At 39.1% G+C, this 144,179-nt stretch overlaps 2 protein-coding genes and 1 long non-coding RNA gene across 7 annotated transcripts; 2 read left to right on the top strand and 1 right to left on the bottom strand.

Moving 5' to 3' along the window:
• Positions 1-8,881: 8,881 nt before the first annotated feature.
• LOC111583588 (uncharacterized) lies at positions 8,882-17,114 on the top strand. The gene is made up of 4 exons (XR_002747433.3): positions 8,882-9,123; positions 11,474-11,517; positions 14,604-14,652; positions 15,195-17,114. It is a non-coding gene; the product is annotated as an uncharacterized LOC111583588 (long non-coding RNA).
• A 5,340-nt stretch (positions 17,115-22,454) lies between these two features.
• Positions 22,455-62,465, bottom strand: csnk1a1 (casein kinase 1, alpha 1). Of its 4 annotated transcripts, none has more exons than XM_023292758.3 (11): positions 61,779-62,464; positions 61,402-61,508; positions 50,288-50,414; positions 49,732-49,830; positions 43,957-44,040; positions 37,952-38,091; positions 37,556-37,634; positions 33,123-33,197; positions 32,925-33,031; positions 31,982-32,130; positions 22,455-23,211 (listed from the first exon to the last, which is right to left on the bottom strand). In XM_023292758.3, the coding sequence occupies exons 1-11, from the start codon at positions 61,899-61,901 to the stop codon at positions 23,204-23,206; spliced, it is 1,098 nt and encodes a 365-aa protein (XP_023148526.1). In that variant the 5' UTR covers positions 61,902-62,464; the 3' UTR covers positions 22,455-23,203. The 4 variants fall into 4 exon arrangements, with proteins under 4 accessions (XP_023148526.1, XP_023148528.1, XP_023148529.1 ...); XM_023292760.3 differs by having other exon boundaries at positions 32,018-32,130; XM_023292761.3 differs by lacking the exon at positions 43,957-44,040 and having other exon boundaries at positions 61,779-62,460.
• A 5,593-nt stretch (positions 62,466-68,058) lies between these two features.
• LOC111583589 (storkhead-box protein 2-like) lies at positions 68,059-141,288 on the top strand. Of its 2 annotated transcripts, none has more exons than XM_055016610.1 (4): positions 68,059-69,025; positions 107,811-107,963; positions 127,792-130,186; positions 135,637-141,288. In XM_055016610.1, the coding sequence occupies exons 1-4, from the start codon at positions 68,686-68,688 to the stop codon at positions 135,839-135,841; spliced, it is 3,093 nt and encodes a 1,030-aa protein (XP_054872585.1). In that variant the 5' UTR covers positions 68,059-68,685; the 3' UTR covers positions 135,842-141,288. The 2 variants fall into 2 exon arrangements, with proteins under 2 accessions (XP_054872585.1, XP_054872586.1); XM_055016611.1 differs by lacking the exon at positions 68,059-69,025 and adding an exon at positions 94,704-95,017.
• Positions 141,289-144,179: the final 2,891 nt, after the last annotated feature.

Genomic DNA, 144,179 nt, shown 5'->3' with positions numbered 1-144,179 from the left:
TATTTGAAAGAATAAGTTTACAAAAACACAACATGTGAGCAGAAAAATCACAGTCTGTCTTTAGTTCAGCTGAAAATACTAGTTTTTGTCTTTTTTATTGACCAAATTTTTCAGGAAGTAGATGAAGAATAATTAAAGCTCTCATGTAGAAGTCCAACTTGTTTTGGATCCTTGTGGAGAGTTTAATCTTAGAGTTTGTACAGCTGTTGAGTTTTTAGAGTCACATGGATTGTTTTGACATTTAATAACCGAGTCCTGAAATAAAATTACAGTTGTGGATTTCTGTCATTTAGTCTGGACTAAACAAATAACAGCAGCATAAATCTCAGACGTCATTACGAGGAGTCTGGATTGAGGTGTCTCACTTGTTAATGATCAAAACATGAAATTTAGGTTGGTTTAAAGGAATATTCCACCTTAAATCTTTGAATGTTGACCTAAAAGGTTGGTTTCAGGAAGTATTCCACCTACAAGGTCCTCAAACATCCACCTTAAAGGAACATTCCACCAAAAATCCTTGGACATGCACCTAAAATGTTGGTTTAACCGAGTATTCCATCCAAAATCCTCAAAGAGACCTGAGGGGCTGGTTAAAAGGAATATTCCACCTAAAACCTCAAATATAGACCCGAAAGGGTGGTTTAGAAAAAATCCTTCAATGTAGACCAAAAAAGTTAGTATGGAGGAATATTCCACCTGAAATGTAGACCTGAGAAGTTGGTTTGGAAGAATATACCATCCTAAACACCCTTAAATGTAGACTAAAAGATGGTTTGGAAGAAAATTCCACCTAAAATCCTCCAATGTAGACCTAAAAGGTGAGTTTAATGGTATATTCCACCTAAAATTCACTACTGTAGACCTTGGAGGTTGGTCTGATGGTATATTCCACCCAACATCCTTTAACATAAACATAAACTTAAAAAGTTCGTTCAAAGGAATATTCCACCTAAAATCCTTCGATGTAGACCAAAAAATCTTGGTGTAAAGGAGTATTCCACCTTAATTGTAGACCGAAAGGATGGTTTGGAGTAACATTCTACTCTAAAATCTTCCAAAGTAGACCTAAAAGTTGATCTGATGGTACATTCTACTCAACATCCTGGAACATTTACCTAAAAGGTTGGTTTAATGCTATATTCCCAGAAGAACCCTTGAACATCAGGCTTAATGGTATATTCCACCCAAAATACTTGTACATATACCAAGAAGTCAGTGTAAAGGAAATGTAGACCTAAAAGGATTGTTTAAAGGAATATTTAAACGATTATTTTCATTATTTAATAATCTGTTATCAGTCAGAACCCTGGCAAACTTATTTTCATCAGTTTTTTAGTGGAAGTCACAAATAAAGGAGCTCTTGGTTTTTCCCAGTGTTACTGAGTCAAAAGCTGCTGTTTCAACACAGAACGTTCACATCCATCCACAAACCTCTCATGCACTCAAACACCCACAGACAGGAGGCCGACTGGACCGAGGCTCGGCAGCGTCCTCAGACCCACGAGTCGGGGAGTCGCTGAACTTGTTGGTCCGGTTTGAAGGCCTCCGTGTGGTCCAGTAGAAGTCCACAGTCGGTGTTGGCTTTGAACCGCAGCGACTGGCCGCCATCAGGTGGACCGGCTCGTCCTCGTAGGACTCCTCCTGTAACCTTGAGGGGACCACAGGAACATTCAGTAGCTGTTGGAGTTCTTCCTGTCAGGCTCGTGGTAGAACGGCTCTGAAGAATCTTGTACTTGTCTTATCTGGAACAATCTAACAGCCTAAACTGTTAACAGCGGTGTAAAGAAGCAAACACACAGGCATAGATTAGGACTCAAACTAGATTTATTTTAGAAAACAAATCAACTTAGAGGCATTTGTTCACACGTGGCTGAATAGGAGGCCGTCCAATCAGATTGGAGGTCTTCACTCTGTAGGTTGTTTGTTTGGTGAGACTCTTGGACCTCCATCAGCTGACGTGGATGTTTGATGGTCTTCTTCATCTAGTGCCAGATGATTCATCCATGAATTCAGCAGCTACAGACTGAAATGAAGCTCATGCTGCCGTTATTGAATTCCTGTTCCAGATCAAATGTTCAGAGCTCACCTTGAATGCAGCCGTCTGCTGTCTGATAGTTTTTCTCATTGCAGTCTTCAATAAAGTCTTTTTCCTCATGTCAGGATGTGGTGAGACTCTTTCTCAGTCTATGCAGACGTCCTTCATTGTGCTTCTCCAGAGAAGAAACAGAAAAACTGATCACTGCTTCAGCATCACAAACGCTCTCCAGCATTGAGAGTGTTTTAGGAATTCATTCATTGTGTTGTGAACTTTGAAGGAGCAGAAACTTTACAGCTGCCAAAGATATGAGCTCCAATTCTGGATGTTTAAGGAAATGAAGTTCATCAAATGAACACTTGATTTTTGCTGATAACTCTCATTAAATTACTGAAGAAATCCAACATAAAAACCTGTAAACTCTCAGGCAGCTTTTGTTAAAGTTTGTCTATAATTCTATCATCATGTTCTGGAACCAGGACTCTGCAGAAGTTCCTTCAATCAGATACTTGTGTGTTTCTATTTAAGGCCTCAGGTTTGAACGTACAGCAGAGGATTAGAAAGGAGTGATTTTAATATTTAAATCAGTCCAGTAAATGTTTGGCGTGAAAATTATTAAAATTTTGATTTAGATACATTTGTGTCAAATAATATTGTAGAGTCTCACTTAAAGCAGCTCCATTAAATCAGGAGATGTGAGACTTCCACAGCATGGATCACCATCTGCTGTGTTGATTCATAGCTGAATGTCAGAATGAACTGAGCTAGAAAAGCTGCTTTGAGCTGCAACATTACGGTCTGACAATCCAACACCATCACAGTTTTCATCTGGTTGTTTTGCTCCAACATGCTGTGAAGTTCAGTTTTTACCTGAATCAATACGGAGATTCTATTTCCAGCCAAGACTGAAATAAAAATTAGAATGTTATGAGGTTATTAATGCAACTAGATCCTTTCAGATGGAAGGATTTACTTCTAAGTTCTAATTCAAGTTTCAGTTGGAGCACATTGCGTTCACAAAGAAAAACAGCGAAACCTTCATAGCAACATTTAATAAACCTAAAGCTTCCCTGTTGGCACATTGGTGGAGTTTGTTACTGAGCATCTGAACCTTAAATCCAGTGAGACGACCATCTTCAGTCCAGGCCAGTCAGAGAACTTCTGTTGTTATACTGTTATATTGTCATGCTGATTATATGATCAGTAAATGTTACCATCAATTATAACGTCCACATTGATCAGGTAAAAAAAAACAACTATCAGTTCATTCAGAAACTGTGGGGTTAAACCTAAAAACACAGACCTCAACAGCAGTTTGTTTCAAAGCAGAACACCAGCTGGTTTTCACTAAAGAAGCTTTCAGAGCAACAATTAAATGACAGTTTTGTTCTCATTAAGTTCAGAGTTAGACAAAATAATGTATACACATCAGGAAAAGAAAAACTTTTATAAATATTTCATTTGTATAAGTACTTCTACACATATAGATTCCTCTTTCTAAGTTTGATCAAATCACGATAACTTTGTGTCCTGTTGTACGATGTTTTCCCAACAGATGGCGCTACCCTCATGAATGGAGCATCAACAAGTGACGTCTACAACACAACAGAAATGTCTGGAAGCCAGTGGCCACCACTTTGAGCACCTCTTGTAATTGTAGAGCCCAAAGATAACTTTTATTAATCTCGTGATGTCTGAATAAATTTGGTATTGACATATTTATGCAAGTTTTTCTTTTCCTGATGTGTGTAAACATTATTTTGGCTGACTCTGTATAATGGGTTTCTGACAGGTCACCAGGCAACATCTTTTTATAATAATGACAAACATACCTGCATTCTACAGGAGTGATTTTCCTCATGTGCAGGTAAAGATGTGTGAGGAGCTTAGAGATGACAGGAGCAGGAGTCATCCTCACTAATTCAGCTTCCACCTAGAAACAGAAAGACCACAAACAAACACACTGATATACTCTCAAACGTTCAACCTCACAGCCTCAAAATATCTGTTTACGAAGTGTTGTGTTTCTAAATCCTGCTGAAAGCATTGAGAGACATTCTCTTACAAGGTTGTGTAAAAAGCAGTCTCTCCTCTGAGCTACTGAGAAATCTTCCTGAACAAAGTTTCTACGTGTAAATCAGCTCAACAAAAACTAAAGCCTCAGTCAGAGATAACAGGTATCGCAAATTATAAAGAACTTTCTTTGTTAACTCAGACTTTCTGCTTCAACCTCACATAAAAAGGGGAGTTTAACTCGTCAGGTGACTGAAAATGAACGACTTGTGCAGTTCTAGATCCAAAAGTAGGATGTTTTATCACGTTTTACTACAAATACATACAGTAATAAATAAATACAATGGCTGGTTGTTAGTTTATTCACTATTAATGTCATATATATATATATATATATATAGATAGATAGATAGATAGATAGATAGATAGATAGATAGATAGATAGATAGATAGATAGATACTGGATTGAACTTGAACAGTGGAAGAGAAAAGGAATTTAATGAAATTATGGAAATTCAGAGAGGTAACGTTGCTCAATGTTAAGCGTGGTTTAATTCAAACCAGCTGAATGTTAAACTTCAGTGCAGCTGAACGGGTTTCAGTTAACCTTAAAGTAAAATAACCTTTTTAAAAGCTAAAATACACAGCAGAGAAATACAGGTTGGGAAAGTTATTCTAATAATGACGGACAGCTGCTGCAGCAACTAACACAGGTGTTCAGCGGTAAGTTAGCCACCTGTGCTAATTAGCCCGCTAGCTAACTTAGCCGCTTAGCTAGCTAACGCGTCCGGACCAACTGCTCAAACACGACAAAACACAACTCTTCACAAGTCGCTGACTTAACGTACAACAAAACAATGCTACTGGTTAGAAGTATTTATCTTCTTACCTGTTTTACTCCAAAAACAAGGTCAACAGCAGCCAGAGATGCTACCAAACGTTCCGACCATAGATATACATAGACTAGATACGCTAGCGCGTTGTCTTCTATATTATCTATGGTCTGACCAATCACTGCTCTCTGGCTCCGCCCTCTGAGAATCTTGTAGTCGTTTGGCTCCCCACTTGCTGATGACCACTTCCGGTCTCAGAAAATGAAAAAACGTACCTTTTTTTCGTTTCTCTCTTACTGATTTTACTTTCTTGGTATTCTAAATATAAAACGAAAATCAAAGCATTTAAAAAAAAAAAAAATCGTATATCCCTTTTTGATCATGAAAAGGAAAAACGCCTTGTATTTCAATTTTAATTTTTGTATTTTAAAACGAAAATCAAATAACCACTCGTTTTTTGTTTTTCAATACCCGTTTCAGAACGGAAAATCCAATTACCAGATCCGTACACAGACCCACCACACACACCTTTGACACACTTCCACACATTAGTTGAGGAGCCGCGAAAACCTGGTCGCGCCAAACGTGCAGCATTTACAATGTTGGAAAGGAGGAGGAGGAGGAAGAGGAGAGAATGGAGGTCTCCTGCTGTCCTGGTACCCCAGCGAGAGGTAGAGGGACAGACCGTCCTCCAGCCAGGAGACGCTGCAGCAGCCGCTCCACCAGCGAGCGCTCCGGGCCAGATAGAGGCCTCCCTACAGCTGGCTGGAAAACTGAGAAGGAACCTGACAGCTTACCTTCTCTGCCACATTTCCTGCCTGCCGAAAAGGAGGCCAGGTGTCCAGCCACCTCTGTCAGAATATGTGGACAGCCCTTCTCCATCAGACCTGTCCAAGTACTTGGACCAGGAGACCATCAAAATACTGTTTCTGATTCAAGTCAGTAAAAACGATTTTCTTTTATTTTCAAACACACTTTTTATGGTCTGACCATGGTTTTGTACATAAAATATGTGTGTTCATAAGTATCTGGCACACTTAGAAATTTGATTGCACTATTGTAAATAATTTGTTTTGATGTTGATGTTGTCTCTGCAAATTTTGCAGTTTTGTTTATTTTCATTTTTTTACAGGTCACAAAACTGACCATATCTCAAAAAGCAAATTATGTACAGACTCCAAATAAATTTCCTGTGGTTCCAAAGGATAGTGTGCAACTTTTTTACATTTACAAATTTGAGGGATACAGCTATGCAATTTCTGTATTTTGAAATATATGTGAAAAAAACAAAAACGATTTTCATTTTTTTTAAGGTTTATTGCACTTTTAAGCAATTTTTTGTAGGAATTAAGACATAAGTCAATACATATTATTAAAATTTGGGATATCAGGGTTATTTTGATGTAAAGCAAATAAAAATACTCCAAAAAATGGCACTACAGCATGTAAAAATGTAAAAATATGTCCTGGCGGACTTGCACAATGGTGGGTCTTAAAGGGTTAATATTTAGTTGCAAATCCTTTGCTTGCAAAACTGCATCAAGCCTGTGACCCATAGACGTCACCAAACTTTTTCCATTCTTCTTTTGTGAGGCTTTTCCAGGCTTTCACCTCAGCCTCTTTCAGTTGTTGCTTGTTTTGGGGTGTTACTCCCTTCAGTCTCCTCCTCAGCAGGTAAAATGCAGCTCTATGACTGTTCATGATCCCAAACATCTTTTCTTTCTCCAAACTTTAGCATTTCCATCACTTTGATAAAGGTTCATCTTTGTCTCATCAGTCCATAAAACTTTGTCCCAGAATTTCTGAGGCTCATCTCTGTACTTTTTGGAAAATTCCAGTCTGGCCTTCCTGTTCTTCTTGCTCGTGATTGGTTTGATCTTCTGGTGTAGCCTCTGTACTTTTGTTCTTGAACTCTTCTCCAACAGTACATTGTGATGTCTTCACTCCTGCCCTCTGGAGGTTGTTGTTGATCAATAACAGTTGTTTTAGAGTCTTTCTTTACAGCTCTCACAATGTTTCTGTCATCAACTGCTGCTGTTTTCCTTGTTCTACCTGTTCAACATCTGTTACTGAGTACACCAGTGGTTTATTTCTTCTTCAGGTCATTCCAAATGGTTGTACTGATTATGGCCAATGTTTGTTCAATGACTGATTGATTTTCCATCTTCTCTCAGCTTCACAATTGCTTGTTTTTCACCCATAGACAGCTCTCTGGTTTCCATGTTGGTTATACCTCTAGCTATAGATGCAGTCTGCACAGCAAAACCCAAATCTGAAACTAAACGTAGACACTGAGCGCCATTTATTGTTTGAATAATCAATATTTCTGTAGACTTCTGAGGGCAACAAACACATCTGTCAGTCACATGTTCCAACACTTTTGCTCACATGAAAAATGGGTTCAAACAAAAGGTGCTATCTTCTAAGTTTTGTATCAACGCTCATGTGACCTCTGTTGCTTGGTCATGTTGATTTGCCCTCTACAACATCAGGAAGATCAGACCCTTCCTGTCTGAACATGCAGCACAACTCCTTGTCCATGCTCTCGTAATATCACACATTGACCACTGCAACTCCTTAGTGGAAAGCCTCCCCACATGCACAGTGCAACCTTTTGAGATGATCCAGAACGCAGCAGCACGTCTGATTTTCAGCCAGCCAAAAACGGCATGTCAGCCCGACATTCAGATCGCTTCACTGGCTTCCAGTTGCTGCCTGGATAAAATTCCAAACTCTGACATTGCATTCAAAACTACATTGAAAACAGCTCCCTCCTACCAGAACTGTCTCATTCAGGTCTACACTCCCTCCCGCTCACTACGCTCGGCCAACAAAAAGCACCTGATGCAACCACCACAACAGGGCTGGTCGATAGTTAGAATCTCTGTTTCTGCAGTCGCTCTCAGTCTTTAAGAAAATACTCAAAACCCAGCTCTTCACTGAACACCTTTGCACTTGACAGACTGCACAAGTAAAAAAAATCTAAAAATCCTATTAGGTCTGCATTTCCTGTAGACACCACAATCCTATTTTCACACTTGAATTTATTTTATGGCTCTAATCCAGCTTGTTTTCCCCTGACTAGATCCTTGCTTGTGTTCTGTCTACTCTCAGATGTACGTCGCTGTGGATAAAAGTGTCTGCTAAATGAAATTACACAACTGTATCACATCCAGATGTAAATACCTGGAGAGAAAAGCTGAAATGTTGATTTCGTCTCATATTCATCGTTTGAAGTCAAACCCATGCCTGAAAATGTCTATTGAGACTGAATATGTATGTTTGCATGTATCTGTGACAAAAAGCAAACATTGTTACTCAAAATAGCCACTTTTTTCCTGCTCAGGCTGTCTCTCTCTCCCTCCCTCCCTCCCTCACTTTGTTTCTGTCTGTCTCACTATTCTCTGCTATCCCTTCTCCAGCTTCTGTCTATCCCTCTGTCAGCAGTGTAATAGGTTCCACATGGTGTTTTAGTTTGCTGTCCAGTCAGCTGCCTGTTGCAGAAACAGCCCAAATTTAGAAGAAATATGAAAATTGTCAAATGCCCTTTTTTCATTCACTGAGAAAATGCAGCCCCTTAACACACATTCCTCATTTTTTCTTTCTCTCTTCTCCGTTTTCCCTACTTCTCCTTTCCACCTTTCATCACTTCTCCTTTCTCCTCTCCTCTCTTCCTTTGAACCCCTTTCTCTCTTCACATTCCCTTTGTTTCTTAGCTGCTGTCTCCTTTCATTCTACCTTCTTCACTCTTCACTCTGTCCCTTTCTTCCCATCTCACTCCCTCTTGTTTCTCATTTCATTCTCTTCTCTGTTCATCCAGCTCCTGTCTACTGTCTCTCCATCTTACCCAGACAGACTCTACAGTTCTATTAATTTAGGCCTCTTGGTTCCACTAACATCAGTCAACCAGTCTACAGGGGGCATTCCCTGCTGGAAGACCCACCCTCCAGTGACCATACAAGGTAATAGTGGAATGCATGGCTTGGCAGTCCATCCATAAGAGAGACCCGGCAGACAGTCGAGAGTGTCCCACACTGATGAGCAATTCCATTTTATTCTGACTTGAGCTTCTGTTTTCTGTACGCATGCTGACGCTTTGAAGAAGCGTTCTAGGGAACTTTAGCAGGATGCCAAAATTGCTCTTCATCTCCGCCACCAGCAGCACTACTGTATAGCCCAGTAGTTACCACGTTACAAGCCAGCGGAGATGACCGACTCAGCTGACCTGCAGCAGAGAATAAGGTATGATCACAGAAATTATTCTTAAAGGAGCAGAGCAGTGTTTTTACACATATTAGCGCTACTACTATAAATCATGTTATTATTTCTGGTCATTTTTCAAAACACATTTGCTTTGAACCTTCCTGTTTTTCCCTTATCCAGGCAGGAGCATGATGTTTTTGTGGATTCATTTGAAAACTCAGTATAATGTAATCCGATGTTACAATGAAAGGCACTTTGATTTCCACTGATGATTTCCACACTGTGAGAGTCTGGGCATTCCTACACAAAATGTAATAATCACAGGCTCTAACAAATGTAAACCAGCCATTTTCATCAGAGCACGAGGTGATGATGACGACATGTGACTGTACAGAGCTTTGTACATCTTTGATGAGTATGGAAATATTTTATACTTTACAACAGAGTAAAAAAAATCTAAACATATTTTCTAATATGTCAAGAGTCCAAAGAACTGGACAGCATGAACACCATGACAATATGTAGTATAACGATAATAGATTGAGTTAAAAAAAAAATAAATGAATGCTGCTATATATTTACACAGAGATAACTGCATGACTTCTTGTGAGTCTTCTGGACTTAATGGCCTTAAACCAGCAGAGACCCACTGATGTTCCATGCTATAAATAGACAGACTATCTGGAGATAGAACTGTTTAATCTCTAGCACAAAACAAATTACATCATTAACAGCTCCAAACTGTGGACTGATAGGCCATAAACAATTCCACAAAATTCCACCAATGACCTACTTTTTAGCATTTTCATCTGCAGATTTACTGATCTTTACAACAGATCATTTAAAGACATTTGGATGAACTTTTACTAAAGACTTTTTGGAACTCAAAAAGAAAAACAAAAATCTCCTTATTAATGCCATACTAGCAGTTTGAACCACAAACTGGTTTACTAATTTAATAAAAAGGTCCATCTCTCTTATATTAAATCAAAACCTTTTATTTCAGCATGGCTGATCCAAGAGTCTTCATTCAAACAACAGAGAGGCGAACTAGCTTCATGAAACACTAGCAGCTCTCTGGGATGGACATGAGAAAGTGTACAGAGAGGGGAGAAGAGGAAATGCCATATTTATTTACTGAGCAGTCAAAATTCTTAAGGGCACTATATTAAGAGGACATTCACATAACCCCCTACACACACACTCTCACACACATCCTCACACCAGCTCCCCAGTGGGACCAGGAAACTGTGATTCCCAGGGTCATGTTCACATGGGAGGGGAGGGGAGGGGAGGGGAGGGGAGGGGAGGGGGATGGTGGGGCTCTGTGGATCAGGGCTGTAGAAGCCATGTGAGAGGTAGACATGTCATCGACTTTTCCTCAATCCACACAAGGTTTCTGAAGCAGTTTTCATTTGTGTACCTCACGGCGCTCAGTTCTGTCAAACGAATCCACACCAACTCTGAACAGTAACACAGGAACCTTGCGTTTTCTGTGCTTTTGGGTTGTGTGTCTTCTTTGCATCACAGACATTTCTAAAACCTCCTGGTTTCAGTGGAGGCACTGTAGGGAGAGCTGCCTGGATTTACTGTGTGCACACACTTCAAGTCCAACGCTCCAGCTTTATCACAAGTTTGATCTGCTTAAATCTGCTAATAGTACTTACTGTGTGGGTTCTCATGATGTCTAACTCCTATTGTCTTTAAAGCAGGCTTGTCTTTTAATTTCCTGTAGTTCTGGTTCTATGAAATACATTTAATCTAAATTTGTTTTCTTATTGATTGGAAATTTGAAGAATAAAGTTGTCATTTGAGTTTGGTAATCCATCTCAGTGAACGCTGGATCTACTGAGTTTATGTTTTTAATGAGATAATGTGAACGTAAACTACTGTCTTATGTTTGCTCAGCTAAGACCTCATGATAAAAAAAAAAGTTCCAGCGCTGATGATGTTGAAAGCCTAAGCTATTCTTTGATTTTCTCTGCAGTAGGTTTCTATACTGTACATATTTTAAGATCAGTGTGGAAGCAGCTGCCATGGCAGGTCTTCTGTTATCCACATTTCAGTTTAGATAACCTAAAGTGATTGTCTAGCAAATGTATACAGTGTGTATTCTTGCAGTTCAGTATAGGTCTGGTGTTTGCTGTTATCAGCAAAAGAAATAATGCCTGCAGACTTAAAACCGCCTAATAAAACACCCTAAGCAGCAGTTCAATCTTTCAGACTTTTGGTCCTTTAAAATGAAATAGTATCGACTGTTAGAAATTACAACAAAGCAGCAAGTCTTTTTTCCTTTCCCTCATACACTTTTACTTTGAATAACAAAAGTATTTGATTGTCTTTCTCATACTTCTTCTGAGCGTTTGACACAGATTTTTCTTACTTTTAGGTTCCTCAGAGATTCCAAGCGTGGGCCATTTTGGCTACCAGCTGGTAGGGAACCATCGCCTTTAGCTGATTACAACAGTCACAGGTCACTTTTTGCACCGTCTATCCTCACACCTGGGTTCTCACAGAAAGCCTTCGATTGTTTTCAGCACCACCTGACAACAGACTTTAAGTCTTCACTGCACCACCAACAATTTCTGACACTCACCTGACCAGGCTCCAGTGTTTCTCTCAATGTGCAGTTCAGTTTTGCCATTTTGTTCATTTTATGATGACATTTATGTGCCACTTGATCTATCTCAGTTTTTTCTTTTTTTTTCCTTGTGCTGATTCTACTGCCACAGTGTTTACCTGTTAAATCACTTGAGTAGTAAATTTGACTATGTTTAGCTTTTTGATGACTACATAAATGTGAGACTGTCCCAGAGTGTGTGTGTGTGTTTAAGAGAGAGAGTACAAGAGAACTTTAGTGTGACAGATATATGGAGTAAATGGAGAAACAGCTTCCTGTATTTGACTTCCAAAGCCAAGGGAAAGAGAAAGACGACCATATTAGGCAAGGTTTGGGAGAGATGGCTCTGACTGTTATCACAATCTGTCTAAACACACACTCACACACACACACACACACACACACACACACACACACACACACACACACACACACACACACACACACACACACACACACACACACACACAAAGATACACGTTCTCTCTTGTGATTGAGAAAAATTCCAATTAAAGTTCTAATTCACATCAGTTTTATTGATATTATAATGAAATTTTGTGATAACTCATGTAGGCATTTATATAGAGTGACTTCTGTGTTTTGTATTATATTGAGTGGGCTTTATTTTTCTAAACTAAAGCAATTTGAACTATGTCATGAAAAAATATTAGAAAGCATCGTAAAGATTATGATGCGTTTGTTGTTTCTGTTATAGCATTGTGTAGTTCTATTATCTCGCTGAGCAAAATTTCATGCCGCACTTATATACATAAACATATACATATACATAAACATAAACATATACATATACATATGCTGTTACATACAAATCTGTTACATTTTACATATGTTGCACCTTTTACAGCAGCTCACCACTGCTCTAACATGATAAGTTCCTGATTTGTTCCAGGTCTCCTTTCAACTCTAAAACTCTTTGAGAAACCAGGCGCTTGACTCTGGTGACCAGCAGAAAGGAATTTTATTTTAAAAAAAACCCGTCCATTAGGATATCTACTTACAAATGACAGAAACTACTCAAACTTGTTCTGTGACAAAGTAAGAGAGCAGTCAGCTACACTGGTTCATTTTGTATGAACTGATTTCTCTAGATAATTCTTATATTCAAGGCGTGTCATTGGACAGGTGGCTATAGCTCCAGTGGTTGTTCAGCAGGGTTGGTGGTTTGATCCACAGCCTCGCCACATGTTGAAGTTGAACCAAAAGTTGCTCACAATGGTAGGCGAGCACTATTGCTACATTATTGCAGGTAATTTACCGTCTTTGGTTTTGTTTTTGGCCCAGATCATTGTTGGATCAGGGGATAATCATCATCATACATAGTGGGACCCCTTTTTGCTTGGAAATATAAATAAACATGTGACAGGAGCTTAAGTCTGTGACAGGTTCCCCAGTGAAGACAGAAAATTATTTCTGCTTGTGACTTGCTATAATGGCCAAGCTCAAAATGTACCTGAATTTAAAGAAAAATCATTAGAATTTCCTCATTACCTGAAAATAACACACATGTAGTGAATGGTCCTGAGTGAAAAGGAACACATAATTAATAATGATTAAAAGGGAATCATTAGAAGGCTCTATCTTATACTATAGCTGGAGATGCTGGGCAAGTGAATAAACAGTTGATCATCAGTAGTTCCTGTATGTAACTACATTGTCTTAATTAGTGGGCCTGAGAGAGCAGACAGACCTGGGAGTGATATCACTGTTCACATCTCAGTCCCTGAAAGAAAGGCAGTAGTAAAGAAGTACTTCCTCCAAAATTCTAACTTTTTCTGTAAGAATATAGGCTGGATACTGGTTAGATGTTCAGCCTCCCTTGGTCTCAACCCACTTTCAATGCGTTTCTGAGGTGCTTTGTGCTTGACTTGTCTTGAACTGTATGGTTTTGAGTGCAGCTTGATAAAAGTACTGATAATGATGATGTGGCTTGAACTTTACCTTATTATTGAATTCAAACAAAAAGCCACACAAACCAAATATCTTTGCAGTTGCATGTTCTCAACACATTAGGAATACATTTAATTAACGTCTGCTAAAATGCAAAGCAAAAGGTTAGACACATCAGAACTTATGCAAATCGAGTGTGTTGATGATTTTGATAAGTGCAATGAAGAAGAAATGAGAGATGTTCACTGTAGTGAGAAAGTTAGGGGGAGAGAAGGCAGATTTGTTTGTTGGAATTTTTTATGCGAGTGCAACAATTCCTGAGATCTCAAGACATGACCTATTCTGAGACACAAATCATTACACTCACTATTTACTTCTCTACTTCACCAGTGTGAGAGCATGGCTGGGCATGAGAGAGAGAGAGAGAGAGAGATCTTTCTTCTTAATATGGACTTGTTGAGTCCAGAGCAGAAGGAGCAGGACAGAGTGAGATAAAGGTCTTCTCTCCCTCTACTGCCTTTTAAGTGAGTCTCTTACCACTGTGACTAGAAAAGGGAATGTATGTTGCTAACTGGAAGGAGAAGGTGGGGGTGAAGGGTGGGGTTGGGTGGGTGAGGGGGTGGGGGGTTGGGGGGGCTATCAGTAGGAGCAATCGCAGACTGGAAGAGGGAATGTTTATCCAACACAGCGATCCCATTTTCCATGATCCTCAAAATGAAAGAGCGGCTCTGGCCTTATATGGGCAGACTGGGATTTTCCAGCCAAGCAGAGTCAGAGCATTCCTGGGAAACACCATGACTCTCTTTCTACCTCTGTCTTTATATGTCCGTCTTTTCTTCATGTATCAGGAACATTCTGTGATACAGAATTTGTCAGTGCAAGTGTCAGCGCTGTTGTTCAACAAACATTAAACCCCAGTAAAACACTGCAATTCCAGTTTATGTGTGAAATGTATGAAATATAAGCTGCATTCACTGTGCTCTTTTATAAGGTATTACAGATGAGATGGGATTATGGACATCCAACAATCTTCACTAAGGGTAAGAGAAAACAACTTGTATGTTTTGCACCTAAACATATGTTGAGAAAAAAATAATGTTCATGATTAATCTGGAAAAATAATATGTGCACATTTGAATTCAAGTAAATTCCCATAAAGACTTCTTAGATTCCACAATATATCCTCTTCTGAGATCACAACTACAACAACAAAAAGTTCTAAAGTCACAAGTTCATAACAATTCTGGATGATGTATTTAATGAATAAGCATGTGGTGCTTTGGTGACATTAATGTCTAAAACATTAGTTCCATAGTAATAAACCTATTCTATAAGCCGTTTTAAAACTGTGCCAAAGCATCTAGTTCTTCCCTAATTTGGTCATGCTTCTCCTTTAACTATATTTTGTCTTTGTGTCTGTGTTTAATATTTGCTAATATTTGATATATCTGTAGCCTGGTAGTTGAACGTAACTCAACAGCAGGCTGTAAAGCAATGTTTTGCTGCCCTCTCCAGCTGAACTGATTTCACTTCTGTTGTCACAGGGTTTGTGATCAAAAGTGTGCTCTGTTGACACCACCAGGTTCTGCAAGGTCCAGTACCTGTATACGACTAGAACAAGATGAGAAACTGTGATTTTCAGAGGAGGAGTTGTGTATCTTTGGGGAACCAGTAAAACAAGCATCTTCTCCAGAGTTGAAGGCCTTTGACCCAGAAACACCACAGCAAAGTCATCCATTTGAATCAGCCTCAACCCCAACAAACAACACCAGCAGTAAGACTACACACCTATTCCACTTCTGCCTGCCTTCTTTTGGAAATTCTTTGCATCAGTGTGATTTTGAAATAGTCGTGAAATATGGCGTTTTCAAAAATCCAGCAGCAACTTGTCTTAATAATCTATCATACTCACTGTGGATGTTTTCCAGTGGAAATTTTCTTCTTTAGAAATATTAATTCATGTTTGAAGCAATCCAGCATTAACGTTTGATACAAGGTGGGATGTTAGCATTAGCTTCCTGTATCAGCATTATATGTTTTGTACATCTATCTACCAGCTTCACCACATTTTGACCTTTTTCTAAACTCTAAGAACATCATGCTTCTTGCTTCAGGCTTGAACATCACATGAACAACCTGTCGATCTGTCGAGCCAAACTAACCCTGTCATTATTCTGGAACCAGTGTGTTTTTGATTGCACTCCAGTAAAGCAACAAAAATGTGCTAAAGTATAGTGACTGAATAAAACTGCTATTGGTTTTCTCCTCACTTCATAAGAAGAACTTGAAAGCACGTGGTTATAAATGGCAAGCATGGTCTGTTTATCAGCCTCTGTGTGTGTGTGTGTGTGTGTGTGTGTGTGTGTGTGTGTGTGTGTGTGTGCAGGGTGTCAAAGATTTGTGTTGTCTTTCATTCAGTAAATTGTCTTTTAGATGGCTTTATTTTTCAAGCATTTACATGTAGAAGGTAGAAGGGAGCAGCTGCGGCCAGACAGGAAGTTAGTATTATGTAGATCCACTGGGGGTTCAAGTCATCTCCTGTTTACCCTTCCCTAGCAAAAATGTTTGTGCTGTGCACTCCATATCTTTCACTCTCTTGTGTTTTAACACATATGCACCTCTTAACATGAAGACACTGTCACATTACATTATGGAAGCCTGTACATGTTTTATCCATCTGTTTTGAAGTCAAAGGGACTTAAAGTGATTAAATCTGCTGTCTACTATGTTTCTGTGCTCTTCTACAGTTAATGTCCTGGTCCATCCTCGCGGCCCATGGTGCAGTGCTGCATCTCTGGTCAGTTGGTAGTCTGAGATGAAGCACTGTAGCTCGGGACGGAGGACATACCAATCTGACACAGTATTTCCAGGAATCCAGACTCCTTTAGTAGGTCAACAGGGCTCTGATTTGCCTCAGACTAGGAGAATAAATAAGGAAGAATGGATCCTGTGAGAGGAGTACACTGCAGATACTAAGAGGCATCCTGCAGATTTAAGAAGAGACTCAACCTTTCCGCAAAAATTCATAATTTTTTCCATTCATGGTAATGTCTTTTTTGGGAAATATACAGAATGTATTTAGAGGACAGAAAAAAAAAAACTGAAAATTGTAGAATTCATCACAAAATGAGAACAAATCTGAAAAAGAAAGACTTTTACTTGCATCTTCTCCTCTCTCCCGGGGTCCAGTTTTCCCAGGAATCCCTTGATCCTTCAGAAACGGGGATTCCTGGAAATACTGTTCTTGGGGGCGGGGCTTATCAGCTATTCAATGTGCATGAAATCATAATTATGTTTGATGTGTGTAATAAAGTTGACAGTTTATACGGCTTTTGTGTTAAGACAAAAGAAAAACTAAAATCCTTGTTCCAGTTCTCTTCTAGATTTCATGTCGTCTTCCTGTACATGAGGTTTGAATTGTTGCCTGCATTGGAAAGATTTTGCGAATATGAAATTTACAGCTCATTGGTAAATAAACTTTGAAAACAAAGAAACGTTTGAACATATTGTCATTTACTGAGCACTGCAAAAGATGTATTTTCTCGGTGTATCTAAACATCACAAGACGCTATAGCTATAAACTGCACGTTATAATTTGATCACAGTCTTAATGTAAAATGTGTAAATTCTGTAAACTAGTAACAACAACTGTCAGATAGCAAAGTAAAAAATACAATATTTTGTTCTTCTTTCTAGAGGAAGAGTAGCAGAAGATTGAGTTCAACAACAACTGAAATGCAGTACTTAAAAGAGAACATCGATGAACTGTTCTGGTCAGATGCAAGCAAAAACAAAGTAATGAATGAATACAGTGAGAATACTATATTACTGTAGAATTGAACATTATTAAACGGTGCACTCTAAATGTGAAGCTAACAGGATGCAATGAATCATGAGATCAGCTTTAGTTAAAACATACAACACTATAATGGCATGGAAAACATGAGATATATATATAAGAATGTATAAATGTATCATTACAGAATAAATGAAAATCATAATAAAATATGCACATCATAGGTTGTTCACTCTCATTTCATTTTAAGGATGCCATGCACATCATATTGTATAAGAAAAGATTGCAGTGTGAGAAAATAACCAAGAGGTAAGAATGCAATAGACCAAAAAGACAGATAGCTGGTAATAATCTGTCAAAACAGGAGCTATCAGTAGCCTCATATCTGTGGATGAACTGATTAGAAATAGTTGCTGTAAGAGTTTAATGCTTGTATGGTTCAAAAACACAGATGGATGACAAATGAAAGGAAAACTAACAAAGCAAGATGTTGGACCATCGTGTGTGGCAGAAACAGCTTCAGTGGGTCTTCTACAACTTTCTAGAACTCTGCGATGGAACACCATTCTTTAAAGAGTTGTTTTCATAATCAATCAGTCAATTAAAGTTTATTTGTATTGCCCTTTACAACATTCCAAAGGGTGACCAAAGTGCTTCACAGTAAACAACAAGAAAATCACTTAAAAACAATACAGTAACTTAAAACAGAACAATCAATCAAACTTGTACTCACACCTACGGGCAAATTTAGAATAATCAATGAACCTCAGCATGTTTTTGGACTGTGGGAGGAGGCTGGAGTACCAACACACATGTACAGCGAGAACATGCAAACTCCATGCAGAAAGATCCAGGAAGGCTGGGACGCAAACCAGGGATCTTCTAGCTGCAAGGTGAGAAGCGCTAACCACCACTCCACTGTGCAGCCCGTAAAAATAAAACAATAAAATACACTGCAATGAAACAGCGCTAAAATATAACATCTAAAAGAAATAAAAGTAATAAAATGTCACCATGCCACTAGGTATTAAAGCCATTTTAAACAGGAAGGTTTTGAGTTGTGATTTAAAAAGACCCAGGTCAGTGATGGTGGGGGGGGAGCTTGTTCCAGAGCCTGGGTGCAGCTACAGAGAATGTTGTTCAAAATCTCCCATACTAGGTTGATTATTAAAAAGTACCGAGACTGTGACAGTGCAAGTGAACTGAGTGTGTGCATAAAATGGAACTGTCATGAGTCATGGGACACCTCGCTATCAACAGTGGCCCCAGGTTACACGTTTCTGTGATCATTACGTGCCTTTGCGATTACTCCATGGACATCAGACAAAGAAAAAAAAACCCATCACATTCTGTGTCAGTCAGCAAACAGGACAAACCTACCTGCATATCAAGGACCAGCACTGCTGCCGACAGGTGGGTCTGCAGCTAACACTAGGAAAACAAATGGTAGTTTTATTATGGAAGAGCCTCCAGTTATAAAACTAACAAATTTCTTCCTTTTTCCCCAAATGAAATTCAAGTTCAAGAGTTTCCATCACAGATACACATATTTTTTTTAAACTTAATCTTTATTCACATTTCTTAAGATTCGTACAGTTTACAAAGCACAAGTTTCCTTTCTTCTTCTTTTTTTTTTTATCAGTTGCCAGACAGAACAGCAACATGAAATTAAGCAAGACAAAACAGTACAGAGGAGAAAACAGAACAAAGTAAACAAACAAACCAAAAAAAATTCAATAATTAGATAAAGTAAAATATTAATAAATAAATAAACACATTCCACTCCAGATTGTCCATTCTCAGGTATAAACAGCAAACCAACATCGTCTTTATAACTGTATATGGTAGGCATGAAAATAGAAAGGGAGTATCCTTAAGAGATAAGTGTCACGAAATCAGTAGAAACAAAGCAGAACTGCATCCATCCTCAATCCAGGTGTTATATGTAGAGGGATCAGGTTTCCTCCATCTAAGAGTTACACACTTCAGAGCTGCTGTGAGTAAAGCGTTTAAAAGGTGTTTCTTGTGCCTTCCCATCCAGGCCTGGATGGGAGGCTACAACCGGGCCGTTGCAGAACCTCAACTGCCAGGTCTTGTGGAATATCTTGTTGAAAAATCTGTCTGAGAGCATCAAAAGGATCTTTCCAACAGATGGACAATTTGGGACACGACCAGAACAGGTGGGTGTGCTTTGGGATGAGTGTCACACAGTCTCTCCAGCATGAGCTCGGCATCATTTTAGCTGTTATTACTGGTGTTCTAAAGAATCTACTGATTACTTTCCATTTGAATTCCCCCCATGTGTTTGAATTAGTGGTTAAATGTACCTTGGTGCAAACCTCCATACAAGTATCCCGTGAAATGTCCTTGTCTGCCTCCGCGCCCCACCTCTGTTTGATCTGAAGGGTGTTGTGTGGGTTCATTAATAAAAATATGTCATATAGTTTGCCATTTACTTTTTAAAAGTTGCCTAACTGGTGCAAATAAACATGTTCATGGTTTGACCCTTTTCTAAAGCCAGAATCTAAGTTGTTGGGTATGAAGGTCTTCACACATTCAGTGCTTGCTAACGGTGAGAATTTTGGTATGCCCAAAGCCGACTTCATTTTCCTTCACACATTAAGAGTAGTCATAGTCCTTTGTGCTAGTCCCTTAGCAGAGCCATCTGAAACTGAAATATGAAGCCAGCGTGTGTGTGTCATTCTGGATCTGTCATGGCCTCAGCCTAGCCACGCCCCCTTCCAGCCATCCTCTCCTCTGCCGCTTTGTCTCTGGGATGCAGGGCAGCTGCTACGTCTACACGCCTGCAGATCATTACAATCACCTCTGCAATAAAGACATCATTCTTGTTGTTGGTCTCCACTGGACACACGGTGCGACACTGGAGCAGCCTGCCTTTCCCCTCCAGATGATCCTCTGGATAGAGGACCTGGACTCCCCCCTAGAGAGGCTTTGGAAGCCATCCCCCAGATAGGGGACGTGGACCCCCGACTGCTCCTGTAATCTGGCGTGTCCCCTGGATGTGGTGAGCACCAGTGTGAGCCTCGCCAGACTGCCGCTCCCCTGGAGCCTGCATTCTCCTCTCCCTCACCTCTAGTGAGTGGTTGCCTTTGGGGTTTTTTGTAGCGTTTTGTAAATAAATCAGTTTAACTGCGAGCTGCCTGCCGACTGCTCTGTGTTGCTCTCACTTTGGGTTCAAATTCCCCACGTATCGTGACAGGATCCATGCTATTTGAGGCTTCATTTATGAGGCCCAGAAATAATATTTCAGGTGTGGAAGCTTAAGGCCTCCATTTGACTTTGAGAGCTGCAAAGTTTTAAGTTTGACTTTTGGTTGCTTATTTTGCCATATCAATTTTGAGATCATTCTGTCCAGGTTGTCAGAAGTTGATCTTGGGATTTCGATAGGTAACATTTGAAATTAATACAGTAGTCTGGCCAGTACATGCATACGAATACATTCAATACGACTGAGGAGAGAGGAAGAAAGGTCCATCATTCTGTCACTGTTCTTAAAAAAAAAAAAATCTAATTGCATTGACCATGATTTAATGTTGGAAAGCAACAAAAGGGGAAAACTTCCAAGGGGGGTAAATACCTTCCATAGAATGTAGGTAAGAGAATCTGAAGTGTATTGATGCTCTACTAATTGCACTGAAAAATCAAAGTGTGGTTTATTGAGTGGAAAGGCCTGGTTTTACTGACAGCGTCTACTCTAATTCTACGCCATGTGGTGGGAGTCCTCCAACATGGAACCACAGTGCCATCTAGTGACGCCAGATGGTCTGGTGAGCTTTAGATTTAATTGTCACCATCACATCCATTACTCTCATTCATGATTAAATGTTATAAAAGTAAAAATATCTTTTCATTGTTACTTTCCTGTTTAATACTCAGGAAGGTATAGATGTGACCAGATCCTGCATGATGTATTCTTGGTACCACCATATTTCTATCATATTTTCATTTGTGTAACCTAAATGTTCTATAGTAATGCATGTACATGATTGATCTTGTACATGCATTACTACTTTTACACTACACACACATATATATATATATATATACACACACATATATGTACACATATATACATATATGCACAATATAAAATATATATATATATATGTGTGTGTGTGTGTGTATATTTAACAGTGCACGCACAACATATACATGCATATATACACACACACATGCATACAGCGTATTAGACCACCTGTCAGAAAAAACAAACATTTTACAAGTTTGTCAAAAACTTGTTTCAGACAAAAAAAAATGCATTTTTATTTACTAGGCAAATAAACTGGAACAACTAAATAGTCCTTATTCACATATATTAACCAAAAATTTTAATATTTTGTGAGACTTGCTTTGGATGAAACATTTGTGTGAATTGTTTCTGAATTAAATAAATCTCAGATCTGTTTAATAGGATTCAAGTAAAATTAAAATTACCAATAAAATTTCATGGCAAACACCTTGCACTGGCGGGTCTTCAATTCTTCAAATGTCAGGTAATGATGACTCGTGAGCTTGCAGCCAACAACAAAGCATTTGGTCTTCTTTGTAAACAGACTAAAGCTGAAGGGCTGCTTGGGAGCACACTTTTTAAAAATGGAGGAAATTAAATGATTCTTTCTTGTATTTTGTGGAACTCTACACACACTGGGGACATTAAATTAAGCTAAAAAGCAAGTTCAAAAAGCAGTTCAGTTTTGCAATCTCGCACACACAGAGTCTTAAGATACAATTTAAAAGAACAGACTTAAAAGAATAATTTGTGTATAAAGTTCAGTACTGCATGTGTAACACTGTGTGGTGGCAGATTAAAAAGAACAAAACAACAATGGAAGAGGTAGCATCACTGTAAAAACAAACTACTTTTGAATAGTGCACGCATATTGAAAAAAAAATGTTCAAGAAGTACAACTGGGGCCTCAGAATTGTTCGTCCCCATCAGTTATATATGTTCAGGACACAACCAGTGCTTCACATTTAAGTACGCTTTTATTGTGCAGGTGGTTGACAATAACTAGTGCTTGAAAGTCTGAGTTATGTAATGTTTTTATTGGCATTTTTGGAGAAGACCATAGGTTTTACAACAGATTTAATAATTCAGAGCTCTAGAGAGAGGGAAAGAGCCAGAGTATCATTCTACCATTGACTGTTGCTGTCAGCCGCTTATATTGTCAACAGGCAAACTCCTAATCACCATAGGAAAACAAAAAGAAAACAAGAAAAAAAAATCCAACAGTTTTGATTTTTTTAGTAAATAACATCCAGGGTTCATCATTCAGTTATGAAACAAAATGACAGAACAGGTTTTAGGTTTACATGTTTTAACATTTTCTTGGTAAAAGGAGGGAGTGAAATAATTAAGGAGTGAGAAGGGAAAGATAAGCTTTGAGACAGTTTCACTGGGAGAGAAACAAAAGGTCAGCTGACTATCTTAACTTCAGTTTCCAAAGAAACTTTACGTAAAGTCAACACTGAAAGAAGGGCAAACAGGGATGGAAGGGTGTGGGGTGTGTCTTGGGTCGGGGGCAGGGGGCTACAGCCTCCACATCCTAAAAAAATTTATTTTTCTTTCAGAGTGGAGTTTCATTATATATACACATATGATTATATAGATAACACAACTGACAAAGGCGTGTGTAAATCTATATATTTCCATTACATAGATAGTTGTGATGGAAGGAAAGACACAGACTTTCTGTTTGTCGCTTGTCCAGGAAGAGAGACTTGTTGGTCCTGGTTACCAACGCATCAGCAGCTCTGCTCAGGGCAGAGACCCATCAGAATCCTAAAGACACAGACAAAAACACAGGAAGCACTATTACCACAGTGATCTGAAGTCTACAGGTGATGGTGCCAGAGATAGACAGGTTGAACAGCCACATCAGCTGGTTATTGTCTGAAAGCAGGTGGTCAGCCGCAAAGAAAGGAAACAACAAGGAGGCAAGATTGGTACGATAAAGAATAGGAACTGTGACACAGGACATATCTTAAGTACAGTTCAATATTTCAGTTGGTCTGAACAGCCATCACTCACTTTGCATTGCTTTATCAGGTAATTTGAACACACTTTACACAGGACGGAATTCCTTGATCTAGTGCATACACATCTTGAAATAATTTCTATAGCAGTACAGATTTTTTTTCAAGACATCAAGTTTCAAAACTTTCACTCAAAAGATGTCCTTCAACACAGAGAATAAAAGTCACTGAAAATGCTTCAAAGGCCAAAGCAAGATACATCAAAGAATTATGCCATTTTTCTTCTTGCATGAAGGAAGATGAATCACTGATGTATGTTTTGACCTCTGTTATTTCATTAGCAGAAAATTAAAAAGAAAGCTTGGGGATTTTTACAAAATAATCATATTCCTAACACAAATGTGCATGGAAGGGAATGAAAATAAACACCTAAACACTGCTTAATATGAGTGACAGATTCATTCATCGCAGTAGTATTGGCTGACCGCTTTTAGTCTGATGTGTACACAGAACACCACAAAGCCATCAAATGCAATCATCTTCTCAAAACAGCTGACTGCACGACAGAAAAGTTTGTCTAACTAGTTCGTCTTAACTTTGATACACAATCAAGTAATGGTTTGGATGAATCAGGATTCTGTTAACTAAAGCAGGAATAGCATAATATGTACCACTGTAAAGCTGAGATCAACTTTAAAAATCTATAAAGGATGTCAAACTACTACTACTTGATCATGTTGCCACTCTTAATTGTGGCTGGGTCCAGTGACACTGAACCATCCCTTAGCTGTGCTACTACAGGCATCTTCTTGCCAATCTTTTATGTATCGTACATATAGGTTATTTGCAAGTTGTATGTTGTTTTAATCCTTGCTCTAAGGGGTTCAGACTCTGGGTTATTTAAAGTGTTGTGAAGCTATTTTGACCAATATTGGGGCTATAAAAAAATTACAAGCATGTATGCTTTGTAACCAAATCATAAACTGGCCATGCTATTGAAGAGTCAAGACACAGTCATTAAAATATGTGAGACATCGAAGTCTTTAAACGTGAATTGCTTCCCTCCTTGTGTGCAGACTTTGTAGTTATGATAAAAACAGCAGTCCTGAAGAGTGAAACGACAAAATTTATAATAAATATACATATGATTAGAATGAGGATTAAGGACTAAAAAACAGCCATGAACCCAGAATTAACCACATTGCAATACACTGGGATATGCAGTCTGCTTTAATGGCACTGACACAACAATAGGTCAAGCAACTGGGACGCCTAACTGAAAAAAAGATGATTTTGGAGGAATAATATTAGGATCACAGGGACACCAGAGGGCCCCAATGGCACCCTTGGTCGCAGACCTGTTGTTAAAATACAATGTCCGTCCAAAAAAAAAAAAAAAAAAAAAAAGTCGTACATTCTAATATTTTGTTGGATCGCCTTTAGCTTTGAGTATGGCACACATTCACTGAGGCATCATTTCAACAAGCTTCTGCAATGTCTCAGCTTTTATCTCTGTCCAGAGTTAGATTAATTTTCTGCCAAGATCTTGTATTTATGATGGGAGAGTTGGACCGCTGCACAAAGTCTTCTCCAGAACATCCCAAAGATTTTCAGTGGGGCTGAGGTCTGGACTCTGTGGACAACAATCCATGTGTGAAAATGATATCTCATGCTTTCTGAACCACTCATTCACAATATGAGCCCGACAAATCCCGGCATCTATGGGCACATAACGTTGCTGAATCTAGACCTGACACACTGCAGCAACCCCATATCGTAGCACTGCCCCTACAGGCTTGTAGTAGGAACCAGGCATGATGAGTGCATCACTTTATCAGCCTCTCTTCTTATCCTGATGGGCCCAGCACTTTGGAAATCTGGACTCATTAGATCACATGACTTTCTTCCATTGTTTCAGAGTCCAATCTTTATGCTCCATAGCAAACAGAATTTTTTTTTCTGACTAGCCTAACTGATCAGTGGTTTTCTCAGGGCTACACAGCTGTTTAGTCCCAATCCTTTGAGTTCCCTTTGCATTGTGCATGTGGAAGTGTTCTTACTTTCACTATTAAACACAGTCATGAGTTCTACTGTTGATTTTTTCTTGAAACCTGTCACATTTTAGCAGCATCAGGAAATGGTATGTAGTGATAAATGAGACAAATCAGAAAGTGAGCATTTGGTGTATGCGTCACTGTCTTCAAAGTCGCAGGTTCTGCTGGTCCGTACAAAGGCACAACCATTAAACACACAAACACTGTATTGCCAAAAGTATTAGGACATCTGCCTTTACATGCACATGAATTTCAATGACATCCCATTCTTAATGTGTAGGGTTTAATATGGACTTGGCCCACCATTACAGCTATAACAGCCTCAACTCTTCCGTGAAGGCTTTCCCCAAAGTTTAGGAGTGTGTTCATAGGAATTTTTTTGACCATTCTTCTAGAAGCGCATTTGTGAGGTCAGGCACTGATGATGTACGAGAAGGCCTGGCTCTCAGTCTCCACTCTAATTCATCCCATAGGTGTTCTATCAGGTTCAGATCAGGATTCTGTGCAGGCCAGTCAAGTTCCCTCCACACTAAATTTTGTCATCCATGTCTTTATTGACCTTCCTTTGTGTGCTGGTACACAGTCCTGTTGGAACAGGAAGGGGCCATCCCCAAACTGTTCCCACAAAGTTGGGAGCATGAAACTGTCCAAAATGTCTTGGTATGCTGAAACATTAAGAGTTCCTTTCACTGGAACTAAGGGGCCAAAGCCCAGCCCCTGAAAAACAACCCCACATCATAATCCCCTCGCCACCAAACTTGGCACAGTGCAGTCAGGCAAGTACAGTTCTCCTGGCAACCACCAAATCCAGACTCATCCATCAGATTGGCAAACAGAGAAGTGCGATTTGTCGCTCCAGAGAACGTGTCTCCACTGCTCCTAGAGTCCAATGGTGGTGTGCTTTAGACCACTGCATTGCATTTGGTGATGTCAGGCTTGGATGCAGCGGCTCAACCATGGAAGCCCATTCCATGAAGCTCTCTGTGCTGCTCCTGAGCTAATCTGAAGGCTCCACAAAGCTTGGAGGTCTGTAGCAATTGACTCTGCAGAAAGCTGCCAATTTCTGCAGACTGTGCACCTCAGCATCTGCTGACCACGCTCTGTGGCCTTATGTGGCCTACCACTTTGTGGTCGAGTTGCTGTTGTTCCCAATTGCTTCCACTTTATTAGAATACCACAAACAACTGACCGTGGAATATTTAGGACTGAGGAAATTTCACAAATAGACTTAGGTAGCAACGTGTCTTGGTACCACGCATAAATTCACTGAGCTCCCGAGAGCAACCCATTCTTTCACAAATATTTGTAGAAGCAGTCTACATGCTCAGGTACTTGATTTTATACACCCGTGGCCATCAAAGTGATTGGAACACCTAAATCCAGGTCCCAATACTTTGGCCAATATAGTGCATCTCTACCACAGCAGGAACCATCAACTTGACCAGCAAAGAGGTCCTGTAATCTCCAAAGACAAATGTCGCCACAACAGCCCCCATACCCTTACTTACACAGCAACCCAGAGGCAATTTCAGTGCCCTGGAAGATGCACAAAGACCCAGACACTGGTCCTCTTGCTTCCAAGTTTCAACCAGCTGGGTTTATTGATTTGTACAAATGTAAAGAATAAATTGCTCTCTCATCAATTTACACGTGACGGCTAACAGAACTTTTCCTGAAATCCATGTCGCAACTGGTTTGACTTTGATGCAGCTCAAAATTATGACACTTTGTCAGTAAGACTAACTAGAAAATTTCTGAAAATTTTTGAGTGACAGTGCAACATCTGCCAGTTGACATGTCCTGCTATAATGACAAAAAGCATCATTTTAAAGTACATTTTTACATGGATAAGCCAGCATATTTCATAAACTCTGACCAGTTCCTTTTAATATCTTTGAGCTCTTACTTCACAGAATCCTGTTGACTCCCTGTAAATACCAGTGTTTGTCGAGGGCTATGGAATTGAGGCAGTTTTTTAAATCAAAAAACTTTGAACCCAGGTCACAATAGAGCTGGGTAGAGACTATGATTTTGAAAGTGAACCCAAACAAATAATGGTTTGTCCAGCAAGGTGAATGAGAAAGAGTCAGAAAGAAGCACTGCTTGGAAAGCTCCATTGAATATCAGGTTGATATCGTTTAGACAGTCGACCACAGGAGGAAGACATGAGGTGGTGTGTTCATTTTAAAAAGCCATCAGTGGCTAGTAAGCCTTTTCTACCATTTCAGAATTTGTATTTTGAGAGAGTAGTGTACCTCAATACATCCTGATCACTAACTAGGGGCTTTAACTTTACCTTGGGTGCAGAGAGAGGAGTAGACTAAAGATGATCTCATAGAACAAACAGTCACAGCTCAAATACAATAAGTCCTATTGAAAAATGCTTTTGACTGTGTGAGGCAAAATCTTGTTTTGAATAAGCTCATGTATTTCCATGTGCTTAGTGTACATTATATAGATTTGGTGGGAGGTTAATGAGACTCTCAGTTTCTGATTTTCACCCAACATTTTGGAGAACAGAGTGTCAATGAGTGGTGCACTTTATGCTCTGAGAGGATTTATGAAAAAATGGAAGTCGTGCATCCTGCAGCAATGAGAGGCACACTGGGTGAAAGAGGACAAAAATGCCTAGAAATGTATGTATAAATCATTTGTGTAGAGTGTAATTCATGGGAGAGGAGACAATGGTAATTGCACTTTTTCTAAATTTTTTCTGGTCAAAATTTAGAGTGGGGGATGAAAGGGTGATGTCAAGTGTGACCCACTCTAACTGAAGGAAAAATTAGAATTCAAAACAAAAACTCATGAAACTTAAACTGCAACTGCATACAAACAGTAAAAGATATTATCCCACGGCTTTTGACAAATAACATTCAAAGCCGTGTGGCCTAATCAAACTGAATGAAGTTTTTACTGTAAATTATGCCAGATTTACAGGGTTCCAAAGATGACTGGATTTTGGCAGTTGCCCTGTCAACTTCCCATTCATTGCGGCGGGGATTTTTAAAACAGTTTTTGGCAAATTTAGTAAAAACTGCGTGACGAATTACAACCAAACGTCATAGCACAGCATTCCTGATTGAGCTGTTAGTTTTGATATACAATTTGTTTGGTCTTTCTCAAAGCCGCATGATGAGCTACGCAGTGAAAATCACTCCGGAAGAATGGATAAGAATAAGGCCAAGGAATAGTAATAGAATTGTAATAGTAAATGTGCTTGATGACAGTTTTGAATAATTTCACATCTTATTTATACCACAGAGATCAGTGTCAATATCTCAAACTTTAATGTTTTCTTTGACAAAAATAAACATTTAAATGATTGAGAAGCTTAAACGTCCCTTGATGCTATTAGAACGTCAAGAAATTATTCAAGCTGTTAACTATGCAAAGCAGCAGATCAAAGGGACCAGAGAGGTTCCTTGAAGAATTGCACAACTGCTTTCATTCCAAACAATTTGTCATCATATGTTCCGTATGCCAACAAACCCTGAACGATAACACAAGCAGTTATTTTGATAACAAAAACCACGTTGCAAAAGTGGCCTTTCCAGCCCCCAAAACCCTGTTTAAAAGCATGAAAAACAGCAACCTTGCACTTGTTGAAAATCAGTATTTAAACATATTTTGTCTTCAGAATGTGTTCAAATATGATAAATATGAAGGCAAAAGCTGTTTCCAGTCACTTTGTGTCAGGGAATTCAATAGAGGGACACGTCCCTTAGACAGGATCTGCCATCCTCCTACCCCATCCCAATCCTTTCATCCCCCCACTCAACCGGTTGAGGCAGATGGCTGCCTTCCCTGAGCCTGGCTCTGTCGGAGGTTTGTTTTCCCCTCCTTATTTTAGGAGGGGAGGGATTTGTTTTCTTTCCACTATCGCCGACTGCTTGCTCATAGGGAATCCAATGGCAACTTTGGACTGTTGGGTTCTCTGTTTCTCTGTTTAAAATTCATGTTCTATGTTAAGTGCTGTGAGATGACATATGTTGTGAATTTGCGCTATATAAATAAAATAGAATTGAACTGAATTTGATTGTTATGCCTTACAGTTCATGAGCATTCTATGATTCAACTGTAAAATTCTAACCAAGACTTTTTTGATAGGGGAGTGTACACAGTAATAATCTATATTTCTTGAATTTGCCTACGTACGGCATCAATTGACAGTGGAATTCTCTCAAGTTCATCTGTGGCAGACTCATTAAGCACATCCTTGAGTATGCATAGTGAGCTCCCTGCACTGGTATGGAGATTCTTGGACATAGCAATACGGTGTGCAATGCTGTAACGTGCACAGAGTTCCTGCTCTTGCTTCAAACAAGAAGGCGTCAGGCAATTTTGAAGCCCTTAACTTTTGGAGTAATTTTTGAAAGTATTTAACATGTTTGTCTTTAGAAGCAGAGTGTTTATTTTCTGAATGTGTTCTCATTTTTTTTCACGTGCCAGCACTTGCTGCAACCAGCACATTGAGGTTTTGGTCTTACTTTTCATTGTCAATGCAAGAAAATCCATATTTAATGGAGTCGTGGTCGCATTTTTTAAATTCACCATACAAATGCTCAAAAGAGCTTAACCTTACTGATCTATCAACATTACTCTAGGATACTGTTGTCATGACAACATTGTCAGCAGATGGCTGCACCAATGTGCTGTCTCATGGAAAACATCTATCCATCCATTATCTATACATTGCTTAATTCTCATTAGTGTCGCGGGGGGGCTGGAGTCTATCCCAGCTGACTAAAGCTTGTTTTATGCTTGCTGCGTCCGCAAGGTCCGTGCAGACGAATTGCGTCATTTTAGCAGCCACACCCCCTCACACGTCCCTTGTTAAGTGGAAAATTTCCATGTCGCACACCTCCAAATTTTTCTATGTGGACAGAGACACGCAGAAGGCTGGCGGAAGAACAAGAGCTCCTAGCAGCTGAAGTCCAGAAATATGTGCATTTATACAATTCATCACACAGAGATCACCGTGACAACTGGGTTATGAACAATTCATGGTGTGAAATTATAACTGTTGAAATGCAACTATTCGGTAAAATGCCATGTTGTAGGTGGTGTAAACAATGGCAAACTACTTCTACTCTGGCTTAGTACTTCAGAAGACCAGGTAGATGTGTGTTTGCGATACACTGGCCCTGCATTGTGGGAGCAGACGCCGCATGGAGTATAAAGTCACACACGGTCTGTCGAGTGGATTTCCAAGCGTCTTATTTCCGCACTGCTCATTTGTGCAGAAAGCATAACCCAGCCTTTAGGGTGAAGACAGGGGACACCTTGGACAGGTTGCCAGTCTATAGCAGGGCCACACACAAAGAGACAAATACAATCACATTCACACCTACGGACAATTTAGAATTATCAGTTAACCTCAGCATGTTTTTGGACTGTGGGAGGAACCCGAGAAAACCCACGCATGCACAGGGAGAACATGCAAACTCCATGCAGAAAGGCCAGGACGCAAACCAGGATCTTGTAGCTGCAGCAGCACCCATGGGAAACATATGTACTTTAAAATTAAAACACAGAAAAAGGTTTAACTTTCCTGCTATCTACTTTGTTTTATCCTCACGCAAACATCTGCAACCTACTCAAAACAGCACTGCGACCCATCAGTTAAGAACCAATGGCTTTAAAAATAACATTTGTCTGCGGGCAGGTTGTTAAAAATCTTTCATCTAGAAAACCACAGGCTTGGTTATTCACTAATACAATGCCTCTTGAAAAATAGTTTGCCGAGCTTCAGCTTTCATAACTTGTACATCGATTCTTTGTGAGCTGGACTGTTAGGTCAATTACAAAACAGTACTTAATCTTTTGATCACATATGGGAATGCACTGAGGCTTCAGAAATGACTTCATTCAACTTCTGCATACTGTGATATCCCATACATACCCTTTATTCCCTGGGAGTACTACGTTGTGGTTTGCAGTGAGTCACAGCTGGTCATAATCAACTTGACATAATGTGTAGATAATTCAGGTCACAGTCCATTAACACAGGAAAACAAGTGTGCAGTAAGGAGGGAAAAACCAATCAACAATCAATGAACACTATCTAGTTTGGAGAGGGTAAGTTAATGAAGAAACACTGCAGAAAAGTCAGAGTTGTTTGATCAGACCATTTTGTCAGTATTAAAACAGTGTCACAGCGGAGAAAGCCCGTCTTCAAGCCCCCACAAAGGAACAGAATATCATGGCAACAAAGTTAGTAGTCAAATTCCCCAAGGACGTCTTTGCCTCTGCAAGACAGACCAATTGTATCAATAATTTTTTTAGGGTGCCTCCTCAAACTTATAATGCTGTTTGGCATCATAATTCCAGCATGTATCAAGAGATGTTTTGCTACTGATTTCCAATTTGCTGTTCATGTATTTTTTTTCTTTGTGTTTTTAATAAAAGGGGCACTGGGGTATGGGTTAGGGACTAAAACAATGTCTAATAGTCTTTAATGCTAAATGAATGTATGAGCAATTGGTGTCTGTAAAAAACGTCACTTGGCTGTTTGCTACTAACCTTTCATGTTAGGCTTGGGTTTGTCAGTTTGCTTGCCTGTGGGGGTTTGTGCCTGCTGGCCCTGGCCCCCAGAGGAGGCCCCCTGCTGAGCTGCTTTCTGTTTCAGCATGGTCCAGTCAAATGTGTAGTCATACTGATGATTCAGAGTCCTAAAACACATAAACATACTATATCAACATAATATGCATAAACAGTTATACACAGTCAGTTGTTTGAAAGAATTAACAAAGGGCAGAAGGGAAGGAATAGACGAACTAAGCAAGTAAAAACTGCAGAGCATCAGAAACCAGAGCTGAATAGAAAGGAAAGTCAGACAGGGAGCTGGAAGAAAGGAAAAAAAGGACAAAAAAGGTAGAAAGATATTTACTCATAGATGCTGAAAGTATACACATTCTGGACTTAAAGTATGTGCCTAATGACTGCTATATTCATGTATTTATACTCCCACAATTATAAACAATCAATGAAGGAGAGGGAGCATGTTCAGTTAAGCCCAAAAGCCCAGTGTTTTTTGGAGTGTGTCCTTTGAGATACTGGTAACAGAATTATTTAGATTCATAAGGATATCCTTGATGGTGATCCTTGGATTCTTGCTAGTGCGGGTCACGCTTCCTACCACTCAATTTCAGATTCTTCAAAGTGTGAAATTTCTTGTACTTGTTGATTTTGCTTTTCACGATTGGCTACTTGTACATAGAAACACTTGGACATAGCCTTATGGCCTTACCCATTTCATGAACAGCCACAAATTTCACTGTTAATCAAAATCTGGCATGGTTATGAATAATTTTGGGCTTCACTGTAGCAGGAGACAAAGACAGGAGTTCAGAGACTGCAGAATTGTACTTACGATTAACAGTTAATTTTGTCAAAGTTATACAGAAAAAAGTATCAGTCAATCAACAGTGACATCAAAACTGGTAACAATTGCCAGCGTATTTACCTGAAGAGGATGCGAAACAGTTGACGCAGATACATGTAGTCCGGAGCCTCTTCAAAGCGCAAGCCACGGCAGTAGTTCAGATACATGGCAAACTCTGCTGGGAAACCCTGGAAACATGCATTCATACAGCAGAGTTGTGTGGATGTAGAGTAAGATATGCGAACCACTGACCACAGTCCTTGTTTAATGTGTTTTTACCTTACAGAGGACCTCAACAGGGGTGGACATCTTCTTTTCTGAGATCTTCTCATACTTCTGCTTCTTTGTGGCAGCCTGAACAAAACACAAAAACACTAATATTACTAGCAATATACTGCCACTGAAATGTCTTGAGGTTTATAATCTCTGTGACACTATCAGCATCAGCACATTAATATTTGCAACACATATGGGTTATCCTATCTCAAATTATCAAAGTTTTGAGACCATTTCAGCTGAGCTTTGATTTGCCTGTCATTTTTAGAGCATAAACTATCATTTATTTAAAAGTATGCTGTATTTTTTCAATTTTAGCTCGATGTACCAAACACTTTTGTAGAAAGATTTTTTTTTTAAATTGTCAGTTGATCCACTTTCAACACATTTTTCGCACATTGAAATTTGAGGCTATGTTGAAACGACAGCATATCAGGAACTACTAAGATAAAAGCCTAAAATATTCCCTCTTCCTTTTAATTATATCATGGCACTCAAATATGTAACATTGGACAAGCAGCTCAAATAATTCCTGACTATTGATGAGTTGAAATAAAAGTTTTTTTAAAAAGTTGAAGTAGTCATGTCTTTACATGACTACTTCAACTTTTTGAGAATATACTACGAAAACAAATGATGTTGCAGAAGTAAACCAGTGATTTTTTTTCCCCCTGAACCATATGTAGTTGCATGACACAATAATCCAACACAAAGCAAACGGAATACTTTTTAATGTTAATATTGAATATTTATCACAAAAATGAAAAAATAATATTTTAATTTAACTTTCATTGCTGATTAAGCAGATATGACAAGTTGTAGCGCAAAAAGAAAAATATTGCTAGATAGCCTATTCCAAGTAGAAGACAGTTCTGGAGTTTCGAAGCTGTTCTGTAAATGCGATTTTGAAAATCTTTTTTTAAATTTAAAACAAGGGCCTATTTTTTGTTTTTGAACCCCACTTTGTAGGCTGGAGAAATGGACCGAACTGTGACTTCACCTATTACAGCTGCTGAATTTATCTACTTATTGCAGGTGTTTCCTCTAGATTCATTTAGCAGCTGTGGGCCACCATTCCTAAATCCTAGCTGCTGCTTCTTCAAATTTCTCTCTCTTTTTTTAAAATTGTCTCAAATACTCCACCGCTGCATGTCTCCACCTTCACAGTAGAGTTCTGCACTGTGTCAGGTACTCAGGAGTACTAAGGTAAACTACAGATAACTATCTTGCTCACTATCTACTCTTTGATACGTCGGGTTAATACGACATTAATTCCTCGCGAGAGCGCGGCCTTGAAAGTGACGTCACGTCAAGCATCCAGGCATGAGGTCAGAGTCAGAGGAGTGTCGTCTGGGAAAATAGGGCAGCGACTTACCAGAGAAAAGTTATTAGCTTAAGATAACTCGTAAGTTAAATAAACATTCGCAAAATATTGATTTCCAGCTAACATTACGTAACATATCAATAGCTTTAGTTAATTGGGCCTGGTGAAAACTCAGTGTCGCTAACATGAGTAAACTACATGATAGCAATAAGCCAATATCTACACACCATGATGTAACTGCTGACTGCATTTTCAGATGAGCTTGTTCCAATTTTTTTTTTCATACATTCAGCCTTTAAAAAGCTATTTTCAACTGGCCAATAGGTTGTACAAGTAAAATCTGCAGTCAAATGTCATTTGTTTACGTCGCCACGGCTCCCGGCTCCCGCCATCGCTACTGAAAAAAAATCCTACAGGAAACACTGTATTGGAACAGATGCTTGAAGGTAAATTCTTATGCAGGTACCAGAAAAATGCATGTACCTACGCTTAAACTCTGTGAGGATTTGAGCGAGTTTGACAAAGGCCGAACTGTGATGGCTAGACGGCTGGGTCAGAGCATTTCCAAAGCTGCAGCTCTTGTGGGGTGTTAATGGTCTGCAGTGACCAGCATCTATCAAAAGTGGTCCAAGGTAGGAACAGTGGTGAACCAGTGACCTGCTTTAGTAGTGTTTTGCTGGAAAACCCTGGGTCCTGTCATCCATGTTGATGATACTTTACACGTACCACCTACCTAAACATGCTGCAGACCATGTACAAACTTTCATGGAAACAATATTCCTTGATGGCTGTGTGGCTTCTTTCAGTAGGATAATGCGCCATGCCACAAAGCAAAAACTGTTCACGAATGGTTTGAGGAACACAACAGCGAGTTTGAGGTGCTGACTTCACTTCCAAATTCCCCAGATCTCAATCCAATCAAGTAACTGTGGGATATGCAGGACAAACAAGTTCGATCCATGGAGGCCCTACCTCACAACTTTCAGGACTTGAAGGATCTGTTGCTTACATCTTGGTGTCAGATACCACAGCACACCTTAAAGGGTCTAGTGGAGTCCATGCCTCGACGGGTCAGGATTGTTTTGGCAGGAAAAGGGGGACCAACACAATATTAGGCAGATTGTCATAATGTTATGCCTGATCTGTGTATATACACTCACCAGCCATTTTATTAGGTACACCTGTTCAGTTGCTTGTTAACACAAACAGCTAATCAGCCAATCACATGCCCGCAATTCAATGCATTCAGGTATGTAGACGTGGTCAAGACAACTTCTTCAAGCTCATTCAACACCACTGTGGCTGAGCGGAAATCACTCCAGCTTGTCATCAGAACTGCAGAGAAAGTTGTTGGCTCTGACCTCCCATCTATGGACACCATATATACACATGCTGGTGGAAAGCGCAGAATATTCTGAAGGGCAAACACCATCCAGCTCATGGCCTGTTTCGGTGGTGGAACTTGGGCTACGGCCTAAGACACAGCAGACCAGTGAGCATCAGAGCCCGTACAGCCCGTTTTCACAACAGCTTTTTCCCGGCCACCATCAGACAAGTGGCATTGGACATCAAGGAGGGGAGGTACTACAACACAGCAGAACATCAAAATATTGCAACACCACACAAATTACAAGGGACAAATGTGCAACACTCTCTCAATGTGCAATAAGTATTTTACCGATTGTTGTGTTTTTTATCTATTTATGCTAATATTTGTATTTGATTTGAATTTATTGAAACTTTAGTGTGATTTATTTCAGGGTTCTTGTTTCTTTTTAATTGCTGCTAAATTATTCTTATTTTGACTCGGAGTAACGTACAAGAATTCCAATGTACCTGTACTGCGATGTACCTGTGCAAATGGCAGTGAATTCTATCCTATCCTATCCTATTCTATCAGATTGGGGAAGAAAGAGGTTTTGAACAGATCTGGGATATAATGAATTCAAAAATAGATCGATCACACAAACTTTCATCGAGTGCAAGTCTCTGGGAATAGCTAGCAACTATTTGCAGCTCAATAACAAGAGGCTGTTGAAAAGAACATAAAACAATGGCAGCAAGAATGCAAGCTGTTATCAGGGCCAAAGGAAGTCATACAAGATTTTTGGGTAACGTGTGAACAAGGACTATTTAGCTCTTCCAGTTTGTTGTTGGCCTAATAAATAACAATACTATCTTTAATTTGAAACAAGTTTTTTACAGATTTGTATATTTGTGTTTTCTCGTTTTTATGACAGGTGGTCTAACAAATTTGTCAAGCATTGTATACATACATGGAATGTACATGCCTTGACATATATTTAATCATAATCTGATGTGAGCAAGACTTAAGTGGTAAAATTATTCTCATGATCATTGTAGAAACTGATCGGGTTCAAATGGATTCTCTTAATTTGCGTTCCTCTGGGAATAAACTTGGCCTTCAAGACCAATGTCATAAGCTAGACTATGCGCAAAAAGTTAAAGTGGGAGTACGTGTATATTTATAGCAATTACTTAAGACTTTACCTTCAACCATTTCTCCCATGAAGTATATTTATGCAGCTTCTTCAGCCTACAAAGTAGGCTTTGGAAGCATGATAAATTTTTAAACTCCAGAGATTCTACATAAATTATGTAGAAACATCTTAGTTTTTTATGGTACAACTTGTCATACCTTCTCAATTAGTGGTGGAAGTTCACTAAACAACTTTTGTTTTTCATTTTTCCTTTTTATGATCAATTATTTCACATTAAAAATAGCCTAAATCTATTATGAACAATGCTTGAGAAATCAGAGACAGTCAAACAGAAGGTCCCTGATGATTTGAGATGGAGTGATCCTATGTGGTATCAAATATCTTCGATAGGATTACAACCACGTTGACATGACCGTCCATCAGCTGTTGTTGTAGTAACACAATTTACAACTTGTGCTTGGTGGCTTAAAACTATTTTGCTAATTTTGTCTGGAGCATATCTATGCATATGACAAATTTCCAATATTCACCAGTTTTATGTGTTAATAAAACCAACTAACAAACAAACATACAAAAAGACAAGAAAAAAACCTTTGCTCCAGTGAGTAATTTGTACCTTAATCATTTACGAGTCAGTAATATTTTCCTACCTTTAATCCCTGCCATGGCAGACTGGTTCTGTTGAAGTACATCAGCACGTAGCCTAATGACTCCATGTCATCACGGCGACTGGAGACAACCACATTATTAACAGTTGAGTACAGAAGCAGGCCATTAGTGTCTCTGACATAGTAAAAGTGTAGAGTATTCACTTTTTTACTGTTACTGTCAAAAAAATAAATACTGAGAGGCAGGTTGCAGCAGTGTTGGTAACAACAACACTCCAACTCCACTTAAAAACAATGTTTTCTCATATTTATTTTCATGTCACCTTATTTATTTTCATGTAACTTTATTTATTAACATAAAGACATTCAAAAGATATTTTAAAAGGAAATAAAAGGATTACATTACTCTTTGAAAATTAAGTAACTGTGTGCACAGACCTCTGTTCAATGCCCAAGTGTGCGTTGATGGAGGCATAGCGTGCTGTGCCCGTCAGATTCTTGTCTTCTCTGTAGGGGATGTGCTGTCGTGTTCGGTTGTCTCTGTACTTCTTCGCCAAACCAAAGTCAATAAGGAACAACTGACAGAGAGAACACATGGTGGTTATTAGTCAGTGATGCCAACCAGTGATAATAATCCAAAAGTACTAAAAAGATCAAGATGTATAAAATTACTATAACACATTTTCTTCATTTAAAAAAAACATTAGCTGAGTCCTGCTGTGAAACACAAATGAAAAAAAACAAAAAAAATTATTGCACAATGAAGATATCCTTATGACAGCATCACCATGATTGTCATCAGGGATGAGTTGTCAAATCAACAATTATGTCCCAAAACATGAAATTAACTTACACTCACATGCCATAGTAGACTTTTCACTTACGGCTGATTTTTATGAAACAATGCTTTTTTTTAAATCTGTAAACAAACTTTTACGACTTTATAAAAATGAACACAAAATTAGGCAATTAGCATTTTTCCTTTATAAAACATTGGCTGTAGGACCACACTCACTCAAATGCTTTTTCTACATGGCTAAAAGTTGTCTGCTACAGATAATACATGATTTATGCATGTAATAGACTCAGCAGTGGAATGCAGTTCGAGCTCCTCTGACCCAGCGTATACCTGACTTTGAGGTGCTCTGTTTTGCATTTACTTTATCAATCATTACTGCTGCAAATTCTTTTAGTGTCCTGGGTGGCTAATTTGTTCAGTTAAGCAGTGGGCTTTCCTAAACCTATGCTGTTCTTTAGTCAGCACTTGTGCTGGACTCTCTGACAATTATTTCAGCTATCTCCACTCAATTTTTTATGATTCTGTTGTGTGTAAATGTGCTGCAGAATCAAGTTCTTTTCCATCCAAGGTGTGCTCAGTGATCAGAAACACAAAAGACTATAGACCTACCCCCAACCACACAATGCTTGCAATGTAACAGCTAATCTAAAGTTTAGATTTGCTTGGTTGTTGAAAGATGGACAGGTTTGGAGATCAATAACAAGATTTTTCTTAAATTGATTGGTTAAATAGTTCTTCCTGCATGTTGCCCTGTGTGGGCTTATTCAGCAACAAGTCTGAAACAGGTATTATGGTCAGTATGTCTACATATTTGTTTCGATTCAGTTGAAGTAAAAATACATATATCCCATACAGTTGTTGCTCAATACAAGTTGTGCACGAGTTCTAGAACTGAAGATATAGATCGACCGTTTTTAAAGAATAAATACTGACACGACAACCAACACCGCCGGAAAATGCTTTAAAATTTGTTTTCACACAATGACAAGAAGTGTTGTTAAAAGTAAAACAACCAGAAACGAAGTAAAAGTTGGTAAGACCTCCATTACATAGTTTTCTGCATTTTTAGAAGGAAATGCTACTGAAATTGTTTTTCCACACGCTGAAGATACCATAACATGGCAACCATGTTATATATACGTTTAAGCTTCATGTCCATACGCACTTGAAATTTTGTTGTTACCAAGCTGCATATCTTAGATTTTAGGTGTATCTTCTCCACATACACTTTAAATAGAGCATCATACTGGAAAATCTATTAGCTTTCACAATTGTCATATTACTCATTATTACACATGCTGCTTCAGCAAAGTGCTTATCAATCCACATTTTAAATACACTAGCAATTAGTTTTAGGCTTTAATGGAATTAGGCGTTCTTATTTGTATAGGTTTTTGTTGACAGGATTTACAGTGCTGTCAATGGGTACATTAGCTGTGCACCACACACATGAAATATGGATAAATATAGAAACGTTAACAACACAGAAAATCCAGGTGATACCTAAAAATAACACAACCATGCTTGGGCAACAGAAGAAGTAGCAGAGAACGTCAACGGTTAATTCCTGATGAAGCATGCTATATGTATATTGGCTTGAGAAAGTATAAAGGAATATTGCAGTTCCTATATCTATAAGACCTTTGGCTGTGGGACTTTCATTTTTTGTGGATACCAGACTGCCTGATCAAACTCTTGTGGGGTCCCTGTGTGGATAAAAAAAAAATCAAAATAGTGTGGGTAAATAAGTTTAGGAAAAAAAAAAAGGAGTCAGGGTGTCCCTGGTATGTGTCACACAGAGACATACATTTTTTAATTCTGGTTTATTGAAAACCTATATGACCCCTGTGAAAAAGTAATTGTCCCCCTAAATCTAATAACTGGTTGGGCCACCCTTGGCAGCAACAACTGCAGTGAAATGTTTGCAATAGCTTGTGGTCAATCTTTCCCATCACCATGTCATGTCTGCAGAATAGTTTTAATTCGGCCACATTAGATGGTTTTCAAGCATGAATTGCCCTTCTAAGGTCTTGCCACGTGATCTCACTTAGATTCAAGTCCAGACTTTGACTCTGCTACTCCAAAAACATTAATTTTGTTGTTTGTGAGCCATTCAGGGGTGAATTTGCTTGCATGCTTTAGGTCATTGTCATGCTGCATGAAACATTTTTGTTGAGCTTTAGGTCATGAACTGATGGTGGATGTTCTCCAGGACGATTTTATGATAGAGAGCAGAATTCATGACTCCATCAATTATGACAAGTCATCAAGGTACTGTGGAAGCAAAGCTGTCCCAAACCATCACACTACCACCACCAAGTTTCACTGCTGGTATCATGTTCTTCTTGTGGATTGCAGTATTAGCTTTATGCCAGTTGTAACAGGACCCAGGTTCTCCCAAAAAGTTCCATCTTTGACTCATCAGTCTACAGGATGTTTTCCCAAAAGTCTTTCAGCTCATCCAGATATTTTTTGCAAATGCCAGACAAACCTTTATGTTCTTTTTGGTTAGAAGGTTTACATCTTGCAACTCTCCCATGGATGCCATTTTGGCCCAGTCTTCCTTATTGTAGGATCATGTACACGGACCTTAACTGAGGCCAGTGAGGTCTGCAGCTCTTATGTTTGTCTGGGTTCTTTTGCGATATCCTGGATGTTGATGCACTCTTGGAGAATTGTTGGTAGGCCAACCACTCCTGGGAAGGTTCACCACTGTTGGATGTTTCTCCATTTGTGGATAATGTCTCTCACTGTGGTTTGCTGGAGTCCCAGAGCCTCAGCAATGGCTTTGTAAGCCTCCAGACTGATAAATATCAACAACTTTGTTTTGCATCTGTTCTTGAATGTCTTGAGAACATGGTAACATGGTCCTTTTTGAGACCCTTTAGCTAATTCACAATCCCAGACAGGTTCTATTTAGTGATGTTTAGATTCAACAAGCCTTGCAGTAATGAAACATGGGTGTGGCTATTGAAACTGAACCCAACTTCAAATAAATTTGCTCATTTTGCAGATTGGTAGCTTAGGCTAAAGGGGCAATTACTTTTTCACATCACATAGAGCAAGGTAGGGCTGGAAAGCATAGTTTCTACAATAAATTAAATCATTTAAAAAACTGCCTTCTGTGTATACTTGGGTCATGTTTGTGTTATATCAAAATGAGTTAAAGATCTGAAACAATTAAGTGTGATGTGCACAAATGGAAGATATCTACAGCACACGCACGCACCCACACACCCTGTTCAACTGCTCGTGAACTGCTCAGCCAATCACATGACAGCAACTCAATGCATTTAAGCATGTGAGCATGATCACTACCAGCTTCTGAAGTTCAAACCCAGCATGTGACTAGGGAAGAAAGTTGACTTAAGTGAGTTCGAACATGGCATGGTTGTCAGTGCCAGACAGGTACTATTTCACAAACTGCTGTTCGACTGGGATTTTTACATACAACAGACTCTAAGGAGTAATGAGAATGGTCCGAAAAACAGAAAGTATCCAGTAAGCAGCAGTTCTCTGAGCAAAAATGCATTGTTGATGCCAGTGGTCACAGGAAAAAGGCCAGACCAGCTCAAAATACACTACTGGTCAAAAGTTTTAGAACACCTCTATTTTCCCAGCTTTTTATTAAAGTAGTTTAATTCCAATGAATAGCTTGAAATGGTACAAAGGAAGTGGTGAACTGCCAGAGGTTAAAAAATGTAAGCTTACCCAATACCGAAAAATAACATACATTTCAGAATTATACAACAAGGCCTTTTTCAGGGAACAAGAAATGGGTTAACAACTTAAAGCTGTTGTGCAGCAATGGAGGTTGATCAAGCCTTCAAAATTGGTGCTACCAAATCCTACCGGTGTCCCAACTTTTCTTGATCACTTATAACCACCTCTGTCTGCATAAAAGTAGTGTTGGAACACACCGTGGCACCATTGTTTGAACATTATTGTACTGCAGAAAGCTGCCATAAAAATGACAAGAAATAGGGAATTAATAGAAGAGAGACAGACCATCATAATACTTAAAAATGTAGGTCTTTCCGATAGAGAAATTGCAAAAAAAAAAAAAAAAAAGTCACGGTGTCAGTGAGTAAAATTTTCTTCACCACAAAAAGGCTCTCAGAAACTGAAGGAAACTATGACAGGAAGAGGTCTGGAAGACTCAAACCCAAAACAGAATCAGAAGACAAGTTTGTGAGAGTCAGCAGCTTGGTGATAGGCAGCTCAAAGGACAACATCTTCAAGCACAGCTTAATAGTGGTCGTAGTAAGCAAGTCTCAGTTTCAACTGTGAAGAGAAGACTTCGAATTGCAGGTTTGGCAGGTCAAGCTGCAGCAAGAAAAGCCATAAAAAGAGGCTTGCCTGGGCCATCAAACACCGCCAATGGACTACTGAAGACTTGAAGAAGGCATTGCGGACTGATGAATCAAAATTTCAAATCTTTGGTTCATCATGCACTATGTTTGTACGCCGTCGAGTAGGAGAAAGGATGGTTCCTCAATGTGTGACATCAACTGTCAAACATGGAGGAGAAAGCGCAATGGTCTGGGGCTGTTTTTCTGGATCCAGGGTCGGTGACTTGTACAGAGTGAGAGGAACCCTGAACCCAAACGGCTACCACAGCATTCTGCAGCACCATGCAGTACCCTCTGGTATGCACCTAGTTGGTCAGGGGTTTGTCCTATAGCAAGATAATGACCCAAAACAGTCCAAGCTATGCCGGTAGAAGAAGATGGTAAGTTGAAAACACGGAGAGGAAAGCACAGTCTCCAGACTTAAACCTCATTCAGGTGGTTTGGGATAAAGTGGACATAAGAGTGACAGCAAAGCAACTTTCAAGTGCCACACATTTGTGGGAACTTCTGCACAAGAATTGGCAAGAACTTTCTGAAGAATATTTGATTTCTATTGTGGAAAGAATGCCATGAGTGTGTTCAGTTGTTATATCTGCTAAAGGTGGCTACTTTGAATCAAAGTCTAGAATACATTTTGGTTTCTAAATGGATTTTTTTTTAACCTAATTTGTTGATTTGTTCTATGCTTTCATTTCAGAGTACAATGAGCCACTGACATGCATAATTTCCAATGAAAAATTGGGGCGTTCCAAAACTCTTGACCGGTAGTGTAATAGAAAGGCAACAGAAAGTCAAATAACTTGCTACAACAACAGTATACAAAAGACAGATGTTTTCTATATAATTCCATATGTGTTCATTCATAGTTTTGATGCCTTCAGTGAGAATCTACAATTTAAATAGTCATGAAAATAAAGAAAAACCATTAAATAAGAAGGTGTGTCCAAACTTTTGACCGGTCATGTATAAATGTATATATAAAAATTAAGGTGATTGTGGCATGTTTACTCACACCTGCTTGTAAATCTTTAAATGAGCTAGTACCATCTTATTTAGAAAGTGTTTTGTTTTATGATCCACCCAATGTCTTATTCTTAGGCAATTATAATGGAAAGCCATATTTCCTCAACCCCTGTAAAATGGTGGACATTAAATGAGTACATACATTGGGTATTTTACAGGGGCAAGATGGGTGCATGTGGTTTGAATTACTTTAAACCTGTGTAGTTGGGTATGATTGCAAAGCGGCAACTGCTGTTGTGAGGCAGCTGGTGTTGTGGTAAAGGTCACACCTGGTTTAATCCTGAGAAAGATGGGTCCTGAGAAGAGCTAACAGCCAAGCTTCTTTTCCTCTTCCCCACTGACGAGTCTAAACACTAGGGCAGACAGTAGAGGGGCAGGGGTCAAAATTACACAGCCTCTATCCACCTTTAGTCACAATCAACATGAGTACAACAGGCACTTCTGTTTGCACCCACATGGTTTTCTCTCTTTGACAAAACTAACTGGGTCCTGTACAGCTAGGATAGGTACCCGCTTCTGTACATCCAAGACTGGGCCTTCACAAACAAAGAAGTCCACATTAAATATTTGTGGTACAGATATGATCATCATGGCCATCAGTCAAGAAGAAACACACATTATCGTGATTTTCTTCTGTCAGGACAACCATGGAAAGATCAACCCTGTACAACAACAAGCCAGAAGTGTCTCTGTAATCTGGGAGACATTGACACGACAATATAATGTCTGACAGACACAATAAGGGTCATTGCAGACAAGCTACACCATGACTCAAAAGACCTTGGGGACAAGATAGGATTCAGGCAGCAAATAGTGAATGGTCAATGGTTGTCCATTTTTCAACAACAATAAAAAGAAAAACTGAATGCATAAAAAAATGTGTGCTAGCAGAAAATATCTGAACAGCCTCTCTAAAAAAATCCCTCTAAATGACTAAACAAGAACCAACAATGGGTTATGCCTTTACTAGAGTTGAGTTAGTATTGTAGAGAAGTGAGAAATAAGCCAAAATACATGTACATGTACGTGTACATGACTATCTCACACTAGCAACCATTAAGATGTTCTCTGATGTTGTGAAATGTTATGTTTATCTCTAATGCATGTGTTCATTTACCAATGGTAAAACCAACGGATGATAAATTTACATTCGTTACTGGCATCCAAATTACTGGGCTACATCATAGGCTGCACAAAAGTCATAACCAAGCAAGATAAGTTTATTAACAAATGGCAAGCTTGCACTCCTTATTTGTCCTTTTCAGGCAACCAAAAATTCTGGTCTGAGACCCAATCCAAGTTTTACCCAGTTAAATTGTTAACTGCTGAAAAAAACAGAGCACTTTTGAAGTTGAAACAGGGACTTACCTAAATGGTAGTCTGCATTTATATAATTTCTTTTAACCCTCACTAGGGTCTATAAAGGCGTCTACAATGCGTTTCTCATTCCCACACGCACTCACACAAATGGCGATGAAGCTGCCATGCAAGGTTTTCACTTGCCATTGGGAGTACCTTACGGTTTAGTGTCTTGCCCAAGGACACTTGGGATTGGAAGAGCTGGGGGAAAACTGCCAACACTGCAGCTAATGGACAACCTGCTCTACCACCTGAGTCATTGTGAGGTGTTCTACAATACAACCAATTGAGCCTAAAGTTGTACTCAGTCCTAGCCTGCCCTGAGGTAGAGGTGTACATGATAAAGTCATAATTAGAATTCTGTGTATTTCCTTTTGCTTCAGAATCAATTCTCCTTTGAAAAATTATTATTCTATTCGGAAGGAAACTGTATTTTGGTTCTGCCTCCATTTCCGTGTGTCAAACCACTGATTACTGTCTTTTGCCCATTAAGTTACAATAACTAAAATTGACAATTACGTAAACTTGTTTTGAGTAAAAGAGGACAGAGATGTCTGAAACTGTGTAGTATTTCTGTCTTCATTTTAGATGATGTTTTTTAACGTATTATGTGTTACCTGCATGCACTTGCAAGCATTTTAACTTTATGCTAGATAAAATTTCTAAGATCAAAGTTAAAGTAACTGACCAACATCACTGTTAACATGTTCTTTGATGGTCTCTGTGTGTGTGTGCGCGCATGAGCGTGTGTGCGTGTGCGGTTGGTCTGCAACAATGTTCAGGTGGGTGGTTTATGCCAAGCTAATACTGACTTGAATACCATAACCCAAGGTGCGCCAGCAGAACATTGCACTGAAAAGTAATTAACTGTCATACACATCACTTGTCTGTGGTTTTCATGTTGTGGCCGATTACTGAACATTATGGTATATCAGAGATATCTTAAGTGCAATGCATAAACTCACTAAAACTTAATACCCTGACAAGACGAAAGCACCCTCAAAACAGTGCTAATGATTATTCTAGTAGCACAGATTATAAATTCAGTCTAAGTGAAGAGAGTTCCTTTTAGTGATCCCATACTTCTACTGTGCAACAACAAAGTTAAATCAAATGTATCCACTTACCAAGCAAAATGTTTTAAATTCATCAAATTTGAAATAGAAAAGACAACTCATTTAGATCAATTACTTCGCATTTTAAATAATCCATCATCTGTTTCTGTCAAATGAGCATTGTCTGCAGTTAACAAGCTCTACTCCATTGTGAAAAATGGAAGGTTTCCAAAGGCACCTCTGTCAATCAGCAAGAAAGACTCATAGAGGCATTGCTGTGTTCACACACATGATGTGCAGCAGACTACACATTAATGACAAAGTTGGTAAAATCCCAGACTTCAACTCACCAAATACTCCAATCCGAAAAATAATGGGTATATGATACTCTTACTTCTAGCAACTTGATTATACACAATTCAGACCATATACAACAAATAACATGTCAAGGAGACAAAGTGCTTGAACATTTTCACTGTGTGGGTCGCTAGAAAATCAGCACTCTTGTTCAGCATGCAAACAATTCTTCAGAAACAATGCAGTACACAGTCCAACATTATTCAAATTGAAACTGGACATGAACAAATACAAAAGGGTTCCAACTATGGATAGGGAACTAGGGGTATTAACTGCTAATTGATTGGTTGCTGTTCTACCTGTTCTAAAGTTGAATACATCGGGCCCCAGACCAACTTCTCACATCGTTAGTACTGGTGCACCTAACAACTAAAACTACTGTTCCCAGGCATACTTTGGCCAGATTATTTTCATTAAATGCAACTAATCATGTTGGGTGCTTTATCGTATCTCTGTGTTTCCCACAGGCTGAGAATGTACTCATGGTGGTGAGTGGTATGGTGTAACAAATATGCAGGTTGAGACACATGCAGTGCAGAGGGTGTGGCAGCAGGTTGGTTCTGCTCAGCTGCATAGCGCAAGGTGGGGCAGATTTATGCAGGGAGAGGTGCCAGGTAGAGTTGATAGACCTAGCTGGTGAGCATACCTAATCAGCTTCTCCTTGTCCTGGCTGAGGAGAGAAATAGAGGCCGAGTGATGCCGAAGACATTTCAGGTGTGTTCCACTAACTTTGCATGTTAAAGTTGGTTAAGAAACAAAAAAATCCACTTGCTGCTCCTGTCGTGCCAGTGAGGATGTCTGTGCTACAAATAGTAACCCAGTATTCTGAAGCGAACCTTTGCGCATATCCACAAAATTACTTACATGCAGATACTACAATATACCAATATTCCATTGCCACTTACGGACATCGGTAGATGCCATAGAGGTAGCACGGCACAGTGAAGCCTGTAAGTCCACATTCAGTTACAGCAGCAATACACCTAAAACTGGTGTGTGGACAAAATTTAGACCATTTGAAAACAGTGAAATAAGTAGTTGCAATGCAAAATTTACCCAAGTTGAAGCCAGTTCTGCTTTCATTGGTCACACCAATGCGATCAATGTAAATGCTTAGTTGCACTTGACAGGTTTTTGGTCTTGGTTTGACTGTGGAGCCCTGCTATAGTGAACAAGTCAATCACATTATGTAAATTAGGTGTGAGGATCACTTTGATGTTGCTGTGAAGAAATTAACAACATTACAGGGTATTTACTGAGGAAACTGCAGCACATTTGCTGTGTTACTTTATGTTCAGCCACTTGTTGAAAAGTAATTTCTAATGAAGCCACTGTTTTTAGAGATTTAATTTATACTTAACCTTATCCGTTCATGAATTTCAGAATATAATTAAGTCTATTACAGGACAAACATGTTTGATTGTTTTATTGGTCAAAAACGGTTTCATCAGCACTTGGAAAAACTTCAACTGTATTTCATAACCTAATAATTATTGATTGTTAACGTGGATGACTATTGGTCAAAACTGTTTATAATTTGTATCCCTACTTCAGCTACAGAGAATTACATTTTTATACGAACAATGTATGATAACGGAAAAATTGTAATTAACAATTTGCATTAACAGCAGGAATGTAGTTTACATGCTGCAAGACAGATGACATTAACAAGCATGTGAAATGATACATTTCAGAGGAGACATCTGGTGCAGGAAGGCGATACGACCACTGCAATTAGTTGCACCAAAGTTAGTACCATTCAAACTTTAATTGCCACCGTTTCTAAAGTTAGCAGTTGTGGTGTTTTATATGAAACACTGTACTCGTTACTATACTCAACTGGTAATGGTAATATAGGCAGTAAAGTCATTCTCAAGTTTAAACTGTGGGAGTGAACTAGCTATAGAGCTGTTTTGAGAAACAAGCACCTTTATTGACACATACGGATGTTGTCGTGCATATTGGGTACCGTTTCTGGCAGCCGTATTTACTTTCATGTGCTGTATCATATTGTATACATGAAAATGTATGAGAAAAAAGAATATTTATAAAGTGACAAAAGACAACAGCAGGTGTAATCACTAATGCAGATGTCTGCTATATTGGAAATCTGACCCATTTTCAAATAACTGATGTTGTATGAACTCTCTCTCCCACAATTTGTTCGTTTCGTGCCAATGTCTAACTCTTCTTACGGTTGTTCATGTTTACTTTTCCACCAACTTGTGTGTGCATTTTTCCTGGTTACGTAGCCTAAAAGGGCAAAATGAGGGTTGATCCAAACAAAAGTGATATTTATTGTAAATTACTTATCTGTTTATCGTTGTTATTGCGCTATTTGTTTGTGTGATAATTATCAAGATTCTTTCAGTGTCCAAACCTATTTAAATGCAATTATAGCAATAAAACTAATATGGGAAGCTTTTAGGGAACATTCGATATCTTTAACTTGTACATAAAGTATATTAATATTTACACATCATGATAGTGACACTGACAGTAAAATATCTAAACAAAATCTACAATTGAAATGTCAAAACAATATACACTGATCAGGCATAACATTATGATCACCTGCCTAATATTATGTTGGTCCCCTGTGTTGGGGGGGACTCAAGGTTTCCCAGCAGAACATTTCATTATAACAAGATGATCAATGCTATTCACTTCACCTGCCAGCGGTCATATTGTTGTGACTGATCAGTGTATACTAAGAGTGTAATAATAACAACATTTTGCCCCACTATTTGTGTGTAGTAACTTCAAAATCGACAGCATAGGCTATTTAGTACCATGAATACGGCACTTAAATTTTCAGAAGGCATCCACTGCATCTTAAGCCCTTACATCTTTCACAAGACAAGCAACACATTAACATATAAATACTGGTTATGCCCTTTCTCCTTTTGTAGATTTTCATTTCACTAGTAATTATTGGTTGCTGTTCTATAAAGACAATATTGCTGTCATTCAAAGTTATGTAAATACATATGATATTGCTGCAGGCTTCCAAAATCATGCCATGGACCAACTGCTATTGCACAGTTTGTCTGAAACAGCATTGATGGTGGGTCTAGCCACAGCCACGAAAAAGCTATTTTAGTTTCAGAGGTAGCAAGTACAGACATGAACTCAACATGGGGAGATAACTGTCAAAAAAGCTAAATATGGACATCAACTAGAGATCAGGATGGTGGACTTTGTTTGCCAACAGGTCTAGAGACCTTCAAGAAGCCATACTTACAGTACATATAGGACCTGGACAGATCTTACCTTGTTACAATGACGGCCGATACCCATGAGAAAGTTGTCTGGTTTGATGTCTCTGTGGATGAAGTTCTTTGTGTGTACATACTCAATTCTGCTGATCATCTGAAGATTTAAAAAAAAATGGCCACGGTTAACCATATCACCCAACTGTTCATCATCATCTCACCTACCATAGGAACAGTATACTAAAGTTAGTGCTGCACAAATACAGCAAAATGATAATCCGACTCATTTTAATGATTACTGAGATCACAAATATTCAACGATTTTAGGAACATTTTATTTAACTACAGTTGCGCTATCAAAATGGCTCCTGTCAAGAAAAAGTTTTTTTTTTTCTTTTTTTTACCAGACCCCATGGCTTTGATCTGTGGAAGGAATCTCATGTCCCCTCAGGTAACCCAAGAAGAGATCATGCTTACTCCACACAGAAAGAAAAAATGTTTTTAGGTAGGAAACTGGACCTTCTTGCTGAGAGGAAGTACCACCCTACAATTGTATTGAACTATGTTCCCTAAACATGTCCACATTTTCAAAGGTTTGTGTATGATGTAGCTACCTGGTCCGCCAGCATAAGGACCGTTTTCATGGTGAATCGGCGAGAGCAGAAATTGAACAGATCCTCCAGACTCGGTCCCAGCAGGTCCATGACTAGGACGTTGTAGTCCTTCTCTTGGCCATACCACCTGGTGAAATAGCATTATTATTTAGGGGGTTCTCAGTCAGTCACAGCACATTCTCTAAATCAATTGTACAGGCTGAACATACATCAAACAGAGTTTGGCTTTGTTGTTAAAAGATTAATATACATTATTCATCTGTCAAAGGTGTTTTATTAATTTGTGGATAGATGGACAACTTCCCCCTAGGGATGAGAAGAAAGTTAGATTGCCCAAGCAAAAGAAAAGTGATACAAAGTCAGACAAACTCACAGGAGACAACAAGTGAAAGACAATGTCACAATATTAGTAACACTAGCAGACTACTATATTCAAAGAGAACATATCTGTGATTTAGCAGACCACGGATCCAATAATAAACAATATCAAGGCAATTCATTAAAAAATAACATAAATACAAGACCAACCATGAATGATGACCATATTACATATATTTATGCAATAAAAAGCTGAAGTCTGAAATAATCTCTCCTCTAGGTTCCTTCCAGCTAAACTATGCGTAATGAATCAGGCATCAAGTGCATTATAAACCCAGGCCTCAGGCAAAATGCTTAACCCTGTTCCTATTGACAGTGTTATATCAAATATGGCTGCTCAGATATAAACATGATGAAACAATTTCTCTCTTTTTGAAAGATATGCCAAGGATAAAAAAAAAACATGACTTAACTATTCTCCAAAGAGCTTCTGTTCTAGTGAACAGGTAGAGACTTTGTTTTTCTGTTAGACATACTAAGGAGATAACTTAAGCTGTTGTGGAGGTTAAATGTATTAATCCCTACTTATCTGATTAATAAGGGTTAGAGTTATATATACAGTCATGAACTAAAACTTACATATGCTTGCAAACCCATGTATATCATTGCAGTCCTAAGTTGCCAATGACTTCTGTAACAACACTGAAGTCACTGAAGAATTTTCCATGATGAAAATCTTGAAACATGCGTCTTTGTCACAAAAAATACAATAATGCATTCTGGATATTTCAAAGATATTATAGGTTTTCTGTAAATATGACAAAATCTGATGGGTGAAAAATATACACTTGAATTGTCAGTTTTGATCATGTAGGCAGTGCTTTTTTCGTTTTGTTTTATTTTTTAGTGGCACGGTCTCCTAATTTCTCACGAGTGATCATGAATGACTATAGCAGGTGACTTCTTGTGGCAATTGAAATATGAGCCATTTTATACACTCCTTAGTTTCTGCCACAAACACTACAGTTGGAAAGTCTGAGAATCTCAAACAAAAGCAACAATCTGATAAAGCAAACCACTGACTTGAACAAGTCAAGAAAGTCACTTGGTTCCAATTCCAAGCAGCTACAATCATCTGTTCAAACCACTATAAGTATGAAATGCATGGTACAGTCGTGTCAAGGCCACAATTAGGGAGAAAACACATGCTCCCACCTGCTGCTGAGAGACAACTGGTCAGGATGGTCAAGAGACACCCAAGAAACACCAAAAAGCAAGTTAAGTGTGCTTTACATCACCATGAGCTGATGGGCTGTCATGTAAGGAGGAAGCTGCTTTTCTAGCAATGACACCTTAAAGCTTGACAGAAGTTAGCTCCTGATCACAAGGGCACAGAAAAAGTCTCCTGGAAGTAAATGTCTACGGTCAGATGAAACAAAAATTTTGCTATTTGGCAACAATGACCAGAAGTATGTTTGGAGGCCATTAACCCAGGGATGCAGAATGCGACCAAAATGATCACATATGCAATTTTTTTTTGTGTGTGTGTTAAAATCTCAAGTGGTTGCAGTTGTGCAAGTGAATGATGAACATTTAGCTGTTCTTGCTCCAACTGGTGGCGGTAACTACTGCGTTAGCCACAGTGGTCATATAACATTTATTTCTTCAGTGGCCTTGTCAGTGTGTCCCCGCTTGATGTGTAAAAGCTACTAAGCTGTTGTGCAGACTTCAAACAGCTTTGACAAAAGAGGAGGCAGAAAAGGAGAGGTCCAACTGAAACACATCAGTTGATTAGAGAGCAGGAAGGAACGTACAGACTGAACTAGTGAAAGAAAAAATGTAATTAATTCAATTACAATGGCTAGTGCAGTAGTAGGGCTGCAAAAATCAAACATTTATCACAAATATGCTTTTAACCACTATATGAAAATGATAAACTGCGGTATCTACATTTAAAAACGCACTCCGCTCCTACAAGGCACAGTGCACTTGCATGCACTGCTTCTCCAGCCATAGTAAACAATGTGTAGATAAAATCGTTGTTTCATCTTGGTCAAATTTGAATCAGGCAGCAAGAGAACATTACGGCACCGTCCTCTACTCTTGTCAAAGTAATTTTTGCTCACACACCTGTCTGAGAGCAATATAGCTACCGAGTAGAATCTACCATAGTTTGTGAGGTGAGAGGTTAAGGAAACATTGTTAAATATAGTGTCCATCGATAACCAAATGTTCAATGTTCATTCCTCCGCTCACCATTTTACATTCAATACCATATGACGAATGAGAAACAATATTTTGTTATGAGACTTGAATTCTAAGTAAGGTTCCATTCCATTCCCATTAATCATCTTTGATATACTTCTACACATTGACTGTGTCAGTAGGACAAGCTAATGCTTTGACATTTTCTGTCTTCTCAACAAAATATTTCAAGAACTTCTCACAGTCCTCTGCAAAGGTGGCACAAACAATAGCTTGTGCAGGGTTTACTACACTGTCTACGGTACTGAACGATAGCCTTGTTTGTTAGAGGCAAATTGACTGGAGAAATAAGAGTCTCTCACTTCGTGATTGGTTTATTAAATAAAAGTAACTCTACCTCATACAGAACAGGCGAACCTGAAGCTTAGACTCATTTACAATCATCCCTAATACATGATCTTTTAACCTTTCTAATATTATTTATCCAGAGCTTTGTGATGGGTGGATGGCATGGCCTAGCTTATATGGGTGCTTCTTGCTTCAAAGTTCCAAACACATTATATTTAATTGATTAACCACATTATTTGCATTCGAACACTAAGTACAACCATTAGCATGAAGAAAGCATGGTAAAAGCAAAGTCTGCAGCTATTCTGTTCTATTGAAACAGGTATACATGATTTCCTTACAACAGCGAATAGCATAGATTTACAGCAAATAAAATCCTTTTCATATCTGAGATAAAATCCCTCAAGGAAAGTCTGGAAACCCAAGATAAAAACTAAAATCAATATTGCGGGAAAAATTATGTGTGGGAGAGGATACATGTCATTTTAGATTAAAACATACACTTTTATATAAAAAAAAACAGACATTAAATTATCACTAGTGTCAACATGAAGACTAAAAACAGCTAAAATGTGGATATAACTGACAACAGCAAAAGAGAAAAATCTGAAAATTCTGAGAGCTAAAGAGGGATAAATAATAATGCAAGCATGTAGGTATAGCACCACTGATTTTGAACATCAGTACTTCAGAACTCAAGACAAGGTTGTGTTGAGGCTCAGATCTATGGAGAACCAGAGGGATAAAATCTGCTGTATAGAGAGTGGCCAAAATCAGTGACCTCAATAATTCTTTCAGGACTCTTCCTAGACCTGGCTGCCCAGTCAAACTTAGCAATCAAGGAAAAACAGCCTTGGTAAGAGAGGTGGCCAAGGACCCAATGGTCGGTTCCAGAGACCCTGTGTGAGGCGACTGGAGTGTAGAGGTGACATGGAAAAAAAAAAATTTCACAAGCCAGCAACACACAATGTGGAAAAAAGCAAAGACACCTGAGTACTTTCTGAATACAATAATGGAAACAGCAAGCATTTGTATGTACTTGGTGGATGTGGAAATTGATGTCATGATTTTTATGAGTGTATATTCTATTAAATAAACATGTTGCTGAGCTGTACTCTTCTGGCTGTAAGACAGTGTTGTTGCTTTAGTTGCAACCCTTCAGTGTTGAACAGTCAGAGCGAGTAAAACATGAACATAAAAACAGCTCGAAGCATGTATGGAAAGCTACGTGAAAGTGTGTACAACTATACATATTTCTCAGAAGACGACAAACTATAATTCCACACCAACACGAGAAGTGTAAAATGTAAGACAGGCTAAAAAAAAGCACAACTGCTGCCACCATAGCCACAAAGGAAAGCTGCAAAAAAAATGCAGACTGTGTGAAAGCGTAATTATTATGCTTATTAATATCACTGTCCTTTTGTCTATAAGTTGCTTAGATGTAGGTTTCTTTCCATTTTATGCTGATCACAAAAACACAAATAATTTTACGAATAAACAATCCAGTAATATAAATCTATTTTCATGGTAATGTGTATAATGAATTTGGTTAATCTGACATTAAGTCTCATTCCTTTGGCTGTAAGACATTTTTAGTCTTACTCTCTCAGCTGCTTTCACAGTTTTGGGAGAAAGTGAAGAACAATGTAAATTCATAATTCAAAATGATAAATAGCCTTACTACTAATCTTATGAGGTCAACAATTGGGAATGACCAATTATCGACGCCGATAATTGGCATGTTTTTAGATTATCTGTATCGTTATTTGGATTGCCCGATTATCGTAAAATATAGATATGCGCTCCTTTGGCTCTTTTCCAGCTGGGTTGCTTTATCTACAGTCACTCCGTCAGCTCAAGCAATGTCCCACCCACAACACTATGTGATTGGCTGCTACTAGGGGTGGGACAAAAGATCAAGACGCCGATATATCGTTGATGTAGGACCTCAAATACAAGAATCGATACGCTGTTGGCAAATATCGACATTGTAATTAGTAAAAAAGGTGTTATGTTTGGAGTTCAGTCGCTACTCTCAGTTTCTGCCAAACAAGCTTAATGAGATCTCATCTCACTTCCCTGTTTACCAAACTTTCTTATGCGCTGATGTCACTCTTGTGCATTGTTATCAAACAGACTTTAGGTTCATTACTACCACCTACTGGGCTGGAGTGTGGATCAGTGTTACCGGTGTGCCAGAAAAAAGGAACCTGAGAAAGGTGAGAAAATGTGTTATTGTTTTAACGCGTTATTTTCTCTGTAATTAATGAATCAAAATTAACGTGTGCAAGTCCCAGCTCTAATATTAATTAGTAAATAAATAAATATATATACTCCCAATTTTTCCAGTTTTTTTATTGTAAAGTTATGCATGTTAATGTCTCATTGTACTCTGAAATGAAAGCCTAGAACAAATAAACAAATTATGTTTAAAAAAAAAAAATCCACCACTATGACTGCCAGTAAATTACACCTGCCACAAAGTGTCTTTTTTTGAATGGGGGCCAGAACCATCTGGTGATGGCAAGTCCTGTCCAGCTACACAGGAACTTAACCTCAACACGATGCAGCGGCTTCATTCTTGTCATCCTTTACGCCCGTCTGAGTTTTAATTGCTGTATTTAATTGATCTTAAGGTGAGATCATGCCTTGATGTTGTAATTTGTAACCCTTTAGTTATAACTGTGCATTTTTCCATTGTTGTGTTAACAAAATTATTCGCTGTGTATCGTCGGAGTCCGACAGCATTAGCGTGGATATCTCTGTCTTCGCATTTTGTCTTCTGTTAACAAATACAGGCAAACTGAAACACGATGTCGGAGTTGGTAGGTGACCCCAGAGGTCACTGCAGTCCACAAGACTGTGATATACCAGTGCTTCATGGCGGTAAAGCAGCCACTTGGTGGTGGCGGTGGGGAGGCCAGAGTTCTTTCAACTCTGACTTACTAATTCGCGATTAGAGCCTGTTCATGAAACAGCACCACGAGGGTTGAGTCAGTGCAAAGAGAAACTCAAGAATGAGGAAAAATGGAAACTATGATGGGTGGTGACAGGATGAAAGGTAAATCACACTGTAACAAGAGTGGAGGAGGGGCAGCAAGACCAGCAGGTTGGACAGGTTCTAACAAGCCTGTTGCAACATGAAGCACGCATTGCCATTACAAAGGTTTACTGAAAAGACTCATTACAGACGCATTACAGTAAAGGCAGAAATGATTTACTTTACTGACAAACTACAGAATCAAAAAATAAAAAATGCCAAAATACAATCGGGCGGCTTTTTCAATCTCAGCTGACATCATATGGGGGTTTAAGGTCAATAATACAACAACCATCCAAGTTTCCACATTTCTGTTAACAGGGTACTGTTGCTAAGGCTGCCTCCAATTAATCATACTGATGCTAGGTTTACAATTCATTGCAACAATTCACCAACATTTGGATTCATTCAGAGTTTAGGTTTCAATCAACTCATCAGGCCTTCATGGTTCTACATTCCTTGTCTCTATTCCACCATGTGTCAATGCCGTGAACATTACTACGAGTTGAAACAATGAGTGTTTATCAGGAACTACATAATGTAAATGTGGTGAATAAACATAGACAGCATATCTCTCCAAGGACAGTCATATCAAAAATACTTTTAAAATCAATTAACTGCATTCCACTCCAGTGATGAACTGAAGAAGCTCCTTACATTCTGTGACAATATGTAACTGTCAGTATTGTTATCTGACAATACCTGTTCTTGGGAAAAAAAGTTTTTAACTCATTAAAGGTTGTAACAAAACATCTGAGACAAACTACAACATGAAGGCTGTTGTTACATTTACAATTAATCAAGTATTCTGAAATGAAATATAGCTAACATTTACCCATATACCCTGACACAACCTTTAAAAAAAAAAAAAAAAAAAAACCTCTGACACTTGGCTCAGCAACAGTACGAATTGAAAGAACTGTTAAAGCACACACCATGTTACGTGAATTATGAATTACATAGCCAAAAAAAACTCACTCCCTTTGCAATTCAGTGACTGACCTGACAAAAATAAAGTGTATTGAAGACCAAAAACCAGCATTCTTCTTTAATCAAAATCATACATTTAACTGACCTACATCATGTAGCGACTTGTTTGGTGTAGTTAGCATTATTCTAGCTTCTCGAAACAGCTGCTTAGCTGAAAAAAATGACAAAAAATGTTGTCACTCCAAAGTTATCAGTCTAGGAAATCTCTCAGAATTTACTGCCACCTCTGAAATGATTTTAAATATTTTTACAATGTCAATGAAGGAGATTGGATGATGTGAAAATCAGCCTAATAATAATAACAGGAATTAATTACTTTACCAAAGTGTCTTCACAGATTTTATATCCAACCACAACTAGAAGGCCTCTTCACAGAGATCAACTGTTCAAATCTCTCCAGCTCTACATGACGCACTCCTGCTTATAAAAGGTTAAATCTGTGCACAGTTATGTTGGAGCAGCACTTAACTGCACATTTAATTACCCAATTTCAATCTTTTTGTGAGAATTCAGCTAGTCATTTATGACTGGTGTTGTTCAAGGTATACTATGAATGCCTGATTTTCAGCACCTTTGCCAAATTAGATGTGTTAGGTCCCCTTGTCAGAGTAGGTAACTCATTACCAGATGGGCTCTGTTGTGCACGTCTTCTTGTCCTCACTGTTTGCTGTAAAACAAAATTATATCATATTTTGTTTTTTGCAAGATAAGAAGAAAAAAAACTATTGGCATGGCCACTATACCTATAGAGAGTGGAGACAGAGCACTGCAAACACACACAAACTGCCCTGTTGTCACGTCATAAGAAATGCTGCTTGCTATTGCGAAATAAGCAGTTAATACTATATTCAAGCATTTCGTCCTTGAAGCTGCAGTATGCTAATGACCATCTCATCTATTTAGAATGCCAAGATTCCATAGATAATAAACCTAAAGAACCAGTCCCGTCAATTTGTGGGGTCCTTACAAATATTCTTCTGAATCAGTTTCTTCTTTGGACATGTATGACTGAATTACTCTTATATTACAAACTGTCATTGTGAAGGATATAGTAGTAGGTAGGGATGGGTGTTAGTAAAAGTTTAGCTTATTGACATTTGGGTATTTTTAAAAGCCAAAAAACTGAACAAAATTACCACTGCTTAATTTTCTCTCTCATTTGGAATGCCTCTCTTTCATGTTTCTTTCTGAAGTAAAAAATTTAATCCCGGACTTTTTTGACAATAGCTTACTGTGACTTTTTAAGTCATATTAAGAAAAATGTTTGAGTACTTCTTATTCCACTGCAAATTTCTCATTGACAGTTCAGATGATACTGGGACTTCTTCAGATTGAATTTAAGGAGGAGTCCATTGCTGAACAATCATCCAGCTAATATCCCATGTTCATATAAATTACTCTTTGATTGTCTTGTGTTTTTACAGGGAAATACACAGCATACACAGATTGCTCTATTTTCTTGTATGTACTCTATTCATATTAAAATTTATATAGACAATAATGTTGTGTCGATGGATGATCAAAGCACTGTGGCCAGTGTCACAGGTTTTAATCACAAAATAAAACATTATGTGTTGTGTTTCACTAAACTGTCCAGCATTATATCAGAATTAAACATCTGCAGCTTGAAAAGATAACAGTTAATTGTCAGTACACTGGGCAGATAAAACCTGTTTCACGCGTCACTTTAGTGTAAACTGAATGTAGGACTATGACAGTATTTTAACTGTGGAAACTTAATAGTTTAGTGTAGAGAACAGTTTAAGTACTTATTTTACAAACATTCTTAGAAAACATTGGAAATACAGTAATTGTGCAGCCTCAAAAACACTAAACTCTGCTGCTCTGTGTTTTGAAAGTGAAACAAAAATTTTCATCAACAGTTCAGACAATGCTCTGAATTTCAAGGTAAATTGATGAACACTGTCACAGTCAAACAAACAGCTGGCAAATGCTTACTTTTAAACAGTAGCAAATGTTTGTATAATGTAATTAACTCTGTGTGCGGGCTGCTAGCAGACATAACAAACCTGGTTAGCAAGGGATGAACTATGAGCTCAGCAATCAAACTGAACGTTTCTTCATCTGTATGTGATAAATTTTTGCGGAATGTTTCGACAGATTGATCGTGTTTCCGCTTTGACATGCAAACAACTTGTTACACTTGTGGCAATGCCCATTTTCTAAATGAATGTAGTGAAGTGTAATCATACTACTGAACATGCGTCCCCTGTGTGCTGCATGGAGCTGCAGGTGAGTGGTAGAGCTGCTCCACCCTTAACACCTAACCCCAGCCTGTAGCTTCAACAGACAGAACTCTGTGTCTCGGATTTGGAATGCAAAAGCGCATTATAAGCACATACACATGTCTTACAGTGATGAGAGAAAATGCACAACTTTCTTCTTTTTACAGTACTGTTAGCAGAATAGTTAATGTCAGAACTTATCGATCTTCTGGTATTTAGAAAGTTCACCCTGGGGCTTAGTACCCAACCCTATCCATAAATGATGAATCAATAGATCTTTCAACAGATTGCTCATGTTTTCCCTCTTGAATGTTAAACAGTTGTTGCACTTGTAGCAACAAGCATTGTCTACAGCTACACTAGTAAAGTGTAACCATTGTCAGAAAGAGCAGGTTGAGTATTCAGTTAAATTTCATCTATATAGTACAGATTCACAACATATGGCATCTCACAGCACTTTGCATAATAAGGTACAGATTTTACAAATTATAAACAGAAAACCCAAAAAACCAAAGTTGCCTTTGAATTTTCTATGAACAATGGTAGAAAGTAAAAAAAAAAAAACAAAAACAAAAACAAACTCAGACACAACCAGGCTCAGGGAAGGTGGCCATCTACCTCATTGGGTGACAGTATGTGTGTATCTGTGAATGCTATATGTTTCTGCAGGGTGAAAAAGAGCTGCCCCAGCCTCTCACAAGCATATGCGCCATTCATAAGAGAAGTCTTGTGAATGGAGAAAAGTGAAAATGACCTCACTATGCAACAATTGTCTTGACATAATTTAAAGCATTCTACATATCAAACACATGTATAGGATCCGAGCTTCAATTCAGAACATAAATTAGATCACACTAAGTGCACTGCATGTAACTTTTTTTTTAAAAGCCTGACCCATTTTTCTCTGTCAAAAGTGCTGTAGTACCTGTACCCGAGGTCATCCCAACGTACTTACAGTTGACTTAAGTCTTAATTATCATACATATAAAATAATTAGTATACCTCTTTCATGCAAACTCTTGGTGCACCTCACTCACACAAAACAGAAGTATATCAAAGATTCCCATCGCATTGATCATATAATCATAAGCATTATTTTCCAATTTGAATTGGTTTCAGTATACTCATAACTGAGTATTAAACATATAACTTGAGTATTATTTTCCTGGTATTCCCTGCTAAGGGCACAGAATCACATCAATATGTGTAAAGCTCAATCACAACAAGTCTTCAACTGCAAATCAAGTGATTTTACTTGCCCATTCCTATGAATAACACATACATAAACAATATGCTATGAATTATATACTTTGTATGTCTCAGATACACGGCGGATCTGGGACAGAGGTTGTTTCTGTCAAAAATTAACACTTGCTTCCAAAGCCACGCTCACTCGCTACAGTTACTTTAGTAAAGAAAAAAAACTAAATTGTCTGCCACCATTGTAGAATGACGCCACGTATTGACTGAAATCACGCGGTGAAAACACACTTGTTTCGCGTGGCTTGGAGTGTTGTTTCTGTGTTTCGTCTATGTGCTCCGCCGCCATTTTCTAACAGGAGAGAGGAAGACATGTTGGGAGCTAGCACAACAAAAGAGGAGCGGCCATTTCCAACCGCATAGTTGCTTTTCCCCACCTTAACAGCTGTTATTCGAGATACAAATTCACGAGTTGGGCTGAAACCGTGCGGATGCCAAGCAACTTAGAATGTTAAAGTAAAATCATCAGGGGTTTTGAAGCGTTCGCGGAAAATATATCTCTACTACGATAGCCCAAGTAATGGTAGGCCGATTAGCAGGCCTACTGCCAAAAGGTTGCTTCCTCTGTACAGTCAATGTTACTTTTCGTGTTTTCCCCACAGCAAACGATACGCTGATACAGATTAACGGTCAAGTATAACGAGACAGTGTTTTATCCCTATTGTTGGTAGCGACAACACAATGTAAAAAAGTTTTCCTCTTACCTGATATGTGGAATCCCGACACCACCTTGTAGGATTTTGTACAGCTTGCTTTCGTATAACAACTGTGGATGTCTGGCTTTCTGCGATTCCAATTTTACGGCTACCTCCTGGAAATTACACAGAAACATTGCATTTCTATATTGATATTTACAAGTATAATGAGACTGTGCCAGTTACGGCAACTACAAATGTTTTTGACATACTATAAAGTTAAACAATCGATGTATCGTTTGCAACTTCAGACCAATACTTAAAAGCCTGATGGCTATGTTGCAATCTGCCTCATATACTTTGGACACAGCCACCAATGTGCATAATACGAAATTTGACCAACAAGTCCTATGCAAGACCATAGATAGACAGATGCGATTAAATACCTCTCCATTTGTGATGTTGATGGCCAGATAGATGTCACCGAAAGATCCCGATCCAATTTTTCTGACGAGCTTGTATTTTCCACCGACGATGAATTCGGCTTTGGAGCCACTACTGCTTGCCATAATATCCACCAAAATACAATTTCCACCTTAACAACTTTAGGGAATTTTGTGTGGCAATGTAGCCCGATTGTCAGCAAAACATACAGTCCTGTATGTCCAGTTGGTGTTGATTGGAGTAATTATGGACTAACTGTTACCCACAATAATGTTATCGAAAACGAACGACCATTCAAGTTTTCGATATAACGCTTTCGGGGATATTGGCTTTACTCATATGCCACTGGCTACAAGGATCTTTACACCCATCCAAAACTAAATTCTATGAAGCTTTGGGCCTTAACCAGCCGCCCAGCTACGACGAAGTAGCAGCTAATGTTAGTCAAATCTAACGTTAGCTAACGTTAGCATCAAGCTAACGTTGTCGCAAGGACCGCTGCAAAAGATGTCCAGACCTCCTCCGTACTGAGAGACAAAAGCAGTTTTTTCCACGTCCGAGTGTATCGTTGCGTGTTCAATCCTTCGACAGCGTTGTCGGCTAACTTTAATGGTCGCAACCGTTCGTACAAAGCGCAACCCACTCACTCCGCCATCTTGTCTTCTCTACCCCGTCTCTCAGCTGGTTTCCGTTGGAGGCGATTAGCTAAGGTTAGATATCTGATGACCCATTCACGTCCCGTAGGAAAAATAGGAACAATAAGCATTACACAGACACACGCCAAGACAAATTGACATTACGAAAGAAAGTGTACTCTTTAGAACGCTCGCACCCCCCCGGTCAGTCAAACACAGCAAAGTAGAATAAATAAATAAATACTTTGCAGCATATTTTCTTCACATAATCGCCATGAAACAGGCATCCGGTACGTCCCCCTTGCGCGTTTTTGGGTCAAATTTTAAACCTGTTAACGACGGAATTATCAAAGACGATTTTTTAAACGTTTACCAGCAACAATCGAATACATTATGTTCGACAAGGCTGCGTGACGTAGTTTCCGAAGTACACCGCAGAAGCTGCCCTTGGACCTTTCATGTTGTATTTGCTTTTATTAGAAGATATGCTGGATTGGCTATTTTACATATTGTTCTGTAATTATTCATTTTACATGACAAACAACGTTGGGTAAAGGGTTTGATGATGAACACTGCCTTTTCATTCACTTCACACATCACTACATTTACATTTCTTTGAATTTTGTTTAATGAAGCCTACATTATGACACTTTTGTTCTTGTTTGTCATTTATTGGTTTTTGCAAAGTCCGGGACCATTACTGTTCTTGTTGATTCAGCTACAGATAAGAAAATCAAAGCCAATCCAGAAAGCCCAGTTTGAGCAATCAATTCATAAGCTTGAAATACTAATACACAAATTTTATCAGTTCAGTTACACCAGATTGTGGCAGGGATAGCGCAAAAGCACAGACTGGAAAAAAAAAAACAATGGATGGGTGATTGTACACAGATGCTTAACACCCAGATTAACGTGCCCCCCCCTCCCCCCGACAAAAAATTTAATCAGAAAGCTGAAAATAAACAGTTAAGAAAATACTATATGTTGAATTGGTAAGAATAATTTAAACATGAATCCACAAAGAGGCTATAAAAACAGTATATGGTACAGAAATAGTGTGTCATAGTATATGAAATCATTAGGGTCATTAAATCGAATTAAATTGGAGCAATTTCTGATTTGCCTGAAACCTTAGCATTTACACACACACACACACGCGCACACACACACACACACACACTGGTATGTCAAACACTAAAACTTTATAAAATTGTCTTTGACTGTGATGATCAGCACTGGTCTGTCTGTCTATCTGTTTGCCTGCAACATTACTCGATAACAGAGAAACAGATTTTGATGAAATTTTTCAGGGAAGGTCAGAAATAACACAAGGACCAATTGATTAGATTTTGCCAGTGATGAAGTTATAGTCTGGATCCACAAATTTTTAAAAGATTTCTGTATCATTAAGAGCAGCACAACATCATCGTAACCACGACAAGTGAACACTACTCAGCTGCTGATGATCACATGATTGTGATGCTACTACAAATCCACCACTGAGGACTTATTGGGACTTATCCATCGGAAATGATACAAGAATAGAATAGAATAGAATAGATCTTTATTGTCAGTGGCTACTGATGGGGCACCGAGTATGACAGGAGCGCAGAAAGGCTTTGTGGCTGTCCTGCAGAAGCTGCTGGACAGAAAGCTGCTGATTTTTCATTGCATCCTGCACCAAGAGGCACTGTGTGCTCAAACATTTCCTCTGGAATGCACAGAAGTAATGAATGTTATCATTCAGATTGCCAGTAAAATAATGGCAAGAAGTTTAAATAACTGTCAGTTCTGTTTGTTACTGGACAAGGTGGAAAGAACGTATTCTGATCTGCATCTGCACAACAAAGTCCGGTGGCTGTCCAGAGGGGAGGTGCTGAAACACTTTGCTGTATATCTGGAAGAAACGAAAACTTTCCTGGGCAGCAAAAGACTCACCTTTCCTGAGCTGGAACAGCCATTGTAGCTGGAAAAGCTACACTTCATGGTAGACATGACAGCACACCTGAACATGCTGAACACAGCTCTTAAGAGTAAAGGAGGCACAGCCCTGCACATGTGGGAGGAAGTTTTGCATTTGAGTACAAGTTGACAGTGTTTGCCAGAGATTTATAGAGAGGTACACCATCTCACTTCCTCTGTTTGAGAGTTCAAACAAGCTCACGATATGATAAATTTGGAGTATTTGCAGTCTGCAATCATGGCAATGCAAAAATCATTTGGGAAACGATTCTGTCAGTCCAGAGAGGAAAAAAACATATTATCCTTCCCTGTCACTCTCCTAAGCATCGATCCATCTCTATTGAGTACGACTACATTGGCAGGTGTAAGTCAGCCTGATCTTGAGCTGGAACTGGCGACATAGCCAACAAAGGGGCTATGGCTAGAGCATCCTCTGTTGATCTGTTATCTCTATATGCAAACTGCTGGTGGTCGAATGTGGATGGAAGTCCTTAAATGATGTGGCTTCTGACTAGTTTCTCAAAGCACTTCATTATGATTGGAGTGAGAGTCACTGGCCGGAAGTCATTTTGTCTGCTGATGGGGATTGCTGATTTGAAGGTTGTCCAGAAGACCATCACTGACAACCACCCCAAGGATGGTAGGCCACAGAAGGTCATTGCTGAAAAGGCTGGCTGTAGACTGTGTGCCGTATCAGAACATATTGATGGAAAGTTGACTGGAAGGGAAAAGTGTGGAAGGAAAAAGTGCACAATCTATAGGGATGATTGCAGACTTGAGAGGATGGTCAAGAAAAGCAGATTCAAGAATGCGGTGGAGATTCACAAGCAGTGGACTAAGGTTGAAGAAAGCGCATCCAGAGCCACCATGCACAGACATGTCGGCGAAATGGGTTACAAGTGAATCAGAGACAACGTCAAAAGCACAGAGACCTCAGACAGAGAGACATGGCAGACATGGAGTAAAAGTTTAAGCAGTTTAATTACAGAATGCAGAATCAACACTATACAGAAATGTTGGAAAAGAGGCAAGGACGACACTTGCAGGAAGGTTGGAGAATTACACACATTGGAACACTAGGACCAGCACAGCAATGAATGAACAGCAATAAAAACAAGTCATTAGACACTAAGATTTTCAGAACAGAGGAACTAACCAGGAACAGGACAGTTTACACAGGATGTGAATACAGGAATTACTCAGAGCGCACAACAGACAGCAGACGACAACTGTCACATAAGGTAATGCAGTAATACACACAATACATGTCCTAATTCACGAGCTTAGCAAAAGTACAAAATGATCTGCACAACATCAATCTAAGCCCTAGACACCAAAACGAATCTACTACTTAGCTGGCAGAACTAGTGGGGTAGAACAGACTGGCAAGGCAGGGGAAGGGGGGTGCAGCTTTTCTGCGGACATAAACACAACAATTCTGACGGACGAGTTCAAACTCGTGTGTTTGGATGTTTGCAGGCATCAATAATGACTTCTTCATGGCTATTCTTCCTTTTGTAGCTTTGTTCCTTCAGTCGTTGTCTTATAGTCAATCTGGAGACTTTCTTAGATTCTGATCTAGAAACATTAACCTCTGCCCGAAGATCAGCAGTGGTCTTCCTTCTGTCTCTAGTACTTAAAATCTTGAGGTTCCTGACATCTGCTTCAGTTAACATTTGTTTTATCATTTATCTTGACAATTGCTATTTTTCTAAAAGAGAAAGACTATACTACAAGCCAGATGCTCAGTTTTGCTGTACTGGAAAAGGGTTAGTTCGTCCTCTCTTGGGCACTAGTTAAAAAACCTCACGTCAGGTTTGGCTCTTGAGATACTCACTTATATATGTAGAAAACTCCTGATTATTACAACATCAGGCAGATGTTTTTGGTATTTACCAAAAATTGTGACAATGATTCAGTATTATATGATTCAGGTTACTGTAGAAGTAAGTAAATAATCGTTTGTGACAGACAGATGCTCCTTTCAACATTATAGATGTTTTCCATAAATATTTATTCCTTTTAACTTGGTGTCAACTTATTTCTATATTTGCAAGCATTTAAATTTACTATTTATTATTATTTTCCAGACTGCCTTACATTAATTTTGGAGGAAGGTTCAATGTTATTGACACATCTCCTGGGGCATAGGTAGGTAGCTGAGGTGTACCTAAGTCTCTTGATGTCCGTTTGTAGACCATTCCACCAGATGTTCTTTGACAGGCCTCTTCTCTTTCTATGAGGGATCCATGTCAGGGCTTGTCTGGTGGTGTTTGTTACTGGTTTTTGTAAAGCATGCCCAATCCAGCACCATGTTCCTCTACTGGTATTTGCTGTGTTTTCAACCATAGATAATTTTTACTGATGTTATCTGGCCAATGTGTCTTGAGGATCTTTCTTAATACTACATTGTAGTATATAGGGAGAATGTTAATGTGCTTACAAAGTGAATACAATTTATTTGCATTTTTTTTTAATTCAACATGGCATCACATGCCTGTAATTTGGGAATTCCTGGATTAAGGTCTGCATCAGAACCTTCCTAGATCATTTCACAAGACAATAAGCCTGAGTTTGGTTCCCATCTCTGAAAAGAACAATCATTTGAAGTCCTCAGGTGTCGCATCCCCCCAACAGTGACTTGACAGTTTGAGTAGCGTACCTGTTAATCAATCAGTCTCTATGCACAGATATAAAGTCAGAACCATTGTGTCAAATAAGTTTTCCTGTACATGCATGTCTTAAATGACATGCCAAACTTGAGGTACATTTATTTTCCATTCTTGTCCAGTGTTGTGACTTTCTTGAGTTTATGTGAAACATTTTCAGGTACACTGGAAGCCGATGGCAGTGGTGAACCACCACGTTTTTCAGTAACAGTGAAGAATATAGAAAAGGGGCTTTGATTTTAGAACTAGAACTACAGGTGCAGTGTTGGCATTGTCCATTGTCTCGACAAGCTTCATGAGGTACTGCTATGTGTATATATATATATATATATATATATATATATATATATATATATATATATATATATATATATATATATATATATATATATATACATATATATATATATGTCTCTTTGAGACAATGGACAATGCCAAGACTGTGCATAGCAGTAATCAAAGCAATGGGTGGCTATTTTGAGGAATCTGCAACATGAAACAAACATATTTTCACTTATTTCACATTTTTTTGGTTTACTACATAATTCCATAAGTGTCCATTCATAGTTTCGATGCCTTCAGTGACAATCTACAATGTAAATAGTCATGAATATGAAGAAAACCCATTAAATGAGAAGGGGTGTGTCAAACTTTTGACTACTAGTATATATATATATATATATATATATATATATATATATATATATATATATATATATATATATATATATATATATAGATAGATATAGATATATATACACACACACACACACACATATATATATATATATATATATATATATATATATATATATATATATATATATATATATATATATATATATATATATATATATATATATATATATATATATATATATATATATATATATATAAGGACTCACATTGGCATTACAGCAGCATTAAGAATCTTAAATTGGCAATTTCGCCGGAAGATAGTATTTCCAGTATTCTTCACGTTCTCCTGACGCGGCTCTGTAGCGTCGCCTATCATCACTATACCTGGATGATGCAGTCCTGCATCCTACTGTGTGCTTAGTGCTTACGCTCTACATCGAAGCGTGCAAGACGCGAGACACGACACAATTTTCAAGCGGCTGGATATCTTACCCACTCATTAATCGCGAGTGGTGGCAAAAAGTGTCCCACGAGACTGCGTTGCTGCCTGGTGACGAAAGGAGAAGAGGCTCACCGCATCTGTTGCCTTGGTGAATTCATTAACACGGTAGCAGGCAGCTAGCTAGCTAGCTATAGTTATAGATCCCCGACGCATTAACGAACTTTACATCGAAAATTACGGATGTCATCTCTCGTTTGTAGTCGACGGGGCTTGAGATGAATCTTCACTAAATACCGGGTCCGGTCACGGGGCGATATATTACGTTGGGAGAAGGAGATGCACCTTAAAGGTGTAGGAATGGATTCCATGTAAGGCTAAGTAACTAACGGGAGCTAGCAGGCTAGCTTCATAGAAATACAATTGTAGACGATGCGGCTGCCGCTTAACGTAGCTGCGCTGTTAGCTAACATGAATTGTTTGTTTCCCATTAAGTCTGACGGCGTTTGAGATAAATATAATGATTATACTGCATTCGACAGCCTGCTAGAAGGCCGACGCGACAATGGAGTCTTTCCTGCAGATAGCTCCCCATTCCTTGGCTATCGTTCTGTCTAGGGTCGGGGCTGGGGAGGCGGTAGGGGCGGCCAGGGTGTCAGAGAGCGATGAGCTGCCCAGACACCACACCGGCTATGAGATTTTTGCCGATTTCAAAGCAGAAAACACCCAGCAGCATGTATGGAACCAGCGGATTACAGAGGCTGTATCCGAGACCTTTTTTCTGGGATGGATAGACGAGCATGTGTTGCTAATACAAGGGAAGGAGGATCACCTGGAGGTGCTGAGGGAGGGCTGGATGCGGAGGTCTCTCAATCCGCCTCGGGGATTCACCATCAAATATCTGGGTAAGGCCTCGACACCCACCCTTCTTTGCTCATGGTATGTTCGGGTGTTTCATGCAATCGCACGCTGATGTTGCACATTACACCCATCATTGCCTGTTAGACGATTTTTCTGTTGCATTCTAACTCACCTCTAAGTGTATATTTTAATTTCTTTAAAAATCCACAAGATGGAAAAGTGTAATTGCAGCGTCAAATTTGTTCCTGATAATGAGGTTTGGTGACTGCTTTGCTATATTTTATTTGTGGATGTTTTACTCCAACACATGCTCAGACCTGGACTGTTTGTAGCAATGAAATAATTAAGGCAGAAATTGGAATGACGTTTCGTGTAGTGTAAACTGTTTACGGTGACAAGTCGCAAGTTTTACAGTAACACAACAGCTGTTGATAGACGAGGACGTTGTACATGGATATTAAAAAAGTACTGCAATACCTTACTGTTAAAAACGATAGTAATTGCTGTTTTATTAGTATCGATACTTTATTTGATTAGCAGTGTGCTCATAACAGCATTTCTTGTCATGAATGGAGGTGTAACAGCGGGGCAGCCCGTGTGTGTGTTTACAGTTCTGTTTCCCTGCAGGAAAAGCGGGTATTTCAACAGTTTTTTTTTTTTTTGTCTCCAGCAGCTTTCAGAGCCCCAAAGCATGACTGCAAATCCTAGCACTGATGCTGGGCGTCCACAGTTGTGGAAAAGGCAGACACATTAAATGAAAGCTGGAATTATATCATTTAACTAGGCGACAGAGGGAAAGCCCTTGTGAAGCCCCAAAACCCATTTGCAGAACATGCTTTAAAGTTACGTCCAAGGGAGCTGTCCCATCCAAATTGGAGAAGCACCTTACTGACAGACACACTGACTTGTTCAAAGAGCTCCTATAAACTCGGCTTTCTATTTTTTTACCAACTGACCAATGCGGAAACATCTCTGTATGCAAGCGCGGCATTCACACTGCTAACATTAACTTAATTATAGCTTGAAAACTGCTAAAAAGTCAGATGTTCAGTGTGCAAATCAGCAACACCAGTTAGAATGATCACTTTACACTTTACTCAGTCAGTACTGGTAATGGTCAACATGGCCATGACATTAACAATTTCTGTCAATAATAATTTGCTAAGCGTAGACGTGCCAAAAATGTGTGTTCAGTTGATGAAACACTGTTTAACATAAATACATTTTTTGCAATAATACAATATTAATGCTCTAAATGTACCAATTTGTTGTCATAAACATACATAACTATGTGAGAAAGTGAACATGTAACAACAAAAAACTACAATTTTATTGAGCATGGAAATAAACACAAATGACTGACTGTAAATCTGGCACTTAATGTGATAAAGCTCAAACCAGGATTATAAGCCTGCACGCTACAGTGGCACACTAATTTAGACTGAACACAAAAGTCTCAGCAGAGTCTGCACTCTGACAGTATATTCAAGTTTTCTCTTTAGTCAAGTTGAATTTAAAAGTTAAAATGAATGATAACAGGCTCTCTCAAAGACTGCCATCTATGTTGTTATAAATGTTTGTTATTACAAGTGTTATTAGTGTGAAGTGCAGGAACAGACTGGTCAGTCAAAGAGGCTCCCGTGGATTTCAGTTCCACCACAATGTCTTTAAGCAAGTTGAATTCCAGCAAAAGAGTCAAAATGTGTGATTAAAATGTGTGGCATGGTTCTTTTTTAATAATAAAAAGGAATTTTTTCGTGATTTTTGACATTACTTCTCCTGATGTTTTAGGTTTCTGCTGTTGTATCATTTCAGTTTCAGGTATTTTATTATCCCTTATTAATCCCATGAGATAGGAGAAACTATGCATACAACATCTGCTGCCTGTTCATCAGTTAAAGTTTTCTGGGAGAGTGACAAAACAGAAAGCCACTGCTGGAAAAAAAAGAAGCTCATATTAAATCTTAGCTGGACTCACCAGAAGATAGTTGGAAGACTCTAAAGTCAACTGGAAGAAAGTCCTTTGGTCTGAGTGACTAAAGCAGAGCCTTTTGACCATTGGACTATATACTGACACCGAAGACTGCACATCGCAAACACACCAACCCCGCTGTGGAGCATGGCTTCTTGGTCCTAGAGGGACTTGTAAAAGTACAGGGTAAAACGTATGCAGCAAAGTATAAGGAAATTCTGGAGGACAACCTGATGCAATCTGCAAGAGAATTGCAATTTGAGGGAAGATTTGTTTTCCGGCAAGACAATGGCCCAAAAACGTTCAGCCTAAACTAAACAGAAATGGTTAAAGGAAACCAGGTGAGCTATCTGGCATGCCAACTCAGAGCCCAGACCCCAGTCCAGTTGAGAATTTGTGGCTGGACTTGAAATGAGCTGTTCACTCTCAATCCCTGAGTACAATAACAGAGATTGAGCAGTATTCAATGAAATTTTATTTATATAATGCCAGTTACAATTCAGATTGTCCCAAGATGGCAGTATTGCAAAAAGGAATGGGGTAAAATTGCAGTGTCCAGGTGTGTAAGTCTGATTCTGACATATCTACACAGCCTCAATGCTGTAATTGCAGCCAGAGGGTGCATCTACTGATCACCGACTTGAATGGGATGAATAATTGTGCAGTTACTTGGCTTATATTTTATATTTTGAATGAATTGATATTACTCTGTAGAAATCTGGTTATACTGTGACATGAAAGCGGTGCATTTGTTAGGGACTTCTTTTAGTGACAGATTAACCCATATTTGGTGCTTAGTGTTCTGGCAGACAGTGTATGTGGAAATACCTCAAACTACAAGAAGTGTGTGTGTTCATGATAAAACAGGAAAATGTCTCAGTAACTTGCTTTGAACATTTTTGCAAAAACAGTGGAGCTCTCTGGCAGAGAGGATAAGGCTTATCATTTTAAGACTTTGCACATTGAATTTGTTGGCAAAAAGAAAAATATAGAAAGTGCCAGACCTATCATTACTCTAATCTGCTTTCTGATCTTCTGTCCTGCGCCATGTGGTTTTCATCTGTAGTATTAATAGTATACCACACAGATACAATGTCTGGTGTGTAATGGGGTCCTCTATTTGTGCTTGGAGGCATGGAGTTTTGTGCTCCTGTATGTCTCATTTACTTTTCACTCATATCTTTCCTTTGTCTGTCACATTTTGGTTTGTTTTTTGAAATCCAAAACCATGCACTGAACATAGATTGGGTAAGGGCGGGACTGCTTGATTGCCAGTCTGGTCTGGAGTGATTGACAGGTCTATGGACGAGGCAGCCTCGATGCTCATTCACTGTAAAGTCGAGTTTCATCCTCGTTTGGATTGACTCCTGATATAAATAACTGTTAGTTTGTCGTTTTGTATCGGTGGAGCTGCAGAACATTTTCCACAGAGTTTTACTGTCCATTGGCTCATTTTAAGCAATTTTTCAACGTAATTGGAACCTGCTGCTGATTGGAACAGCAGACACTGGAAGGACTCTGGTCGTTCAGTAAGTAAATGTTTCTGTTCTTATTAGAGCTGGTTTTAATGTACATCATATGCAACTTTAGATATAGTTTGTGCAATGCACTCCAGAAGTTGATGCAAATTATTCCTGTGTATGTTGACCAGAGAACAGTTAGCATCTATTAATATTACCTTTAATGTAAATTAGTGATGCTTCTGCAAACCAACCCAGCTGCTCAGTCATAGCCTGATTAAAAGTTAAATGTAGCAGCATTTAGCTAACCATGTTTGTGTTGTGTTTAATGGAACAAGTTAAAGTGTGTCGTTTGTATAATGTGGTGTACCACATGTATTGATGTATTAAGTAAAACTCTCCTTGGTGACTTTAAGGCAATGTTTAGAAAACCTGAATGTGATTAAAACAGTAATATTGTGTTCTACATTGTCAGTTGTCCTGAATTTGGTTTGTCTCTGATGTTAAACTGGATTAAACAGTAAGTCTACTCTGTTATCATTACTATGCTGCTATACATCCGGTTGTTTAATGTCTAATTCACATGTTGTTGTACTTATTCCTGCAGTGTAGATTGGAAGAATAAACACCCAGAATATGACCAATGTAATGATTAACACTACAGTTAAATATAACATTTAAACTGCAGATAATATAAGCTGAAGAAAAATGAAATCTTCTCCCCTAAATGTAGTGTTCTTTCAGTGCTTGGAAAACTATATCTGAATATGAATGATATCTTTCCAGACTTACTTTCAAATGAACCTCTGCTGTTGATGCTGATACTGTGATATCTGTCTTCATCTCAGGTGTCTCATTTTCACTGTGAGGATCTTCTGAGTGAAGTCAACAGAAGGAAAACCTCATCTGGATGTGAAGAAGGAGACTGACTGGACGACATCCTCAGTGAACCACTTCCTGTTTAGCTTTCACTTACAGGAGGACAGACCAGTTCTTTCAGCAGTTTATTAGTCTCCATTCTTTGTATTCACCAGTTCTATTTCTTACTTGTAACTTCATCTCAGCTGTCGTTGCATAATCATAAAACAGAGTACATGTTGCTGTCACTTATAGCAGATATGCACCATTTATACATCAACAGATTCAAGGCACCTTTATTGCACATTAAAAACTACATTATTCCATAATACTGAACTCGAAATGTATGAAAATGTGACATAAATGGATGAAATAAATGTGTTTACCCAGTGAACAGTGAAGTGTAAATACTTAAGTCACAAGACAAGTGTGCATTATGAAGCGAGGGAGGACATCAGTGTTGCTCTTCCTCACAGGAATAAAGTAGCAGAGAAGACTCTTCACCTCAGACAAGTGTCAAAAACACAGCTGAATGTTCATGTTCTCTGTAGCTCTTATCCCACATCAACTGTAGCTGTTTCCAATGATCTAGACCAATGCTGGAAGGAAACATTTCACAGTGAGAAAAAAAACGGTGAGAAAAAAAAGATCTCCAAGGTTCTTTCATTCCAACTGCTGGAACATAAAGTATCAGAGTGAACACAGCAGCATATGAATGGAACACAATAGTGTGATGCTTTTGTCCTATTTATCTTATGGAAATGTTTGTTTTCCTGGCTGAGGCCAAAGAACATTTTACTGCCTCAGATAGACGATAAAAATAATTCTTTTTTTATTCTAATGTATCACAATGTGAGTTATAGAGAAAAATGAAAAACAGCTCTCAGATTACATGAGCTGTACACAGTTAACTGACAATACACTGCTGTAGCGAAACAGTCTGCTTCACTGTTTTATATGAAATAGCAGCAGAAAGTGACTATCACATGTGTTTCAGTGTGATGTTCGTGTCATAGTGGTCAGATATCAGTAACGTTATTGTGTCTGAAAGAGAGGATTGTTTCAATAGATGCTTTTCTCAGTGAAAGAACAGAAGCTGTTAAAAGCAGCCAACAGTCTAATAATGTCAGTATTTTGCTAATCAAGCATCTGACAAATTATTCTACATTAATGGTGTTACTATTATAGAACAATAGTAATGCGGAAATTAGATGATGATGATGATTAAATATTCAATACAATGTTGAAGTTTTAAGGAGACAAATATTTGATAATCCGTCCATCATCTATACACTGCTTAATCCTCATTAGGGTCATGGGGAGCTGGAGTCTATCCCAGCTGATTTAGGACAGGTCACCAGTCTATCACAGGGCTACATATAGAGACAAACAATCACACTCACATTGAGACCTACGGACAGTTTAGAATCATCAGTTAACCTCAGTATGTTTTTGGACTGTGGGAGGAAGCTGGAGAACCCAAAGAAAACCTATGCATGCACAGGGAGAACATGGAAACTCCACACAGAAAGATCCTAGACCCAGGCCGAGACACAAACCGGGGATCTTCTAGCTGCGACGTGACAGCCCAAGTATTTGATTAAAATGTAAAAATAATGTTTAGAATAGTCAGCAAATCAATCATTACATTATTTCACTAACTGGGAAAAAAAACAGGCACAGCTCTAGACTACCTTCTACTTAGAGCCACATAGACAGAGAGGGTTAAGGTTAGCGCTGTCTCTTAATGCACTGGTCATACCTAATGAGGCATCAGCTGATTGGCATTTTAATGTTGACATTTTGATAACCCTAAATACTCTATCAAGTGTGAAATAGTTTGTATAAATGGTTGATATTGAGAAAGTTGCAGAGGGCAATATTGGAGGTCAGACAGTCAGCCTATTTTGAACAGTATCTGCACTAGTTCGAATGAAACACAATGTTCGCTTTTAATTTCCCATTAGGTGAGTCAACTACCAATATAGCTGCTGCAGCCAGGGAGTATGTGACAGTGTGTCACCCAGTGCTGTAGTCCATTGCCAAAACAATCAGTCTTAAACAGCTGTGGTCTATGGCAAGTGAGCAGTACAAAAAATAGAGTGGGCGGTAAAGGGGATATGATGCCACTGACAAGTGACCAAAATGACAGGCACTATTTAATTATTGATTCCTATGGGTATGAACATGCTTGGAAACATTTGGAATAAGTACACAAGTGAAATATATAGAACGTTGGTCTCCTCATTTTTGGACATCTTTTATGAAGTTTTTTTTTTTATATTATACATATATTTTATAGGGTACTTCAAAAAGTCATCTGCCTTACCTGGAAACAATGGGCACAGCTCCCATTTTGGTGCATAACTGTATACTATAAAGTATAAATGACCCTCACTGTCCACTTTATTTGGTACATCTGTTCAACTGCTCGTTTACGCAAATATCTAATCAGCCAATCACGTGGCAGCAACTCAATGCATGTAGACATGTAGACATGGCCAAGGCAACCTGCTGAAGTTCAAAGCCAGCATCAGAATGGGGAAGAAAGTGACTTTAAATGTGGCATGGTTGTTGGTGCCAGACGGGCTGGTCTGGCTATTTCAGAAATTGCTGATCTACTGGGATTTTTACGCACAACAATCTCTTAAGGTTTATAGAGAAAAGATCTCTAACCCAGTTTTCTGGGCGAAAATGCCTTGTTGATATCAGAAGTCAGAGAAGAATGGCCAGTCTGGCCGAAGATAATTGACAGACAACAGTAACTCAAATAACCACTCGTTACAACCAAGGAATGCAGAATACCATCTCTGGACACACAAAGCTTTGATGCAGATGAGCTCCAGCAGCAGAAGGCCAAACTGGGTGTCACTCTGTACCCTAAGAACAGGAAGCTGATGCTACAATTTGCACAGACTCACTAAAATTGGACAATAGTAGCTTGGAAAAGTGTTTCCTGGTCTGATAAATCTCGATTTCTGCTACAACAATAGCAATTGATTGTAAAGTGTACGTTTAACTTAAATATTTTGGGAAGTTTGTTCCTAACATCTGTTAAGTTTGACTTCTCTTGTTGATTGATAGCATGCCATTTCCGCAGGTGTTTTCCTGTGTTCAGCCTAAGGAAATATGTTCACAATAAGAATCATGCAAAATGCTACTAGTCTAACACTTTGGCTTTTATCTGACCTGATAACCAGAGTGCTGTTACTCAAAAAAGGTCAAAATGTCAGTGCATTATTTTTGCTGTATCTACTGCGACCATAGACACACAAGGTGTGCATTTTTATTTAAACTGTGTGTGCTTGGTCTTTGTGTCCTCTAAAATACTACTAGAGCAGGTTGTCTGTTTGGCAGTCACTTGCATTGTAATTTTATGTATGCAGGTGCCTTTTGTAACTGAAAGAAAGGCCTATGACTCATGTTTCATGCATTAACCCTATTAGTCCACTAGATGGCAGCAATTCTCTGTAAAATCTGACTGAACCACTTGTTCAGTGAAACTAATTCTCCCTCTCTTTTAAAAAAATAAATTCTTTCTTATAAAAACGTTTGTTCTATCCATCAGTTATCTATACACTGCTCTATCCTGTGGAGGCTCACAGGGTGCTGGAGTCTATCCCAGCTGGTTTAAACAGCCTCAGTCTTACACAGCTTTGGATAAAAGTGTTTTAATATTTTTATGGAATCATAACTTCTCCTCTTTGGTCCTGAACACTAAGATATTTGCTAGATGACCAGTGACCATTCAGCCTTAACTAAAGAGCAAGTCAGCAGCTGGGTTGAAGCCTTTTTATGTAGAGATTCTGCCTATTGTAATGAATTCTGCTTTCTGTCTTGATAGACCACAGATTTCATCCAGTAAATCCTGTCACTTATGAAAGTTTTCAGGTGAAAAGTTATTTAGCCTATTTTGCTCTTGTGCTACAATTTTAATTTCCAGAAGCTCAATGTGAAATTTTCTAACTTTTAAGATTTGGTGTAAGAGCTTCTGTTTTATTTCGGATGTAACCTTTGACTGCATTAAATTAAACTGGAGGGTGGTCAGCTGATGAAATATTTGTATTCATGAATCCTGAATTTACGATAGGAGTCAGCACATGATCAGATCCGGTCAGCTCTAAATGAAGTGACGGGTCAAGTAGTGTCTCTCCACATTGTGCCGCTTTGTCATCGCAATAGTCGCCCCGCAAATGAGACGCACACATTTATCTTTCACTGTCATAAAAAAAGAACTCTTCCTCCCAGTCATTGTGAAAACAGTGTTTTCTCTTTTGCGTTTCTGCCATGTTTTGAAGGTAAAAACCACATCTAACTTCCCAATGTGTCTGCGCCCGCTTCAGAAAAGAGTGACATGATGGTTGGACATGCGCAGTGAACTTTGACTCGGACAAGATCAGAGTTCATTTACACCGAAGACATTTTTGTCTTTTTAAAAAGACAAAAAAAAAAATATATATATATAAATATATATAAATATATATATATATATATATATATATATATATATATATATATATATATATATATATATATATATATATATATATATGTATTAAATATTGTCATTTAAAATCTGCATTAATGTAAGTACTTTTGATTTAAAAAGAACATCAACAGTAATTTTTATAAGGAATTTCACGGTGACTAGTGTTTTATAGAACATGCGTTGCAGACAACTCACATGGTCTGTGTGGGCAACCAGGCGCCCGCGGGCACCGTGTAGATTGCCCTACCATGCTGCAATTCATGGTCCATTTCTGAGAGAAAAAAACACAGAGACATAACAACTTTTAGATCAAATGAAGAGGTGCCTTCAAGCTTTAAGTTAGTTTTTGTTTGAAAGACATTGGCAAATCAGAAGCCAGGTTATGGCACTCAGAAGATTGACTGGAAATAGCAGACTGCATCTGGAGTCATCAGGTGGCCCCAGGCAGCCTCTTTCAGCTTCACAATTTGGATACCACAAGTCTGCTTTTGTTGGGCCAATTTCTTTAAAAAAAACAACTAATGTAAAGATTGAATTCTCATCTCCATTTTTTCTGTAAGTTGTTTTTATGTTCCTGTATGGTTTTTATTATTAACCTGGACTTGTTATACTCCAGGGCTGCATCCCATTCCCAGTTCTGCCCTTGTCAGATGAGGGTCAGCACAGTGTGGGAAGGTGGTGGAATTTTCCTTCTTGCACTAGAATCACAAACTTGAAATTGTTTTCACATTGGTGTGACCCCTAATGTAAGAGAACCAATATTTTTTTCGCTCTGTGGCAGAGGGGTCAAAGTGGGTGGTTTTTCACATTCATAATAGGGGGCTATGGAGAAAAAGTAGACTGTTTGGATGCTATGTGACAAGTGTAACTTACTGTTTTAATCTCAGCACTGGAATCACTTTGCCAAATTAATAAAGAGGGCAAATGGACCTAAACAGCACAAATAAGACCACAGGGTTAACTGTATACATTTTGAAATGTAGCAAAGCCACAATTTACTCATAAAACACTCACCATGTACTCCTGCACCAAGATGTCGGGATTCTCATTCAGATAGATGCAGAGTCCTTTGATGAGGGACTCCCTTCCAGCATCAATGTCATCCTTAAGAATTATAACAAAGAAAATTGTGATATTTTAACTCCAGATTTTAGTAGCGCAGAAGAAAGGGATCAAAGACAAAAACTCTGACTTTTTTAACCAGTCAGCCTGTGACACCAGCATCTACAAAACAATATTAAAACTACCTTTTTGGACCTGACTTTTATGGACCGGACTTTATGTCATCTCCAGAGATTATATAAAAAAGATAAATTTCTCACAGTGGGACATTGAATGTAGGGCCCAGCCGACATGGATTTTTTTCAGGCCGATTCCGATATTTGGCAGAAAAAAGTTCTGATAACTGATTAATTGGCCAATTAACCTATATATATATATATAATGAATAAAATAACTTATTCTTTGGTCCCTTAACACTTACAACAACAAAGATAAGAATTATGCAGAACATTTTACTGTTTTACAATACTTTGTCCTTTAGTATTTGTTTAACTTTACAACAGAGAGGGATTTTTAAGTATAAAAACATGCAACAAAGCATTAAACCTCTGGAAAATTCTATAACCTTAAAAAAGAGTCAGTCTATAAATGAGTTATGAAATACATCTGGTCTATTTCTTGTTGCTGCAAATTAGAGATAGGTTATAGTACAAGTAAAGTTACTGTAAAACATTATTTCTGCCGTCCTCTGATGCCCTTTAACATTAAATTTCATTTTCTCTACTCCATTATTTTCTTTGTCATGAAGTCAGGACTCATATCAATCAAAACAAAAACCAGAGACGCCTTTCTCAGATGTCTAAACATGTCTTCTTTGACAGAGTTGCATTTTAAATATATAATGGTAACAAATAGTCTGACATTGGTGTTCCTCCATAACAACACAGTGAGTTGCTGTTCCAGCCTGGGTCACGTTCTAGGATTTTCTGACAAAGTAAAACTAAGAGTGACATGACATCATGACGGACAAAAGAAGAATGAGGATTAAAGAGATGAAGAGAGGAAGAGAGGAAAGAACAGATGGAACGGAGACAGAGAGAAGACAACAGGAGGCTGAGGAGGAAAGAGATGGAGGGAGGGAGAGATGGGATGAGCAGAGAGAAAGGGGGAAGATAACTAGGAAAGAGATGAAGGGAGGAGCAGAACAGGAGGAGGGAGGAGGACAAAGACCCCACAGCCATGCATACTAAAAAATATAATAATTCCAAACCATTTCAAAATCTAGAAATACATTTTTTTTCTTTACAAGTTAATAACTTTAGCTGGAATTGTGGGTCCATGAGAACCCATGGCCTCATTTAAAGACTGTATGTACCTGTAGGCACAGTGATTTTTACATTATCTTACCTAAAGACACAGATTGATCTCTTCAAGGTAACCATCCGCACACCCCCACCTACATAGCCAGCCGGTGGATGCTCATCAACTAGTTCAGAGACTTCCACAAGAGCACGTTCTGGTGCCAGAGATGGAGTCAGCTGAAAGGCTCCATAATGCTCACAATATCATCCACACAGCAGTTTCAACACAAAAAAATAGTCTCTGCTGCAAAATGCATATTTGATGGATTTCCCCAAATTCAGGCAAGCCACCCTCAGAACCATATGCCACTATCATACCTGGTAGGAGTGTATTCCCTTGCTCCAGTTGTTTTATGCAAGGTTTATTTTAGATACAGAAGGATTTCTCTGTTTAAAAGCTTCAGCTAGGTCTTCCTTCCAAACATCTAATGGGACAGTGGACACATCTGACACATCCAGCACTGTTTATCAATATTTGGAGATGACAAGTGGTAACCGATCATAAACTGATGTTTCACAGCCAGAGACAGAGGCATGTTTTTAAAGCAACTGGTGTGTTTCATGTCTTTTTTAACGAAACTTTGCTTTGCCTCAAACCTGATGGTCTAAAGTCCCACGAGAGGCCCAAAAAGCTGTATTAGTTGTGGGTAATGTTCTATGTAGTGGTGTTTGGGCAGCAATGTTTTGTTAGGAAACACCTCTTGATATCTTTGTCGATGATCTGAAATTTTGTTTGTCACTGTGAACTGGGGCAACCATGAGCTCAACAATCTGTTTTAGATCCAACAAGACCTGCCATACTGGCTCATGTTCAGGAATCTTAGGCCAATCAGAAGTGGGAGCAACCTTAACAAGCACCAATTTTCATGGACATTGCCCACTATGATTTTCCTGCTAGAAAGATTTAGTGGCAAAGTATGAGGCTTATGGGTTTGTCCGTCCAGTTGTATGGGAAATGCAGAATGGAAGTGTTTATATCATCCAAGGTGTGCTTCTTTGATATCAGTACTGTGACTCAATGTGCTATTTCAACACAATGCCTTCAAAAAGATCATGTGCAACATCAGGAGGGTAGCCACTGACAACATGGAAATGAGAAAGTGCTCCAGTAAAAGGACAAGTTATTTTAACTCCAAAAAAGCTACTGCCACTATCTAGGGCTGCTCTGACATGGGTTTCATGTGTTTCTTTTGTTCTGAGGCTGAAAGTTCCTGACCTAACCTCATGTTATTGAATGTGTGAAGCTGGTGCTGCACAAAAACAACAAAAGAAGGGGCCTGTAAAGTTCTCCACAAAGCCTGCTATTCCATGCGCTCCTAAATTGTCAGCAGCAATAGTCTGCACTGTACCGTTTAGTGATTTGTGCAGTTGTGGGACAAAAATGCCATCAACTTCCAAAGACCTCAGGTCGTATGTTAGGGGCTCTAAAGCCTCGTCATAACTAAATAACTTTATATTGTCCGTTTTGCTCAAAATGGCCAGGAAAACTGAGTACAAACTAGAGTGAGACCCTGGAGGTAGGTAATTCAGTAGCCAATAGACAGCACAAAGTTTGTGGGTTTTGCAGGAGGGATACAGATTTCAAAGTCATCAACATACAAAGTTATGGATAAACTTAGGTCTTCCCCTAACACAAACTCTTTTCCTTACAATGCAGACCATCTTTATAAGACCTGTACAAAGTTTCTTTTCCAGTCTCTGTCTCCCTTTGTGTTTCGTGATTACCAACTGTCTTGTCCACAATACCTTCCTTACTCAGCAGCACTTGCACAGATTCTAGAATGGGAATATACTGGAATGTTTTGTTCTCTTTTGTATCCAAAATATATTCACTTAGTTCAACAACATTAAATATTGCCTTATAATATTGGTTATGTTGATATGCAGAACTCAAAGGCCCACCCTTCTCTATGGCCTTATTTCCAGGATTTGCTAAGCACAGACCGGAGATTATTTCCTCTATGACAGCTCTGTCAACTTGGAGCTTGTGCTTTTGAAAAATGTGTGTATATATATATATATATATATATATATATATATATATATATATATATATATATATATATATATATATATATATATATATATATGTGTGGTACAAAGGACAACTGATTAAACTGCAGGAGTGTTTCCGAGTCCCATCAATTCCCACCGCCCACTACATACTTAGGTCACGGGATTCGGTGGCAATTGTCAATAAATTGCAAATACGTTTAAAACATCCCAACTTACATAGCAATTTTTTAGGAAAGCTGCCGCAAATTCAGGCATTTTTGGCCACAACAATCTCGAAAAATGCCCGCGAAATCCTGGAGGGACTGCTTTAGATTCTGTGTAGATATAGGGTTGTCATGGTCTAAATTTTAGTTGATAAATAAAAGCAACTAATAGAAATAATTTGATTTACAATAACTTTTCTTTCTGTTAAATTTATTACAGTTAACGCTCTGTTTTTTCATTTTGCTAAACACTAAAATGTGGCCACAGCGGTGCAATGGCGTTTGACTTTGCAACTAAATCTACATCGTTAATGTCAATAGATGCTCACTGAAAAGTAGTTGTTTGAATATTAGAAGTTAAGCACCTTGATGTGACGTTTTTGATTTATTCAGCTGTTGGTGAATTGAAACAGTTTTCACGATTATGACATTCTGTGTTAAACAGAGGCTATCTCTAGTCATATGCACCAGGCAGAGAATGAAATCCTGGTTATTTTTCTTGTGGTTTCCTTTGCAGCTCCTTTTTTCCCCCTCCTTACCCTCCAATGCTCAGAAAGCACGTAAAGCTGCTGTTTTGCATGCTGAGATTTTTAAATTCATTAACTCTTGCTGAGTATTAGTTGCTGGCAGCCTGTCACATCTCGCACACACGCATGCACGCACAAGCACACAAGCTGATGCAACGGCCACTGTTCTCCCGCAATGAGATTGTAGCTCCTCCTTTTCTCTGCAGAGTTATGCTCAGGGCAAATTCACACACACATGCCTTCCCTCACAGAATGTCTTTCCCCCCTCACCTTCTTGCTACATTCTCTCTCACACACTGATGCATCTTACATGCATGTATACCAGTTGTCACAGTTAGTTTCTTACAACAAATGTTTTAGATCTTGCCTGCTTTCAAGAATATCTTTTAACTGTATGAAGCCATGAGACGTGGAATTTAAGTTATCGGAGAAACAAGCTGAGCACATGCTGAAGAAGTCTTGACTCCACTTAGCTGTGCTTGTTTCAGTGACAAGACATCTGAGTTGGAGCAAAGAATATCAACGCTCTACAAAGCCCAGGATGCTGGAAATTGGGCACTGTCATCAGTCCTGCACAAAACATCACCACCAGTTCCGAAGTGCTGTCACTACTTCCTGTCCTACTGAGTCTGATAATCTCCAGCCACTGCCTTCATCCTTACTCCATTCACTGTCCTTGAGGACAAGTGGATCTTTGGGCAACATTTCTTCACAAGTTTTAAGGCCTCTAATATAAGTGGAATTGTATGTGTGGCAAGTAGTGTAAGCCCAGTCCACCTGGCCTTATCCATAAATTTAGGTCAAGCCGAGATATGTCAGGACGGAGTAGGATGCACAGCCTCACAGCCTGCTGGTGCCGCTGGAGTCCCAAGAACCTCTCAATGCAGAGTCCTTCAGAGGCTTGCAGTTGTGCATAAAACTGTATTTCGGCCGCTGCTAACCAGTGCTCACAAGTAGAAACATTTGCAGTGGCCTCAGAAATACAACCAATTTTCAAACAATTTTATTCACTGATGAATGCCGTGCTACACCTCCACCTGGACGAAGAATTTCTTTTTTGCCAGCCAGACAGCCTGTCTGCCCACCCGCCAGCCTCCCATAAAAATTGTTCTGTTTCCTAACAAACTTTTTCACCTAACCCCTGCCTCAGTGTCTGCCTCTGGTTCCAGTACTACACCGTGTCATTGTAACTGGTTGCTATATCACTCACAACTAGCCTCGATTAAATATCCATGGGAGCTCCATGTATTTTTCGGCACTTGATGTAACAGGCAATGTGACTGTATTGTAATATGAATGAAACTGCACAGTGTCCACATTCATAGTCTGCATCAGTCAGCATACAAGGATGTGAAAACATCAAGTTGGCCTTCATTGTTGGGTTGTGTGTGCTATCGTGTCAGATCTTGATCTTTTTTGCTTTACCTTAAATCTTTAGGCCACCAGTTCAGCCTATTTGACAAGTTTATTTTCAGTTCTTATGTGCTGCTTTTAGCATATGTTGGCCACAGCTTATCAATAACCACATGCAAGGGACCCTTCATAATGTGTGCAATATGTTTTTTAACCCACTCAGATATATTGTTGGTAAACATTGCCCTCATGATGGGATGGGCTTCCAGCAGTGCACTGATGTGTATGATAGAAAGATGGCTTAACTACAGAGTGAGGGATGGAGGACAATTCATGACTACACTCTGTGGCTGAGACCTGAAATGAGCTTTTTTCCAATTACTGTGGGACATATTGTCAATTAAGCTCTGCTTATTTTGCTTTGATTCCTTGCATTCAAACTGATACATAAAAATGTGTGTATCGTGTGACCCTTATATCCTTTTGAGTTATGTGGCTTCTCATGTTTCCTGCCAGGGGAAAGTAGTTTTCTGAAGTTGAACTCAGCAGATTTTCTGTCATTTTTACAATTGGCTTCGGGGTTAGGTCTCTTCTGTCCTTCATACATACATGTCCAGTGCTGTTTAAATAATAGCATTCAGTCTCAGTCAGAGGAGATAGCCAGTATTTTGTTAGTTTTAGCCTAGTTTTAGTAAACTAAAAAGAAGAATGTTTGTCTCGTTTTCACCAGTGGTGTATCAGTCTTACTTTTGCATTTTTAATTTTTATATCCGCTAAGCACTGCGAAGCCATAGTTATCATCCTCTTTGTGCATGGTTACCATAGTTACATGTGGTATTCTCTCCTATGCCAAGGTTAATGGAAAAGGCTCACTGTTCGTGTACCTCTGCTCTTCAGTGATACAACAGACAGACTTCCTTTAGTGCAGGGGTCGGCAACCCACGGCTCTGGAGCCACATGCTGCTCTTTCATCCCTCTCTTGCGGCTCCCTGTAGCTTTGGAAAATAAATAATGAATATTTGATTAAAATTTATTTTATTTTAGTTGGTTAGTTTTAAAATGTAATTCTAAATTTGAAGATTATGGTCATCTTGTAACATCAAAATAAAACGTGTTTAATTTTTTTGTCAGTGAAAATATGCGTCACAACCGCTAATGTGCGACACCTGCCACCGCACGGGTATTCATTTGGAGTCTTGTTGATCTTTGGATTCACAGGTGTGTGAGCAGGTCTTCTCCAACATAAACTTTATTAAAAACAAACATCGCTCGGGCCTCACAGACTACAGCTTACAATCCTGTGTGAAGATGACGGTGACGTCATACAGACCTGATGTTGAGATGCTGTGCGTTGAGTTTCAGGAGCAAAAATCACATTAACCAAGTAAGGTAAATAGTAGTGGTAGGATGCAATTGAAAAAAAAAAACAATCTAAGTAATTACAGACTTTGTGATTAATTAATTGTGATTAATTACATTTTTGTAAAATAGCAAAATTTGAAAAAATGAGCAAAGTTTTTCAATTCAAATTGTATCTTCTTCATGGCTGGAAAACAGACTTTAGGTTCATTAGCGCCATCTACTGGGCTGTAATGTGCATCAGTGTCACCGGTATGCCAAAAATTAGGGAACCGAGAAAGGCACTAATAAATGCACTATTTTTTTAACGCATTATTTTTTCTTTAATTAATTCGTTGAAATGAACACATCCAAATCCGTTAGACTGTTTTTGAGTAACATGGCAAGCAGACCGATAGACAGATGGACAAACCAACTCCAATTGTTACGTAACGTGCATTCCTTGGAGTAACAATCAATATGATACAAAAACATTTTGACAATATTTATTGTTACTTAAATTTAAGTATGCAGTTATATAAGGCTGCAGATATATATATAATGTTCATTATATAAAAGGAAGCCTGCACTTAAAATAAGAGAAAATAAATGAAACAGCTTTTGAAGAAGTGCATCTTGAAATAAGATTCTTAACTTGTGAAAAATAAAGTTTAGCTGCAGCTTTTTCCTTTTTTCTTTGTCTCACATCTTGACTGAACTGTCTCAACCAACTTTACAATATATAAATCTCAACAAATCTGAACAATTGATCACTTTTACAGTTTCTCTTTCTTTCCCTCCTATATCCCACTCCCATACTTTCTGTTGCTTAGGGAGAGCATTGAGCTGCAGCGTGCCCTGCCAGGATTTTAAATCTATTCCTAGGGTTAATGTAATTTTGTTTTATCCATAGCAGTTCGTTGATTTCATAAATGCAGCACACTGTAGTTTTTTTAATACATAGCATAAAGGTTAAAAAAGCCATGTATGCAGTGTTATCTTCATTTTAAATGTCAAAAGGGTTTTGTGGCTTCCGGTGTTTGCTTTTCGGTTAAAAATGGGCCCAAATGACTCTTTGAGTGTCTAAGGTTGCAGACCCCTGCTTTAGTGAATCCAATTTCATTTCCAAAGTTTGTCAGCCGTTTGAAGAGAGTCAATCCCTTGATGGATCTGGGATTAACATGTATGGGCTAAGCGTGATCATGATGTCTTCTTTCTTTTGTCTAGGAGTCATTCTTTTTATTAAAAGCAATTCTTTAGGGCACCCAGATAGCTCAGCTGGCTAAGCTGGCGACCCATAAAACGGGGGCTATATTCCCCGACGCAGCAGCCTTGAGTTCAAATCAAGCCCATGGCCATTTACTGCATGTCATTCCCTCACTCTTCTACCCACTCTTCCTGTCTCTCTCTCAACTGTCCTAAATAATAAAGGCAAAAAAACTTTTTAAAAAAAAGTAGTTGTTTATTTCTATTTATTATTTCCAATTCTTACATGATCCACTCGTTTCACTGTGGCATAGTAACCGCACTGCTAAGAAGCATTTTGATGGTGAAATTGCAGAGCAAAACATGCACACCAGTGTGCAAGTATAAATGTACACAACACTGCAGACCGCTTGTATAGACTATGGCACAGTTCTGTGTAGATTCAAAATGGGTACTAATCAAGCTTTAGTCTATCTCTATATATAATCAGGGGTCCAGAAATCTGAGACTACATTGAAAATCTGTCATATTTCATATAAACCTGGAATTTGTCAGAAACTTGATGATTTAGGAAAAATAAATGGCATATGATATGAAGAAGAGACATTTCAGATTATGCACTATTTCTAATTCAGCAATCAAATTGAAGCAAATTTGTTGCATTGACATCATTTACTTCTTTCTACAAAATGTCAGATTTCCTTAGTTTGCATCCTTTCCAGTGATGCAGCATTCAGGTGATACTCATCAGGGGCTTGCTTAAAGTCATTTCCATTCCATCACGCTTTCTCTTCTGCAGGCCTGTTCCATGGTGGATCTGCTGTTGTACTTAAGATTATTATCCTGCTGAAAGGTCTACTTCTGCTTCAACTTCAGCTTTCATACAGATGTTCTCACATTATCTTCATGATCTTCTTTGGTATGATGCAGAATTCATAGTAGAATTAATGACTGGAAGTTATCCTGTCCTTGGAGCAGTTAAGCAACCCCAAACCATAACATTTCCAGCACCATGCTTCACAACTGAATTGTTACCAAACAATTCTATCTTTGAATTAATCATCCAGAGCACATTATTCCAAATGGTCTGGTAATTGCCTATATGATAAATGGCAAACTGTAGTTTTGCCCTAATGTTGTTTTGGCCAGTGAAGGCTTTTTCTAATCTGGGCAATCTCTTTCTCACTGTGGACATATTCATTTTGACACCAGTTTGTTACAAGAGTGACGAGGTGAAGTTATTGGGTTCTGCTTGGAGACTTGTTTTTTGCATCAAATGGTCAGCTCTTGAGCTAAAGTTGTAAATGTAAATGTAAATGTAAATGTAAAAATGCATGTTGCACAGTGCTGTAAAAAGGAAACACTCGCCTTATTTGGTATGTGTTTTAGTATTTTTAAATTGTGTCACATCTTCAAATTAAATCTAACATAAAACAGATGCAACCTGAATATACACAAAATACAAGTTTTAAATTACCTCAATCTAAGACCAGCTGGGCCTGTGTGAAAAAGTCACATCCAAGCCTGATTTCTGACCCCCCTGCCCTCAGCCACCAGCCTGCCGCCACACTCCACCTGTTCCCCGCTCAGCCACTTCCAGTGTACCACCCCTTTTAAGTTCCCTTTCCATCTCCGAGCAAGACTAGCGTTGTGTTTTTGTCGTGTCAGTGTTTCTAGATTAGCCGTTTAGTTGTATAGCTTGTTAGTTGTCTATATCTTGTTTTTGGTTCATAGCTCTCCTGCCTAAGTTATACCTTATGCAGGTTAGCCTTTCATTTGCTAAATTTTGTGTTCACTCTGGTAGTTGTGATTCCGCCCGTTCACTACAGGACCCTATGCCCTTTTTCGTTCCGGTCACTTCCTGTGTACGTAGTGTTTCCTGTGTAGTCCTTTTGACTGCTGTTGTAGTTCTTTATACCTTTGTGCTTGTTGTAAGTAAATTTCTTAAAAATCACCAACTCCTGGTGTCGTGTCTCTGCTCCTGCACTTGAGCCTCTGTTTAAGGAATCGTAACAACAACTGTTGCTAGCACTACAACAAAATTATGGAGGTAGTCCTGGACTTGAGTATGAAAATAAATCTAAAATTTTGCATAAGTATAAGTAAGTATATAAATGAATTTATCACAATTTAAACAACAATTCACAGTAATTAAAACAACGAACTAGGAATGCCATGTCAATTACACAGTCGTTAAACAGTATGCATTGCATTGTGTGTGTGTGTGTGTGTGTGCGTGTGCGTGTGCGTGTGCGCGCGCGTCCGTGTGTGTGAATTTGAATGGTGGGAGGGATGAGGTGTCAATGATCTGTTGTACGTTTAACAGTCTGACACCTCTGGGGAAGAAGCTATTTTTTAAGTCTTGTGGTACGGGCCTGAATAGTTCTCTATCTCCTTCCACAGGAAGAATAAGCAATTCTCAAACATAAACAGGGAAAGATTAAACAACAGTCAATGCATGGACTCCCCTTAGAACTTCCATTGCGTTTAAGTGTGCAAGGGACTTGAGTTTACACTGCCATTGCACTGGATGCAATCGTAATTTTGCCATTTTGTTTTGCTAAACATACAGTTATCTGAGTAAACTCTATGCAAACCTTTTACCTCTCAGTGTGAAGTAGTTTTGAATGCTATCTTTAGTAACTATCGGCTGTCCCTTCATCCATAGATACGTAACATTACTGCTTTATCAGTATGTTAAACTAGAATTTCTAGCTTTTTGCAGAATTATAATTTGCTAAACGCAGAAATTGTGTCCCCGTATGATTATAATTTGCAATCCTATGTGTGTCTTTACTTCTACTAAGTTTCCTGTTGCCATATTATTGTAGTTAATTTAATGATTAGGTCATGCTCTTTATGTAGTTATAGGAGGCATAGGAGCTATAGGAGGATGTACCCAATCATGCCACTACCAGCGGTGCCAAGATGGGGCTACAGAAAGTCTTGGGATGACACACAAAATCAAAAGCATAATAGACAAGGAGAAAAAATGCCATAGTCCAGACTTTATAGTCGGTTTTTTTTTTAAATTTCAAACTTCAAAAAATGCTGTACAAGTGTGATGATTATTTGTCAAACTACAATAACTCTTGTTACAATAAAATATGTTTACATTGTTAGGTTACCCATTGCTGTATTTCAGTAGTTGCTTAATTTATTGGAGAGCTCATGTGCTGTAATGCAGCCGTTCACACAGTAGTGTCCCTTCTGCAAATGTCTTGCTGTGAAGTTGAAAAATTTCTCTCTTAAAAAAGCTTGAAATAAACAAATGAATCTCACTGTCATAGTAAAATAAGACCCCGTTGTGATGAAGCTCAGGATTCAGCTGTAAATGGAATGATTGAAGAACAGCTTGTAAACTGTGACTCTGTGTGACAGCTTCCCTGTGTGAGGTGAAGTAGACAGTCATTTATCGTTAGATCCGGATAATTCCTGTTTCCATGTTGAATATCATTATAATTGTTAATAATCGATGATTTTAAAATACACATAACTCTAATCCTGTGGAGACACTTGTGTGTATCCTTCTGATGTTGAAGGTAGTTATTAAACTCAGAGGAAAGACTTCTACAAACAGTTGAAGGCAACAAACTAAATTTCAACTCCTGTTAAAATGTTGAGGTCCGGCTCTGTTCTTCTGTGAACTAAAGGCACTCCAACTGTGTGTTTGCGCTCTCAGTCTTGTCTATGTTCAGCTGCACAGCCGACTACCTGCTGCTATGCACACAGGTGTCACAGTCACTAGTGCTGCTTTCACTTGCACTTTGACACTGTAGTTGCATTCACTGACTTGGACATTGGAGCTTCAGTGAATGAACTTGACCTATCAGATGAGGGGTGGTTAATGACACTTCAGGGGTGGGCATGGCTTCCATTGCACTCAATGGAGGGCCTCTGGCCACTATTGCAAAAAGCCTACTGTTACCCCTTTTCGACCAAAAAGAACCAGGTACTTGTTCGGTGCTAGTTCAGTGCTGGTGCTTAGTTAGTTCAAATCTTGTGCCTCCTAAGAACTGGTTTGCTTTTCCATTGACAAGGAGCCAAGTTGAAGCCACGTCATTGTGTCATCGTAAAGCGTCAGTACGTCACTGCATGTGTAGTCGTTCAGCAACGTTGGCGCACTGTAAACATGCAAATGCCGTTCCTGACTTTGCAAGCCTACATTGCGATTCAGAACCAAATAATCAAACTGTTAGTGGCTACCTGTCTTCATCATAGTCAAGCAACAGCGACTAGGTTTGAGAAGACGGGTAATTGCCAGAGATGTTGATTCTTAACAGTGAATGTATTCGTGTTAGCTTAGCTACTTAGCTTCGACTATGCATCCATTCAAACGAACGCAAGAAGTTGATGATAGTATCTATGTTTATCTTTATCGATGGTCTTAAGGCTAATTGCGAGGCAGAGGTCTGTTGTCTTAGTACATCTGCGACTGTGCTACTGGTGGGACACAACTATACCGGATTTCCAAACGGTCATAAGACATTGATATTTTTATTGTGATATACCCTCCACCATTGTTAGCTTTTGTTTCAATAAATTGTTTAAGATGAGGAAATCACTATTGTATGTTTCTACTTAAATGCCCTACTTTCATGATATAATATCATTACAGCATGAACTTTTTACATTTTCCATAAATTTCATCCTGAAATTGAATAACTTTTTGTGAGTGGTGTATGTAGACACGTCATCTAAGCACACTGGCTTCACCCGAGAGGCTCCCTCTAACTTTGACTGAATTTCATATGAAGACCACAGTTCCAGGAAGCACTGGGTCTCCTCCCCAGACCGCTGCTGCTTGGATATGGCATCCATATTTACCGGTTTTCAAAACAGAAACACTAAACACTACTACTACTCGCTCAGCTGCTTAAAAATGGCAGTTCTATGTTTTCACCGTTGATCGTCGGTCACCGTAACCCCGCCCCCAGCCCGTGATGTTCTCGGTTCTCAACTCTGGTTTTCAGCAAAGAGTTGGTGCCTGAAAGGTACCAGTTTTTGGAACCTGGAGCTGGTGCTCAGTTAGTGGAAACACAAAGAAATGGTGCTAAATCATGCAGTGGTTCAGACTTAGCGCTGGAGCCAGCTTTCTCGAAAAGGAGTATGTGAAACTGTGAAACTGAAAAGTCTAAATCTTTGCCGGAAAAAATATATATTATATTTTTGACTTTCGTAAGCAGAGCAGACTTTTACTAACATTTAAACAAATGTCCAAACAGCTGTGATGAGGCTCAGGACTCATCCTGAGAAGGGTTGCTATATAATGAACAGTAAGTACATGGTGTGTCTTGCTGTTCTGTCCCTGTCAGTCCTGTCTCTTTGTTGGGGATATTTCATAATTATAAGTCATTAAGTTACTGCTGTTGTTGCATGTGCATAAATGTGGGCAACTCTGTTTTGAGATGCTCATCTTTATCCCGCTGCTGTTTGATGCTGTAGGTGCATAATAACCTCAGAGGAAAGACACCTATAAGTAACAAATAAAACATAAGCCTCATATAACACATGGTAGAGACTCGTTCATCTGATCAGGTGCAGACTTTTTTTATTGCAATAAAATTTTATTTTTATGCAATTGTAGACTTAAGATATGTGAGTTGTATAGCAAAGTCAATGACACAAAATTAGTGCGATGCTTTAAGGTGAATGTTAGTGCTGAAATGTGGAACAGAAACCTCTCCAAATTGGTTCACGCAATACAAAGTAAGTTATAATCGTGTTTCTACCTGTCTCTTAATGTGACTGCATTCAGTTCAGACTCGTGCCATGTTAAAGTTGCCATGTAAATGTTGCTCGGTCCAACCTAGTAAGACAGTTGTTGCAACTTTTCTGAAACACTGACCATTAAGACATGGAGTTAGCACATTTAGATGGGATAAGATTAAAAGAAAAGACTGCTAGTTTGAAAGGGGCTTATGTTATCACTGTAGCGTTGTGAACAGGTAGTTTTGAACTTGCACTGTATTAGTTGTCTTCAAACGGAGAATGCCTTGAATGGTTCAACAAACTGCCAGCCTCTGTCACTTCAGTAACACCTTGATGACCCTCAAACCTTACTTCTACTCAAGTATTAAATGTACGTTTTGTATTTAGAGTTTGTTTAAAGATCTTGCACAGTTTAGTATGAGATACATACAAACATATATAAAATCAGGGATTCGTCAACTAATTTTTCTGCTTTTTTTTAATACTTAAATGACAGCAACACTTGTGCTGGCATAGATTCATAAATTTCTGTGAAACATGACGATTCATGCAGGGGCAGACTGGCCATCTGGCATACCGGGCACTGTCCCGGTGGGCCGGTGTCTAGTGGGGGCTGGTCAACAGGTCGCCCTGGACCTGTAATCCGTAAATTGTAACGGGATTTTAAATTTCACCGGTCACTTCTATTATCCCGGTGCAGCTTTTCCAGTGTTTACGGCATTGGTTATCAGCTCAAGAACACACAGACCAATTACGTACGAGTTCAGACATCCCATGTGATGCTACTCAGCCAATGAAGTCTCTGCATTGCAGCTGCTAAAGCTTAGCGGCTAAACATTGAAGCTCTGCATTGAGAAAACAGCTGAGAGGTGAGGGACAGACGAGAAGATAGACAAAATAGAAAGACAACGCGATACTGAGAGGAAAGTAGCCCTGCACATGTTGACTATGTTTGGATCAACATACAGCTGTGAGGCAGCTTCTCAACTATGAACATAATCAAAAGTAAATATGATTCCAGACTTACCAATGGGCTCCAAATGTGTCTGATGATCCCCTTGACACCGTTCAGGCCACAATTCAAAATACTGGCGGGACAAGCTGCAGCTCAGTTCTCCCATTAAGCAGCAGGGGATATAAGGGGAGTGATATAAGACAGGAAAAATGTAAAAGTGTTCAATTGTTTACATTTTTTGACATTTGAGTATTGCTATAGATGTATATAAGTTGGTTCAGGTTGTTCAGTCATTATTTTTTCAAGTTCTGCACTTTATTTTAAGATGTACACTTATATCAAAAGTTATTCATTTATAAATGTCAAAATGTTTTTAAACCGTACTCAGTTTATTTGATTTGACGGTCAGTTATTGATTACATGCAGACACTAATAAAACTAATAGGTTACATCAACATTCATCACTCTAACTCATGTTAGACATTATGATGTTCCGGATCTTTGCTTTGATAAATGTTCACTGACTGGACCTCTTTGAATATTAGTTGAATACCCCTGCTCTACTGGATTGCAATTTTTTTCTCCAACTCGTGAACAAGTTTGTATAGGTCTCTAAAGATGTTTTGGAATTTTTATTCTGAAAATCCAACCTTTCTGTCAGTTTTTGTCCTTGCATTCAAAAATGAGTGCTTGATTCAGTCAACCGATAATGTTCTGGGCCAGTCTGGGCTAAAAATGCCAGGGCTGATTTTTTTTTTTGCCCTGGTCCACCCCTGGATTCATGCAATCCAAGCATGATCTGACAGTGTTCCAAATGGCCTACTACAACTTGAAGTTACATAAACACAACATATAAGCAGGCCCACTTGTGTGTATGTAAGCAATTACTACACAATCCTGGAATGATGTGAGCGATTGATTGTGTTTGTGCAGTGTGTGTCCTACTTCAAGCCTTGGTGTTCAAAGTGGGTCACATTAGAACCCAGCTGCAGCACGGCAACACACTCGGTCACTCATTTTCTCTCTATCTCACACGCACACACACAGACACACACACAAAAGTAGTAATAGCAACAAAGAGCAACTGGGGATGCGTTGTCATGGCAACCCTCTTGGTAGCCCACCCACAAGCTTGTATGTCGGGAGAGCTTTATGCAGTGAGGGAGGGAGGGGGGGGACACGGGTGCAGAGAGAGGCAGTTTGTGATTGGTCACACCCCCTTTGTCTTTGTGTGGTGCAAGGCATTGTGGGTAGCCCTCGACTGAACGCTCATTTGTGCGTGTGAGTGGGAAAGAGCGAATGGAGGGGTGAATAAATTGTGTGCGTGTATATGTAAGTGCGCGTGCACATGTTCACGTCCGTGCGCGCGTGAGAACGGCGAGGTCGACGCCTGTGTATGTAAAGAGAGAGAGAGGGGGAGGAGCAAAATGTGTATGTGTGTGTGAGTGAGTGAGAGAGTGAGAGAGGAGGATAATGTGCGCGTGTTTGTGTGAGAGATATCTGCGCTAATACAAGGAGCTACAGGCCACCGCTTTTCCAGTGGATTCTATTTTTTAACAATCGAGTGGATTACTGTCAGCTGGGGTATGAATATATATTCCTGTGGCTCTGTCTGTCTGTGTGTCACATTCTCCCATTAGCTGGCCTGTTAGCAGCAGCTGCTAGGTAGCATTACTAGCATAGCGCCACAAGTTCACAGAGACGAGGAGAGAGAGAAACCACCACAGGCGCTAGAAGGATAGAACCAGACATACTGCAGGAGAGATAGATAATGGAGGTTTAAAGATAGCGTGAGAAATGGAGGGATGAAGGGAGAGAGGAATGGAGTGTGAGTGAGGGAGGGAGGGAGGAAGAGAGAGCATGACAAAAGGAGGAGGTGTGGTTTAGTGCTGTGGACAAAGGAGGCTGGCTGATTGTTTACTACCACTGCAGTGAGAGACATGGATAACCAGTGTTCCATCATTTAGCCCTAAAACTCTCTCCTCCTGTCTGCATTTTGTTGCCTTTACCGTCTAGTTCACACAGCTTGGTCTGTTTTTCTTCGTCATAGTTTTTCTCTCACTATATGTATATAATTTCTCTTGTTCCTTTACTGCCTAGCTTAGTCTCCCCCCACTCTGTTTTTGGTTAGTGCATTAGTAATGGAGGGAGCAGGGCTGGAAGCTAACGGCAGCTGCTACAAAATGGCTCTTCTATATATACCTTCAGTTTAGTGATTTTGATGCTGGAGCAGAAACACCAAAGCCTATGAAGGTTCTGAAAACCGTTAGTACAGCTCAACAGTTTCTCCTTTCAGTCCATACTGAAGACATGCATTTATCAACATAATGTGTTATATCTCTGTGAATGAGGGCCAACTCTCTGCTATGGAACTTTGTGAAGTCTTTTAATTCTTAATGGGCAATAATAAGAAGATATGCAGCAGAGTTCAGTAGTTGAAAACACTATTTGGGATACCAGTAGCAGCTGTCAATAAAAGGATCGTTTGTAGAAGTGCTAGGACTGGTCGATTGTTTTTTTTTTTTTTTTTTTTTTTTAAATTTGGGTTTTATTAAGTTCCAGGACACTCTAAATTTTACTTAAGAGGAATTCATGTGTCTTGGTTCGTACCACTCATCCTGTGAACACAGTCCCACTGTCTTTATGCCTTCTAGGAAGACAATTTGTTCAGGAGTCTCCCATGTGAGCTGCACAGGAGGCCCATACATTTGATGTATAATGCGTAATATTACCAGAACAGGGAAAATAATGTATTGCACCTTCAATACATCATTTGACTATTTGCTTGAGAGGAACAGGATTATTCTAAGAAAGCTAACCCTGGTGATATGATCAGCTCTGCTTTGCTCAGGTGACTCCAGATTTATCAGTCATTAAGACACATTCACATGCAGGACAGTGTTGTGGAGGTGGTGGGTAGTAATTATGTGTTAATAAAAGGCAACGCAGACACTACTGTTTCATCCTAAGTTCTCCTTTTACACTACTGTGGTCTTATCCAGTCTGTCCCACCTTCACTGAGTCTGTTCCAGTGTGGGTCAATTGATGTTGATAGTCATGTAAAATCATTTAGTGTGAACGTGTAACCCTTCAGATCCAGTCACTTCCACTTGTTTTATGAAGCACAAATGGCACTACGTATACATAGTTGTAATACTAGCAGAACTGTTGTATTATGGCATTAGTAGCATAGGTAGGCCCTCGCACCTTAGTGCACATTGGGGCTGCTTGGGGGAAGCTCTGTACTTTCATGATAATCGATCACTGTGCAAACAAGTAGGTTGTTATGTCCTGCATGGTGGTTGAACATGACTTGCACATTGTGTTGACTTACCATGTGGCACCAGAGAACACACAGCAGATACGCAATATGTTGTTGTTATTCCATGTGTAGAACACACCATGTAAATTTAATTTTAACCGAAACATAAATTGGCCTCCCGTGTCGTGTAGGTGTCGCTATGTCTATAATTCATTATTGACTAGGGGTAGGGGAAGTTTCCGATTTTTTTGATGCATCGCGATTCTGACGCAGACGAATTTGAATCGATTCACAAACATCCAAATTTCGATTATTTAAATCTGTTAATTAAAGTAATACAGAAGGTTCTCAATGACGTGGAACAAAGAAGCGCGGTACGCATCATCACCCACCTCGCCGTGAGATCCAAACAGCTCCTTCTAGTTTAAAAGCAGACATGTGGAAACACTTCGGCTTCTACAACATCAACAGCGGAAGCAAACTGGACAAGGGCCATGTTATATGTAATCTATGCACTGCTGCATACATTAGAGCCCAGATACACATCCTATCCTGATGCTAGTTCACCGACACCTCCATCCTGACACTCTACAACATATATAAATTAAAGGTGCATCAATAATGGATTTATAATCGAATCATAGCCTCTGAATCGTAATCGTTACCGAATTGTGAGGTGCCCATCGATTCCCACCCCTAGTATTGACATGTAGATGTGTTCAGACTCTTAACAAACGTAAAGTTTAGGTCCGTCTGGATAAGTCTAATTGTCATGCAACCAGGGCAATACTGTTCAATGAAAAATCCAAATTTTTTAAATTAACGCATCATCTAGGTTCTTAAGGATTTTTTGACCACTTTGAGTTTGATGTCATCAGCCCAAAACATCAGTGGGTAGTACATGGCGGTATTGAATATTTGCTGTTGGCATTAGGTGGTGCTGCAACTGTAACTGAGTGTTGGCACGTAGATGTGCTTAGGGCAGGACTTTTGTTCAGTGGTAGACTATATAACAGACTGATGTTGTCTGAAAAGTAAAGCCAATGCAGAAGTGCCTTAGGTCTGCTTTCTTTATAACATGCAGCAAGGGCCATCTCATCTGTTTGCAGATAGAAGTCTGATTGTATAGGAGCCTGTGACAAAATGACCCTAGTTCTCCACAGATTTACCAGCTCAGTAAACATTTTCTGTTTACATGAGGTTGTGGTCTGAATCCTAGTTTCAAGACTTTTCAAGTACAGCATGGTGTTCATATTTGTCAACTGTGTTCTCATTTAGAATAGAATAGATGATAAAATGGTATGTTTCAGGGTTGGGCTACCTTGTGATTGAGACTACCGATCACATGCGTGACTTTTAGGATTCTCCAGACAGACCCGCCACCAAATGCCAAATTTGGGGCTTCACAACATTTGCTTCCAAACAAATGGATCACAGCAGCTACATCCGCACTCTTTTATATGCAGTTAATCAAACATGAAGTTTGGGGTAGATTTGACGATGTATTTTCAAGTCACAGCAACATTCTTAATTATGGTGAAAGGTTGGAATACACCTTTCAGGCATTTACAAAGAAATTAAAAGCTTCACATTTAGATTAGACTGACCAAGTATGACCTCAGTGAGGTTCATTCTGTGGGGGCTTGTTCAGGTACATGAATGGCAAAAATTGTGCCAAAATTGCACCGTATACCAAAATGAATTAAGAAATGTTAAAAATACAATCATCATAATCTGTATTTTGTGGTAAATTATCTGCAGGTACTCCCTGAAATTGCTCACAGCCAGAGACTAAAGGTGAATGTATATATTTATTCATTCTGCATTGGAGTTTGTTTACACAGCTCTTTGCTTGCACAGAGTTTAAGGACAATGGAATTCAGCTTAACGCAGAGGCTATGGTGATGCACTTGCGGGCAGTCCTCCCTCAAGTCATCAACTCAACACCCCTCGGCGATTACGCTGTGTGTGTGTTGAATGCTGATTGGTTGGAAGTGTGGCTCAAAGTGGACAGGTTTAGACGATCCTTCTGGCATGACGAGCATGATGCCTGTTTGTGATTGCTGATGGAACAGGACTAAGTGTCACACCACTACACCATTCCACTATTACTTTTGTCTTTTCCACGGGAGAGCAAAAGCCTCAGGTGTTATAGTCTTATCCACTGTTTGCACATTACGCCTGGTTTTAAAAGACTAAGATCTGACGGATAAATGCAAAATTCAAGGCTTCAAAATGGTGGGACACAAATCAGGTGGTGATGTCACCGTCACAACATTTGTCTTTTATATAAAGTCCAAGGAAAAGCATTGTCTGATGAAGGGAGAGATGGCATTTATTACAGTTTGGATGAAGTGGATCTCATGTCTAGAAATATGACTGAAAATGAACACCGGGGGAGTTATTCCAATGACCCTTTTGAACTGAGTAAAAATGAATGTCACTATTTAAACATAACAAACAAAAAAAGACAATTAAAGCTGCAAGCAGCGTTGAATGGGTCCTTGCATGGGTCCTTGCTGGTCAGTGAATTCAAGCATGTCCACCGGATGGCGCTGCGACTGAAAGTGTATTTCTGCCTATGTATCTGGTGAAGAAGGACCTATGATCACACATGTAAAGTTTCAGGCAGATTGGAGTATGTTCAGGCTAGTTATAGAGTACCTCCTGTCCATCCACCAGGTGGCGCTATCACTGTGACTGTTTATTGGCCTATGAATGTCATCGGGCCCGGATTTTGATGACATATATAAAGTTTGAGATAGAGTAGAGCATGTACAGGCCAGTTACACAGCATTTCCTGTTTTATGGCGAAACGTCGAAATTTCGGGGGCCACCATTTCCACGTCCTCAGACTTTTGCGGAGCATTCTGATAACTGTTGATCACACATGGCTGGTGTACATTAGGGTGATGACTTTTTTACAACCTCATATCCCTGTATCATAATTTGATGAACTTTTATTAAAGATTAGATAAAATCTTACTTTTAAGGTGATTTGATAAAAAAACCTCACGCACAAAATGATTTTAAAAATTTTAATTATCAGCTTTTTGGCCAGAATTTATCAACTTCAAAACAACTACCAACACTTAGATTATCTTTTAAGGCATTGAATCATTTACTTTTCTATGGTTGGTGCATTTGGTACTGTTTGTGAATGCTTCTTTGGGCTTAACAAATTTAGTCCCATTGATAGTAATAGTGATTTTTTCAAAGTGGTTTGTGCGTGACCTTTTTCAATATTTCAACAGAATAAATGTCATTTTAATCATTAATAGGCAAAAGTTCATTCATTAGTGCTACAGGAAATAATTTTTGAGAAAAAAAAGTCAAAAAGTCATTACCCTAGTGTACATCCTGGCCAAATTGCAGCTCTGTTGGAGTTACCCGGTTTAATTTTATAGCTTTTGAAAATGTGCAAAAATTGGTCCAAAATTGTCCAAATATGACACATAATCCAAAATGGCTGACTTCCTGTTGTGTTTTGGCCATGGTTGTAATAGACTTTTTTGTGTGCCTTGACGTGTTACATATGTGTAGCAAATTTCATAGCTGTAGATGACATATACTGACTGTAGTAAATGTTTGAAAATTTCCAGGTGCCGCTATTAAGCCATTTTCACACACACCTATGCAATTCCCCCAGAATACCACATTTTTCGCCAGTCCTGATGTGTGTGCAGAGTTTGACGCATTTTGGAGTATTTTAAGGCCGCCAAATTTGAGTTTCAAAAAACGGGAAAAGAATCTCGGGCTAATAATAAACCCATGGGTTTCAATAGGGTCTTCATACATTCGGTGCTCGTACCCTAAATATAGATTATGGAATAAATGCCTGTCTTTTACACATTAATACTCAATCAGGTAACTGTTCATCAGACCTGTTTTTTCTTAATTAATTTTTCTTCAGTATTATTCACTTCAATATCCAGTATAATGGCGGGCAGGTACATTAATTTTACTGTCACCCTTGTCAGTTATCTTGCTGATAGTGCTGTAACCTCACTGCATATAACATTTGTTACTGTTGCCCCTCTAAAAATGAAAGCAATGGACCAGAAGGCTAGCTCTGTGGTACAGTTTGTAAATGGGTACCTTAAAGTAGACATTGTGAAAGCTAGAAAGGCAGTAGCGTTTGACTAATTTAGAAGAATTTTACCTAGCCTGGACAGATAATCACAACTGTCGAGCTCTCTGAATTAATGAGCACGAGTTTCTTTACAAATAAAATTGTCTGTTGAGGGAAAAAAGTCAAATCCCTCCCACAACTGTCAGATTTGTTATCAAGTACAGTAGCTTTAGCATTATCAACATTTGTCAGACAGATTTTAATTTTGTATGTTGATAATAGTTCTTTCGTGTACATAAATGTCGGTCATGGAGTTCAAACTATTTCTTTGCTACAACCAATACTTTTTTACCACATATATACTTCCCTGAGGCAATATTATTGGGAAAACATAAGTGTGCAATACTGTAAAGATATCACTCACCAGCATTTATGTATGAAACCAAATAAAATAAAGACTATTTAACGTTAGTACAGTACAGATGAAGGTGCTGTATTTTGGATTTTAATCTGAGGTCTGAGTTCACAGTCATATCAGGGGATAGATACAAGAAAATGTCTAAGTCACTGAATATACTTTTAACTACATTCTATCATTTTAAAAAGAAAAGAATAAATTGCATGTGGAATTCTGTCAAGAGCATACCATCCTCAAAAAATTAGGGACCAAGCAAGTCAGGGTCCAAGTTCTTAACAAGCTTTATGAGAGAGTAGCAAAGACAAAGTCACTGTTGAAAAAAGCTCATGTCAAGTCTTGACTAGAATTCACCAGTAAGCATGTAGGACACTTTGAAGTCAACTGGAAGGCTCTTTGTTCTTATTGGACCAAAACTGAAGCTCTTTGGCCATCAGACTAGAGACTGTGTTTGCCAGACTCCAAACACGGCACATTATCACAAAAACCCCGTTCCCACTGTGAAGCATGGTGGTGGCAGCATGGTGTGGCGCTGCTTCTCGGCAGTAGTCCGTGGTAGACTTGTGAAGGTAAAGGGTAAAATGTATGCAGCAAGGTAGAGGGAAATTATCTTGGAGGACAACTAGATGCAGTCTGTATGAGACTTGCTACTTAGGGAAGACTTTTTTTTCCAGCAAGACAGTGACTCAGAGCATATAGCCAAAGGTACAGAGTGGCGCTTTAAAAACAACAAGGTTAATGCTCTGGTAGTCGAGTCAGTGCCCAGACGTCAATACAATTGGAAGTTTGTGACTGGAATTGAAAAGGGATGTTGGCACTCACAATCCCTATGCAACCAGACAGACCTTGAGTAGATTTGCACACAAGAATGGGGTAAAATTGCATGTGCAAAGCTGATTAAGACCGATCCACTCAAGCTCAGTGCTGTAATTGCAGGCAAAGATGCCTCTACTAAATCCTGACTTGAAAGAAATGTAGTCACTTACTTTACATTTTATATTTTTTTTTAACAATTGACATTACTTTGTAGAAACGTTTTAACTTTGACATGAAAGGAGCATTTTTTGTAAATTCTTGTCAACAAAGCCAAGCTATATTGACTATGATTAAATGTTGAAAAGCAATGATAGGTGAAAACTTCCAATGGGGGTGAGTACTTCACTGTGCACCTAGTAATGTGTCCATATCACTTTGACCACGGCAAGTCTGAACTGCACCCAGTCACATCAACTGATAGACACACATAAGCTACAGTGCTTACAATTGTATAAAGAAATGTTGGCAAAGACTTTTTCAACAATTCAGCACCAATATTTGTCCAAAATCACAGAGAGTGCTTAAGACACAGTTTGTGTGCCAAAATCACAATATACCTTTCTCACTCACTTTGCAATACAATTTAAAATCTATTCTGCTACAAATTTAAGTGTCCAAAAAAATAAAACTTCACTGTGATAAAAGCAGCTGAGATTAATGATACACTCAAAATTACCTGAAGGCAATTCCGAGTTTATTAAATATCAGCAGCATTGGACAGAAGCATGATCCATATGTGCATCTCTAAATCAAGAGAGAGATAAGAGACCTACTACCCATTTACAAAATTAACACCATCATTGAGAGCTTGTCTTCACACCTGACAGATTAACTATCACACACAGAATCACAGTGTAGTTTGTTGCTTCAAGCTGAGTTTATAGTTTTACATCCAAAGTATCAGCCAGAATCTATTTGATAGTTTTCAAAGCAACTGAGTTACGCACGTTTACAGAGCAGCAGTAGCTTCATCAGCTGGTTATAATCCTAGACTATCCCTGACATGGAGTGAATTGATCAGTGTCGAGTAGCAGGTCACACTGTGTGTCAGGTTAGCTGCCACACACAGTATCACAGATTATAAACTGCAGTTAAACCATCTGTTGCATAGTGACCATCCTCAGGTTGAGTCCTGAGCTCCACCACAGCAGCCAGGTTAGTTTTATTTTGCTGTTGATAACATAGTAGATAAATTATCATCACACATGGATAGGATTTTAGTGTTAAGGAAAACATAAATAACAAAGGACGTCATTTGGACTATTTCATAAGCTGCAATTAACTTTGTCTTGCATTACTATCTATTGTACATCACTTGGTGTATTGGTATGGAGCCAGCGTATGTTGTCATTGGAAATAAAGCGAGTTTGTCATTCAAAATCAAATTTGTCATTGAAAAAAAAGAATCTGTCTTTCAAAAGAAGAATTTGCCATTGAAAATGAAATTACAATTTTCAGTTTTTCTTTGTCTGTGCTTTCAGGCATAATATCATCACTTTAAAAAAAATATGAATCCAGCAAAATTACAGGCACTATGTCTGAAAAGGGATAAAGAGAACTAGCATGAAAGGTCATATTTTAATTTATCCCATATTAGCTTATTTTCATTGGCTTCCTCTACATCCATAATTGAATATAATAATTCTCCCCCTTATATAGAAAGCTCTGAATGACCAAGGTCTGTTTTTGTACACCTCATACTACTATATTATCCCAATAGCTGTTGGCTGTTTAGAAGCAGGCATATATGTGCTTCTACAGCCTCTCTACTTTCAAGGTTAGGCTTCAACCTTTCTTTTTTTGGTAAAGCTTATAGATATGGGTTGGCTCAAGTGACCCTGAATTTTCTGGAGTGTCCCAAGTGCCCAGATGTTGTGATTTATCACAGTATAAATAAAACATGGTGCATACAAAAGCCATGCCATATGATGGTCTGTGAATGGGGGCTATGCCATACTTGAAAAGGCCAGTCTCATTAGCCTTGCATATATGTCTCACTTAAATGTTTCAGATCATCAAACTAATTTTCATATAACACAAAGAAATCAAAAGGAAAAACAAAATGCAGTTTTACAATGAGAATTTAATTTATTTCTAGAAAAAAGGCTGTCTAGCTATGCTACCAATCGAACAAATGACCAAATTCATTTGACAGTTGGACTCTGTTTCACCAACCACACCCATGTATGATTACTACCAGGCCTGTTGAATCTAAACATCACTTAAATAGAACATGTCAGGGTCTGGGGCTCTGGGACTCCTGTGAACCACAGTGAGAGCCACTCTCTATGTCAGGGATACGATTATAACCAACTGATGAAATTACTGTTGTTCCGTGTGTAAATGTGCATAACTCTCTTGCTTCAAAAACAGGTCAAATAGTGAAAACCACTCCTGACCAAAAAGAACATGAAGGGTCATCTGGCATTGTGCAAAAAAATAACTAGACGCCTGACTGAACATCCTGCTGTTTCTACCCAACAATAAACCGCACTTTCAAAGTCACCTCGGATGTTTTTCTTATGCCACCTTGATGCAAGATCAGAATCAACTGAGCCTGCTCACCATTTTCAGACGTGCCACAGAGCATGATTGGATAAATTGCTGATTTTGTACCATGCAGTGCAGCTACACTACTAGTTAAAAGTTTGGACACATCTTCTATTGTTTTTTCTTTGTTTTCATGACTATTTACATTGTAGATTCTCCCTGAAGGCATCAAAACTATGAATGGACACATATGGAATTTTGAAGGAAACAAAAATCTGTGAAGTGAGTCAAAACACATTTCATATTTTAGATTAGGTCAGGTGACTGTGGAGGCCAGGTCATCAGATGCAGCACTCGATCACTCTCCTTCTTGGTCAGATAGTCCTTCCACAGCCTGGAGGTGTGGTGGGGTCATTGTCCTGTTGGAAAATAAATGATGGTCCAACTAAACACAAACTGGACAGGATGGTATGCCACTGCAGGATGCTGTGGTAGCCATGCTGGTTCAGTGTGCCGTCAGTTTTGAATAAATCACCAACAGTGTCACCAGCAAAGCACTCCCACACCATCACACCTCCTCCTCCATGCTTCATGGTGGGAACCATGCATGTAGAGACCATCCGTTCACCTTTTCTGCTCTCACAAAGATGCGGCAGGTGGACTCAAAAGATCTCAAATCTTTTGAGTCCAAAAGATCTAAGATTTGGACTCATCAGACCAAAGCACAGATTTCCACTGGTCTAATGTCTATTCCTTGTGTTTCTTGGCCCAAACTAATCTCTTCTGCTTGTTGCTTTTCCTTAGTAGTGGTTTCTTAGCAGCTATTTGACCATAAAGACCTGATTTGTGCAGTTTTGTCTGAACAGTTGATGTAGAGATGTGTCTGCTACTAGAACTCTGTGTGGCTTTTATCTGGGCTCTAATCTAAGCTGCTGTTAACTTGCAATTTCTGAGGCTGGTGACTCTGATGAACTCATCCTCAGCAGCAGAGGTGACTCTTGGTCTTCCTTTCTTGGGGCGGTCCTCATGTGAGCAAGTTTCGTTGTAGCGCTTGATAGTTTTTGCGATTACACTTGGGAATACATTCAAAGTTTTTGCAATTTCCTGGACTGTGTGACCATCCGTTCTTAAAGTAATGATGGACTGTCGTTTCTCTTTACTTAGCTGATTGGTTCATGCCATAATATGGATTCTACCAGTTGTCAGATCAGATCTGTCAACTGTGTACCAACCTGACTTCTGCACAACACAACTGATGGTCCCAACCCCATTAAGAACGCAGGAAATTCCACAAATTAACCTTGACAAGGAACACCTGTGAAGTGAAAACCATTTCAGGTGATTACCTCATGAAGCTCACTGAGAGAATGCCAAGAGTGTGTAAAGCAGTATTTAAAACAAAGGGTGGCTATTTTGAAGAATGTAAAATATAAAACATGTTTTGACTTATTTCACAGATTTTTGTTTACTACATAATTCCATATGTGTTCATTCATAGTTCTGATGCGTTCAGTGAGAGTCTACAATGTAAACAGTCATGAATATAAAGAAAAATCATTAAATGAGAAGGTGTGTCCAAACTTTTGACTGGTAGTGTATGTGAAAGCATCCACATTTGTTGTGTTTCTCCATTCATCTATTGAGGTATGAGGAGTCTGATGTAATTATCTGAATGTTAGCCCACAGGATGTTTCTGTAGACCTCTGTATTCATTACTCTCATCCTGGTTCAATCAGCTGGGGAGTTATCAATAAATGCCAGTATACCAGTTCCACTAACAGAAATGTCACTATGTCTGAGAGATGAGGCGGTGCTTTAGCTCATGAGCTGTTTCTTCTGTCTTCACACTGTCTTTTTCAAATTATTATGATGGAAATGTATTTTACTCCAAAACTCTGAGTCCATTTTGTATGACCTGCGAACTATAGCCTGGTTTTTCAGTTCAATTTTTTTCGTCTCGTTTATTTATGGTGAATTCTTTAAGGTTTGTTTTGCTTTTTTTTCTGTTATTTTATTTCAAATTGAATGGACTAAAACAGAGAGCCAGTAGTCCAGACTGTACATGTCCCAAGAGCTACTGTGCTCGGAAATGATAACCACAGAAACGTCAGAGAAATCAAAAAAGTATTAAGATACAGGCTCGCGCATTATTGCTGTTCGTCTTTTTATGAAAATTTACAAAAATGTGTCCTGAAGTAGGTAAAATACTATGTTGGGTTAATGTGTCAGCTGAATATTCTCTTCACATGTTGGCTGTCTGCACATGGTGTTGATTCCCTTTGTCACGTGGCATGGGGTTCACTTAAAAGTTCTTTATTGATGCAAATGGTTGCCGATTCACACTAGAATATGTGTGTTGCAGGTTTTTGTTAGGAGCTGAAGGTCTCTCTCATTAATTTAATTCATGTTATCCAAACATGAGGTAGCAATATTCATTTTGGGTAATACAGCCAAAAAGTTAAATCTCTGTCTCTTTTATTCAACTTCTTGATTTCAACCAATTCTTGTCTCTGAACTTAGGATAAGTTGGGATTCAGAAACAGTTTTCTTTGTTCAGTGTGTCTTTCATGTGTGTGCAATATTAAAAGGCAAATGCCACTAATGAGGCTGTTGTGCTTTTAAAGGTGCATCTAATACTGAGCAATTACTGACAGAACATACAAGAACATACTTTTCACAGTTTAGATATTTCTGCATTCTCAATGAAGACAGAAATATTCTAATATTTTGAGATTGATTTTGGCAGGTTTCATGAGCTGTAATTTTTTATTTTAATATTTTTGATAACAATGTCTAACTACACTGACTTTAATTACTTAGAATATTTAGTTTAGGATATTAGATTTGAAAAAATAGCATGATTTGGTGGATGTGCGTGGTGTTCTAGAGTACGGTAAGTCAGTCTTTGAAATGTTTTTATTTGTCCACTTAAACATGCCAGAGTGCAAAAGTTCTGCCTTCTTCTGCACCCATCCCACCACTGCAACTCAAACACATGAGGTCACTTACAATTTTGGTCAAACACTCTCACAGCCAGAAACCAGTGCTGAATAATGATATGGAAAACCCGCCTCACAAGTAGACAGGATTGACTTGTTGTGTATGTTGTGTATGATACCCTAGAAGTCTCAATCTGAGTTTTAGAGACCACCATTGGTGAACTGCTATTATGGTGGAAATACTTAGCCATGGCATTGACTGCTTTTTATTGCTCATGTTCTGTTCCACTGAAAATGCTAACAAGATAAATAACTTGATTTTTACCAGAGGCAGTCTTTAATCCAAGTGTCAGTCAAAGTAACTGATTTCTGTCTTTTCACAGGTGATGTGTCACCCATCAGTATGTCCCCGATCAGCCAATCACAGTTCATCCCTTTGGGTGAGGTTTTGCTGTTGGCTATCTCTGCTATGAACTCCACCCATAAACCTGTCACCCAGGAGGCCCTAACTGAACACCTGCAGACATGTTTTCCAGGTAACACCAGGATCAGTCACCAACCAACACCATCCGTTAAACTCTGTTCACTGCATCACAGTTAATGGTTCGAATAAAACAAACACTGTGATATATAATTAAATTCACTGTATTTATTTGCTTTGCCTTTTCATATTTTAAATCATACAAGAGCACATGGTAAATTCAACAAAGTGCTTTACATTCTTGTATCTTACTGTTGGATTGCATTTAAAATTTTCCAGGCTTTAGTTGACCAGATACAGACACATGTTGTATCTTATCCATCACTGTATTCGTCAGATTTTCAATTTGTCGTAGTTAGTGCAGTATTTGCATTGCCAGTTAATTCTAAAACATATTGGTCCAGAAGAAATGTTACATATATTTTTTAATTGCCAAAATCTTTGGATTTGGTGTGCAAAGGCCTCTACCTATTGCCCACGACAAGCAAATGCTGCTGAGCTATACTGTTTGTTTGTTTTTTGTTTGTTTTGTTTTTTAAATGTGCTCTGTTGATATCACAAGGGAGAATTGTCTTTTAATGCATCCCAGATTATTTGGAAGCTGGGGTCAGAACAACGTTATGGCATTGTGGAGCAGATAGGGCGGCATCTTGGTAGCGCCCGAGCTCAAACCCCCATACTTCTCATCAGTAGTCCAGTGCCTTAACTGCAGCGCCTGCAGACCAAATTTGCATCTATGTGTATACATAAATATTTCCCTCAACTGTTCATTGTACAAATTAACTTGACAAGGCAGAGGTAAAGCTGTACTTACTTGATTGAGCCCAGCCTTGCTGAAACCTTTCTGGGTGGAGTTTTCATGTTCTTCGGATGTCTGTGTGAGTTAAGCTTGTTTTATGCTTGCCGCGTACGCGGATCTTGTCTGTTTTATCTGATCATGGTAATTTATTAAGATGACTGACCCTGAACTAAGCTTTGTAACTCGTTGAGCACTGCATATATGTTCTCTACTAACCAGCCATCACCGTAAAGTACTTGTTTGTCTCCACGTAAAAACCCTATAAGTATTAGTCCAAGTATAATACCACTAATACAATAATTCTTCTCATGTTAGCTTTTATTTTTGATCAGGCAGTAAATGATTTATGTCATGTTTCATAATGGGCCCGATCTGACTTTTTGCATTGTATGTTTAGAGAATTTGCATCATAACACCAAAGCTTATAAGCCCTCGTATGATGTAATTACGTGCAAGCAGAGACAGCTGTCTGCCCTGCGCAGTGCAGTCTCTCAGTGAGTTTACAATATTTTGTTATCTTCTCAGACTGATTTTGTGAGGTAGGGAAATTTCTTTTATTTTACTTTATTGGCTTTGTGCATTGTAAAAAATTTAAAGATTTGCGTATTTTATACATTTCACTGCTAAGTCAAAGATGACAGCAGGGTACTTGCACTGGGCATGTAGTTTGACTGTAAATGGTCCTAAGTGATTGGTGATGGTCCTTGTTGTGTTGGGGGGATCAACCACAATCATTTTTATTGTCATTTAGTTGAAACGGTTTATTGCTATCCAGCACTTCAATTACTAGAGGCAAGTTAAAGGGATAGTTCGGGATTTTTGACATGAATCTTTATGGCATCCCTATCATTAGTAACGTACACTCTCACTGTCTTACCCCCGACAGTGTCTCGTGAGCCGAGTTCTGGTCCGGTTCTGGTCGCGGCGAAAGTAGTCCGGCAGGTTGTATCAATGCGCACTGTCCTCCAGGCAGCGCGCATTGATTGCGCATGTGTTGTTGATATCAACACATGTACGCAGCAGTCAGCTGGAGGACAGCGCGCATTGATACAACGGGACAGGAAGTAGTGCCAAGTGATTACGTGGTGTGACTTTTTCGTGGAAATGGGTTTTGTGATGCAAATAAATCACTCTTTTGAACACATGCTGTTTTTAGAAGAAATACGTTTTATTTAAGTGACCCTGGAAACCTGCCGGACTACTTTCGCCGCGACCAGAACCGGACCAGAACTCGGCTCACGAGACACTGTCGGGGGTAAGACAGTGAGAGTGTACGTTACTAATGATAGGGATGCCATAGAGATTCATGTCAAAAATCCCGAACTATCCCTTTAAGATCTAGGTGTTGGAAATGAAGTCAGCAAGTACACAGTCAGGTCCATAAATATTTGGACAGTGACACAGTTTTCAGATTTTCAGCTCTGTACACTACAACGGATCTGAAAATGACGCAATCAAGATGTGTTTTAAATGCAGACTTTCAGCTTTAATTTGAGGGTATTTGCATCTAAATTAGATGAACGGTGTAGGAATTATATCTGTGCACTCCACCTTTTCAAGGGACCAAAATTAATTGAACAAACATTATCAGAAAAATCTGTCCAAAATTCTGTCACTTTTAATATTTGGTTGCACGTCCTTTGCGGTCAATAACAGCTTGAAGTGTCGAACCCATAGACATCATCTGATGTCTATGGGTTCCTGGGTTTGGTCCCTGGTGATACTCTGCCAGACCTCTACTGCTGCTGTCTTCACTTCCTGCTTGTTCTTCAGGCATTTCCCTTCAGTTCTGTCTTCAGCAAGTGAAATGCAGCTCAGTTAGATTCAGGTCAGGTGATTGATTTGGTCATTGCAGGACATTCCACTTCTTTACCTTAAAAAAACTCTGTGGTTGCTTTGGCAGTATGCTTCGGGTCATTGTCCATCTGCACCGTGAAGAACCGTCCAGTGAGTTCTGACGCATCTGGCTGAATATGAGCAGATATTTTATGAAACACTTCAGAATTCATCCTGCTGCTTTTGTCAGCAATCACATCAATAAATTTATGAGAACCGGTTCCATTGGCAGCCATACATGACCACACCCTTACACGCTTCACTGATGAGCTAGTATCTTTGGATCTTGAGGAGTTTCTTCCTTCCCCCAGACTCTTCTCTTCCCATCATTCTGGTACAAGTTGATCTTAGTTTCATTTGTGCTTAGGATGTTGTTTTAGAGCAGCACAGGCTCTTTTAGATGTTTCTGGCAATCTTTAATCTGGCCTTCCTGTTTTTGAAGCTTACTAATAGTTTACTCCCATTGGTAAGCTACACCCATTGGTAAACCCTCTGTATTCTCTCTGGTGAAGTCTTCTCTTAATTGTTGACTTTTACCTCCTGGAGAGTGTTCTTGATCTGGCACACTGTTGTGAAGGAGTTTTTCTTGCCCAGGGAAAGGATTTTCCTGTCATTCTCCACACTTGTTTTCCATGGTCTTCTGGGTCTTTTGGTGTTGCTTAGCTCACAAGTGCATTCTTTTTTCAGAATGTACCAAACAGTTGATTTGGCCACACCTAATGTTTCTGCTCTCTCTGATGGGTTTGTTTTTATTTTTCAGCCTAATGATGGCTTCCTTCACTGATAGTGATGCTCTTTGGACTTCATATTAAGAGTTGGCCTCACTGGATTCCGCACCTACTACACTTGAAATTAACTCCAGACCTTTTATCTGCTCCTTGTACGAGAAATAATTAGGGGAAAATACACACCTGGCCATAGAACAGGTGAGCGGCCAATTGTCCAATTACTTTTGGTCCCTTATAAAGGTGACGGGAACATAAAATGTGTTATAATTCTTACACCATTCACCTGATGTGGATAAAATCCCCCTCATATTAAAGTTGATAGTCTGCACTTAAAGCACACCTTGTGTCACGGTGCGGTTTTGAACCCAAGCAGACAGTACACAGCACGACAGACCAGTTAAAGGAATAACAGAACTCATTAATAGAATGAACAGTAAGAACCAAGTTGGGTGAAGGAAATTAACTAGAACTAAAACTAGTAATTAGAAAAGCCAGAGGGTGAGAGGGTGGCTAAAGAGGGTGAGGGAGAAAGCGGAACTAAACTCACTACCGGAGAGAGGTGGGGCGGTTGGATCCCGTGGCGGTGTGCTTTATACTAGTGCATTCAATGCTTTGCTTTACACTTGGTGATGTCAGGCTTGGATGCAGCTGCTCAGCCATGGAAGCCCATTCCATGAAGCTCTCCACGCTGTTCTTGAGCTAATCGGAAAGCCAAACTCAGTTTGGAGGTCTGTAGCTATTGACTCTGCAGAAAACTGGTGATTTCTGTGCACTGTGCACCTCAGCATCTGCTGACCCTGCTCTGTGATTTGACATAGTCTACCACGTCGTGGCTGAGCCAGTGTTGTTCCCAGTTGCTTCCACTTTATTAGAATACCACTAACAGCTGACCGTGGAATATTTAGTATTGTGGAAATTTCACAAATGGACTTATTGCACAGGTGGCAACCTATCATGGTACCACGCTTGAATTCACTGAGCTTGCTAAGAGTGACCCATTCTTTCACAAATGTTTGGAGAATCAGTCTGCATGCCTAGGTACTTGATTTTATACACCTGTGGCCATGGAAGTGACTGGAACACTTGAATTCAATTACTTGGAAGGGTGTCCCAATACTTTCGTCAATATACTGTATATGAGCCTGCATTTAGCAGTCACGTACTTCAGATCTGAGAAGCAGTGGCTGGCCACAGTCTTGGTGTTAGCACAGCAGCCATTGTTCCCACACACGCATACCCCCCCATCCATTGCTCTTACTGGAATCTATGATCCTGTCATGCTTTGCATGAATAATTGTGTCACAGATGTGGAACAAAAACACTGGATGAAACTCATTTAGACTGGCAAGTAGAGAGGCACCAGATGGAGATCACAAGCACGAGATAAAATAGTCAATTGTATACAATCAATTTTTGATAAAGGAATAAAAGTTTAGCTCAGGACAGAAAGCAGCAACATGGTTGAGAATAGAGTTGACTGTGTGGAGCAGCACTTTAGCAGTGTGGGAGTTGTTAGAGATGTTAGTGGCAAAGTGTTAAGCTGACAAGGTGAGGAACTCTAGCTCCAGTCAAATCTAAATAAAAACCACGCTTCATTAAAAAAATGAAAGCTCAGGTCAAAGCTTGAGTGCCCGATGTGAAGAAAAGTACTTGTGTGACTTGATATTAGATTCTGATCACTCCATGCATCCATCCATCAATACTCGGATTACATATATTATTGATAAGCATCATTTCAAGCTGTTAGTGTTTGGTTTTTATTGCAGTTCATTTTTTTCTATTAAGTACATTTCATATTGCAGCCTAATAGACTTGAAATTGTAGAGCAAAATAAATAGGACAGGTGCGTTGAGATTTTGACACACAAACTATGAATTAAGTACTCTTTGATATTTTTGGATGAATATTTGTGCTAAAATGTGGAAATAGCCTTCCCTAAATCACTTCACAAAACTCCAAGTACAATTGGTTGTATGACTGTTAATGCTGTGGTTCAGTTGAGGGTGTGCATTAAAATATTACAGCGATACATTCAGTTGCCGTTGGATTAACTGAAAGGAGCGCAAGTCTGAAGGGTGCTTATGAGATCTAAAGCCACTAAAGCAGCATTTCTCATAGGTTTTCAATTTTCTTCTCTGTGGTGGTTGAGCTCGTGACATCCACCCTCAGGCCATTCACTGTGTGCATTAACAAGAACAACAGCATACTGTTCTCAAATGGTACAAGTCAGTGGGCACACATTGTCATGGCTCCTGTAGCAACTCCCGAGGGAGTCATGGTGGGTGTTTTGGACTTTGAAGATATGACTGGCTATCAAAAGTTGCTTCTTGCTAGTTCCTTCATTTGTACTACTTCACTGTTCGGAACGAAGATGTTCCAACAGTTTTGTGTGAAGTCATGATGTAGTAATTACCTTCACCCCCCACAGCAACACCCAGACCGGGCAAACAGCTCCAACTACCTCCAGTGAAGGGTTTCAGGTTTCAGTTGTCATCAGCAGGTTGGCCCTTGAAAGTGGTCATTATGTGTCTCCTTTTCATCTGTACAGCTGAGACGGGTGCTTTTTAAAACTTGTCTCAAATAAAATGTCTACACTGTTTGACTCTGGCAATAAACCTTTCATGTTGTAGTAAGTCTTACTAGCAATGCTGTATCTCATGTGACTGTGCTGAAAACAGCAAAGGCCATTTTTGCAGTTGGGATGAAGTAAATGATGGCATTCTAGCATGTGGAACAAGTAAAGTTGGTGATTGATTGGAGGTGTAAACTTACTTCCATACAACTACAGATGATGGATTAGTGTCGATCAGATCTGCAGGTGTTTCACGGATGGGTGGGAAAAATCCAGTTTTTCCTTTTGGACTCCCTACTCACCTTCTAGTATTCTTGTAGTCTTTGAATAGTAGCCTCCAAGTTGTGTTAGGGCTGACATGATGCCAAAAGACAGTCTATATTTGAAAAGCACCCATTGTGTGTTAATGGGTAACATTTCATATGACTGCATGACTGATCCTGTACATGCATTTGCACATAAACCTGAATGAGATCTATCTTTCTAAATTTTTGTCCCCCATTCAGTCCAGCAAGCAAGTAATCAATTAGGGAAAGCTGATGTTGCTCTGCTGTTAGCACAGGGTTAAGCGTTACCTTTAAGTTTTCACATGTCAGGATTCCCCTGTTGTGCGACTCACAGGTTTACCAATTACCAATTTCCACCTCTGATCTGATGGCACTGGCTTAGTTCTGATTAATACAGACTTGCTACCAGGTAGCATGCAGCCTCTTGATATCTTTAATGCTGCCTAATTTGTCACAGAAATTTTCAGTTATGAGCAGCAGGCAAGTGGAACTGTGTGATAGACTTACCTAGTCAAAATAGACTTTCTATAGCCATACACAGGCATTTATAGCAGGATAATTTGGAAATCCTTAGTCTACTGGCTATTCCTGTTCCTGACATCAACCCCCAACAAGAAGCTCTTGCTTGAATCCAAGCAGCTACAATAATGCGTCACTCAATCGGATGCTGATTTAAAGCCAGCATTTGTCTGCTCTGCTGGCCATTAACATACTGGTGTCTGTAAGACACACTAGTAGATTTGTTTGGAGGTTGGTTTCAAATTACATGCCCTGTGTAAATTCCATGACCCATGTAAGGATTGGATTGTTGGATGATCATGAGTGATAACTAAGACAAACATAAATGAATGTGGGTGATGATATATTTTGGATACTCGTCATCACAATCCTCCCCCCACAGAATAAGGCGACCAAAGTACGTGCGCTGTAGTTGTCTTGAAAGTGTCTGCTTTCTCAGAATTACATCTTAAGTTGATTAATGTGTTCTTGGTTTATACCTGGACTCAGTGTCTGAGTTACATGTGCTGACAACTCTTGTCCCCCTGCAGAGCCTTTTGCTCCACTGGGAGCAGAACATGTAGTATCTGAACAACCTAGAAAGTCCTCCTCATTAAAATCCTCTTTCACACTCTCCAGAATATACTTGCTCTTACTTTCAAACTGAACAGTTTATGTGGAAAGTTGGGATTGGATTATTGGATACTAGTGGCTGGTAACTCAAACAAACATGAATGAACATGGGTGGTAATGTAATTCTGACGCTGGCCACCATGTTCTCATTGCTACTTTTTGTTACATGGTGAGCTCTTTTATTTTACAGAGACCTAGCAAATAATACTCAGATTCCAACTAACTGCAAACCATTCGTTGTCCAATACAGTTGCAAGTAGAATGGCTAGCTACAGCAGATCATGTAGGTAGGCCATTATTTCCTGTTTGTTCTTCACTACAGAAATTATGCTTGTCTAAAAATACACAACAGGGATGTGGCTGCAGACAAGACTTCAAACATGGAGGTCATGTAACTTTCAGTGCAGACATTGTGCTTTTTTTAGTGATTTCATGATACATTAGTGAACAAGGAACAACATTACATAGTGCCACATCAGATTGGTGACAGGCTGTCAGTGTTGAAAATGTGATACACAATGTGAAACAAAGTTCAAAGGGACAGTGTTGGAAACCTCTCTCTTTTTTATATTATCTTGTAAAGTTCTTTGACTTAAACTGTGTGAAAAAATGTAGCTAACTGAAATTTCAACATATTTTCAACAGATTAGATGAGATTAGGAGCTTTTTTGTCGTTATACTGGAGTGCAAGACTGGAATGCACTTTTTTTCTCCAAACTCGTTTTAATGAAGACATATGGATTGGTGACAGTTTCTTGGTTCACATGAACATTTACAGCCAATCATTTTAGAATCTGACAAGGATTTGTATAAAATGTATGTGTATGTATGCATACACATGCAAAAGTAAATAAATAATAGTAATTAGTAGTCAAATAGTCAAAAGTTTGGACACTCATTTAATGTTTTTTCTTTATTGTCATGACTGTTTACATTGTAGATTCTCACTGAAGACATTAAAATTATGAATGAACACATATGGAATTACGTAGGAAACAGAAGTGTGAAACAAGTCAAAACATGTTTTATATTCTATATTCTTCAAAATAGCCACCCTTTGCTTTGATTACTGCTTTACACACTCTTGGCATTCTCTGGATGTGCTTCATAAAGTAGTCACCTGAAATGGTTCTCCAACAGTCTTGAAGGAGTTCCCAGAGATGCTGAGCACTTGTTGGCCCTTTTGCCTTTTGCTAAGTAAATTGACCATTACTTAGCTGAGGGTCAGTTATTACCCCAGTGGGTGTTTGAATCTGAGATATTTGGTTCATTAAGGCTGTCTGCCATAGTTGGTGGGAGAGTAGTTTACTTTGCCTTATTCCGATATTCATAGTAAGCATATCCTGATTTTAATATCATCCCTTCATTGTAAACAGTCCAATCAGCTGTTCTCCAGCAGCATGTCAGTGAGCATTTGTGTGTGAGTGAGAGTGGGGGGTGGGAGTCTGGCCATGTTCCAACAGCTTGGGGGAAAAGCTGCATTCAGTTATTTTGTAAGTGTGTGAACTATCCTGTATTGCCTGCCAAAGGAGACTGGCGGCATGCTCGTACACCTGGTAAATGTCCGCAATAGCCAGCACCTGACTCTGATTAATGTTTTTGGCCACGCAGTGACCCTTTGCAGAGCCTCCTGGTCCTTCCTAATGTAGCTGACAAACCACACTGTGACGTATGTCAGGATTTTCAGTGCAGCTGTTGAAGTTGACCAGGACTATGTGGCAGACCGGTTCTCCTAAGCTTCCTATGGAAAAAGAGATACCCAATGTTTGTGGTGGTCAGGATGAACAAAAAGAGGCCCACTATAATGTGTCTCCACAAATTTAAAACTGGACATTCTCTTCACAACTGTGTTGTCAATGAAGGCTGAGCTGGGTTTATTCTACCAGCCATCTTGAACACCACTACAGTCTTGTTTTCTTGATGTTTAGAATGAAATTGTTGACTGAACTGTTCCACTCATCGTTTTTTTTAGAAATGATTGTTCTATCCTCTGCAAACTTAATGACTGGTTTTGTTGCATGAAGAGGTAGATGTGTTGGTAGGATATACAGGAGAGGGCTCAGTACACACCCTTGTGGAACACTGGTGTTCAAAGTGAGGGTAACTAGTCAGTTGGTCGGGAGGTCCAGAATATGTTGGGAATGATAGTATCACAAGCAGAACAAAAGTCCAACCAGAGCATCCTGACCTATGTACCAAGTCTTTCTAGGTGACCTAGAGTGATGTGAAAGGCAACACAGATAGCATCTTCTGTAGGTGCCCAGTGTGCAAACTAGCATTAGTCTAATGTGGCAGGGATGGTCCATTTTATATGAGCCAAAAACAGTCTCTCAAAGTATTTGGCACTGAATACAGTTCCACTGAAAGAAAAAACAGAGATATTAAAAGTTACTCCTTTTTTGCTCTAACTTTATTTTAAGCCATCTGTGTTTTTTCAGTGTCATCGATTTTAGCTTCAACTTTGTGCCACTGTGTTGGCGTGGAGGAGAAGGGTGTAAGGGGAGAGGTCAAGGGGCGCGTGGTTTACATATAGTTTGCGTACTATAGGAGCTAGCATCCTGCCGAACCAATGGCATCCCTGACAGGAGTGACATGCTTTACTCCCATAGTTTTGAAAAAAAAAAAATGCACATGCAACTCATATCATGCTCTGACCATTTAGTGCGGGAGAGGGCTTCATACATACGTAAATCATGCACTCTTTGGCCTTCTCCTCAAACTCTTTCCCTCCATGCCAAAACAGGGACACAAAGTTGAAACTGAAACCAGTGACACATTGAAAAGATACTGACAGCAATATAATAATATCACTGTAAAAGAGATATGAAGAAAAAAGCACATCCAATCACTCAAAATATAATGTTATCAAATACCTTATATCTGTGTTTTTATCTGTCAGTGGATCATATTTCAGTTCCTTCTGCTTTCTTTGTGTTGATGCTGCACAATGCTCTTTTGACTTCATTAATGTCCAGTATCAGTTAATGGTAATCTGCTGGTAGTCTGCCCATAATCCTGCATGAAAACAGTCAAAGAATATTCTCAAGTCCTCTGTCTGTGAGGGGTTATGATTTTCGGACAGGTTATTTCACTTTTTGTAGTCTTTTTGGCCTGTATGCTTTGTTCGAATAGTCTAGAATCATTATTGGTGATGTTTTTCTGTATCCTCAGTCTGTAGTTTTTATTTGCGTCGTTTGAGATTTGAAGAGATGTATTGTTGTACGTCAGAATTATGTGTAAAAAGACACCAAACGGTGCTCTACAAACAGTCCTGTATTTGCACTATTGCTGACTCAGGCCAGACTCTTTCTCTTATGGTTGGCTACACTCTGCTAATCAGTGGCTTGTAAGCTGACAATAACAGGGTGAGGGGATCAGCTTGGCCTAAATGGAGGCATGGCACTGCCTTGTATGCATTCTCCATATTTCTACAAACATTGTCTTAATTTACAAAAAAAAATCATGTCAATGTGAAAACAGATTTCTGCAAAGTAATGCCAATTAATCAAAAATGAAGAACATAAAGTAAGTGATTGCGTAAAGTATTACACGCTTTAAAATAACTCAGTTCAACACAGGTGTAGCCAACTGGTGCTAGAAGTCACACAATTTATGGAAGTTTATGTTGATAATCAGAGTGCGGTGAATGTGTCTCAAGTGACTCTAGTATACTGAAAGGTACCTACATCTGGTGAATCAGTACTTCCGGATATAACTACACTATAGAAGACTCCAAGCAACTCCCTGAAAAGGTTTTTCAAAAGCACGTCAGCAAATGAATACAAGAAAATTTCCAAGTCACTGGACATCCCTTGGAGTTCAGTAAAAATCCATACCTGAGAAATGGAAAGAATATTCCACATGCGTAAACCTGCCTAAAGCCGGTCGCCTTCAAAAACCGAGTGACCACCAAGACACCCATGACTTCTCTGAAGGAGTTCAAAGCTTCAGCAGCTGATGGGAGAGACGAAGGTTCTTTAGTCTGATGAGACCAAAATGTAAATTTTTGGTTATCAGACTAGAAACTGTGTTTGGACACCAAACACTGCACATCGTTCCTAAACACTTCAGTAAATGCAATCCATATATACAGTATAATCTAACTAAGTTTACTGTGTGTGTGCGTGCACGTGTGCGTGTTCCGTGTACTGGGCATGAACACACGCTAGGTCAGAAAAAAAGAGCATGTAAAGCAGGACTTACATCATGGAAGACCGTGGTGCCAAGTTAGAAAAGATGTTATGCTTCTTTGTGTGAAGCATAACATCAGTTTAATGATGTGGTACAGCCAACTATTCAATGAGCTAACCATGGAAATAGATCACAGCATGATCACACTGCCAAAATTTAAGCCCACAGTAAGCACACCTGTGCTGGTGTGTTTACTGTGTGTGCCCTCCTCAGGTGGCTCCTTGGAATCCAGTGTCCTCAATCTTTTCTTGGTGTGTTGGGAGAGTGGGTGCGCATTTAACAGCCTGTGTAAGGAAGTTGTTTAGTCTGTTAGTGTTTGTTTTAATTGTCTGGTGTCTCTTTCCAGAGGGGAGGGGGAGGACAGGTAATGTCCAGGGTGGGTGGAGTCAGATAGATAGGTAGGTAGGTAGATAGGTAGATAGATAGATGGGTGGTTGGTAGATAGATAGGTAGGTAGATAGATAGGTAGGTAGGTAGATAGATTATTAATCCTAAGAGAAATTCAAATGTTCAGCAGCTTACATACAACAACATAAAATAACAAAAAAGGCAGGTTAGTAACATTAACATTAAAGGTTACTATATTCTCTGAAAAATCTTGCTGTACAATACTATACTATATATAAAAAATGCTCTTAATTTTAAAATCTATAGAATACTAAATCTAATTAAAAATTCAATATATAGTATTTACACATATCAAGGCACGATGATTTAAAATGACTTTGACAGGTAGTAGGAGAACAGTTATACCGACCAACCTAAGGTGCATGGACATTCTATAACAATCACATAGGTCCTAATGTGATTATGACTGTGGCCCCTCCTGACCACTCAGTGATGAGTTGTACAGTCTGATGGCCAGGGGGACAAAAGAGTTTCTGAGTCTGTTGGTGGAGCAGGTTGGAGACAGCAGCCTGGAGATGAACACACTCCTCTGACTGATCACAGTCCTGTGCAGAGGATGCTGTGTGTTGACCAGGATGGAGAGAATCTTCTGTTCATTTATTGTACAGCTGGCTTTCCTGTGAAGATAGCCAGTATTAAAAAGTATAAAAAATAAAGATAAAAATGATAGTTGAAAACATGTACAAGTCAGAGCTCTTCTAAAGTCAGTTAGGCAGTGGCTACTTCAGTTACAACTCTTTAAGTAATGAATTATAAAAGGTGTGAATGGCGGAGAATTCCTTTGTACATTCTTTCCTCATAACAAGCATTTGTTTTTAGTGTCATTTGTTTTCCTGGCAGAAGCACAGTTGGTACGTTTGTAGTGCATATAGTATGTGTGGTTAGAAATTTTGAGCTGCACTCTGACATCTACTCAGGACCTTTGTGGGCTTGGGTGGATGACAGCATTTTCACTACACATACCCTTGCGAACCTTTGCAGACACATGAAAAGTAGGATTTGGTCTTTAGACAGGTGTAACAACTTAACACCATCTGCTGTGATTGAGAGCAGGATTTTTGCAGCATAGCAGAAGTGCTTCTCTCCACCTAAAATAAAACCTACTGGTAAGAAAAATGTGCTGAGCAGTGTTTTTTTTTTTTAAACTAGCAGGGAGAAACAAACAAAAATAGAGATAAATAGCAAACCCTAAATGGAATCAAGGTTAGTAATTACTTTTTGTGTTCTGTGTTCAGAAATAATGGTGTCACAAAACTTATTTGTGAATGTATTGCGACTATTAATATTGTTAAGAATAACAGAAAATAAACATAGCCTGCAGCAATAATCCAGAAGTCCAAGCAGATTGCACCCACTTAGATACTTGATTGTTATGTAATTGTCAACAGCATTTCTGAGATGACTGTTGTAGCGTTTCCGCTTGTTGTTCCAGTAATGATGATAATAATAATAATAATAATAATAATAATAATAATAATAATAATAATAATAATAATAATAATAATTATTATTATTATTATTATTATTATTATTATTATTATTATTATTATTATTATTATTATTATTATTATTATTATTATTATTATTATTATTATTATTATTATTAGTAGTAGTAGTAGTAGTAGTAGTAGTAGTAGTAGTGCTAATAATTATTATTATTAATTATTTAAAGTAGAAAACATCTCAAGAGAAAGATTGTTCTTGTGTTATTTCCCTTTAGAGTCTCCTTTAACTTGAATGCACTTGGTCCACTGTGCCTTTATGGAAGATACTCCTCAATAGCATGGATGATTTCATCAACACTGAAAATGGCAACCACGCAAATGAGATTTCAGTTTGGGAAACAGAAGTCAGACCGTGCCAGATTGGGTGAATAAGGTTCATAGAGCAACCATTCAAAGCCACATTTGGCTGTTTCTGTCACCTGTGCTGTGTGGACGAGAGCATTGTCCTTCCAGCTCGAAGCTTTCCTCTTTTTTTTTCCTTGATTGATTCAAACGTTTGAGTTTTTGTGGACAGTAATATAAGGCTTAATAGTATACAGTTGTGCCTCTTGTTTCCAGGTAAGGCAGATAAGTTTTTGAAGTACCATTGTATATACAGTGTGGAAGTCGAATGTGTAGATGTTAGGACTTTCAGACACAGCCTGTTTCTGTCTGCTCATTCTTCTTATCAACAAGATCGAGTGGAGAAGGGATGGGCAACCGTGTGTTTCTGTGTTTGCAGTCTGGTATTGCATCATTCTGGCTGCACTGAAAGGCTGCCATGATGTAACTGGCAGTAATACCTCCAGACTGACAGAGGGAGTGAGAAGGAGATACTCTGGAAAGAAATGGAAAGAAAGAGGGAGAGGTTTGTTATGGCAAAGAAACTGTGGAGACAGCAGTTGACTGCAGTTGATTTGTAATAAAAAATTACACCGTCTTTTCCGAAACACTTGTCCTTGACCTTGATGGAAAACATCATAAGGTCAAGGAAAGATGCGAAGTTAAAGAATGCAGCTGCACTTTCACTGGGCTGCAAATTTTTTGCAATTGTGGGTGTTGTTGAATTGGGTATGGCATGGTGAGAAAGAGCACAATTTTCTGAACATCATCATGTATCTCAGATACTTCTCATCTTTTTGTTTCATGTAGGATATAGAAACAACATTCCAGTGAAAAATTTTGCTTCATTATCAAGGTTGGAGTTGAAATTTCAAGTCACAATTTCACCAGTTGCAATTCATACAGAAAAGATAAAGGTATATTTTATAAAATGTCTATCTTTTATCTCAAATTTGGATGTAACATTATATATGACAGTAAACCTGCATATGGTATTATTAGTAGACATGTAATATCAAACTAATATCCAACTTGTATGATTTGATTTGTGGAACTGTTAGTGGAACTGGAATCTTGAAAGTATTGTAGACCAACCTTAGAAGACTTATACCATGTGTCACTGTAATAAATAAACATAAAACCCTAAAATGAAATGAAAAGCACATAATGGGATGATCAACTATTGAGTATGGAGGACATTTTTATAACACTTGTGATAACATTGGAGAGATTTCCATTTTCTCAAAACCAGGCTTTTACACTGGTGTTCCAAGAAAGTGCATCACATGTAAAATTGAAATTGTTGTCTGAATAATCTAAGTAACACACATGCAAGTTTCCGCCATGTAACACTCAAAATGAGGGCAAAATCGGAATCAGAATACTTTTTTGATTATCAAAAGGAAACTGGGTCACACTAAAGTTGCTCATATTAAAGAAGACAAAATGTACAAGCATAGCTGAAATTAGTAGTAATATTGGAAAAAAAAACATGTCCATCAATTATTTCAGTGTCTGAAGTAATTGCTATCCAAAAATTGACTGAAATCTAGTGCTATTTTTTTTCTCCCCCAGATCGCTTTAGAGAGACGTAAATAGATATATACCTTATTCTTCCTTATTCAAGGTATCCATTCGCTGACACGTTACGTTTAAGGAAAATAAGGTTCAAATCGTGCTGGTAGAAAATAAAAGTTAAGGTGCAAGGAAAGCAGTGTCAGTACAATTTTTAAAAAATTGTTGAGTATTAGTACAGTATAAAAATAAAATATGCAGAGGTACAACACGCAGAAGGGGTGCTTGGGTCCTGGTGAATCTGGGATCGTTGCACAGTTGAAACACTGGAGTCTGACAGCCAGTTGTCCATAGCTCTTTGCCAAAGTGTTGTGGTTCCTGATCTCTGTGGGAACAAAGGACCTCCTGTACTGTTCAGTTCTGCCGCACAGTGAGATGAGCCATCCACTGTAGCTGCTCCTCGGTCCAGCCAAGGTGCTGTGAAGAGGGTGGGTGGCATTGTTAAAGATGGACTGCACTGTGCTGTGTGTGCATCTCTCAAACACAGTCCTTAGTGAATCCAAGCCTCTGCCAAACTCGGAGCAAGCCTTCTTCATCAGCTTGTCCAGCCACCTGGTATTCCTCTGTCATGCTACCGCCCCAAAAAGCCACAGCATAGAAGACCAATCAAAAGTTTCAGAACTTTTGCTCTCTTTCTGAACATTTTACCAACTTAAAGAGACGGACGGCTCTCTGCGCTGACAGCTGTCGAACGGACGCGGTTCAGTCATGGCTTTTCTATTTTCTTATTGAAAATGATGCACGTTCATGTCTCATTGTACTCTGAAATGAAAGTAAAGAACAAATAAGCAAATGAAGTAAAAAAAAAAATCTATTTAGAAACCAAAATGTATTCTAAACTTTTGACTCAAAGTAGCCACCTTTAGCAGATATAACAGCTGAACACACTCGTGACATTCTTTCCACAATGGAAATCAAATGTCCTTCAGAAAGTTCTTCCAGCTCTGTTGCAGAAGTTCCCATAAATGTGTGGTTCTTGTAGGTTGCTTTGCTTTCATTCTTCTGTCCAGTTTATCCCAAACCAGCTGAATGGGGTTTAAGTCTGGACACTGTGCTGCCACTCCATGTTTTCAAGCTTACCATCTTGTTCGTTTTTCCTAAGGTAGTTCTGGCATGGCTTGGACTTGTGCTTTGGGTCATTATCTTGTTATAGGACAAACCCCTGACCAACTAGGAACATACCAGAGGGTACTGCATGGTTCTGCAGAATGCTGTGGCAGCCGTTTGGGTTCAGGGTCCCTCTCACTCTGTACAAGTCACCGACCCTGGATCCAGAAAACAGCCACAGACCATCACGCTTCCTCCTCCATGTTTGACAGTTGATGTCACACACTGAGGAACCATCCTTTCTCCTACTGGACATCTACAAACATCCTGCATGATGAACCAGAGATTTCTAATTTTGATTCCTCAGTCCATAATATCTTCTTCCAGTCTTCAGTAGTCCATTAGTGGTGTTTCATGGCCCAGGCAAGCCTCTTTTTCTTCGTCTGACATCTTAGCAATGGCTTTTCTTGCTGCAGCGCAACCAGTTAAGCCTGCAATTCGAAGTCTTCTCTTCACAGTTGAACCTGAGACTTCTAACTAGGACCACTATAAAGCTGTGCTTGAAGCTGTCGCCCTGTGAGCCCCTTATCACCAAGCTGTTGACTCTCACAAACTTGTCTTCTGATTCTGTTGCGGCTTTGGGTCTTCCAGTCCTCTTCCTGTCATAGTTTCCCCCAGTTTCTGAGTATCTTTTGATGGTGAAGAAAATTGTACTCACTGACTCCTCGACTTTCTTCTCAATTTCTCACATTGGAAAGACCTGTATTTTTAAGTGTTATGATGGTTTGTCTCTCTTCTATTGTTTATTGTCTTTTCTTTGCCATTCAACACACTACTTTCTGCAGTACAACACTGTTCTAATAATGCTCTTGAGGCTATGGTGCCACAGTGTGTTCCAACACTGCTTTTATGCAGACAGAGAGGTTGTAAGTAATAAAAAAAAATTGGGACGCCTGTCAGGTTTGGTAGCACCAACTTTCAAGGCTTGATCAACCTCCATTGCTGCAGAACAGCTTTAAGTTATTAACCCACTTCTTGTTTCCTGAAAAATGACTTTTTGTATATTTCTGAAATGTACATTATTTTTCAGTTTTGGGTAACCTTGCCATTTTTTTTTTATCCTCTGACAGTTCACCACTTTCGTTTGTACCATTTCAAACTATTCATTGAACTTGAACTACTTGAATTTCAATAAAAAACTGGAAAAACTGAGGCGTTCTAAAACTTTTGACCGGTAGTGTACGTTGAAGGATCTTAATCTCCTGTGTAAGAGCAGCCAGCTCTGCCCTTTCTGGTACAATCTGTGCAACCTGTGGTCTCAGAACGTGGCGAACAAGCAGCCTCTTCAGTGTCTTTGTTGTTTTCATGAAGGTCCAGTTGGGATACCCACGGTCTATCAGTGCATTCTCAATATGTGTGTGTTCTCCTCTGCTGTAAGGCTCTCTGCTGATAACCCCCAGCTTATGTTCCAGTGGGTGATGGGAATTAAACAGCAGATATTGGTCAGGATCTATGTTTTCTGTAGACTTGAATTTTGACACTTCTTTCCTACTCAACGTGCACAGCACAGTTCAAGAAAAGGCTGTTTGTCTTCCCTGACAGCCTCCCACGTGAACTTGACGTTAATGTCCACCAAGTAAATACTTTTCTTCAAGGCTTTTTGTTCCTGGGCTTTGATTTTGACCCAAGTGTCATCCACATATCAGAACCAGAGGTTTGGAGGTGTTCCCTTAAGAGCTAATTGCTCTGCTTTCCACTTTCTCCGTGCAGAGGTTGACACAGCTGTGCTTTTTGGTTGAAGTAGAGTGGCTTTTCAGACCATCAAAACCTTTCAATTTGCAAACTGAAAGTTATGCACTGTCATGCATAGCAATGGATTTTACTGATAAAGGGCCATAGCTTTTAGCAACTACATGATTATTATATCTACTTTTTACACGGCTAAAATATTTTGGATGATTTAAAGTAGATAAATTTAACTCCATGGGATATTCAGTGACTTTTCTTGAAATTTCTTGAAATTTTCTTGTATCTGTCCCCTGACTTTTGATATTCATAAACCTTTTTCATGGAGCGACTGATGATGTAGTGTCAGCCAGGACTACTCATTCACCAGTGACTGGACCTTCCAGATACAGATGCTTTATACTGCAATAACTTGAGACACACTGACTGCATTCACATGATCTACATTTTAGTAATTGTGTGACATCTAGCACCAATTGACTGCACTTGCTGTAGTTTAAACCGAGCATCAGAATGGGGAAAATCATGCTAATATGGACCAAAATCTCTGAGGAATGTTTCCAGCACCTTGTTGAAAGTATGCCATAAAGAAATAAGGCAGTTCTGAAGGCAAACAGAGTCCAACGTTTTAGTAGCAAGGTGTACCTAACAAAGTGGCTAGTGAGTGTATTTGGTAGACCTGACCTTTTGGATTACTCTGACAGCACTTTTGGCCTTTTGGCTTCATATAATAGCTATTTGGTAAAAGTATGCTGTCTAATCTTTGACATAGAAATTTGATAAATTTCTTCAATTAAGACTTTTTGCCAAGGTAAAACTATCTCTGTCTGAAAGACTTGGACATTTATGCCTTTATTGTTACAAGGCTAGATTACTGTAATTTCTTATATGTAGATGTAAAGCAGGCATCTCATCAATGTCTTAAACCGGTGCAAAATGCAACTTTTCATCTGTTAACAGGAAAAATAAATAGCATGATTACATACCACATTACTGTCCTCCCTCCACTGGCTTCCTGTCAGTTTTAGAATTATTTTTAAGATTATGTTGTTTGTTTTAAATGGCTTGGTGCCACCATATTTAGCAGAATTGTTAAATCTCCATACACCAGGTAGCACACTAGTTACTTAAACAGTGTACCTTTCCATGTCAGAGCTGCTCAAACTCCACAAATTTTTAATTTGCTGCCTGAAACCCAACTCTTTTTATTGGCATTTAATTAAGGTAGAGCTTTATCGCCTGTTGTGATGTGTCCGTTATTCTTAATACTTTTTTGTCTTTTATTCAGGTTTGTCTTTTCGTCATTGTGTTTTGTTGTTTTATGGCCTGCTGTTTTAATTGTGTAGCACTTCAACTGCTGTTGTTTTATATGTGCTTTATAAATGTATTTGAATTTGACTTCGATGTATTTAAAAAGCATATTTTATATTCTGTTTACTCCTGCATTTTGAGATCATTTTCAAGATTTTCAAGTAATCTATCGTAGTTGGAAGCACAAAGTGTGACTGTCTAAGTTGTATATTGCTCTGTTTGGAAGAATTATCGTCTTTTACTGTATTGTATTATGTATGTATATATTTGTTTGTTCTATTAAGTATCGTGAAAAAACACAAAATAATAGTAATTGTAATTTCTTCGAGATAAATGTCATAAAAATGAAATGATGAAAAGTAAATATAATGAAGCCTGTGTGAAATTTCACTGATCTAACTGCTTCTTGTTTCTGATTACTCTCAGGTGTTCCAACACCAACAGAGGAGGTTCTGCACCACACGCTAAGCATGCTGGTCCGTGAGCGGAAAATCTACCCAACACACGACGGATATTTTATTGTAACCCCTCAGACCTATTTTATCACTCCAAGCCTAATCCGAACTAGTTCCAAGTGGTACCACTTAGATGAGCGATCTGCTGACCGACACCAACATCAGAACCAGCAGCAGCATCAGCAGACACAGTGCACCTCCCCCCTCTCTGGCACCATCACCCCATCTACCTCTGGGGGGGTGCGAGATCGAGCACACCCAAAGTCCAGCCAGAACCACAGTGGAGGAGCTGGGGATTCTTTTTACAACAACAGTTACCGTGGAGACGACCCCCCTAGCCACCATACCACCCTGCAGCGCAGATCCCCGAAAGACCACAGAGAGGTTTATTCATCACCACACTCACCACAGACACCTCCTCAGCAAGCAGGAGGCAACACAGAAAAGAGCCGCAGCACCCTTGGGTTCCCGTTCAAGACGGACACGCTCACCAAGCACCGAGGAGGGGGGGTTGGGGGAGGAGGAGGAACTGGAGACATAGAGAAACAAGGAGGAGGAAGTGGTGCAGGAAGTCGTAAGTTTGGGTTGAAGCTGTTTCGTCTCAGTTTTAAGAAGGACAAGGCCAAGCAGCTCGCTACCTTCTCTGCACAGTTCCCCCCTGAGGAATGGCCACTCCGTGACGAGGAGGTGCCCAGCCAGTTGCCACGTCACATAGAGATGGAAATCATCCGCAGAATCAACCCTGACCTTACTGTGGAGAACCTCGCTCGACACACGGCTGTTATGAAGCGTCTTGAAGAAGAACGTGCTCAGAGGAGCAAAGCATCATCAGCCAATCAGAGCTCCAGGAGCAGAAGAAGTGGGGGTAGGCATAGAAAGCAATCTCAGACCAAACTCAGCCGCTCTCATAGCAAGACACGGGCATCCCGAGGTGAGCCAAGTGACAGCTCCCACCTAGAGCTGGCTGACAGAGACTACAGAGGTTACTCATCCTCACTGGCTCGGTCCCCAAGAGAGCAAGCGCTGGCAATGGAGCGGCAAAGGGCCCGCCTTCACCTGGCACACAGCAACCCCAACATTCTCGACTCCTCCCACCTGCCTGTCACGCCAGAGTGGGATGTATCCGGAGAGCTTGCCAAGAGACGCACAGAAATGCCTTTCCCTGAGCCGAGCCATGGTCCATCAGCTCACCATTCAAAAGTCCATCGCTCACACTCCCACACCCAGGAGAGGAAGTCTCGGAATGAACGCAGCGACAAGGCCAAGGAACGTTCCAGATCTATGGACAACTCTAAAGGACCACTTGGAGCTGGCCTGATTGGACCACCTGATTATTATGATGATCGAAGCCGTTACTACACTGATGATGGCACCCTGCGAGCTAATCAGAGCTCTTCTCACTACTCTCGGGCCACCCCCCCCTCCACTAAGGTGCCTGGGGATGCTCTTGGTTTGGATGGTGGCAGGAACTTGGACAACAGTAAGAGCAGGGACAGCCTACCACTGTACTCACCCAAACCACTGGCTGCCTCCATCCCTCCCGATGACTACTTTCAGTGCTCTGGTTCCTCTGAGGCAATTCTCACTGGAACAAATCCACTGGGAACTCTGGGCAAAAACAGCCACGACGGATTAAAACTAGGCAGCATTGACAGACAAACGACTGACAGGCAGATAGATAGAAAAACGTCCCATCCACCGGAAAACAAGGAGGACTTGCCAAAGGTGGGACCTAAGGGTGGCAGCCTGCCTCCAATACCTCTTTCTGTCCCTGACCCCCCACTTTCTAATGGACGACCTCCCCACAGTGCCTCCTCTGGTCAGGAGAAACGGAAGGAGATCTTTAGTAAAGATACACTCTTCAAACCTCCTCCTAGCCTTCCTTTGCCCGGCTATAGTTCTTTGAGAAAACCCACAGCCCTCACCTCCTCTGCTCTGTCCTCATCCTGTGATGCTCTTGATTGCCAGGAAGCCTTTGATGCTCCAAAGCCCCTGGTGGCAACACCATCTGCTCCCCCACAGGGAATTGAATCCACATCCAGTGCTGCTGAAGCCTCCTTTGACTACTACAATGTCTCTGATGACGATGAACTGGAGGAGGGGGGCGCTAAGGGTAGAGGAGAGGATGAGAAGCCTGGAGGAAGTGTTTCTGGGATGGGCGGAGGTGGAGCAGGGACCATGCAGTGGCTGTTGGAGAGAGAAAAGGAGAGGGACCTGCAGAGGAGGTTTGAAAGAACCCTCACATTCCCTGGTGCTAAAGAGAACCTTTCTGAGCCCAGTCAGAACCAGCAATCAGCACATTCTGCTAGACTGGACAGCATGGACTCCAGCTCTGTCACTGTTGACAGTGGATTCAACTCACCACGGTGAGAACAAGTATATGCATTTTGCAAACATACTCACACTCTTGTGCACTTATTGTGAATAACTACATTTCGGAAAAACTAAAACCCAAAATCATTTCCTTATTCACTATTTTCAACATATAAGAAACGGTGAATAATAAGGACTTGGTTTCAAATTATCATTTTGGGTCTTTACTGACAGTTATAGACATTGTGGTTTTGCATCTATCAAATGCGATGTATTAGGAGTGTCATTTTTTTAGTAGTTTCCTTGACCAATATTCGACCATGTTAGCAATCAGTAATAAATTAAATGGAAGAAGTACATCTTTTCTCTCCTCATATCTGATCTACACATAGTGACATGTTCACTTTAATGAACGTTAGTCCAGCTGGAACAGATGTCCACTAATACTGTTGCAAGAACTTTGCCACCTCTAAAATGTATTTTTACTCAGAGCAGTGTTGCCGATGTACTTCATCTGCTTTAGTTTTGTGACTAGAAATATATTTTTAACACGGGAAATGCTTTCACAACAGTATTAAATATAGAAAAATAATTTATTTTGTCATTACATTTGATGTCACTGAAATGTTTACTGATTGGTGTTGCCAGAAGTATGTGATCAGAGTCCTGCTGCTCCTGAACATTAGCAGCATTAACAGCTATCGCTGCTTTCTGTGTGTCCATCATACACTTTTTAACAAATACAGCTGGTACAGTTAGCAGTTAAACAACACGGAGATGCACTTGTTTTATGCTTCATGCGCAGCAAACGCCTGTAAATCCACTTTGTTGAACAGTAAAAGGCTGCTGCTGGAGACACAATGGGGGATCATAATCTTAGCAAAAATACATTTCTCCTTCTACTCAAGTAAAAAATTGAAGCATTTTAATGTCAAAGCTTTAAAAGACTAAAGGGTTTGTGAGTGAGTCTGGATCCAAACTAAAGCAATTTGTTTGCTGTCTAAATTCCAAGTACTCCTCAAATCAAAGTTTTCTATCCGGCGTCCCCAAACACAATGTAATTTGGCAGTTCAACTTTCCGCAAGTCAAAATGTGCATAAGTGATAAATACTACGGCAACATATGGCAACTAATGTTTTTTTGGAATAGTTGTACCAATTAAAATAATGCACCTAGTGAAGGATGCAACTAAACCTGTCTCATTATTTGACAAAAGCAAAGCAGAAATTATGTTAAGTCATCCTTATATCGACATTTGTTTTTAGGGTGGATATCACTGAGTATCAGAGGAGTTGACATCTGCACTCCCCCACAACAAATACATGTTTGTCCCTCAGGGGCTGTAACAGGCACTGTGTGTATTAGTCCCTCACAATTCAGTACAAGATTTTAAGTTCATCATGTGTCACTGGCAATTTGTGTGTATGTAGTCAAACTCCCAGACCACAAATTCTACTGCACAAATTTCACTCGGAACATATTGCCGGTGCAGAAGCTGCTCTCTGTCAGCTATATCATACAATATTGAAAGCTGGTCAAATCCTGTGCAGCTTTCAGTATGCTTGTATAATATGTTAACTCAAATAACTGGGACCTTCGACTTCTCTGCTTGCACTGTTTAAGCCAAACCAAATGGTTGTGTCCTTAGTGTATGCAATAGGCTGTCATGGCAAAGAAGGTGACCACAAGTAGGCCCTGAGGTGTAAGGCAGAAGGACAGTTAGAGAGTGTGTTTCAGTATCCACACAACTATAATTTATAGCATGGGAGAACAATATTTACTATATGAATGCATAATGTGTCAAATGTAGTATGCCAATAATATCTAGATGTCCTTCTACATCCAGTTGAACTTTGCAGTATGCAAGCCAGTACACTTTTCTGGCCATTTTGACACACAATCTTCAAAACAAGTTTGACTCTCTGAAGTGCACAGATGACATTATTTTTGCACGACAGACTGCAGCGGAAAAAGTTTAAGGTACATAATTATGACAAAGTACAATGTTCCAATTGTACGCATACTGCACAAAGCAATACAGATTTTATAAGGGTAGGTGTCATGTAAGTAAAAAGACATTTAAAAGTAAAGTACAAAGAAAAAGTACGTGATTTTAAACAGCCAGAAAATGTATTCAAAGGCAGAAAAAATCTGGAGCTGGGGTTTGGGAACTTAGCTGGAATCCAAGCCAGGCAGCGCAAAAAAAATTTCCCCAAATTTCTGAACATTTGCAAAACCTTCAGGAAGGAAATTCCAATAATTCCTTAAAAGTTTCCCTTAAAAGTTTTATTTTGAAAAAATCCCCCAAAATTGGCAAGAAAATTCTTGTAAATATTTTCAAAAAATGAGTAAAATTTTTCCAAAAAAAATCCTAAAAATATCTAAAGTGATTACATATATATCAGTAAAACTTCTACCAAAATCCAGCGAAATTCCCTGGAGTTTTTTTTTTTTTTTTGTAAATGTTTTTAAGAAACATTTTTAACATTTCTTTTTTTCACCAAAAATGTTCAAAGATTTCCCAAAAATGTTGAGTTTCACAGTGAAAATATTTTTTTCCCCACATTTTCAAACTTTAAAACTGGTCAATTTTGAACCGCAGGACGACACAAGGGTTAAATAAAAGAAAAGACAAACTGGAATTTGGCAGATGTTGACCACCTATTTTTTAGGTTGTCTTACAAGGGGAAATAAAGTTTACTGATTTTTTTTTTTTAATCAATCAATCAAAGTTGTAAAGGACTATACAAAGTTTATTTGTATAGTCCTTTACAACAACCCAAAGGGTGACCAAAGAGCTTCGCAGTAAACAGCAAGAAAATAACTTAAAAACAATACAGTAACTTAAAGCAGGACAATCACAGTTGTACTCACACCTACAGGCACATTTAGAATAATCAATTAACCTCAGCATGTTTTTGGACTGTGGGAGGAAACCGGAGTACCCGGAGGAAACCCACACAGGCGCAGCGAGAACATGGAAACTCCATGCAGAAAGATCCCAGGAAAGCCAGGATGCAAACCAGGGATCTTCTAGCTGCAAGGCGAAAGTGCTAAACGCCACCTCAGTTTAAGGGGAGAAAAAGGCAATTTTAATGTACACTAGGGGTTGAAACCAGAGAAAGTATTATTTTGAGGCCTGGGACTTTAATGCCTTAATTTTGATTAATTAATTACAGAAAAAATAACGCTTTAAAAAAATAACGCATTTACTCGCATGTTTCTCAGTTTCCTTTTTTCTGGCACACCCGTAACTCTGATGAACACTCCAGCCCAGTAGGTGGCAGTAGTGAACCTAAAGTCTGTTTTCCAGCTGTGTTGTAGATACACAAGAGTGATAATTTGGTGAACAGTGAAGGAAGATGAGTTTGCAGCTTGTTGGACAGAAAGTTTTCTTCTGAAAAAAATCTTCCCGATGGCAGCTTGGATAAAAGCCTGGTTGTTTTCTGATCACGGCAGCACTTCTAGCCGACGGTGTCACCTCAATGTAAAACATGTTGCTGTTAGCACCAGAGCTAACGTTAGCTATGACAGTCCTCAAACAATGTAACCATCCCATAATAGACCGCTTTAGAAGACAATGAAAGTGCTTGAGTTTACAAAAAGTCTTAAAATGTTGAATATAATCGCTATAATTGCACTTTGACTTTGCAGTAATCTGAATGTAGTAGACAGATGAAAAATGCAGATAACTAGACATGAAGCAAATGTTTTTTGTTGTTTAAGTTAAACCACAATAATATGTCTTTTAATAACTTAATTATAAACTTTTAGTTTATGAACAAAATATTTTTTCTTTATAAATAAAAACTTATATTCTTTAAAAAAAAAAAAAAAAAAAGAACCATCAAAATGACCCCATTTATCAGACTCGGAGACGATAAAAACAGAATGAATCTATGGATTTTCAACTTTTGAAGGTCATTGTAACACTGGAAATTTCCCCTGACCTGGGGAGTAATACAGGACTATCTTATCTGATAGAACTGCTTATGCTGATGTTATATGCCATACAATGGAAAAAAAACAACTAAATCCAGACTTTAAATAATCAAAATCACTTTTTTCTATATGTCCCATTTCAAAGTTGTATTAATTTTAATAATTTCAATTTAAAATTATAAACACGTATGTTTATTTATTGATTTAACTGTCAGCCAAAAGTTCTTTGAATTGAAAAACTTTACTTATTGTGTCAAATATTGATATTTCACAAAAATGCGGTTAATTACAAAGCCTATAATTAATTAGATATTTTTATCATGTCCCACCACTAATTATTTTTAAACATAATGCTTAAAATATAACTTTGCATTTGATGTTTTTGTTGTTCTGCTTTGTTTTGTTTATTTTATTTTTTTTTTGCTTTCAGGGAAGCAAGTACAATATTCTACTCTCATTTATTTATGACCAATTATTACACATTCTATTCTATCTTTGTCCTCGACAGTCTCTTCTATTGACCAAATTAAACAGCAAACATAGGAATCAGCCATTTGAAAAAATAAAAGGTCATGCTTTTTGGCTTGCTAGCAGCAAAATAGCTATCACATTAAGCCAGTCATAATTTGAATCTGTCACAGTTTTGTCATAGTATCAGTGTTTCCTCTAGGATTTTTTTCAGAAGTGGTGGCGTAAACAAATGACAGTTGACTGCAGATTTTCCTTGTACAACCTATTTATTGAATGGCCAGCTGAAAATGGCTTTTTAAAGGCTGAATGTAAAAATTTAAAAAAGTATTTGAACAAGCTCATCTGAAAATACAGTCAGCAGTTACATCTTAGTGTGTAGATATTAGCTTAATGCTATCAATAGTTTACTCACGTTAGCGACACTGAGTTGGTACCGGGCCCAATGAACTGAAGCTACCGACATGCTACGTAACGTTAGCTGGAAATCAATATTTTGCGAATGTCTATTTAACTTGTAAAATCTATTATGAGTTATCTTAAGCTAATAACTTTTCTCCGGTAAGTCGCTGCCCTATTTCGCAAGATGAGATTCGTCTGACTCTCTGACCTGCTGCCTGGGTGCTTGACTTGACGTCACTTTCAAGGCCGCGCTCCCGTGAGTAATTAAAGTCGTATTAACCCCCCAAAGACTAGATCCTGAGCAAGATAGTTATCTGTAGTTTACCTTGGTACTCGTGAGTACCTGACACAGTGCAGGACTCTGCTGTGAAGGTGGAGACATGCGGAAGTGGTGTATTAGCAACAATATTAAAAAAAAAAAAAAAAAAGAAATTTGAAGGCGTGGCGGCTCGGATTTAGGAATGGCGACACACCGCTCCTAGGTGAATGTAGAGGAAACACTGGTTTAGGTAAGCAAGTATTCCCCTTGTGATGTGATGATCTGAGTCTAAATCTGAATGTCTGTCATACAGAGTATAAAGTGCTGTCCTTGGTTTCCTCTTTTCTGTCTCTAGCAGTAATGGCCGGTCACGCACCTCCTTTGATGTTGTGTTTGTATCATTTATCAGTGTGTGTATCTGTCTCTCTGCAGAACAAGGGAAAGCTTAGCGTCTAACACCTCTTCAATAGTGGAGAGTAACAGACGACAGAACCTGGCACTGAGCCCCGGCCACCTCAGCATCAGTGCTGCAAACGGTCCTCCTTTCTCCTTTCGTGCCATTCAGGAACCTGCCAGCACCCAACCAGAGAAACTCCAGAAGCCCAGCGCCTGCCTTGCATCAATCACCAGCGTCTAGGGTTAGAACTACAGGCTTGGGAGAGCGCATAGTCCATGGAAAAGGGCCAGGAAATCCAACTCCGACTCCCAAGGACTGTTAAATCTTTTGATTGACAGACCAACTGAATCAGTGGAGCTGCGATTGGTCTGCTGTGGAACTGGACCTGTTCACACAAGCATATAGACACAGGCAGAAACAAACAGGAATTTAGACCCCCAGGAAACCTCTCTTTCTCTCTCACACACAAACTGCAAACACCATCCCACTGGGCAGCCCCTCACCATGCCACTCTTCAGCTTCGAGTAATGTTCTTTCATTTTTTGGGATCTTTTGTGTGTGTGTGTGCGTGCGCGCGCGTGTGTGTGCGTTGTGTGTTTATAGGCGTTATGTTTGTATAATCTATAATCTCAGGTTATGTTATTTCCACTACCACTCAGACTGCTCCAGATCAGTGCTTCTCCAACTAGTGGTGTCAGCTGGTATTGTACACTGAAGAGCTGCAGTTCTGCTGACTGTACTGTTACTGATGGCACACACACTCTCACTAATTGTCTCTGGTAGTTATTATCTAACATTTACCACTGACAGACACCCTTTAACCCCTTCTATCCTAAAAGTCCCTGTACGCAGCCGTCTCCGTTTTTTAAAGGTTACCAGACATGGCACATTCAGTCTGCTGTGTACTTCAACTAAAATCAATTTGTTGTGCTTAATTTCTGTTACATAAAATTTGGTAGAGTTGCAGTTGATCATTTTTAGAGCAGGTTTAATAACATCAGTGTTCACTGACTCATTGTTGTAAAGCTGATATTTATAGTTCTGATTAGGCAGGAGTAAAACTAGCATTTTTTTCAGATGTTTTCAAGTCTGGTGATAAAGATATTGACTTCAAAATTCTCCCCAGTGTCTCTCATCTGTACAGCCCAGGGCTGTTCTTCTGGGGCTTACAGTTTTGTATCTGTTACTAGCTAATTTTCAGGATCTTTTTTCAAGTGGAACTTTTAATTAAAATAGCCTTGTGCTTGAAAGGTTTTAAGGCACAGAGCCACAGGAAATTACCATGAAAACCTTGAATACCAAGATGTAACAGCTCTTGGGAGGTAATTAGACAGTCAGACGAGTAACCTGTAACCTGAACTTTTTCTAAGGTGATATCCTCTTGAATGTGAGCTGTTTTTGTATCTGTTGGATGTTATGACGCTCACCTGAAGCCTTGCCAGTTTTTAGCCCCTCAGCAGTGGTTATATATGGACAGCCTGCAGCTCCAGGGATAAGACTTTTGACTACAGACTGTTTTGATTTTCTTCAGAGATGGAAATTCTTTTCATGTTACCCCTGATGTCCATATGGATGCAACTGCATTCATCTCATTTTGATGTGAAAAAAAATTTCTGCAGTTTCAAGCGCTGTGCCAGTGGTTACTGGATGCATTTCTGTAGTTCACTATCATAATAGGTTGTGTGTAGGAAAAAAAAAGCAAATTACAGGGGTGGAGTTAAAATGTAAGGCAGTATGTTCAGAATATTAAAATACCTTACACTGCATAAATGAATTTATATATGAAATATATGCACTACCAGTCAAAAGTCTGGACAGACCTTCTCATTAAATGTTTTTTAAAATTATTTTCTACATTGTAGATTATTACTGAAGACATCAAAACTATAAAAGAATACATATGGAATTATGTTGTAAACAAAAAAGTGTTAATCTTCAGTAATAATCTACAAGTTAGAAAAAAATACAAATATATAACAGCATATTGAATGAGAAGTTATGTCCAAACTTTTGACTGGTGGTGTAAATGTCTATGTTTATTGATAGTCAACATAAAATCAATATTTAATGATGTGCAGATTTTTATTTTTTTTTTAACTGAGAGTCTTTACATACACATTGTAAAACTAGGATTTCCTTTTTGGTGAGAGTTATTTCAGGGTGATCTTCATATAGAAGTTATTGATGTTCTGATAGGTGACACAGCATCTCTTACATACAACCACACTGGCAGACAGACAACCTGCACTGAAGGATGCAAATGCATTCATACTGACTGCTGAGATGGCTAATTTCACGAGATGATGACATTTCCAATGTCATTCACAGTAACAAACCCATTACTAAACTCTACCACACTGCTTCTAATAAACATCAGCGTTTTTTGTGGATATCAAAGATTCAAAATAGTGTGGTGGATGTACTGCGGGCAGAGACTACTATTGTTGTGACTAAACGTTTGTTCCTTATATCCAAAGAAAACAGGTGGACAGACAGAAAGGCAAACCTACATAAATTGTCAGCTAAACAACTCAGTTTTAGAAATAAAGCACCTGCATTTGAGTAAATGCCTGAAGCAGAAAAACTAAATGCAAGTGAATCACACAACATTACATTTCCGAGGACAAGACTGCTTGAAGATGTGACACAGCTGCATTCAGTGGACATGAGGGGTTACGATTACACACCTGGCGAGTTTTAAAGATAAGCTATTAAAAATCATTTGCTAATTTGAGAAATTTCTACCAGCAAAAATAATTGGCCACATTCAGTCGGAAAAGGTGGGAAGTGCATTTTAAATTAAATGTGTACATCTTGATTTAAGGAAAAGTGAGGTTCTGCCAGTGTTAGAGCCATTATTGCATTAGATGCCTAAGAATTCAATAAAGAGTATGAGGTCTACAAAAAACAAACCCAAACACCCAGACGAGGGATACACAACCAGCAGGTATGTGACTTTTTATTTCATGTTACTTGAGTTTTTCTTTAAACTGTTTGAGGTGTATACTCCTGGTGCTAAGACGTGTTATGGTCAGTAAAGGCCATGATAATAATCGTAGTACAAACAGTGATGACATTTTTGGAGTATAGTATAAAATTGCTGCTTAGATGTGTGTTGTAGGTTTAATCTGCATACTTTTGGCCATGAACATTTATTCCCCTTTATCAGGGGACAGTACAGGGATTACACAGTGACTGAACAGATGGACAAATTAACAACTTTGGCGCAGCGAAATGTGAAATAAAGCCTGCATTTGAAGTGCGTTGGTCTCATAAAAATTACTGTTGACGTGAGTTGGGTCAACCTATCTCCAAAAATTCTGCAGCCCTATAGGTCAAGGCTTTCCTCTTTTCCTCCTCTCCTAGTGACTGATCCCTGAGTTGTTATCCTTTATACTATTACCAACTACCTCCACAGCAGCAAAAACACAGCCCATTCTCTGTGTTATCCGTGGTCATCAGCCTCCTGCCTGTGAATGTCTTACGCACACATACAGATACAACCAGTGCCCTCAAACGTATTTTAACAGTACTGCAAGATTTTCATCTACTATGTGCACACAGCCTTTATATGCTTTTTGCATGTAAAAAATGTGGACTAAAAGCTAGAGTCGATTTCTACCTGTCTCATTGTCATGTTTTGATCTCAAATTCAAAGGAGTTCAGTAGTAAAAACATTAGTTTCACTACCGTTGAAACACATTTACAGGACACACTAACACACTGCATATCGAAGTGCTGGTAAACCTGCTGTTTCTGTTTCAGTTTCATCACAAATCTTTTTTTTCTAATGGGATGTGAGAACATTGTGGTTTCATGCACCTGCCCACCTAATCAATGGCAATACACATTTTCAGAAACTCTCCTTAAAGGCCTTGGTCCCAGCTAGCATTAACATGCATCTACATAGCTCTGAATACTGGCTGAAATGCATTCAAGAAGATGCAGTGTGATTTGATTGCCTTGACCACATTCAGAGGGAGTCTGGGCTGCATGTGGCCACATTCTTGTAGCAATGTGTAGGTGAATGTTTCCTTGGACACACTGAGGGCCCACTTAACTGATCTCCTGTACTTAAGTGGGAGTACATACTCATTTGCACACCAGCAGCATCATATTAAAATGTGACAACGAGTAAAGCCAAGAGTTCATAGAGAACATCTTCGGTGTTTTGGTTTGCCTCGAACACGCTAAAGAATAGACCCGTGTCGTTGTGATTTCTTCATCCTCTTTTAATTTCCAGCCGACTAAGCTTGCTAAATGTATTGCTGCTTTCTGCCATTTAAAAACAACACATTTGGTCTTTGAAAACAAAAGTTATTTACATATGTGAGTATTAATTCTAATGCAAGATGTAAATGGACGTACTTGCGGTGGTTCACTTGTGATTGGATCATCCAAGACGCATGTCAATGCCAGGTGCGAACAGGACCAAAGACATTCATTGTGCCACACAAAACAGAAGTTGAGAGAGAAGTTCATCTCTTATTTCTACTTCCTTGCCCAGCTGCTATCATGCCAGTTGTTATGATTGTTGGTTTGAAAATTACCAAGAAATGTCAAACAATACAAAATGAGATTTAGAGTCAGTCCTACGGCTGTTCTTAGGTTTTAGTCCCCAAAGATGATAGGAACTAAAATCCAAAGGGAAGGAATACCCTTGGCAGACCTACTGATAAACCAAATTTACATCTCTATTCTCTGAGTATACTATTATTGCAGCCTGTAGTCTACCACGCCAACAGGCTTCAGAGAGAGTTTTAGTCCCTTTCCTGTCAGTATTCCATGGGTATACTGTACATTCTTTCTGTATTGGTAGAAATATCCTTGTCTTTGTTCTAGCCCAACAGTAGCAAGTATTAAGTACTGCATCATTACCCTGGGGTTCTAATCCCAGTTACAGCTCTTCAGAAGGGTCTCTTGTGCCATTTCTAGCCACGTATTTAGGTCATATCTCCAATTTTCTGACTACAGAAAGACATGCGTACAGGGATAAGTTCAGATTCTGTTTCTCAAGTTCTTGTCTGGTTTCCACCTTTACCTTTGAGAGGGTGTCCTGTCCCCACAAATATAATAGTTGTAGTTTCTATTGTACCACTAAACCTGGGTTTAAATTGTAGTCTATATAGTGGAGTTTAATCTCTGGTTATCTTTTAGACCACAGTTAAGGGATTTTGGCTCCTGTGTCACAGTACAGTGAGAGTCTTCTCTCTCTTCTACCAGTAGAGCTGTAGTCTCTTGTCTGTTGGAAGTCAGGGGTCCCATCACTCATGTTTAATGTTTGAACTGCCCCCAACCCCAGGCCTCTATGCTGTCTGGCCCAGTGGTTCTACATCAACCCCTTGTCAACTCCAGCCACAATCCTGTAACAGTACATCCCTTTTTTACACAGACAGTCCATGAAATGTCTTCCCTTAACATTGGCGGTGGTTTATAAAAATAGAGGTTCAACAATAACGTTGTTTCTAACGGTGACAGTATGTCATACCTGTAAATGATGTTTATCTGTCATGCCTAGTCAAATAATTTAAACAACAAAAAGAGGGATTTTTTTTAAAAATGTCTATACTATCTGAAAGTCCCTTTGATGTGTCGTACTGGTGTTACCGTTGTTGTAGTGTATGTGATACCCAATGGGGATTGTGTTACTTTTTAAGATAATAAAATAACAATGTTTGGTTATACCACTGTTCTGTGTTTTAATGTGATCACTACTGATTTATTAGAAAGAAAAAGTCCACCCACTGGCACTTAGCTTAAGAGATTGGCCTGGAGATTAAAAAAAAAAAAAAAAAAAAACAGAGGAGAGAGAAATCTATAAAACAAAACTGTTCAGATAAAGATGTCCACTTCTGCCATTCCTGAGGGCCATTGGTATAGAACAGCCCTAAGACCAGGCGTCATACAGTTATGGTGAAATCAACCATTTCTGCTGAGGAAGTGAAAGACATTGTGGGGATGTGTAACTTAGATTCATTTGCTGAAGAGGGGCACAATATATTTTGCTTAAGTATGTATACAAAAGTATATCATTACTAACACACTAAAAAATAAGAAATCACAGTCATCATTAATGGACCCTTGCAGTGTTTTCACAACTACTTCCACCCTGAGGCATGTAAATCTTGGGTCATTAATGGGCCATTAATTAGGGCCATTATCCCTGTGAGCCTGAGTGACTATAACCTCTGAAACTATCCATCAGTCAGGTAGAACTGAAGAAGCTCCTTAGATGTGAGGTCTTCAAGAACTGAAAGACTTTCAGTGTTAGATTATAACAATTGAATCCAGGGAATACCGTAGATACAATTAGTATGGAAGTGAGATATGTAATATTTGGTCTGCACACTCAGCAGACTCTAACACCAAAGGTGATGCATAATGTGACTCTTGTACATTGGTTCACTATCACTCCTTTTCCACAATTCTACAATTCTATCATTTCATTTAGCAGATGCTTTTATCTAAAGTGACGTACATCTGAGAGGAGATACAACACAAGCGAGGATCTAGTCAGGAGGAAACAACCTGGATAAGAGCCATAAAACAAGTCAAAGTATGATAATAGGATCGGGGTGTCAACAGGCAGTGCAGACGTAGTAGGATATTTTTATTTTTTTTTTTTTTTTTGCACTCAAGTGTAAAGGTGTTCAGTGAGGAGCTGGGGTTTTACTATTAAAGACTGAGAGGGACTCTGCAGATCGAACAGAGTTTGGTAACTCATTCCACCACCGTGGAACGACAGAGGAGAAGAGTCGAGCTATGGACCGGCCCTGTTGTGGAGGTTGGATCAGGAGCCTTTTGTTGGCTGAGCTTAGTGAGCGGGAAGGACTGTAAACCTGAATGAGAGAGTTCAGGTAGGAGGGAGCTGTTTTCATTGAAGTTTGGAATGTAATGCCAGAGTTTGAATTTTATGCGAGCAGCAACTAGAAGCCAGTGAAGTGATCTGAATATCAGGGTGACATGAGCTGTTTTTGGCTGGCTGAAAACCAGAAGTGCTGCTGCATTCTGGATCATCTGCAGAGGTTTGACCGTGCATGAGGGGAGGCCTACCAGTAAGGAGCTCCAGTAGTCGATGTGTGATATTACGAGAGCCTGAATCCAACAATTCTGAATGGAACTGGAGCTAATTTGGTGGAAAAGCTGTATATGAGGTTTCACTTACCGCTCTCTGTTATGAAGATTGGTAGGCTTAAGATTCAAATGCTGAATGGGAATCTATCTCTTCTCCAACAAGAGGCATTTTCTGGACTATAAAGGGTCGGTTAAAGTTGAAGGTTGGGATCTACAGCACAGGTTGCTGGAGTACAGGTTCTTATACTGAAAAGCAATTTCCTGCTCCACCTACCACACAAACTTGATTTCATGCAGATGAGGTTGGATAACAGTAATGCCATGGCAGAGAAATACCAGAGGAAGTGTGCATATCAGACTTGGAAATGATTTCACATGCATGGTGGGCTCAGATTGCCTCTACACTGTTCAGCACTGGCCAAATGACACTGTAAGTACACATGTGGAGAAAATTGTTGGTACCCCTCAGTTAATGAAAGGAAAAACCACAATGGTCACAGGAGATTTTCTTTCTAATCTCCTGAGACAACTCTCTCCTTGGCTTCCTCTGGTCCATGTTTAGTGTGGTACACACCATGTCACCAAACAGCACAGTGACTAACTGTAACCCTATAAATAGGCCGACTGACTGATTACAAGGTTGTAGACACCTGTGATGCTGATTAGAGGACACACCTTGATTGAACATGTCACTATGGTCACATTATTTTCAGTCTTTTCTAGGGCTACCATCAGATTTGTCCAGGCCTGTTTCATGAGTTGTTTTTTTTTTTTCTTTTTTAAAGAATTCTGTTGAACCATGGTTCAAAAGCAATGTCTGGTTTTCATGGGTTAATTTTCATAGAATTTTTATTTATTATTACTTTTGTCAGATTCAAGTTATTTCTGTGACCATTGTGGGTTTTTCTTTCATTAACCGAGGGGTACCAACAATTTTGTCCACGTGTGTAGATAGATAGATAGATAGATAGATAGATAGATAGATAGATAGATAGATAGATAGATAGATAGATAGATAGATAGATAGATAGATAGATAGATAGATAGATAGATAGATAGATCTATTCTCTCTAGAAAATCCCTTGTGGTAGCTGTCATCCATTGGAAGCATGTCTACTGCAGGTGAGTGACAGACCATGTTTTCATTGATGCAGCATCTAGTTTGCTCATTGTTGAGTGGGGTGTGTGTTAGAGATATGCATTAGTTAATCTAGTGAGGCTCATATTCTATTAACAGTGTGGCTACATTAGCAGCAAACTTCGCTGTTGTTTACATTTTGTAAGCTGCATTTGGTTTGCCTTTTGTTACTTTGTTGCAAATCCATTTTCTGATCTACTCTATCTGTAATCTGGCATGCACAGCATGTGTAGCTCAGAAGTTTGGGAAGCCAATGGTAAATAATATCTTGCATGTATTATGGTGGCCAGTAGAGGGTAGTGCTGCATTACAAAGTGACACAAGTCCACTGTTACAAAGTGAATAGGCTGCTTCAATGGAAGTATG

This window comes from Amphiprion ocellaris, chromosome 13 (assembly GCF_022539595.1).
Source record: "Amphiprion ocellaris isolate individual 3 ecotype Okinawa chromosome 13, ASM2253959v1, whole genome shotgun sequence".
In the NCBI taxonomy this organism is placed as follows: Eukaryota; Metazoa; Chordata; class Actinopteri; family Pomacentridae; genus Amphiprion; species Amphiprion ocellaris.
Note: the sequence above shows the minus strand (reverse complement) of the source record. Positions and strands in the feature narration are given on the sequence as shown.

Excerpts from the sequence above, each read along its gene's own strand:
- csnk1a1 (XM_023292758.3), bottom strand. The coding sequence starts at position 61,901 with ATGGCAAGCAGTAGTGGCTCCAAAGCCGAATTCATCGTCGGTGGAAAA. Across the intron at positions 50,415-61,401 it reads GTCGGGATTCCACATATCAG|GTGGTATGGCCAAGAGAAGG; the intron begins GTAAGAGGAAAA and ends CTATTTCACCAG. Across the intron at positions 38,092-43,956 it reads CTTTCTCAGGATTAAACCAG|TTGTTCCTTATTGACTTTGG; the intron begins GTGTGACCTTTA and ends TCTCTCTGTCAG.
- LOC111583589 (XM_055016610.1), top strand. The coding sequence starts at position 68,686 with ATGGAGTCTTTCCTGCAGATAGCTCCCCATTCCTTGGCTATCGTTCTG. Across the intron at positions 69,026-107,810 it reads ATTCACCATCAAATATCTGG|GTGATGTGTCACCCATCAGT; the intron begins GTAAGGCCTCGA and ends GTCTTTTCACAG. Across the intron at positions 107,964-127,791 it reads CCTGCAGACATGTTTTCCAG|GTGTTCCAACACCAACAGAG; the intron begins GTAACACCAGGA and ends GATTACTCTCAG.